Here is a 144,179-nt window from a genome sequence, read left to right as displayed (position 1 = left end):
ATTTCCTCAAATCTCCTTAATATTCCTTCCAAAAGGGTAAAGCTTTTGTGAAAAAGGCTCAAACTTCAAATTTTCTGTTGGACAACCAAGAGGATGAAGAAAAATCTTCTATATGACTGGCGAAGGAAAATTCAATGACGTTGAAAAGCCATAAGTGAGCTGATATTGATCATAACCATGACACATTCTCAAAGATTATTCTTTGGCAGTAAGACAGTGGAAATATCATGGGCAGTAAAAAAAACCTACCCAATCCATATCTCCTCAGTCATTTGAGCTGCAATCAAATATCCGCAAAAGGGATCTTTCAATTGTCGTCAAGATGAAGACGAATAGGCGAGTTAGATCTCCAGGGCCAAAGAAGATTTGGATCATCTCCGAGATGAAGGAGTTTGTGAAGGATCCTTCCAGAAAAGTTTAGATCACCGTCGAGATGAAGGCGAGTGTGATGAACCTATCGACAAACCCTAAAAGATATTTGATTCCTGCTATCATCTAAAAGACCTTTTAGGATCGATGTCATCAAGCCTAATTCCTAATAAAGAAAAAGAAGGATTGGAGCATCTCCAAGATGAACGAGTTTGTGACGTACTCTTCTCCGAAAAAGAGAGAAAAGTCAGGACATCTCCAAAATGAAGGATGATGTAAAAAGCCCAAGAAAGCTCCATGACTCAAAAGAGTGCAAAAAGTTCATCATGGGAAAATGCTCAAGATATCGAACTGCCCAAACTGCCAAGAATCTTCTTTATCAATGTGAAATTCTTCTATCAATATCTTTTTATTCAAATGCTTTTATGAAGCTAAAAATATTTCCTCTCTTTTCATATCGAGGAAATTGATAGCTTCCTTGAAGAAAACCAACAACAATAATTTGACTTTGATTTTGGATTCTATAGAGATAACTCAGTTGGAGGTAATACTCTAGGTAGAAAAAGGAACATCTTTCAAAAGTGCTTACCTTCAATTACCTTGAAAACAACTATAATTTTATCACTTTGGCAATATTTTCCAGCTTTCCTGATAAGAAATAAGAACTTGACATCCGTTTTGATACATCTTGGTGTTGCCTTATTCATCTTTCGCTTTGTCGAGAGACTTGCCTTTGTTACGACAATGAAGCCATACATGATACTTCAAGTACAAGGTTTTGATGATGAGCAAGTAGAATCAACTGCATTTCAGCTAAGGCTATGAAGAAATTGAAGAATTTGGTGAAGAATCCTTGAAGACTAGTGTGCAAATGTTTAATTCATTAAAAGTCTTAGATTCTTGTAAGAGCCTTACTTATAGTGCATATTTAGGTTGCATTTCACCTTAAAAGTCTTTAGAAAAACTTTTCTAAAAGAAACTCTTTTGAAAATCTTTTTAGAAAACTCTTTTCTTAAATTTTCATGTTTATTAGTTGACCAATAGACTTATCAGTCGACTAATCCTTTCGCGCCATATTTTTTAAAAAGTCATTTTTGTCAAATTAGTCGACCGAAGGTTTTATCAGTCGACTGGACAGAATGTATGTTTTCTGGAAAATTAGCAGCAGTCGACTAATGATTTTTCAGTCGACTGAACAGAACATGTGTTTTCTGTAAAATTTAGCAGCAGTCGACTAATGCTTTTTATCAGTCGACCGAACAGAATGTTTGTTTTTCAGAAGTTTTTAGCAGCAGTCGACTAAAAGGTTTTTCAGTCTACTGATGATATTATCAGTCGACTAACATTTCTCCAGTCGACTAAGTTTCAAAAGTTCAGATTTTCAAACGGCTGGATTAACAAATCAGTCGACCGACAATAACTGTCAGTTTACTAATAACTAACTATTAGTCGACTAACTGATGTTTCAGTCGACTAATTTTGCCGTTTTCCTGAAACTTCAAAAAGGCATGTCTTTTCATTTTTCAAACGTTTTGATCGTTCGAAATGGACAGTTTTGACACCCTTTCATACTCTCAACGTATGGAATCTTTTAACTATAAATATGAGTGCATTCTACACTCAAAAACATGAAATTCAATAGAATTATATTGAATTACTTCTTGCTTTTCACTCCTATCCATTCAAGTATTTGTTTTCTCACTCACGTGATATTTTCACTTCAGTTTTTCACTCAAATCACTTTGAGAGATAGTGAATTCGTGAGTAGAGTGTTTCAACAACCTCAAAAGCCAATTGCATCTCATTTGCATTCAAAAGGAAGGCTCATAGGTTGTATTGTAAGTTGTTATTTCTTTTGTGTAAAAAGAAGGACTCCTTGGTGTAAAGGAGTTGTTTGCTTTCAGTAGGATTGTTACTGAAAGTGGGACCGGTTATGGTCTGTGTGATCTTGTAGTTTACAAGGTTGATAGTGGAAAATCTCAAGCGGGTTTTGCTTGGGGACTGAATGTAGGTCGGGTTTGACCGAACCAGGATAAAATCTTGTGTTCTTTGTGTATTTGCTTTGAGATTTGCAAAATCCTTCAATATTCCGCAGAAAGTTTTAAAAGCACTATTCACCCCCCCTCTAGTGCTCGTTGCCTCGATCCTAGTGCACTTTCATTTGGTATCAGAGCACAGGTTTGCTATTACTTTGATTTGACCATCATCTAGCATGGCAACTACAACATCTCAGCACAAAGAAGGAAGTTCCTCTGTTCGTCCTCCTCTCTTCGACGAAACAAACTATGGATACTGGAAAGTAAGAATGATAATATTCTTGCAATCCATGGATCTCGATATCTGGAGAGTTGTTTCAGAAAAGTACCAAACTCCATCAACTGATTTCAGCCGATGGACCGATGATGAAAAGAAAACTGCTTCACTGAATGCCAAAGCTATGAATGCGCTGTATTGTGTCGTTGACAAGGAAGAATTCAATCGCATCTCTCAATGCTCTACAGCAAATAAAATCTGGCATACTCTTCTCGTGACTCACGAAGGTACGTCAAAGGTAGAAGAATCTAATGAAAAAGTCGCCAACATGTGTTTTGTAGCACAAGAAGATTCGGTAAGTCAATTTGACTATGATGAGTTATTTGAAGCATTTAATGATTTATATGCTAAATTTAAGAGTCTTAGTTCTAAAAATAAAGAGTTAAAAACTGAAAATTTAACTCTTGACTCTCAAAATAAAGTATTACTTCAAGAAATAGAAGATCTCAAGAAGGAAAATTCTTTCCAATCAATTGAGATAAAAGAAATTGGAGTTAGAACCAATCTCTTACAAAATGAAATATTTAGTCTTAAAGAAAAGTCAAATGATCTTCTTTCTATAGTGACCAAATTCACAAATGGTCAAAAGAATCTAGAAAAACTTCTTGGTTCTCAAAGATGCTCGGTTAATAAAATCGGATTGGGATATAGCTTCTTTGATACTCAAAATAGACCAAACTATGTGGTGAAAAATCAAAGACATTATTCTCAACCTTTTGTTCATAAAACTAAACTTTCTAGTTCTAATAGAAATGCATCTAGAAATGATTATTCTAGAAATGTTTATTCTAAATCCTTTTATAGAAAGAATATTTATTATCAAAGGAAACCAAAATCCAAATGGATATGGGTTCCTAAGACTAACTCTCATGGACCCAAAAATAGAAAGGGGTCAAATGCTCTGTTTTCTGATTTTGTTGTAGGTACACAACATAAGGAGCAAATGGATATTGACAACGGCTGTTCCAAACATATGACTGGAAGGCCGGAGTTATTTTCCACCCTCCAAAATAAGGATGGAGGAACCGTCACCTTTGGTGACAATAACAAGGGAAAAGTGATAGGTATTGGTAATATTGGTAATCCAAAATTTCCCTTGATAGAAAATGTTCTTTTAGTGGATGGTTTAATGCATAATTTAATATCTATTAGTCAATTATGTGATAAAGGTTTTCATGTTTCTTTTGAAAATGATTTATGCTTAATTTTTTATTTTCAATCTAAAAAGATCATTTTTAAAGGTAAAAGAAGAAACAATGTGTATGAACTATATCTAGATGAATTACCCTCTTTTAATGAAAAATGTTTTATTGTTTCAAATGAAATTCAATGGTTATGGCACAAGAGACTTGGACATGTTAATTTTAAAATTATTTCAAAATTATCCAAGAATGATCTTGTAAGAGGCCTACCTAGAATACCATATAAAAAAGATCACTTATGTGATGCTTGTCAAAAGGGTAAACAAATTAAGAGTTCTTTTAAAGCTAAAGATATTGTTTCAACAAAACGTCCTCTTGAACTTTTACATTTAGATCTATTTGGACCATCTAGAATTCAAAGTTTGAATGGTAGCAAGTATGCTTTTGTTATAGTAGATGATTATTCTTGGTTTACATGGGTGATTTTTCTAAAAAACAAAAATGATGCTTTTTCAGAATTTTCTAAACTTTGTAGAAGAATTACAAATGAAAAATCTACATCTATTATTAAAATTTGTAGTGATCATGGTGGTGAATTTGAAAATGAATCTTTTCTAAAGTTTTGTGATTTACATGGTATATCTCACAACTTTGCTTTTCCTAGAGCGGCTCCACAAAATGGAGTTGTTGAAAGAAAGAATAGAACTTTGCAAGAATGTGCTAGAACCATGCTTCAAGATAAAAATTTACCAAAATATTTTTGGGCTGAAGCAATTAATACAGCATGTTATGTCTTAAATCGTGTTCTTATTCGACCAATTTTACATAAAACATGTTTTGAATTGTATTATGATCGTATACCAAAGATCTCATATTTCAAAATTTTTTATATTAAATATTTCTTGTTAAATACCAAAGATAATCTTGATAAGTTTGATTCAAAATCAGATGAATCAATATTTCTTGGATATTCTTCTAGAAGTAAAGCATATCGTATTTTCAATAAAAGAACATCTTGTATTGAAGAATCTCTACATGTTGCATTTGATGATAATTGTGAGCAGGTTATTCCTCTAAGCGAAGAAGAAGAAGCAACACTTCAAGAAGAACCCTTGATAGAGAGTACTTCTCAAGAAAATATTCCTCTTCAACCGGTTTGGAAAGAAGTTCCTAATCATCCACATGAACAAGTTATTGGTGAAATAAAGAGTGGTGTCCAAACTAGAAGGCAGTTAGAAAAATATATTGCAAATGTTGTTTTCATATCTAAATTAGAACCAAAGAATATCAATGAGGCTTGTGTTGATGAATTTTGGCTTTTGGCCATGTCTGAAGAACTTAACCAATTTACTATGAATGATGTTTGGGATCTAGTTGATAGACCAAAGGATCATCCAGTAATTGGAACAAGATGGGTCTTCCGAAATAAGCTGGATGAAAATGGTGAAGTCATTCGTAACAAAGCAAGGCTAGTGGCACAAGGCTATAATCAAGAAGAAGGCATAGATTTTGATGAAACCTATGCACCAGTGGCTCGATTAGAGTCAATTCGTATGATGCTTGCTTTTGCTAGTTACATGAACTTCAAGTTATATCAAATTGATGTTAAGAGTGCATTTTTAAATGGACACATCAATAAAGAAGTTTATGTAGAGCAACCCCCAGGCTTTGAAAATGAGAAATATCCAGAAAAGATCTACAAATTGAAAAGAGTTTTGTATGGACTCAAACAAGCACCAAGAGCGTGGTATGAAAGACTACGAAATTTTCTAGAACAATCTAGTTTTTCCATTGGTCGGGTAGACTCCACTTTATTTATTAAACATTTTAATTCAGATATTCTTATTGTGCAAATTTATGTTGATGACATAATATTTGGTTCTACTAATGATTCTCTTTGTAAAGAATTTGCTAAGGCTATGCAGGAAGAGTTTGAAATGAGCTTGATGGGTGAATTAAACTACTTCCTTGGACTTCAAATAAAGCAAACTGAAGAAGGAATCTTCATCAATCAGGGTAAGTATACAAAAGAACTTCTCAAGAGATTTGGGATGGACTCATCGAAATCAAGAAGGAATCCTATGAGTACAACTACTTCTCTTGATAAAGATGAAAATGGTAAAAGTGTAGATACTAATCTCTACAGAGGTATGATCAGATCTCTATTATACTTAACTGCTAGTCGACCTGATATTATGTTTAGTGTTTGTATGTGTGCAAGATTTCAAGCTAATCCAAAGGAATCTCATTTAACTGCAGTAAAACAAATTCTTCGTTATTTGAAAGATACTTCAGATTTCAGTTTGTTTTACCCAAAATCATCTTCCTTTGATTTAGTTTCATATAGTGATGCAGATTTTGCAGGAAGTAATCTGATCGCAAGAGTACTAGTGGAACTTGTCATTTCTTGGGAAATTCCTTAGTCTCTTGGTTTAGTAAAAAGCAAAATTCAGTATCACTCTCAACAACTGGAGCTGAATATATAGCGGCTAGTTTAGCATGTTCACAAGTACTTTGGATGAAACAGACCTTAAAAGATTTTGGTTTAAACTACTCCACAACAACTATTTATTGTGATAACACTAGTGCTATAAATCTTTCGAAAAATCCTATTCAGCACTCAAGAACTAAGCATATTGAAGTTAGACATCATTTTTTAAGAGATCATGTGTTAAAAGGAGATATTTTGTTAAATTTTATTTTCACTAAAGAACAACATGCCGATATCTTCACTAAACCACTTAAAAATGAAGATTTTATGAGAATTAGGAGAGAACTAGGTATTTGCTCATTTTTGGATTTATAAAAATGCTGATTTTTGAACAAAATCTCAAAATCGCACTATATTAGTCGACCGATAAAATTTTAGTCGACTGGTGTTTTAAATTTTGGAATGTATCGCACCATATTAGTCGACCGATATATTTCTAGTCGACTGATGATATTTTTAGAATAAGTCACACTTTTTAGTCGATCAATAAAGTTTTAGTCGACTAATTTTTTTTTTTTTTTTTAAATTTAGTGAAGGGACTCGACACCCCTTGGATTTGTTTTAAAACCCGTTTTTAAAAAAAAAAAGAGGCATCGTTTCACTTCGTACCTTTTTATTTTTTCTTAAAAACGAAACCCTTAAACCCCTCTTTCTCTCTTGCCTCTCTCTCTTTCGAAAAACCCTCGGAGTGCCGTTCGACTCCATCATCGCCGGGATTTTCTTACCGTAACAGGGAGACACCGGAATCTTCTGGCCGTGATCTTGAAACGCCGGACTCCTCTTGCAGTGACTGGCGCATCTTCAAAACACGCCGAAACTCTCTTGCCGTGTTTTAAAATAGAGATACGAGTTAAAAGTCTATTTTGCTTATGTTATTTTTGCCCTTACTCTTTTTTATTCTGACAAAGGGGGAGAAAAAGATAAAGATAGCATTACATTGAAATTGCAGGAGATCTTGAGAAAAAAAATGATAGCAATTACATTACAGGAGATCTTGCATGAGAAATGCAAAATTAAGAGAAAAAGAAAGCTTTGAATGAATGTATTTCTAAATACATGAAGAAATGATGAATGGAAATGCAAACCAATCAATATGTGATATATGTGCTTTAAATGTGCTAACTTTTAATGTTTTGCAGCATATTGATAGGGGGAGTAAAATCTCCATCTATGCATCTAAATGCTTCATCTTTGATTACGTTTGTCATCATCAAAAAGGGGGAGATTGTTACGACAATGAAGCCATACATGATACTTCAAGTACAAGGTTTTGATGATAAGCAAGTAGAATCAACTGCATTTCAGCTAAGGCTATGAAGAAATTGAAGAATTCGGTGAAGAATCCTTGAAGACTAGTGTGCAAATGTTTAATTCATTAAAAGTCTTAGATTCTTGTAAGAGCCTTACTTAGAGTGCATATTTAGGTTGCATTTCACCTTAAAAGTCTTTAGAAAAACTTTTTTAAAACAAACTCTTTTGAAAATCTTTTTAGAAAACTCTTTTCTTAAATTTTCATGTTTATTAGTTGACCAATAGACTTATCAGTCGACTAATCCTTTCGCGCCATATTTTTTAAAAAGTCATTTTTGTCAAATTAGTCGACCGAAGGTTTTATCAGTCGACTGGACAGAATGTATGTTTTCTAGAAAATTAGCAGCAGTCGACTAATGATTTTTCAGTCGACTGAACAGAACATGTGTTTTCTGTAAAATTTAGCAGCAGTCGACTAATGCTTTTTATCAGTCGACCGAACAGAATGTTTGTTTTTCAGAAGTTTTTAGCAGCAGTCGACTAAAAGGTTTTTCAGTCTACTGATGATATTATCAGTCGACTAACATTTCTCCAGTCGACTAAGTTTCAAAAGTTCAGATTTTCAAACGGCTCGATTAACAGATCAGTCGACCGACGATAACTGTCAGTTTACTAATAACTAACTATTAGTCGACTAACTGATGTTTCAGTCGACTAATTTTGCCGTTTTCCTGAAAATTCAAAAAGGCATGTCTTTTCATTTTTCAAACGTTTTGATCGTTCGAAATGGACAGTTTTGACACCCTTTCATACTCTCAACGTATGGAATCTTTTAACTATAAATATGAGTGCATTCTACACTCAAAAACATGAAATTCAATAGAATTATATTGAATTACTTCTTGCTTTTCACTCCTATCCATTCAAGTATTTGTTTTCTCACTCACGTGATATTTTCACTTCAGTTTTTCACTCAAATCACTTTGAGAGATAGTGAATTCGTGAGTAGAGTGTTTCAACAACCTCAAAAGCCAATTGCATCTCATTTGCATTCAAAAGGAAGGCTCATAGGTTGTATTGTAAGTTGTTATTTCTTTTGTGTAAAAAGAAGGACTCCTTGGTGTAAAGGAGTTGTTTGCTTTCAGTAGGATTGTTACTGAAAGTGGGACCGGTTATGGTCTGTGTGATCTTGTAGTTTACAAGGTTGATAGTGGAAAATCTCAAGCGGGTTTTGCTTGGGGACTGAATGTAGGTCGGGTTTGACCGAACCAGGATAAAATCTTGTGTTCTTTGTGTATTTGCTTTGAGATTTGCAAAATCCTTCAATATTCCGCAGAAAGTTTTAAAAGCACTATTCACCCCCCCTCTAGTGCTCGTTGCCTCGATCCTAGTGCACTTTCATTTGGTATCAGAGCACAGGTTTGCTATTACTTTGATTTGACCATCATCTAGCATGGCAACTACAACATCTCAGCACAAAGAAGGAAGTTCCTCTGTTCGTCCTCCTCTCTTCGACGAAACAAACTATGGATACTGGAAAGTAAGAATGATAATATTCTTGCAATCCATGGATCTCGATATCTGGAGAGTTGTTTCAGAAAAGTACCAAACTCCATCAACTGATTTCAGCCGATGGACCGATGATGAAAAGAAAACTGCTTCACTGAATGCCAAAGCTATGAATGCGCTGTATTGTGTCGTTGACAAGGAAGAATTCAATCGCATCTCTCAATGCTCTACAGCAAATAAAATCTGGCATACTCTTCTCGTGACTCACGAAGGTACGTCAAAGGTAGAAGAATCTAATGAAAAAGTCGCCAACATGTGTTTTGTAGCACAAGAAGATTCGGTAAGTCAATTTGACTATGATGAGTTATTTGAAGCATTTAATGATTTATATGCTAAATTTAAGAGTCTTAGTTCTAAAAATAAAGAGTTAAAAACTGAAAATTTAACTCTTGACTCTCAAAATAAAGTATTACTTCAAGAAATAGAAGATCTCAAGAAGGAAAATTCTTTCCAATCAATTGAGATAAAAGAAATTGGAGTTAGAACCAATCTCTTACAAAATGAAATATTTAGTCTTAAAGAAAAGTCAAATGATCTTCTTTCTATAGTGACCAAATTCACAAATGGTCAAAAGAATCTAGAAAAACTTCTTGGTTCTCAAAGATGCTCGGTTAATAAAATCGGATTGGGATATAGCTTCTTTGATACTCAAAATAGACCAAACTATGTGGTGAAAAATCAAAGACATTATTCTCAACCTTTTGTTCATAAAACTAAACTTTCTAGTTCTAATAGAAATGCATCTAGAAATGATTATTCTAGAAATGTTTATTCTAAATCCTTTTATAGAAAGAATATTTATTATCAAAGGAAACCAAAATCCAAATGGATATGGGTTCCTAAGACTAACTCTCATGGACCCAAAAATAGAAAGGGGTCAAATGCTCTGTTTTCTGATTTTGTTGTAGGTACACAACATAAGGAGCAAATGGATATTGACAACGGCTGTTCCAAACATATGACTGGAAGGCCGGAGTTATTTTCCACCCTCCAAAATAAGGATGGAGGAACCGTCACCTTTGGTGACAATAACAAGGGAAAAGTGATAGGTATTGGTAATATTGGTAATCCAAAATTTCCCTTGATAGAAAATGTTCTTTTAGTGGATGGTTTAATGCATAATTTAATATCTATTAGTCAATTATGTGATAAAGGTTTTCATGTTTCTTTTGAAAATGATTTATGCTTAATTTTTTATTTTCAATCTAAAAAGATCATTTTTAAAGGTAAAAGAAGAAACAATGTGTATGAACTATATCTAGATGAATTACCCTCTTTTAATGAAAAATGTTTTATTGTTTCAAATGAAATTCAATGGTTATGGCACAAGAGACTTGGACATGTTAATTTTAAAATTATTTCAAAATTATCCAAGAATGATCTTGTAAGAGGCCTACCTAGAATACCATATAAAAAAGATCACTTATGTGATGCTTGTCAAAAGGGTAAACAAATTAAGAGTTCTTTTAAAGCTAAAGATATTGTTTCAACAAAACGTCCTCTTGAACTTTTACATTTAGATCTATTTGGACCATCTAGAATTCAAAGTTTGAATGGTAGCAAGTATGCTTTTGTTATAGTAGATGATTATTCTTGGTTTACATGGGTGATTTTTCTAAAAAACAATAATGATGCTTTTTCAGAATTTTCTAAACTTTGTAGAAGAATTACAAATGAAAAATCTACATCTATTATTAAAATTTGTAGTGATCATGGTGGTGAATTTGAAAATGAATCTTTTCTAAAGTTTTGTGATTTACATGGTATATCTCACAACTTTGCTTTTCCTAGAGCGGCTCCACAAAATGGAGTTGTTGAAAGAAAGAATAGAACTTTGCAAGAATGTGCTAGAACCATGCTTCAAGATAAAAATTTACCAAAATATTTTTGGGCTGAAGCAATTAATACAGCATGTTATGTCTTAAATCGTGTTCTTATTCGACCAATTTTACATAAAACATGTTTTGAATTGTATTATGATCGTATACCAAAGATCTCATATTTCAAAATTTTTTATATTAAATATTTCTTGTTAAATACCAAAGATAATCTTGATAAGTTTGATTCAAAATCAGATGAATCAATATTTCTTGGATATTCTTCTAGAAGTAAAGCATATCGTATTTTCAATAAAAGAACATCTTGTATTGAAGAATCTCTACATGTTGCATTTGATGATAATTGTGAGCAGGTTATTCCTCTAAGCGAAGAAGAAGAAGCAACACTTCAAGAAGAACCCTTGATAGAGAGTACTTCTCAAGAAAATATTCCTCTTCAACCGGTTTGGAAAGAAGTTCCTAATCATCCACATGAACAAGTTATTGGTGAAATAAAGAGTGGTGTCCAAACTAGAAGGCAGTTAGAAAAATATATTGCAAATGTTGTTTTCATATCTAAATTAGAACCAAAGAATATCAATGAGGCTTGTGTTGATGAATTTTGGCTTTTGGCCATGTCTGAAGAACTTAACCAATTTACTATGAATGATGTTTGGGATCTAGTTGATAGACCAAAGGATCATCCAGTAATTGGAACAAGATGGGTCTTCCGAAATAAGCTGGATGAAAATGGTGAAGTCATTCGTAACAAAGCAAGGCTAGTGGCACAAGGCTATAATCAAGAAGAAGGCATAGATTTTGATGAAACCTATGCACCAGTGGCTCGATTAGAGTCAATTCGTATGATGCTTGCTTTTGCTAGTTACATGAACTTCAAGTTATATCAAATTGATGTTAAGAGTGCATTTTTAAATGGACACATCAATAAAGAAGTTTATGTAGAGCAACCCCCAGGCTTTGAAAATGAGAAATATCCAGAAAAGATCTACAAATTGAAAAGAGTTTTGTATGGACTCAAACAAGCACCAAGAGCGTGGTATGAAAGACTACGAAATTTTCTAGAACAATCTAGTTTTTCCATTGGTCGGGTAGACTCCACTTTATTTATTAAACATTTTAATTCAGATATTCTTATTGTGCAAATTTATGTTGATGACATAATATTTGGTTCTACTAATGATTCTCTTTGTAAAGAATTTGCTAAGGCTATGCAGGAAGAGTTTGAAATGAGCTTGATGGGTGAATTAAACTACTTCCTTGGACTTCAAATAAAGCAAACTGAAGAAGGAATCTTCATCAATCAGGGTAAGTATACAAAAGAACTTCTCAAGAGATTTGGGATGGACTCATCGAAATCAAGAAGGAATCCTATGAGTACAACTACTTCTCTTGATAAAGATGAAAATGGTAAAAGTGTAGATACTAATCTCTACAGAGGTATGATCAGATCTCTATTATACTTAACTGCTAGTCGACCTGATATTATGTTTAGTGTTTGTATGTGTGCAAGATTTCAAGCTAATCCAAAGGAATCTCATTTAACTGCAGTAAAACAAATTCTTCGTTATTTGAAAGATACTTCAGATTTCAGTTTGTTTTACCCAAAATCATCTTCCTTTGATTTAGTTTCATATAGTGATGCAGATTTTGCAGGAAGTAATCTGATCGCAAGAGTACTAGTGGAACTTGTCATTTCTTGGGAAATTCCTTAGTCTCTTGGTTTAGTAAAAAGCAAAATTCAGTATCACTCTCAACAACTGGAGCTGAATATATAGCGGCTAGTTTAGCATGTTCACAAGTACTTTGGATGAAACAGACCTTAAAAGATTTTGGTTTAAACTACTCCACAACAACTATTTATTGTGATAACACTAGTGCTATAAATCTTTCGAAAAATCCTATTCAGCACTCAAGAACTAAGCATATTGAAGTTAGACATCATTTTTTAAGAGATCATGTGTTAAAAGGAGATATTTTGTTAAATTTTATTTTCACTAAAGAACAACATGCCGATATCTTCACTAAACCACTTAAAAATGAAGATTTTATGAGAATTAGGAGAGAACTAGGTATTTGCTCATTTTTGGATTTATAAAAATGCTGATTTTTGAACAAAATCTCAAAATCGCACTATATTAGTCGACCGATAAAATTTTAGTCGACTGGTGTTTTAAATTTTGGAATGTATCGCACCATATTAGTCGACCGATATATTTCTAGTCGACTGATGATATTTTTAGAATAAGTCACACTTTTTAGTCGATCAATAAAGTTTTAGTCGACTAATTTTTTTTTTTTTTTTTAAATTTAGTGAAGGGACTCGACACCCCTTGGATTTGTTTTAAAACCCGTTTTTAAAAAAAAAAAGAGGCATCGTTTCACTTCGTACCTTTTTATTTTTTCTTAAAAACGAAACCCTTAAACCCCTCTTTCTCTCTTGCCTCTCTCTCTTTCGAAAAACCCTTGGAGTGCCGTTCGACTCCATCATCGCCGGGATTTTCTTACCGTAACAGGGAGACACCGGAATCTTCTGGCCGTGATCTTGAAACGCCGGACTCCTCTTGCAGTGACTGGCGCATCTTCAAAACACGCCGAAACTCTCTTGCCGTGTTTTAAAATAGAGATACGAGTTAAAAGTCTATTTTGCTTATGTTATTTTTGCCCTTACTCTTTTTGATTCTGACAAAGGGGGAGAAAAAGATAAAGATAGCATTACATTGAAATTGCAGGAGATCTTGAGAAAAAAAATGATAGCAATTACATTACAGGAGATCTTGCATGAGAAATGCAAAATTAAGAGAAAAAGAAAGCTTTGAATGAATGTATTTCTAAATACATGAAGAAATGATGAATGGAAATGCAAACCAATCAATATGTGATATATGTGCTTTAAATGTGCTAACTTTTAATGTTTTGCAGCATATTGATAGGGGGAGTAAAATCTCCATCTATGCATCTAAATGCTTCATCTTTGATTACGTTTGTCATCATCAAAAAGGGGGAGATTGTTACGACAATGAAGCCATACATGATACTTCAAGTACAAGGTTTTGATGATAAGCAAGTAGAATCAACTGCATTTCAGCTAAGGCTATGAAGAAATTGAAGAATTCGGTGAAGAATCCTTGAAGACTAGTGTGCAAATGTTTAATTCATTAAAAGTCTTAGATTCTTGTAAGAGCCTTACTTAGAGTGCATATTTAGGTTGCATTTCACCTTAAAAGTCTTTAGAAAAACTTTTTTAAAACAAACTCTTTTGAAAATCTTTTTAGAAAACTCTTTTCTTAAATTTTCATGTTTATTAGTTGACCAATAGACTTATCAGTCGACTAATCCTTTCGCGCCATATTTTTTAAAAAGTCATTTTTGTCAAATTAGTCGACCGAAGGTTTTATCAGTCGACTGGACAGAATGTATGTTTTCTAGAAAATTAGCAGCAGTCGACTAATGATTTTTCAGTCGACTGAACAGAACATGTGTTTTCTGTAAAATTTAGCAGCAGTCGACTAATGCTTTTTATCAGTCGACCGAACAGAATGTTTGTTTTTCAGAAGTTTTTAGCAGCAGTCGACTAAAAGGTTTTTCAGTCTACTGATGATATTATCAGTCGACTAACTTTTCTCCAGTCGACTAAGTTTCAAAAGTTCAGATTTTCAAACGGCTCGATTAACAGATCAGTCGACCGACGATAACTGTCAGTCTACTAATAACTAACTATTAGTCGACTAACTGATGTTTCAGTCGACCCGTTTTCCTGAAACTTCAAAAAGGCATGTCTTTTCATTTTTCAAACGTTTTGATCGTTCGAAATGGACAGTTTTGACACCCTTTCATACTCTCAACGTATGGAATCTTTTAACTATAAATATGAGTGCATTCTACACTCAAAAACATGAAATTCAATAGAATTATATTGAATTACTTCTTGCTTTTCACTCCTATCCATTCAAGTATTTGTTTTCTCACTCACGTGATATTTTCACTTCAGTTTTTCACTCAAATCACTTTGAGAGATAGTGAATTCGTGAGTAGAGTGTTTCAACAACCTCAAAAGCCAATTGCATCTCATTTGCATTCAAAATGAAGGCTCATAGGTTGTATTGTAAGTTGTTATTTCTTTTGTGTAAAAAGAAGGACTCCTTGGTGTAAAGGAGTTGTTTGCTTTCAGTAGGATTGTTACTGAAAGTGGGACCGGTTATGGTCTGTGTGATCTTGTAGTTTACAAGGTTGATAGTGGAAAATCTCAAGCGGGTTTTGTTTGGGGACTGGATGTAGGTCGGGTTTGACCGAATCAGGATAAAATCTTGTGTTCTTTGTGTGTTTGCTTTGAGATTTGCAAAATCCTTTAATATTTTGCAGAAAGTTTTAAAAACACTATTCACCCCCCCTCTAGTGCTTGTTGCCTCGATCCTAGTACACTTTCAGCCTTCTCTTTTCTAAAAGGATTGTCTTCTCCGTCTTTCGCTTTGATCGAAAGATTTGCCTTCTCCTTGCTAAAAGGATTGCCTTTTTCGTCTTTCGCTTTGATTGAAAGATTCGCCTTTTCCTTGCTGAAAGAATCGCCTTATTCGTCTTTCGCTTTGATCGAAAGATTTGCCCTCTCCTTGCTGAAAGGATCGCCTTATTCATCTTTCACTTTGATCGAAAGATTTGCCCTCCCCTTCTTAAAAGGATCGTCTTATTCATCTTTCGCTTTGATCGAAAGATTCGCCTTCTCCTTTTTAAAAGGATTGCCCTCCTCATCTTTCGCTTTGATCGAAAGATTTGCCTTCTTCTTGCTGAAAGGATCGCCTTATTCGTCTTTCGCTTTGATCGAAAGATTTGCCCTCTCCTTGTTGAAAGGATCGCCTTATTCGTCTTTCGCTTTGTCAAAAGATTCGCTTTCTCCATTCTAAAAGGATCGCCTTATTCATCTTTTGCCTTGTCAAGAGATTCTCCTTCTCCTTTCTAAAAGGATTGCCTTATTCATCTTTCGCTTTGATCGAAAGATTTGCCTTCTCCCTGCTAAAAGGATTGTCATCTTCATATTTCACTTTTGCCTTCTCCTTGCTAAAAGGATTGCCATCTTCATATTTCACTTTTGCCTTCTCCTTGCTAAAAGGATTGCCATCTTCATATTTCACTTTTGCCTTCTCCTTGCTAAAAGGATTGTCATCTTCATATTTCGTTTTCACCTTCTCCTTTCCAAAAAGATTGCCCTCCTCATCTTTCGCTTTGATCGAAAGACTTGCCTTCTCCTTACTAAAAGGATCGCCTTATTCCATCTTTCACCTTGTCAAGAGATTCTCCTTCTCCTTGCTAAAAGGATCGCCTTATTATCTTTCACACCATCGAAAGATTCACCTCCTGTTACCTTATTAATCTTGTCAAAAGAATTGTCTCACATCTCCTTATTTTTCATCTCTCACATTCCCAAAAGATTTGCCTCATTCAGTTGAAGTATCTCTTCCTGTCCCATCACGGTTTCGAGAATTTCGTATGGTTGTACCCACTCAGGTTAAGGGTCAAACCTGTACTTTCTGCGAGAGATCATCAATTTAAAAATCTATTTTAGTCTCAGCAATGAGGCACCCAAGATTATCTCTTTTTCAAAGCTTTAGGGAACCCCATTTTTCTTCTTTTGCAAACCCTTTTCGGATTTGTCCGTCCAAATTCCGAAGGTCCCATCATGGTTTCTTCATCTGAGGATTTCAGTTGGTCGTCCCCTTCAGGTTAAGGGTTAAGCCTGAACCTCGTGCCTCCAAGGTATCTTCCTTTTTCATGTTTGGGTTAAACCTGAGTCTCGTTCTGACGAAGTTCCTCGTTTTAATGAGGTGTTTCTTTCCAGTCCCATCATGGTTCGTCCCATCGAGGAATCCAGGCTTTGTATATCCATCCAGGACAGAATCCTACTTGAGCTTCATCTCATAAGGCATTTTCCAAAAATGTCCCATCAAGGTCCGCTTACATTCCTTTCCTCACCCAAATTATCTTGATCTATCTTCGTCCCATCCAGGTTAAGGGTTAAACCTGAGTCATTCCAAAAGTTGCTCTTGTCTCACCCACGAGACTTGATCTAAATTCTTATCTTTCATCACTTCGGGATCTTCACCCAAAGTCCCATCATGATTTTCTCATTTCTATTATTCAGTCATATCATTTTCGAGGATTTCATCTCCCCAAGGCCATTCAGGATAAGGTTTTTAGCCTGAAATCATCTCTTTCCAAATAAATTCTTTCACACCCAGTTCAGATCTACTGACTAGGGCATTTTCAAAATTTGGAGTGTTATCTTTACCACTAAGCTCGGCTTTCAACCGGCTTAGTAGCAAAGAGGGCAACTGTGAACACCCCAAATTTTTCAAAATATTTTAAATATTCCTTTTTTGCCCCTGATTTCATTTTTTGAGCAATTAAGTCACTTTTAAATCTAAATTCTAGTTCATTTCTCAAGTTTTACTAAAATCAAATTCATTTTATATATCTGACTCAATTTCGGATCCGGATCTAGATAAAAGATCCAAATCTGAGCGTTGTTGTCCAATTTTTGAAACAAATTCTCAAAATTACCAACATAACCTTTTAAAAGGCTCAGACAGTTCATCTAGTGTCCGTTTGGATCCATCGTGTTATATTCCTCGATTCGAGGTTTAAAACTCGAATATTTTATCAAAACTTGGGTCCAAACCCATCTTTTGAAGAAAATTTTCCAAAAATAAACTCAAATTCTCACTAAAGCCTTCTTTGGTAAAATATTTGTAAAGTTTTGTAAATAGTTTAGAAATCCCATAGTTTTAGAGTTTTGTTTCCAAAAAAATACAAAAAAATGTAGAAAGCTTTAGGAAAAGAACAAAAAATATATATATATAAAAGAAAATAATAATAATAATAATAAGTTTTTGAAAACTTCTTTTAAAAACCATTTTTTTGAAAGAGCTTTTAAAAAGGGGCAGCTCTTTTGAAAAAACTTTAAAAGAAAAAAAAAACAGAAGTTCGTCTTTTTATAAAAAAGTTTTAGGGTTTGAAGAACCCTCTCTCTCTCTCTCTCTCTCGCTCTCTCTCTCTCCCTCTCTGGCCTTCCCCTCTCATTCTTTTTCTCCGCCCTTCTCGAAGCTTCCATCGTCCCCCTCCTTCATCCCTCCATCGCCGAACTCCTCCATGAGCTTCTCTATAGCCATCGCCCATCACCAACCGAATCTCCCTCAACCCTTGATCCCCAACGGCTCGACTCCTCTCAATTCTGCTTCTTCTTCTTTAAAAAGGGATCTCAAGGGCAGGCTAAGCATTCATTCCTCACCCCTTCTGGTTCGCCCATTGCCCTCTGATCCATTCTCCACCTTGCCATCCCGCAATTCCTGAAGCTTTCCTGGTCTCTTCCACCGATCTTTGATCCCTTCTCTCCTTCTAGCCGATCGAAGAAATTTTCATCACAATAGCTGAAGCCCTCTCCCGCTTCGATTAACCATCCGGTAAGTTTTCCTCTCCTTCGTTCATTCCTTCTTCTTTTTTAGTTTTTTCTGTTTCGACTCATACCATCTATGCACCATTGGTGATGTTGATGTTGCCTGTGCAAGCATCAACCCGCCTCGTGCAACAACAATCGTAAGATTCATTCCGACATCTCGCTTTGTGTTTATCAGATTTCTTTGATTTTTCGGTTAAAAATCTATTTACGCCTGATTTTCTCTGCTTTGTTTTATTAACTGATTTCCTGCTCTCTTCTGCTATTTACTTTAGTCATCTTTACATTTTTTTCCTTTTTTATTCTGAATGATATTGGATTTTGAATGACATCGGGCAGCACTCTGATGTCTTTTTGGCTTTGTGTTTTGATTATTCTCAAAATTTTATTTGATCGTCTGTCCCGTTATGCTGCTCATACCAGATTTTTTTTCTTCTCCTTTCTTGCGATTGCATTTCTTCATCACGTCCATCGTATGAATGACTCATCGCGTTAAGCCTGGAGGCACTTCAATGTTGGTCCTTGTATATTAAACACTGGATTCCAGCATTCTGCAGGACTTCAACGAGCCGCCATGATATATTAGAAACTCCAAGCTAAAAGCAAATTTAGATCTGGTTTGCTGAAAGCAAACCAGATTCTGATTCAATCTCTCTGGAACAAGATCACTCTGTATTTAACTTTGTCACAAAATCTGAGCTGCGTTCTTCTTTTTTTTATGTTTCTAATACATGGTTATTTTCATTAGTCATACCTTCCGATCCTGAATTCCTTTTATTCTAATGTCTAGATTCTGCTTTTTTTTTGTGTCAGCCTTGTCCATATCTGTGGATTCCTTGTAACCTCATCATATGTCTTTCCAATTATAACCTTATCACCAATTTCTTTTTGTTTTGCGGATTTTGTTCTAATTCATAATTAATGATTTGTAAGGGAATGGCCCATCTGGTTGCAACCCCCAGTTGTTATGTGTTAGTATGCTGAATGAATAACGTTGTGTCTTATCTATTATATTAGTATGCGTATTTTCTTTAATATTACTTCTTCCCATCCATATTTTCTACCCCTCTCATGAGAACGTGGAGGGTGTTGACAGAGTTAATATCAGATTTCATCTAGAACCTATCTGTTATATATTAATCTGATGCCCCGCAATTGAACGAAGTTCGATTCATACAACAGAAAGGGAAGAAGTGGGGTATCGACCTTCTGCAAAGGGGTTGGGTCAATGTATTCCAGATTAAGCTCTGGCGTATGGCCAATAGAAATCCTTTCCAAAGTTCAAGTACTTTTAGCGATGTTCCGCGAGTCGATGTTAAGGATGAAGCAGCACTATAGTTGCCTAAAGCAAAATTTCTGCCAAATGTCCTGCAAAGAAGAAGATGAGAAGATATCACAGGTAATATGAAGATGCTAAAAGAAAACAAAAAAAAGAGGGTTTCAAGCAAAATGATAGAGGTCATAGCCATGTTTGATAGGCTTGCTGTCAAGAATTCAGAAATCAAAAGGTATGCCCATTTCCTTTCTCCTCCTACACTCGTTTACCGGGTGTTCATAGTAATACATATAGTTTGATCCTAATTGATTTTATAAGTAATATTGCTCATTCGATCTCCTGCACAGATTTTGCCTGCATTATTTTACTGCTTCAGTCATGTTAATAGAACCAACCCTTCATTGTGTGGGTCAATGTGCATTTGTTCACCATTTATATGTTTTATGGTATAAATCATTTTATGGAGTCAACTATCCAGTGGGTATTTGTTCCTGCATTTTTTTAATATCCTGTATCTTGATCACTATTTTCATTCATTTACTGTTTTATTTGATGATTCATACTAGCTCTAGTCATTATCCCACCTCATGATATCACAATTTTCCCTGTAGATGGTGATAACAGGCCCATATAATAAAACATCCAGCATCATCTAAACACTCCCTATCTTGTGCATCAAGACCTCACTCATACCACTTTTGCTCAGTGTTGTCTTGCATTTTGCCCATGACATCAACATATTTTTTTAATTTTTTTATTTTTTTTTTGTCATTGCCTGTATACCCACTTTGCACATAATTCCTTTGGTAATGTCACTAGAATTCAATGACTTGCTCTGCAGAAATATGTGTTATCTGTTGATTTATGGGCTAAAAGGCTTTGATCAACTTACTGATAAATGTTGAAATTTGCTGTTTACAGTGCCTGAACTCCATCTTTTAGATATTACCAAAGGAGGTTAATCCAGATATCTTGGGTAAAGTTATCGGAACTCTTTTGGTAGTTCCTCTGGCAATCCTCAGCAGTGTTGTTGAAATCGATGTATATGAAGGTCGATCTACCTGTAGCAACTTGATTATGCATAAAGTGATTATCCCCTGCATCTAATTTTGGTTTGTTATCAGAAAATTCTGTTTATTAGGAGTGACATTGTTACTGTGAAATCCTTGTTTACTGTGAAAAAAAAACCTATAATACCTTCTTGTGCTTAGCTTCATGCAGGCTACATCAAAACTTACCTATTTACATGTTAATCACTATCTGCTACCATCACTACCCATAGTTGTACCTTAATACAATTCTTTGTCTCTCACAGTATATGTTCAATTTTTGTTTTCCTGCACTTTTACCTTTGCACTCACATTCCATATTCATTCTCCCATGATCTCATGTGTGCACAAGCACTTCACTTTCAGTCTTTATGTACACCGTACCACTGTATTAAGTTCACGCACAGCATATGTCCCCTGTGCATAGCCTCTCACCCCTGCTACCCCCATCAGCAAATTTCAATTCCCACATCTTACAACATCATGAATCGTCGCATCATTTGTCATGTATCAAAGTGTCAAGATATCCCAATACATGCCTGGTTTTGGGATTTTGGATATGTACAATCCATAAAATACATATATATATTTGAAGCATTATTATTACTTTGATTGAAATAATTTGTTATCCTTACTGTGCGTCGAAGCTTTTGCAGGGCTGACCTAAAGCAAAGATTCCCACTGGATATTGAAGGAAAGCCGAGCTCTGATGAGCATCTCGATTCTTTTACCTCCATACTTGTCAGGAGCCTCTGTAATTAAAACCACATAGCATTAAAATTCCTGTATTTATACAGTTTCTGTTTTATATCAGTTACTTTTCTCTGTTATATATATCAGTTCACATACCTTGATCATATAGCACATACCAGTTTATATATTAGTTATACATGTTAGTTGTAACATTGTGTTAATATTGCATATGTAATCACACTGCTAAACGTTAGAAATCCTTCAACATTTATGTGAGTTGTATAGTAAGTAAATCCCTTGCAGTTTGTATCATCATGATGCATCATATCACCTACACTATCACCCACTTCCATAACACCTTCTTCGCCTCTTACACTGCTGAGGCATCTGTACATCCTGTGTTGGCATTTGTATATTCTATATTTGCATACACTTCACTTCATTCTAGCAGCAGTTGTATATTCTATATTGGTATATACTTTATTTCATTTGTATCTAGCAGCATCTGTATATTCCATACGTATACCTTCATTTATCAATGTTTCATGGCAATTTTAAACTTTGTGTACCGGCTTCCATATGATTGCCAATATTTAAAATCTCATGGTTACTGCGTGTTCATTATATAGTGCATGGTCCCTTAGCCAATCCTTTGCAGAAACCGATCTGCTAATTCATTTTGTGGTGCCGTGTGCCATCAACCGGTGTCACCAATCTGTTGAAATGGACATTATAAAGTGGAACCTAGATGGGGTATACCTGTATATCTTTACAAATGTATTGTCACCTGTATATTTTGTATTCCACTGTACCTTTGTTTTCCAGCATCTTCCTCAAATTTCTTGCATATCATGCATTATTGTTATGTTGGCGACTTCCACAAGCATGTTCCATCGGTTGAGGTAAGTATCACCTTCTCATTTGAATGAGGACATCTTCGTATATATTTTCTATATGAGCATAACATCTTAGGTTCAATTTAATATCTTCTATCATCTTTCCATATTTTTGCAATCTTGCTCTATACTAACTCTGTTTTACAGGTAGTAAGTTAAAAAATGTTATTTTAGTTTAGGAACATTAAATTCAATTTTTAATTCGTTTGAAAAGTTGTAATGATTTGGTGTTGATAAAACTTTCATATTTTCCTGTATTAGATAGAATGAATGAACATTGTAAATTTCATAAATTGCTTGTTTTCATGCTTTTTACCTTTATTTTCCAAAATCTCACAATGATGAAACACGAATGGCACGTGCACCATTTTGTAAAAGGTAATTAATCCTAAGTTGATGATTTATATCAATGGCCATAGTTAGGATGTAAACAAAACTTAGGATTTTTATCTTTTATAGGATAACACTGGATCCATACTAGATTATTTTCAAAATTCATCATATCCTCTTTAAAAAATTTCCTCTTTTATCAGAGTTTAGTCTAAAATTGATTCAATACATATATCAATGGTCATAGTCAGAATATATTGAGAATTAATTTCATTTTAAACTCTATAAAAGCACCAAAACATGTTGTATTCTTCACTTGAATTTAAATGTGATTATTATATAATACATTCAATGACCATAGTCAGAGATGTATTATATTTTCAATCTAATTTTTTCATTCATTTAAAGAATGAAATATGATTTTCAAATCTAATTTTAAAATTATTTAAATTCATTCATCATCTAGGATAGAATTGCATCATATTTTCAAAATTCTTTTTCAAAAATCCAAGTGATTTATTTCAAATATCTTCTTTACTTCTGAAGTCAATTTTCAACTCTTGTAAATTCAAATACCATCTTCAGATTCTAACTTTAAATTCAAAGTCCAATTCGACTTTGAAATTCATTTGTATACCTCAAAATTCAAATTCTAAATCAAAATCAAACTTCAAAGTTCAATTTAACTTTGAAGTTTCTGATTCATCTTCTGATTTCAAAATTCAAAATCAAGTTTATCTTCTTATCTTCAAATTCAAAATCAAAGTTTTTGAGATTGATTCTGAATCTCAAAAATCAAGTCTTTTCTAAAAGTTTTAAATTCAATATGGGTTTTCAAAACCCAAACCCATCTTCAAAAGTCCCGTTTGGACTTTTAAAATCCAAATCCAAAGTTAGATCCAAATTACATCTTGGATTCTAGACTTTAGATCCAATTCCCATTTAGGATTCTAGATCCAGAATCCAATTCTATCTTGGTCTCAGATTTCAGATCCAAAATCCATTCTAAGATTCAGAACCCCATTCCATCTTGGATCTTAGACTCCAGATCCAAATTTCCTTTAGGATCCAGAATTCAATTCCATCGTGGATCTCAGATTTCAGATCTAAATTCCATTCCAAATTTCGGATCCAATTCCACCTTGGATCTCAGACTTCAGATCCAATTCCATCTTAGGATCCAGAATCCAGTTCCATCTTGGATCTCAGACTTTAGATCCAATTCTATTTTAGGATCCAGAATCCAATTCCACTTTGGATCTCAGACTTCAGGCCCAAAATCCATTTTAGGATTCAGAATCCAATTCTATCTTGGATCTCAGACTTCAGATCCAATTTCATTTTAGGATCCAGAATCCAATTCCATCTTGGATCTCAGATTTCAGATCCAAATTCCATTCCAAATTTCGGATCCAATTCCATCTTGGATCTCAGATTTCAGATTTAAAATTCCATTTTAGGATTCAGACTGTAGATTCAGATTCTATCCTGATTTCCAAATTCCAAAAACCAATTCCATTTTCATATCCCATCTAGATCTTTTAAATCCAAAATTCTATTTTTTAAAAACTCAATTTGGATTTCTCAAATCCCATCCTGATTTCAAATTTCGAAATAGGAATTCAATGCCATTTCCGGTTCCAGTTTCTCTTCTAAATCCAAGTTTAAAATTCAAATTCAAAGTCCATTTCTGACTTTGAAGCTTCATTTCTTTTTCTCTCATCATTCTTTTCAAATTCAAAGATTTATTTTCCCAAGCTCTGATTATTCCAAAAACTTAGAATTTTAAATCTCAAGTTTTAAGTTAAAGACCCCTTCTTCACTCTATTATCAGATTCATTTCAGAAACACTTGGAGATTTCCAAATCAATTTTCAAAAAGAGCATACATCCTTGCATTGCACAAGCATGATTCTTTGTGCATTTAGATTTAGAATAAATGCTTAGATAATATTTAGGCAAAGCAAAAAAGCATAAATTTGATCCTTGGTTTGATTACCCCTGGTAAAGGCGCCAGGAACGGTCGAACATCGTACTGACGAGCGAATCCCGTCTCTTCATTTTCTCGCAAAATATTTCAAAATGGAGGCGAGTAATTTTCTAAATATTTTTCAAATCAAGGTCAAGTGAGACCCCGCAAAAGAGTTCATCTCTCTTCTCTTCTTTCTTTTCTCTTCTCTCTTCTTTTCTGTCTTTTATTTTCTCCCTTCAAAAAGGAAGAAATAGAGGCCAGAGAGGAAAAAATTTGCGATGATCACAGTTATCTGGCTGAAGGGTTGCTCTGAAGCCGTTGACGCTTTGAAGGAAGAACTTGTTTTTTTCCCCCTTCTATTTCTACGTGAAAGGGTGGCCGTCGGATGGAGTCTTCAGCTCACCACCTGCAGTGGGTGGCTTTCTGTTTTGGGTGTTCTTAGAGCGATCCTAGTCTTCGCTCAGGAGGGTGGCGGCTGCAACTACCGCAGAGAAGGTTTAGGGCATATTAGTTAGGACCCGATGCTTGAGTCTTTTCTTCAATTCTTGAATAAATTGTTTCACCTGTTCGTGATCGTCTTCAAATAGGTTGTGGCAAAAATGCTCCAGCTTCTAAAATTTGACAATGTAATCTGGCAAACTTGAATTACGCTGACTGATGGAAACACCCCAAATTTTTACCCTCATCCAGTGTTTATATATTTCATGTGTCATTGCATATCATTGCATGCATTCAGCATACCATTTCATTGTATTGCATGACATTGCATGTCATTATATCTCATTTTTGAGATCCAGCACTCTTGTTTTCAAAATATTTAATCCAGATTCAGGTTTTAAAACTTTTCTTTCAAAATCAATTTTTAAAACCTGGGTTTTTAATCAGCATTTTGTCATTTGCCAACCCCCAGGACCTTATATTTTGAAATGTTTTCTCAGAAAATAATCTGAATTTGTTTTAAACTTAATTTTCAATCGATTTCAATTCTCAGATGAGACCCATTTAGGTGGTGTCGCTTATGGATTTCTTTACTTGTCAAAAATCTCTAAAAATTTCAGAGTCCTAGTTGGATCAAGACTCTTTTTTCAGAGTCCAGTCGGATCAGAACTCTACTTTTTACTACCTTTTTTACCTGTTTTCGGAGAAAACCTTTCAAAATCTTCTGTTTTGGCCAAAATTTCATAGTCTTAGTTGGATCAGGACTCTTCTTCAAGAGTCCAGTCGGATCAAGACTCTTCTTTATAGTTTTAATCGGATTAGGACTCTAATCTTTTACAACTATTTTATCTATTTCCAACCAAATCTTTCAAAATGAGTCAAAACTCAGAGTTTCAGTCAAAACAGGACTCTGTTCAGAGAGTCCTAGTTGGATCAGGACTCTGATCCTGATTTCAATTTTGAAAGAATCTTTCAAAAATCTTTCCATCTATCAAAATTATTATACTTTTATCAAAGAATTTCAAAATTCTGAGGTTTTAGCCCAGAGTCCTGATCAAATCAGAACTCTACCTCAGAGTCCTGATCGAATCAGGACTCTATCCAAAGTTTATCTTCTCACTTCATTTTCACTGATTTTCAAAAGCTTTGCTTAAAATTCATCATTTGCTTACCAGAAAAACCAAAATTCTTTGAGTTCTAATTGAATCAGGACTCTTTCTCAGAGTCCTAAATAGATCAGGACTATGAACCAAAACTTCAATTTCATCCTATTTCCACTTATTTTTCAAAATCCTCTCATTTGTTTTCTCAGAAAATCCAAAATTTGGAGAGTCCTAGTTCAATTAGGACTTTGTCCCTAGAGTCTCAGTTGAATCATAACTCTGTTTTATTTCAGTATTTGTTATTGCTTTCACTGTTTTCACAAGTTCTTTCATCAGTTTTTCAGAAAATACCAAAAAAAATCTAGAGTTTCAGTCCAATCAAGACTTTGTCTCAGAGTCCTAATCCAGTCAGGAGTCTGTTCTAGTCTTTTTTTAATTCTATTTTCATTTATTTTCATTTGTTTTTCAAAAAATAGGTCATTTTGTAGAGTTCAATTAATTCAGGACTCTATTTCAGAGTTCTAGTTGAGTTAGGAGTCTAACCCTGACTGTATTTTCTGACTTGTTTTACCATTTTCGATGAAATCTTTTCAAAAACTCCTTCATTTGGCTTTTAAAAACAAAAATCACAGAGTCCTAAAAGTCCAGGACTAACACGAAGTTCCAGTTCGCTTGAGACTCTAATTTTAAAACTTTGAATTTCAACTATTGATTTTAACCCATTTTCAAAGCCATTTTCAGTATTTATTTCAAATTTTCAAAACTCTGATGTGGGGTTCACTTAGTTGGCGTCATATTTAGAGAAGTTCTGACCCAGTTGGAACTCTATGCCATTTCAAAACTTTTGATTTCAAGTCTACTTTTGAATCTCTTGAAAAAACTCTCATTTTCAAGTTTTAACATCATTTTTGAAAATTCAAGTGGAGCCCACTCGGGGTGGCGCCACATTTGAAGAAGTCAAGGTTAGACTAGGGTTAGTCATTGTCCTAGTTAGGTTAGGGGTTTAGAGGAGTCAAAATCAATTTTAAAAATCCATTTTATTTAAGTTTTAAACCATTGGTTTTTAAAGGTTTTAAATTCAAGTTTTAAAAACCAAATGTGGGTCCATACTAGGTAGTGCTACATTTGGACTTTCTAGGGTTTAATTAGGGATTATATAGAGTCTATTTATGTTAGAATTCACCAAAAAAATCGTCCTCCCCATGTGGTTTATCAAAAACAATTAAAAAGAGTCCAAAAAATCAAAACTCTTCTTAAACAAATCCAAAAAAAAAATCTATAAATAGGGGACCTAAAGGGGGTCAAAGAGAGCTCTTTTCTCCCTCAAATTTTCATGGCTTCTCTCTCCTCTCCAGCACCTCCACCTTCCTCCATTGCAGCTATAGCCCCAAGGTGTGTTATTTAATATTATTTTATTATTTTTTATTATTTTATTATGATTTTATATTAGATTTCACCATTGGCACCTCCCCTTTCATGGATTAAACCATGGATTCAAGTTCAAGAACCTCAAGAGAGGTTAAAGAAGATGATCTAACTCTGTTTTGGTGTTTTTATAGGGATTCTAATCCATTAGAATCGATTGTAGCATGGTTTTTCATGTTCTTAACCATTAAAACATGCGATTTACCTGTTAAATGGGTCAAATCCATGCTTTTTAAGGTAAAATCAAATTCTAGCAATGGATTCCCTGTATTTTATTTATTTCTTTGCTTATTTATGTTTATTACACGTTTTCCAGCATAGAAATCAATTTTATTTTACTGTTTTGGTATTTTCTTTATTGTTTTCATTGATTAATGCATGCTTTATTAGGTTTTATCAAATTTCTATGTGTTTTAAGCTTGAATCAGCAAAGAACATGTTATTTCGTATTGAAGTACTCACTGTAAATTTCTGGTTTTTTAATATGTGATACATGGATATGTCAGTGAACTACTGTAAAAATTTCGAATGATTTAGGATTCGGAAACTCTGTCAAAAAAAATAAAAGATTAAACCATGATTTTCAGTCGTTTAGAATCGATATTGAAATTTTGATAATTTTTAACCTCTGTTTAGTATTTTTCCTTTGTCAGAGAATCAGATTTGAGATTTAAAACTCGTTAGGGTTTACCAAAACCCTAATCTGACTTGTGTTGATTATAGATCTCAGATCGTAGATCCGATTTATGATCTGTAAAGAAGGGGTTTCATTATTTTTAGGTCTACTATTTACTTCTGAAATTTCAGAAATTTTTGATTAAGTTTGTTATTTATTTCTGTATTTTCAACCCGAAGTATTTGTTTTAACCAATGCTAGATTCATTAAATTTTAGTTCTGATTGCCGGAAGGGTTTCTCCCTAACCAGAGATGATTTTTCCAATCTGTAAAAACGAAAATATTTGTTTCTCTGTTTAGTTTACCTCTGTGAAATTTCAAAAATTTTCATGATGATTTGATCCGTGATTCGGGTCTAACATTGAAACTGGTCTGTAACCATGGGTTAAAATAGTTTAATTTAGGATTTATTTTAAATTTAATCCTAAATATTTTCATTTTTGAACCTTGTAAAAAGACTATGTATATAGTGTTAATATAAATTATTTTTGCTCTTGTTATAAATTGTGAAATGTGACGTGCCGAGGTTTAAAAACTGGATGTCAAAACCATTTCCGCTGTTAAAAAAAAAATGCATTTTTAAAGGTTTTAAAACCGTTGGGCGTTACAAGTTGAGTATGGAAAATGGATCTTACGAGGGTTTCATCTTCACCAAAAATAGCAATCAACAAGAATCGAAAAAGAAAATCAATTTCACCTTCTCTTCCAACGCCGGCCACAGTGAGTGCAAAAATAGCAAGAGCAACCATACAGGCCAAAAAGAAAAGTCTTCAAAGCAAAATAAAAAGTTGGATCAATAGAAAGAAAAGATAAAGCGAGATGGTTGGGGTAGCGATCGCCAGTTTACTCCTCTCAAACAAACACTCGAAGAAACCCTTGAATTCATGCTGACCAAGGGATTACTGAAGCTCTCAAAGGCCACAACTCCTCCCACCATCATGGGAGGGTTCATGAATCAGTTCTGCAAGTTCCATCGTGCAGTAGGGCATGACATCGATCATTGTTTTGTCTTCAAAAATATTATTCAGGACTGCATTGACAAGAGCCTCCTTGCTGAAGATGAAGAAGAAGACGAGCTGACCATCCTGACCAAGCCTTTCCCAGATCATTCAGAAAATTGATGATGCCAAAATTTCCTGCTTTCTTCCTTTTGTTTTGCCAGTCACCTCGTAGGGGAAAGTCCGCCCAGTTTTTGCAACCTTTTGGTCGAGTACTTATAAGTATGCAGTCTTTTTGTTATCAGTTCTGCTTATCAATAAAATGTTCATTTTCTTCATCCAATACTTCTTTCTTTTGTCCCATTAGGGAACCTTTAAAAAAAAAACAAATAAATAAATAAATGTAACATTTTCGTTTTAAAGAATTCTCTTTACCATCGGCTTCTATTAAGCCACATTAAATTCTCTTTCTTTTCGAGATGAGGGGCAATCCCAACATCATTCATGAGAGAAATGAAATTACCTATGAGGGTTTTTTAAAAATCATGAAATTTGAAAAAAAATTTACGAACATCTTCATTATGATCACCCCAAAGTTTAATACTTCGGTTCAATCTTTTTCAAAAATCAACCATCGCGGTGACCTTCTTTTCTTAAATTTAATTTTGAACATTATCTTTAAAAATCAACCCTTGTGTTGATTTTCTTTTCCAAAATTATTATTAAACCAATTCATTTTCAAAATCAACCCCCATGATGATCTCTCAACCCCCGTGTTGATTCCCCTTTCAAAGATCAACTCTCACGCTGATCATTCTTCAAAATCATCCTTGCAGTTGATTTTCTTCCCAAAATGATTTCTCACTTTCAAAATAACATTCTCCTTTTACTTTAAAGATCCCATGTGCAAGCATTTTCTCACTTCTCATTTTGCTTTTATCATTTCAAAGGGATAATATAATTCTGTTTCCTTTCCTTGATTTTTAAGCATCAATAAAATTATTAAATTTGCCAATAATTTGGCACCATTTTATTTGCGTCTCTTTCCTTTTTACAATATGTCTCTTGTGAGGAATGACCTTGAGGATGTTTCTCAATCAAGAAGCATGTCACCTTATTCCTCGATTATCCTTCTTTGTATTCAAAATCTTCCTCCATAGTTACACTGGGGCATTTTTTTTTTTAAATCTATCTTTACTTCAAACCATTCTGTATGCAGGCAGGATAAACCAATATCTCTTTTTGCATGTATACGCACCCACTTACATTATTTTTGCATTCATTTACATTTTATGTGCATTTGCATTTCATTTTGCATTAATTCTGCATCCATTTTCTTCACCTTCAGGTTAAGGGATAAACCTGAATCATTTTCCATGATTTCCCCAAAATTCTCCAATTTTTATTCATATCACCGTTCAAGATAAAGGGGTTAATCCTGAAAATCAGACCACATACCTCTAAATATGATGGTCTTTTTCATTGCAAGTCCAATAATACAGTCCTCAAACTAGCCATTCTCAAAACTTTTAATTCCAGTCATCGCACTGTTGATTTTCAAAATTCAATCTTCTGATTAAAGATTTTCCTTTAAGATTCAAACTCGACTCGAACTTCCAATTCTCCTTGAGATTCGAGTTTCTACTCAAACTTCTAAATTTTCTTTGAGATATGAGTTTTGACTCGAATTTTTCAATTTCTCTTTAAGATTCGAGCCCCGACTCTAACCTTCCAGCTTTCCTTTGAAGATTTGAGTTTTAAACTTGAGTTTTCTCTCCTTCAAGATCTGAACTTTCAAGTTTTCCGAGCCCCAACTCGAACCTTCCAGTTTTCCTTTGAAATTTTGAGTTTTAAACTCGAGTTTTCCTTTGAAGCATTGGGTTTCGACCCGAATTTTCTCTCCTTAAAAACCAAACTTCCTAACTTTCCTTCAAAGGCTCGAGTTTCGACTCGAATTTTTCTGTTTTCCTTGTAGAACCCGAGTCCTGACTCGGTCATTCTTTCAAAACCAACTTCTGAGTTGGACTTACCTTCAAAATCCAGCATTGTGCTAAGACTTACTTTTAGAATTCCAATTTCGTATTTGATTTACCTTTAGAGTCTAGGTTCGTGTTGGACCTTCATTCAGAATCCCACTGATGTGTCCACTCGGATATCAAGCAATTTCTTTCACCAAAGATTCCAAAAATATTTTGCCAAATTGTCATTAAATATTTGTTGATTTCAAAACCTTTATTGCAGAAAAGAATTACTTCAAATTTACATTCAGTATTACTTCCAAAAGGACAAAGCTTTTGCGAAGAAGGATTCAAAATTCAAAATCTTTCAATTGACCAACCAAAAGGATAAAGAATAAATCCGCGATATGGCCAACAAAGAAAATTCAATGTTGTTGCAAAGCCATAAGTGATTGATATTGATCGTAGTCAATGACACACTTTTAAAGATCATTCTTGGAAAATAAAGCAGTCGAAATATCCTGGGTAATACAGAAAAATCCACTCAATCTCCATATCTTCTCAATCACCTAAGCTGCAATTAAATATCTGCAAAAGGGATCTCTCAATTGTCGTCAAGATGAAGACGAATTAGGCGAGTCGACCCTCGAGGCCAAAGAAGATTTGAATCATCTCCAAGATGATGGAGTTTGTGACAGATCCTTCCAGGGAAAGTCCAAAGCACTGTCAAGATGAAGGCAGATGCAATGAGCCTCCCGACAAACCTTAAAAGATATTTAATTTCTGCTATCATCAAGAGATTTTTAACCAAAGAGCCAATAATCGTCAATATAATCCCTGAGAGAAAAGAAGGATCGAAACATCTTTGATATGAAGGAGTTTGTGACGTACCCTTCCAAAAAAAATAGAAAGAGAGAAAAGTCAGAACATCTCCAGAATAAAGGATGATGTAATCCCCGAATACCCAAGAAAGCTCCAATTCTGTCAAAAAGAGAGTGCAGAAAGCTCATCATGAGAAAAGAATCCTAGGATATCAGACTGTCGAATTTATCAAGAATCTTCATTAATTTTGTGAAATTCTTTTATCAATATTCTTTCACCAATAGCTCTCGCAATATCAAAAATACTTTCTTTTCTGTCCCTATCAAGGAAATTGATAGCTTTCTTGAAAGAAAGCCAATTGTAAGCAATTTGAATTTGAATCTTGATTCTACGGAGTTAGCTCAATTGGAGGTAATACTTTGGGTAGAAAAGAGAAAATATTTTCGTACCGATATACATCATTGTTTAGTATTTTGAATCAACAAACAATTTTTAACATTTTGGCAATATTTTCTTACTATCTTGACATGAAGTGAAGAGCTCAATGCCCATCTTGACACATTCTGGCATCACCTTTTGCCTCCTTGAGAGAGTAACCTTTATCATCTTTCGCGTTGTTGAAAGATTAGCCTTCTCTCCAAAAGGATAGCCTTTGTCATCTTTCACGTTGTTGAAAGATTAACCTTCTCCAAAAGGATAACCTTATTCATCTTTCGCATTGTCGAAAGAATCGCTTTGTTCCTTTGGATCACCTTATTCATCTTTCGCATTGTCGAAAGAATCGCTTTGTTCCTTTGGATCACCTCATTCATCTTTCGCGTTGTCGAAAGAATCGCCTTGTTCTTACGGATCACCTTATTCATCTTTCGCGTTGTCGAAAGAATCGCCTTGTTCCTATGGATCACCTTATTCATCTTTCGCGTTGTTGAAAGAATCGCCTTGTTCCTACGGATCACCTTATTCATTTTTCGCGTTGTTGAAAGAATCGCCTTGTTCCTATGGATCACCTTATTCATCTTTCGCGTTGTCGAAAGAAGCACCTTGTTCCTATGGATCACCTTATTCATCTTTCGCGTTGTCGAAAGAATCGCCTTGTTCTTTTGGATCACCTTATTCATCTTTCGCATTGTCGAAAGAATCGCCATATTCCTTAGGATCACCATATTCATCTTTCGCGTTGTCGAAAGAATCACCTTATTCCTTTGGATCGCCTTATTCATCTTCCGCGTTGTTAAAAGATTAACCTTTTCTCTGAAAGGATAGCCTTATTTATCTTTCGCTTTGTCGAAAGAATCACATTGTTCCTTTGGATCACCTTATTCATCTTTCGCGTTGTCGAAAGAATCACCTTGTTCCTTTGGATCGCATTATTCATCTTCCGCGTTGTTAAAAAATTAGCCTTTTCTCCGAAAGGATAGCCTTATTTATCTTTCGCATTGTCAAAAGAATTTCCTTCCATCGCCTTATTCATCTTTCGCGTTGTCGAAAGAATCGCCCTGCTCTTTTGGATCGCCTTATTCATCTTTCGCGCTGTCGAAAGAGTTGCCTTATTCCTCTTCAAGAAAGTCGTCTTATTTGTCATCCAACTTACCATTTCTATTCCCGATCAGGTTAAGGGTATAAACCTGGGCCTCATTTGATGAGGTATTTCATTTCCCGATTAGGTCAAGGGGTTAAACCTGAGCCTCATTTTGATGAGGTATTTCATTTCCCGCCCTATCGAGGTTAAGGGCTAAGCCTGAGCCTCATTTCGATGAGGTGAATCTTCTTCTTTATTCTACATTCTGTATCCACCATCATCATCTAAATTAATTCCTTCACACCCAATTAGATTCTCCTAACTAGGGCATTTTTTTTATATATATAGTCCAAATTTGGTGTATTTTCTTTGCCACTAAGCTCGCCTTACAATCGGCTTAGTAGCAAAGAGGGGCATCTGTAAACACCTCAAATTTTCACCCTCATCCAGTGTTTATATATTTCATGTGTCATTGTATATCATTGCATGCATTCAGCATACCGTTTCATTGCATTGCATGGCATTGCATGTCATTACATCTCATTTTCGAGATCCAACACTCCTGTTTTCAAAATATTTAATCGAGATTCGGGTTTTAAAACTTTTCTTTCAAAATCAATTTTTAAAACCTGGGTTTTTAATCAGCATTCTGTCATTTGCCAACCCCAGGACCTTATATTTTGAAATGTTTTCTCAGAAAACAATTTGGATTTGTTTTAAACTCAATTTTCAACCGATTTTATTTCTCAGATGAGACCCATTTAGGTGGTGTCGCTTATGGATTCCTTTACTTGTCAAAAATCTCCAAAAAATTCAGAGTTCTAGTTGGATCAAGACTCTTTTTCTGGAGTCCAGTCGGATCAGAACTCTACTTTTTACTACTTTTTTACCTGTTTTCGAAGAAAACCTTTCAAAATCTTCTGTTTTGACCAAAATTTCATAGTCTTAGTTGGATCAGGACTCTTCTTCAAGAGTCCAGTCGGATCAGGACTCTTCTTCAGAGTTTTAATCGGAGTAGGACTCTAATCTTTTACAGCTATTATATTTATTTTCAACCAAATCTTTCAAAATGAGTCAAAACTCAGAGTTTCAGTCAAAACAGGACTCTGTTCAGAGAGTCCTAGTTGGATCAAGACTCTGATCCTGATTTCAATTTTGAAAGAATCTTTCAAAAATCTTTCCATCTATCAAAACTATTATACTTTTATCAAAGAATTTCAAAATTTTAAGGTTTTAGCCCAAAGTCCTGATCAAATCAGGACTCTACCCCAGAGTCCTGATCAAATCAGGACTCTATCCAAAGTTCATTTTCTTACTTCATTTTCACTGGTTTTCAAAAGCTTTGCTTAAAATTCATCATTTGCTTACCAGAAAAACCAAAATTCTGTGAGTTCTGATTGAATCAGTACTCTTTTTCAGAGTCCTAATTAGATCAGGACTCTGAACCAAAACTTCAATTTCACCCTATTTTCACTTGTTTTTCAAAATCCTTTTATTTGTTTTCTCAGAAAATCCAAAAATTGGAGAGTTCTAGTTCAATTAGGACTCTGTCCCCAGAGTTTCAGTTGAATCAAAACTCTGTTTTATTTCAATATTTGTTATTGCTTTCACTGTTTTCACAAGTTCTTTCATCTGTTTTTCAGAAAATACCAAAAAAAATCTAGAGTTTCAGTCTGATCAAGACTCTGTCCTAGAGTCCTAATCCAGTCAGGAGTCTGTTCTAGAGTCTGTTTTTACTTCTATTTTCATTTATTTTCATTTGTTTTTCAAAAAATAGGTCATTTTGTAGAGTCTAGTTAATTAAGGACTCTATTTCAGAGCTCTGATTGAGTTAGAAGTCTAACCCTGAATGTATTTTCTGACTTGTTTTACCATTTTCGATGAAATCTTTTCAAAAACTCCTTCATTTGGCTTTTAAAAACCAAAATCACAGAGTCCTAAAAATCCAGGACTCTAACCCGAAGTTCCAGTTCACTTGAGACTCTACTTTCAAAACTTTGAATTTCAACTATTGATTTTAACCCTTTTTCAAAGCCATTTTCAGTATTTATTTCAAATTTTCAAAACTCTGATGTGGGGTTCACTCAATTGGCACCATATCCAAAGGAGTTCTGACCCAGTTGGAACTCTATGCCATTTCAAAACTTTTGATTTCAAGTCTACTTTTGAATCTCTTTTGAAAAAACTCTCATTTTCAAGTTTTAAAATCATTTTTGAAAATTCAAGTGGAGCCCACTCGTGGTGGCGCCACATTTGAAGAAGTCAAGGTTAGACTAGGGTTAGTCATTTTCCTAGTTAGGTTAGGGGTTTAGAGGAGTCAAAATCAATTTTAAAAATCCATTTTATTTAAGTTTTCAACCATTGGTTTTTAAAGGTTTTAAATTCAAGTTTTAAAAACCAAATGTGGGTCCATACTAGGTGGTGCTACATTTGGACTTTCTAGGGTTTAATTAGGTGTTAATTACGGATTAATTAGAGTCAATTTAGGTTAGAATTCTCCAAAAAAATCGTCCTCCCCATGTGGTTTATCAAAAACAATTAAAAAGAGTTCAAAAAATCAAAACTCTTCCTAAACAAATCTAGGAAAAAAAAACTATAAATAGGGGACCTAAAGGGGGTCAAAGAGAGCTCTTTTCTCCCTCAAATTTTCGTGGCTTCTTTCTCCTTTCCAGCACCTCCACCTTCCTCCATTGCAACTGCAGCCCCAAGGTGAGTTATTTAATATTATTTTATTATTTTTTATTGTTTTTTTATGATTTTATATTAGATTTCACCATTGGCACCTCCCTTTTCATGGATTAAACCATGGATTCAAGTTCAAAAACCTCAAGAGAGGTTAAAGAAGATGATTTAACTCTGTTTTGGTGTTTTTACAGGTATTCTAATCCGTTAGAATCGATTGTAGCATGGTTTTTCATGTTCTTAACCATTAAAACATGCGATTTACCCGTTAAATGGGTCAAATCCATGCTTTTTAAGGTAAAATCAAATTCCAGCCATGGATTCCCTGTATTTTATTTATTTATTTGCTTATTTATGTTTATTACATGTTTTCCAGCATAGAAATCAATTTTATTTTACTGTTTTGGTATTTTCTTTATTGTTTTCAATGATTAATGCATGCTTTATTAGGTTTTATCAAATTTCTGTGTATTTTAAGCTTGAATCAGCAAAGAACATGTTATTTCGTATTGAAGTACTCACTGTAAATTTTTTATTTTTTAATATGTGATACATGGATATGTCAGTAAACTACTGTAAAAATTTCGGATGATTTGGGATTCGGGAACTCTGTCAAAAAAAATAAAAGATTAAACCGTGATTGTTAGTCATTTAGAATCGATATTGAAATTCATAGGTAACTTGCAGTTGTGATATTTCCCTCATCTGATATCCGATTCAAGATCCGTAAAATGCAGTGGATTTCTATTGATGTAAACTATTTACTGTGAAATTTTTATAATTTTTAGTATCTGTTTATTATTTTTCCTCTGTCAGAGAATCAGATTTGAGATTTAAAACTCGTTAGGGTTTACAAAAACCCTAATCTGACTTGTGTTGATTATAGATCTCAGACCGTAGATCTGATTCATGATCTGTAAAAAAAGAGTTTCATTATTTTTAGGTCTACTATTCACTTCGGAAATTTCAGAATTTTTTTATTAAGTTTGCTATTTATTTCTGTATTTTCAACCTGAAGTATTTGTTTTAACCAATGCTAGATTCATTAAATTTTAGTTCAGATTGCCGGAAGGGTTTATCCCTAACCGAAGATGCTTTTTCCAATATGTAAAAGAGAAAATATCTGTTTTTTTGTCTAGTTAACTTTGTGAAATTTAAAAATTTTCATGGTGATTTGACCCCTGATTCGGGTCTAACATTGAAACTGGTCTGTAACCATGGGTTAAAATAGCTTATTTTAGGGTTTTAATGCAATTTTTGAAATAAAATAATGTTAAAAATATATTTTTATGATTCCAATCTGATTTTAGGGTTATAATAAGTGCAGGTGTCGATTTTTATTAAATTTGGAATTCATTTGATAATTGAATAGATCAAATTGCAAAACAGGGTACCTGAAAGATGCAAAAACACTGCCAAAATCATGATATTTGTGATATTTCTTAATTTTCTTGTATAATTTCACAATTTTAGGGTTTTTTCATGTTTAGAATCATATTAGGATGTTTCATGCTTGATTTTATGTTTATCCCAAGTTTTTACCAAAATCTATTTCAGAAAACCCTGATTTCAAGGCCATAGTCTTGCTATCAAGGGTAATTTGGTCATTTTACCTCAATTTCGAAATTCAAAACCCTAATTTTCACATTTTTAATCATGTCATATCATATTTGAGTTAATTTATCATTATTTGTATTTCAAAAGTTGTATTTTACAAAATATCTTTCTAAAAACCCTGATTTCAAGGCCATAGTCTTGCTATCTGAGGTATTTTGGTCATTTTGACCCCAATTTCGAATTTTCAAAATTTATTTCCATTATTTATTCAATTTTATTTCATATTTCATTAAGTTTATATCAGAGAATCATGGAAAAAGACTTAAATCAAGCAAAATTCAGTAATTTCTAGATATTACTGAATAAATCTAGAAAAGCCAACATATCTTCACTAACAAGTTTTCTAGTTTTGCAGGGACATAGAAGACTTTACTTTTATGCATTTAAATTCAATTAGTGATGTAAATTGTAATTAAATTTGGAATAATAATTTCAATTTATGCTTAGATTAGGATTTGCATTGCATATAGATTAATTCTGCAAATTTTAATATCTGATGAATGCATTATTCATGCACATATTACAAATCCACTATGGTCTACACGAATGACACGTGCACTAGCTCTTATGGAGTTGACAAAATCGGTGGAATTCATATTTATGGCCATAGTCAGAATACGAATGAGACCCAGATTTGTAATCTTCGTATTAGCCACATTCAGCCTACACTCTTAGGCTAACTTCAAAATGCACTGCATTTCTCAAAAATACAAAAGGATTTTCTCAATTCCTCAAAACCATGTCTTTTAAATCCATATTCATTCATTTGCAAATTCCAATTCCAATTCCAATTCAGAGAAATCAATTTTCTCAAAATTTTCTAAGTCTTATTCAGAAATCGATTTTCTCAAAACTCTAAGTTTTCAAATAATATTTCAAGTATTTTTTAAAGTTCAAAATTCGATTTTCCAAGTTATAGCTTCAATTTCCAAGTTTTAATTCAAAGAAATCAAGTTTTTTTAAAGTTATTTGAAATTCCTCAGAATCAATTTTCACAAAACTTCAAGATTTCTTCATAAATCGATTTTCACTTTCCTCAGAAATATTTCATCACCATGATTCACAATTTTCTAAGTGACATGTTATCCAAGAATTCTCCAAGTATTTCAAATCTCAAAGCAAACATCATGTTTTCAAATTTGCATTTTCAGGAAATTCATAGCACAAGCCTGATTCTTTGTGCATTTAGGAAATAGAACATGATTTAGACAAGTTGAGCAAAGCTAAGCATACAATTGATCCTTGGTTCAATTACCCCTGGTAAAGGCGCCAGGAACGGTTGAACCTCGTACCGACAGGCGAGTCCCATTCTTCGGAATTATCCTGCATTTTAAAATGGAGGCGAGTTATTTTCAAAATCTTTTTTCAAAGATCAGTTTGACTTGCAAAAGTAAAAATTTTGTGATGATAACATGTTTGGCGACCGTGATGGAACTGTCTTCGCCTGATCAATTGTGTGCTTAACCTAGTTCAAATTGTCAAAATCGTGTTTCATGGAATGTCAGCTTTTATTTCATGATATCATGTGAACCTAGAAGCCTAGACTCAAACCCAGTTGACATGGATTTCATGTAGACTAGGTATGGTTTGGTAGGACCATATTGAGGAGAATTATTCATGCTCACATAGACTTAGGTCTAATACATCACTCCTCAATCTAGGAATTGTATGAAAACAATGCTTGCTTCAAATATTTTAAAATTCTATCTCTTTAGGACTTAGAGCCCTCTGTTTGCTTGCATGTGCTCATGTTTCCAAAAACCACCCACCTACTTTTACCTGGTCTTCACGTTGCTGGGCTTTCTTCCAGAACCATAGTTTGGGACAAAGCCTCACAACTGGGCCACCTATTTGGGTTAACACCCTTCTGCCACGTACCAAGGGCCATAGTCCAACGTATATCGGCAGGTGTTCAAGGATGTTGGAAAACTTGAACCTAGAACCGGAGAAATTGATTTTATGCCACCTACATCGAGCCTCGACTTGAGTATATAGGCATAGCATGATTGAACATAGATGATCTGAACCTTAGAGTTAGGATTAAGGTCCTACAGCTACTTCAAAACTTGTGCATCTAGAGTCTGCTTTTAGGGAATGTTGTATGTGCATACTTATTTGTACAGGATATGATTGAATGTCAGTTTCTTTTACCACATTTTTCCATAAGTTTTCTAAAATACTGGACGATTTCCAAAAATCTCCAATTTTTTCATCTATTTCCATATACTATCTAAAATTCTTGTTTTATTCAAACCCTAGATGATTTTACAAATTCCCCTCTATTTTCTTCAAAACTCCAGGTGATTTTCCATCCTTTCATTCTTTTGGATCTTGCATTTCCAACTTTATTTTTATCCTGCCTGCATCTTTTCAAAATTCCTGTATTTTCCCAAGTCTTATTCCAATTCTCCATGTCTTCCAGTCTGATGGCATCCAGTCAACTCGATTCAGTCTTCCTTGAGGGTCACATCTCCTACAAGGCGCAACAAGGTCTTCCTGAACATCGAGTCCTGAGGACCGGATCCTTCTTTCCCCGGTGGTATTATTCATGGCTCAAGAACTTCTCTTGTATATTTTCGGACCATTTGAACGATTGTGGATTGGAACTGGCATCTGCATTAGGAAAACAAACAATCAACGACAATTTGATTCACGCACTGACAGAGCGGTGGAACCAGAGTACTAGTACCTTCTGGTTCCGATGGGGGGAAATGACTTTATTGATGAATGAATTCTCGGAGATTATGGGATTATCTGAACCAGTTGGTCAGCCTGGAGACCCATTGGAGAAGCAATTTTTGATCAATGTCAAGGGTCTGGATCCTCGAGACGCTTTAGCTCGCATGACAAGACGCAAGTCTTGGCCATTGATCGAGGAGAATGGAAACAAATATGTGGATCTGCTCGAAATTTATAGACAGTATGGGACATTTATGAAAGTCAGTTCCTTATCTCGAACAGCTCGAAAAAGAATGCAGCATGCGATGGTCTTATGCACTGTGGGATTAGCTCTCTTTCCAGATGGACAGAACTACATGGATATCAGGATAGCTCAACTTCTACGAAGGTGGGGAAGTCGACAGACCAGCCACCTCTCTATAGCTATGGCCGCACTCGCTTTTCTGTACCGAGGGTTGACCCGTTTCACACTTGGAGAATCAATTCTAGTTGAAGGGTGCACCTATGCATTGCAATCTTGGTTCCTCCGGCATGTGCCAGCCTGAGCCAGTTCATTCAGATACAATGGTGAAAAGCTTCTTCCAGTTGCTCGATACAGGTTCTTGATCGATAACCTTCAGGAGGAAGAGGTCATGTGGGACTTCTTTGATCGTCAGGAGTCACCTCCCAGATATACTTATGCATATGGCAAGTAGTTCAGGCTACTTAGTCCATTCTTCTGCGCATACTACCATCCAGAGCGATGTGTCAGACAGTTCTCTCAAAGACAGAAGCGCATAAAGATTCGTCTACTATCAGGGATCTTGCCAGAATTCGATCTCACATCAGATCAGTGGTCTAGAGCGTACCATTCTGCCAGACATGGCTGAGATTCTTTTGTTACTCTCACTATTTTTCCTGGTCCTCGAATATCCAATGATTATCAGGAGTGGTGGAAAATTGTTCGACCCCCTCCCCTTTGTCAAGTTTATTATTAATAAAATTATGTCTTTTTTCTTCAATAAAATTCCCTTAATTTTCATCCTATCTTGGTTTGACGACCTCGCCTAGGTAACAAGGCACATTTTTAGTTGTTTATTTTGCAATGAATAGCAACACAATTGTTGTGACCCCAGCGACGACTCAGTTCCTAGTAATGGGATATCCTTCAAATTGTCTACCGGATATTCAAAAAATATTTCCTATTTAAAACCATTTTCAGCAGCTAATCCTCAGTTTTGCTCTGCAGAGAGCACCTGCATCCTTACATGGTTCAGACAAGATCCGGAAAGAAAACCGCGCAAGTCCAGATTACTAGTTCCCCGTCAGTTTTAGTGCAAGAAATGGCCTCTTCACAATCTGCCGGAAATGGAAAAGCAACAAGATAATGATGACATCGATCCTCAGATGTATTTGTTATTCCAAAGAATGCTGAGCAAATTATTGTCTGAGGAAACAGGGGCCAACTCAGGAAAGGCCCAGAATAAGAAAAAGGTCAAAGGCTGAACAGTGAAGAAGAATGTGAAGATCACCAGAAAGCAGAATCGTCATGAAGAAACATCTGATGAATCAGCAGGAGATACTGATGATGAATATGAAACTCACCGAGCATCTAGAAAATCTATTCAAGGGCAGGGGTCAGCTTATAAATCTGGTAATCAGTCTGTCAAAGACCCTACTCAGCCACAACTCCGAGATGTGATGAAAATGGTCAAGGATCTGCAGGCCCATGATAAGGGTAAAAGGGTCTTTACAAACAAAGACTTTTATGACGGATTGGATGGAGATGATGATCTCGATAACCTCCCCAAGAAATTCATTAAGTTTGATGGTTCGGGAGACCCAAAGGCACACCTCGCCCTTTTCTTTGCAGAATGTTCCAAGTTCAGGAGAAATAACCGAGCCTTATTTCTTTGTTTCCCTCGCTGTCTGGAGGGTATTGCAGCAAAATGGTATTCAGAGCATATTAATCCTATAGAGCTGAAAGAGTTTGACAAAGTGGTCAATTTGTTTATTGAACGTTTTTTATTCAATGCTTAGGCCCTCCCGACTCTTAGTCATCTCTGCAGTATAAAGCAGAAGGAAAACGAGAAAGCCAGGGATTTTATTCATAGGTGGAGATCCGCTTGTAACAAGATGCGTGATCCGATATCAGAGGGACATGCACTATTTTTTATCTTGAGTAACTTCTCGCAACCCCTAAGGGGACTGATTTTCACCTCTCCATCCAAGACCTTTATAGAATTGACAGAACGAGCTGAATGGCTCGAGTTGTGTAATACCCAAAAATTTTAATGATTTATAAATTCTGCAGAAAATTAAAGTTTTAATTTTTATTTATTCTGAATGTGAATTATAGTATTAAAACCCTGATTTTTTGGTTAGTATTGTTCAAAGTAAAGATCTGAATCTATATTTGAAATCCTGATAAAATTTTGTTGAGGCTTGTTCGAAAATCAGAATTCAGGGACATTCTAGTCATTAGTCAAATTGTCAAAGGGTAGCTTAGTAATTTGCCAATTCAGTAGCATTTTTTGGTAAAATGCCCAACTATATAAGGTCAAAATAGTAATTTTTCTTTTAGGGATATTTTCGGGGAATTAATAAAATTGTTAGGGACACAAACGGTAATTTACCATTTTCAATGGCAGGCTATGTAATTTATTGAATTGTAGAAAGACAATCATGTAATTCTAAATCCCCTTATGGCAATCCTGAAAGATGGAATTGATCTAAGGTTAAATTGGGTATTAAAAAGTAGCAAATTGAATAAAATATATTAATTTATAATATTTTAATCTAAGACCATGGTTTTAGAAAAACCACTGGCCCAAAACCATGGACAGGCTATGGTTTTCCAAAACCATGGGATGACAAGTGTCACTCCTTAGTGAGGAGGTGACACTAAGCCTCTCTCTCTCTTTGACACTTGTCAGAAGAATGACAAGTGTCATTCAAAAATTAATTTTTTATTTACTTTGGTGACAAATGTCACCAAAGTGGGCCCATAGGAGGGGCGACATCCCCTCTCTCTCCTATAAATACCCCCTCTCTCTCTACCCAAGTCCAAGACCCCCTCTCTCTCTAAGCTATCTCTCTCTCTACCTTTGAATTTCTCTCTCTAACTTTTAAACCTAAACCTTCGTAGAATCTCAGATTTTTTCTAAGAAACCTCTTATAGCCCTTTTCCTCTTTCCTTAAGCGAAGTCAGTTCTTCTGCAAGAAGCTCCGTCAGATCAGAAACAGCCTCGAGAGCGCTGCCTGCAGGAGTTCTGCTAAACTTAGCAGAAAAGTCGGATTTGGACAGTGGAAGCGCTGCTCAAATCAACTAAACGAGGTTAGTATTCAAAAACCCTCTTCTAAATTCAAATTCATACTTTTTGAGTTTCCCTATTCTCTTTCTGAACCCCAACCCTTTTTCTTTTGGATTTAAATTTTTACAATTTTGCCAAAATTTAATCCAACCGAGCCTCTACATAGGGGAAGCTCTGTTTAAATCTTTTTAAATGTTTTTAAAACTATTTTAGCAGTAGTTCTGGCAAAATTTTCTAAAAGACTTCTGAAAAACTGAGTTTTTATAGCAGGAGTTCTACCAAAATAATTTAAAGATTTTTGAAAAAAGTATAATTAGTATAGCAGTAATTCTGGCCAAATTTTTAAATGATTTCTGAAAAAAATCAATTATTTTAATTAGAATTCTTTCAGATATTTTAGAAATTTCGAGTTTATTTAGTAGAAGTTATATCAAAATTTTTATAACTATTTTAGAAAAAAATGATTTTTATAAAGGAAATTTTGTTAAAATTTTCAAAAAATCAGTTTTAATATTTGAATCAATTTTTTTGAAAAACCTTTATAAAAATATTTGTGACACAAAGTCATGTTCGAATTTTTACAACTCGAATTGAAGTTCAAATCCTTTTTCGAACATTTAAGTTATTACAGATGAAACTCTGTGAAAATTTTTATAAAAGTTTTAAGGTCAATTATAAATAAATTTTTAGATTTTTTATAATTTCTTCAAAAGATATTTCTTTAAGTTTATAGGACAAATACTACCCAAAATTCGATAAAAAGTATTAACTAGTATAATAAATTTTATCACATTAAATCAAAGCACGTGCGCTTTATCCTGTTCTCCTTAGTTCTATCGAAATCCAAGTAAGTTATTCTATCAAAATCTTATAATTTTATATTAGACATGCTTTTGATTCATGTTTTTAATTCGTTCATGATTATCTAATATTGATTCATAATCAAATGCATATTTTAATATTCGCATGAATAAATATTTGTTCTGAATGACAAGATTTTCAATCTTATGATTTGAATAAAATTTTAATGGGTACTATGGTCAAAACTTTGATTTTGATAAAAGAATTTTGTATAGCATGTTGATTTTTGAAAGATTTTATTGTTGCAGGATTCATGTCTATGCAAACTTAATTCTTGCCTTCATAGACGAATGTTCGTTGTAATAGAGCAAAATTCTGGATGGGGTGGATACATATGAACCGTGTTTATTTGAAAGGAATGATTTGGCTATTGAGCCTAGTTTTGAAAAGATGAAAAGTCCTATAAAAGAATCCTTCAAGCCCATCTAGGTTTAGCCTACCCTGGAAGGGGTAGTGGTACAACCAGGAGTGACATTGTGAAGATGATGATTGTTGGGAGCAATAGATTCCCTGGGCCTCCTGTCACTCAGGTTGAGGAGGTCGAGACAACGGGTCTCAAGGCTGCCGCATGCTAGTGGATGCATCCAACTCTCCTTGTTTGCTCGCCATTGCTGAGAATCTTTCCGGTCGTTGACCGCTCGCTTGGGAGCCCGTTTCACTCAAGTATCCGAGTAATCCACAATAGAATAATACACCCCCAGAATACTTAGTTTGAGATCGAAGTACCCTCCACCGTACCAGGAGGGCGTTAATATCGAAACAATGACCTTTTCTTTCACAGAATTTGATCTGAAATTATGCATTGTTGATATAAAACATAATCATGTTTTAAATTATTTTTAATTGTTGTATTTTTAATTGCATAATTATTCTTGAATGTATGCATTTTGATTTGTAAATTATTTAAATCATGCTTAATATTTGAATTGTATGATTCTGATTAATGACTTACTTGGCTATCATAAGTCTAACCCCGTTTTATGGGGATTTCAGGTTCAGATATGGAATAGGAGATATTATAGTGGATGTTGCACAAGTGCGACATCGAAGAATCCAGATTCCCAAGATTCTGAGATTAATTTAGGATTTATTTTAAATTTAATCCTAAATGTTTTCATTTTTTAACCTTGTAAAAAGACTATGTATATAGTGTTAATATAAATTTTTTTTGCTCTTGTTATAAATTGTGAAATGTGACGTGCCGAGGTTTAAAAACCGGAAGTCAAAACCATTTTCGCTATTTAAAAAAAAAATTATTGCATTTTAAAAGGTTTTAAAACCACGGGGCGTTACAGTTGGTATCAGAGCGGAGTTTTGGGAAATCTGGTTCGAGATCCACCTTATCCATACATTACACTGTAAGTATTTACTTTAGATTTTTATTTTATTATTATTGTTAAATCATTATTTTTCTTATAGATGAGTCCTCAAGATTTGGTCAATATCATTAAAGAACTTGTCAAGGATGTTCAAAAGCTAGAAAAATCGCATACAGTACAAAAAAGGGTGGTGGATAATTTAGAAAATAAAGTTCAAAGTCTCACAAAAGAAAAAGAAAACTTAGAAAAATGTCATAGGTGTTTAGAGACCCATTTATCACAACCTTGCCCACTGGAATTGAAAGAATGTTTATTCTGTGGAGAAGTTGGGCATATAAAAAAAGAATGCCAAGTGAAGATGGGTTGTATTAAAAGATAGCGAGCCGCTGAAAACCTACCAAATCAACAGTCCCGTGTGGTTATTCTTGCTGCTCCTCTTCCAATGAAACCTATTGTCATTTCATCCGTCTCACCCATAGTACCTGCTCTTGCACCCACTTTAACTCCCTTGGACTTTGTATTTTCAGTTCAACCCCCTGATCCTATATATACCCCAAGGGAACCTACGGATGACCTTAGCTTATATTTAGGAAATCTAGATAAACAAGTTTATAATATAGATCCAAATGTTGCAGGGCCTTCTCATCCACCAGGGCGAATTAGGAACAAGAGGAATTATATGGAAAAATTTGTCAAGCTTCCATAGGATATCTTTTGTTAACTTTTTGTTAAATATGTAAATTCTTGTAAATATGGGTTTTGATGTATATATATGTTCATATGAATAAATGTTCTTTCTACCTCAATCTAAGTCTGATCATTATTTATCAAGGATGCATCGTCAAGCATCAAATAAGCAATCCAAGGAGCAGAATGGTCAACAAGAATTCATTATGGAAACATTAAATAATTTAGCAGCTGCTATAAGAGATCAAAATCAGAATAGGCAAGACTTAGCTACATCTTCAAAATCCTGTCCAAGTCATAATGAAGTCTCTTATGAGAAGTTTCTCAAATTAGATCCACCTACATTCTCAGAAAAGATGGATCCAGAAGCTGCAGAGGTCTGGATCCGAGAAATAGAAAATATTTTTCGTGTTCTGACCATACCTGAAGATCGTAAGGTAAACTATGCAGCATATAGATTAAAGGGAGATGCAGAAAGGTGGTGGGCATCCACCTTAGAAATTAAATTTGGCAATAGATATGTTACTTGGGAACAATTTATTGAAGTTTTCTATGCTGCATATTTCCCCAAGCATGAAAGAAGCCGTAAGATGAGGGAATTCCTTGAATTACAACAAGGAGGACTCTCTTTATCTGAATACATTACTAAATTCAGAAATTTAGAGAAGTATTGCCCAAATGTCTATAATACGGAAGACGAAAGGGCAATGAAATTTACTAGAGGATTGAAGCCAGTTCTACGAACCAAAGTCCTCACTAGTAGGCCAGAAACCTTAGACAAGGCGGTGAAAATAGCTACATTGATACAAGAAGATTGAGAAGAAATACAGAAGAATCAATCTGGCAGAATGATTTCTCAATTCAGAGGCCAAAGGAGTTGGCCTAAAAGAAATTTTGAAGGAAGAAGGTTCATCCCTCCAACAAAGAGGCCACGACAGCAGTTTCAAGCCAATCAACCACAACTACTAGCTAGATCGTGTCAGAATTGCTATCGATCCCATCCAGGACAACCCTGCCTCCGAACGACTAGTGGTTGTTTATATGTGGTAAGTCAGGCTATTTTATTAAAGACTGCTATAAAAAAGAAATGGATGAACATGCTCGAGGCCTTATTAGACCTCGCTCTCAACAACAATCCCAGTATCCGTACCAGCAACAGCAACAACAACAACAACAACAACAACAACCACAACCACAATAGCAACAACCACGACCGCAGAATAAAAAGGTACCAGGTCACGTTTATGCTGCCAATGTTGATCAACTATCTAAAGGTAACCTGATTCAAGGTACTTTAACTATAGCTGGACATGCTTCTTTTACTCTATTTGATTGTGGTTCAACTCATTCTTTTATTTCCAAGAAGTTTACTATTTTACTTAATATGCCTATCAAGTCTTTGAACTGTGCTCTGGAAGTGGTCAACCCAGTAGGATGTAAATCTTTTTGTGGGTCATACTTGCCGAATCTAGAAGTATATATTGAAGGACAGAATTTACCTGCCGACCCAATTCTATTAGACATGTCAGATTTTGATATTATATTGGGTATGGATTGGCTACATCAACATCATGCAAGAATATTTTGTCAGGAAGGAAAAGTTATTTTTTCTCAACCAGGTATTCCTAAGGTAGAATTTAGATTATCCAATTCTACTCCTAAAAATCAAGTTATTTCTTCTTTAAAGACCCAGAGATATTTGAGGAATGGATGTACGGTCTTTTTAGTCAGCATTACTCTTGCCAAGCCAGTAGAAATTTCCTTTGAAAGTCTGGATATTGTTCGTGAATTTTCAATTGTTTTTCCTGATGAATTACCAGGACCTCCTCCACATAGAGAGATAGAGTTTAGTATTGAGTTAATACTAGGAACTGCACCAATTTCTAAGGCTCCTTATAGGATGGCTCCAGCAGAACTCACAAAATTAAAAAAGCAATTATTGGAATTAATGGAGCTGGGATTTATTAGACCAAGTATGTCTCCCTGGGGAGCACCAGTAATATTTGTAAAGAAGAAAGATTGGTCATTAAGATTATGTATAGATTACAGACTTCTTAATCAAGTTACCATAAAGAATAAATATTCGTTGCCACGAATTGAAGATTTATTTGATCAATTACAGAAGGCTAAGGTATTCTCAAAGATTGATCTTAGGTCTGGATATCATCAACTTAGAATCAAGGAAGAAGACATTTCTAAGACAGCCTTTCGGACAAGGTATGGACACTATGAATTCACTATCATGCCTTTTGGACTTACAAATGCACCAACAACCTTTATGGATCTTATGAACCGTGTGTTCAGACCATTTGCAGATACATTTATGATTATTTTTATTGATGATATTCTAATTTATTCCAAAAATAAGGAACAACACCAGGAACATTTAAGGATTATTCTGGATACTTTGAGGAAAAATCAGTTTTATGCCAAATTTTCTAAGTGCGAATTTTGGTTGGAAAAAGTTATGTTTTTGGGTCATGTGATTTCAAAAGATGGAATCTCAGTGGATCCTGCTAAAGTGAAAGTAGTATTAGAATTGAAACAACCTAAGAATATTACAGATATTCGAAGTTTTCTTGGACTTGCAGGATACTACCAAAAATTCATTCAAGATTTCTCCCGTATAGCATCACCGATGACTAGACTTCTAAAGAAGGGTGTTAAATTTGATTGGGACACTAAATGTGAAGAAAGTTTCCAAATTTTGATAGAAAAGCTCACTACATCTCCAGTGCTTACTTTACCCTCAGAACATGGTGGATTTGAGGTTTAGATGCTTCTGATACTGGTCTAGGTTGTGTATTGATGCAACACAGAAAAGTTATTGCTTATGCATCAAGACAGTTGAAAAATCATGAGAAGAATTAACCAACCCATGACTTAGAACTTGCGGCAGTTGTTTTTGCACTAAAGATCTGGAGACATTATTTATATGGAGAACAATTTGAAGTATGCAGTGATCACAAGAGCCTCAAAGATTTGTTCTCGCAGAAAGAATTGAATATGAGACGGCGACGTTGGCTAGAATTTATTAAAGACTATGAGTTCACACTTTCTTATCATCCTGAAAAGGCGAATATTGTAGCTGATGCTCTTAGTCGCAAAACTAGAGACACTTTGGCAAGTCTCATAGACAAAGAATAGAAACTTATTGAAGATTTCATTAATTAGAAACCCTTTGCAACTGAAACAGGAAGGATTTTATTATCAAACTTAATTGTTCGACCAGAAATCCTCATCCGAATTGTTACTGAACAAAGTAAAGATTCTCAACATGAAGAATTTTTAGCCAGAGCCCAACAGGAAGATGATGTTTCTTTTCGACTTAAAGAAGATGAGAGTATTTTGATGAATGATCGAATATGGGTACCAAATAACCCTGAATTGAGAAATGAAATCCTTAAAGAAGCCCATAAAAGCAAGTATACTATCCACCCAGGAAGTACAAAGATGTTCAAAGATTTGCAAAGAAAGTACTGGTAGACTAGTATGAAGAAAGATGTGGCAAATTATGTTTCAAAGTGTTTGATTTGCCAACAAGTAAAGGCAGAACATCAGAAGCCAGGTGGAATGATGCAACAAATTGAAATTCCACAATGGAAATGGGAAGGAATTACTATGGATTTCATAGTGGGTTTACTAAAGACTCGAAAACAGCATGATGCAATTTGGGTTATTATTGACCAATTAACTAAATCAGATCAGTTTCTACCTATTTGTATAAGTCAATCTTTGGAAAGTCTGGCAGATTTATACATTCGAGAGATTGTAAGACTACATGGAATACCAATTTCGATTATCTTTGATCGTGATCCCAGGTTTACTTCTCGAACCAACTTCAGCAGGCTTTGAGAACAAAATTAAAGTTCAGTTCTGCATTTCATCCCCAAACTGATGGACAATCAGAGCGTACTATTCAAACTTTAGAAGATATGTTACGCGCCTATATACTAGAATGGAAAGGAGATTGAGATATTCATATTATGCTAGCTGAATTCGCTTATAATAATAGTTATCATGTCAGTATTGGAATGACGCCATACGAAGCTTTATATGGAAGACCTTGTCAATCGCCACTCTATTAGAATGAAATTGGTGAACGAAAGTTAGAGTCACCAATGATACTACAACATTACACTCAGCAAGTAAATTTGATCCGAGACAGACTACGCGCTGCCCAGAGTCGACAAAAAGGATATGCTGATCAAAGACGGAAGGAACTCGCTTTTGAAGTTGATGATATGGTTTTTGTCAAAGTATCTCCAACCAAAAGTGTGTTCAGATTTGGAAAAAAGGGAAAGTTAAGTCCTAGATTTGTAGGACCTTTTAAAATTCTAGAACGAATCGGTGAAACTGCTTATAGAATCGAATTGCCTCGTCAGTATGCACAGATTCATAATGTATTTCATGTTTCAATGTTGCGAAAATATATTTATGATCCATCTCATATTATCCAGCATCAAGATATAGCAATTCGAGAAGACATGACTGTTGAGGAAAAGCCTATAAAAATTATGGATAGAAGGGATCAAATTCTAAGAACAAAGACTATTCCTCTGGTTAAAGTCAGATGGCAGCATCACGGAATCGAAGAATGTACTTGGAAACCTGAAAACAGCATCAAAGAGAAGTATCCAGAACTTTTTGATTAAGTTGTACAATGAATTTCGAGGACGAAAATTTTCTTTTAGGGGGGTAGAATGTAATACCCAAAATTTTTAATGATTTATAAATTCTGAAGAAAATTCAAGTTTTAATTTTTATTTATTCTGAATGTGAATTATAGTGTTAAAACCCTAATTTTTTTGGTTAGTATTGTTCAAAGTAAAGATCTGAATCTATATTTGAAATCCTGATAAAATTTTGTTGAGGCTTGTTCGAAAATCAAAATTTAGGGACATTCTAGTCATTAGTCAGATTGTCAAAGGGTAGATTAGTAATTTGCCAATTCAATGGCATTTTTCGGTAAAATGCCCAACTATATAAGGTCAAAATAGTAATTTTTCTTTTAGGGATATTTTCAGGGAATTAATAAAATTGTCAGGGACAAAAACGATAATTTACCATTTTCAATGGCAAGCTATGTAATTTATTGAACTGCAGAAGGACAATCATGTAATTCTAAATCCCCTTATGGCAATCCTGAAAGATGGAATTGAGACAAGGTTAAATTGGGTATTAAAAAGTAGCAAATTGAATCAAATATATTAATTTATAATATTTTAATCTAAGACCATGGTTTTAGAAAACCCACTGGCCCAAAACCATGGACAGACCATGGTTTTCCAAAACCATGGGAGGACAAGTGTTACTCCTCAGTGAGGAGGTGACACTAAGCCTCTCTCTCTCTTTGACACTTGTAAGAAGAATGACAAGTGTCATTAAAAAATTAATTTTTTATTTACTTTGGTGACAAATGTCATTAAAGTGGGCCCCACACGGAGGCGACATCCCCTCTCTCTCCTATAAATACGCCCTCACCCCCTCTCTCTCTACCCAAGTCCAAGACCCCCTCTCTCTCTAAGCTCTCTCTCTCTCTCCTACTTTTTCTCTCTACCTTTGAATTTCTCTCTCTAACTTTTAAACCTAAACCTCCGTAGAATCTCCGATTTTTTCTGAGAAACCTCTTCTAGCCCTTTTCCTCTTTCCTTAAGCGAAGTCCGTTCTTCTGCAAGAATCTCCGTCAGATCAGAAACAGCCTTGGGAGCGCTGCCTGCAGGAGTTCTGCTAAACTTAGCAGAAAAGTCGGATTTGGATAGCGGAAGCGCTGCTCAAATCAACTAAATGAGGTTAGTATTCAAAAACCCTCTTCTAAATTCAAATTCATACTTTTTGAGTTTCCCTATTCTCTTTCTGAACCCCAACCCTTTTTCTTTTGGATTTAAATTTTTACAATTTTGCCAAAATTTAATTCAACTCAGCCTCTACATAGGGGAAGCTCTGTTTAAATCTTTTTAAATGTTTTTAAAACTATTTTAGCAGTAGTTTTGCCAAAATTTTCTAAAAGACTTTTGAAAAATTGAGTTTTTATAGCAGGAGTTCTGCCAAAATAATTTAAAGATTTTTGAAAAAAGTATAATTAGTATAGCAGTAATTCTGACCAAATTTTTAAATGATTTCTGAAAAAAAATCAATTATTTTAATTAGAATTCTTTCAGATATTTTAGAAATTTCGAGTTTATTTAGTAGAAGTTATATCAAATTTTTTATAACTATTTTAGAAAAAATTGATTTTTATAAAGGAAATTATGTTAAAATTTTCAAAAAATCAGTTTTAATATTTGAATCATTTTTTTTTAAAAACCTTTATAAAAATATTTGTGACACAAAGTCATGTTCGAATTTTTACAAGTCGAATTCAAGTTCAAACCCTTTTTCGAACATTTGAGTTATTACAAAGGAAACTCTGTAAAAAAATTTATAAAAGTTTTAAGGTCAATTATAAATAAATTTTTAGATTTTTTATAATTTCTTCAAATTTATAGAACAAATACTTCCCAAAATTCGATAAAAAAGTATTAACTAATATAATAAATTTTATCAGATTAAATCAAAGCACGTGCGCTTTATCCTGTTCTCCTTAGTTCTATCGAAATCCAAGTAAGTTATTCTATCAAAATCTTATAATTTTATATTAGACATGCTTTTGATTCATGTTTTTAATTCATGCATGATTATCTAAATTTGATTCATAATCAAATGCATATTTTAATATTCGCATGAATAAATCTTTGTTTAGAATGACAAGATTTTCAATCTTATGATTTGAATAAAATTTTGATGGGTACTATGGTCAAAACTTTGATTTTAATAAAAGAATTTTGTATAGCATGTTGATTTTTGAAAGATTTTATTGTTGCATGATTCATGTCTATACAAACTTAATTCTCGCCTTCATAGGCGAATGCTCGTTGTAATAGAGCAAAATTCTGGATGGGGTGGATACATATGAACCGTGTTTATTTGAAAGGAATGATTTGGCTATTGAGCCTAGTTTTGAAAAGATGAAAAGTCCTATAAAAGAATCCTTCAAGCCCATCTAGGTTTAGCCTACCCTGGAAGGGGTAGTGGTACAACCAGGAGTGACATTGTGAAGATGATGATTGTTGGGAGCAATAGATTCCCTGGGCCTCCTGTCACTCGGGTTGAGGAGGTCGAGACAACGGGTCTCAAGGCTGCCGCTTGCCAGTAGATGCATCCAACTCTCCTTGTTTGCTTGCCATTGCCGAGAATCTTCTTGGTCATTGACCGCTCGCTTGGGAGCCCGTTTCACTCAAGTATTCGAGTAATCCACAATAGAATAATACACCCCCAGAATACTTAGTTTGAGATCGAAGTACCCTCCACCGTACCAGGAGGGCGTTAATATCAAAACAATGACATTTTCTTTCACAGAATTTGATCTGAAATTATGCATTGTTGATATAAAACATAATCATGTTTTAAATTATTTTTAATTGTCATATTTTAAATTGCATAATTATTCTTGAATGTATGCATTTTGATTTGTAAATTATTGAAATCATGCTTAATATTTGAATTGTATGATTCTGATTAATGACTTACTTGGCTATCATAAGTCTAACCCCGTTTTATGGGGATTTCAGGTTCAAATATGAAATAGGAGATATTACAGTGGATGTTGGACAAGTGCGGCATCGAAGAATCCAGATTCCCAAGATCCTGAGATTAATTTAGGATTTATTTTAAATTTAATCTTAAATGTTTTCATTTTTTAACCTTGTAAAAAGACTATGTATATAGTGTTAATATAAATTATTTTTGCTCTTGTTATAAATTGTGAAATGCGACGTGCCGAAGTTTAAAAACCTGAAGTCAAAACCATTTCCGCTGTTTTAAAAAAAATTATTGCATTTTTAAAGGTTTTAAAACCACGGGGCGTTACAAGTTGAGTATGGAGAATGGATCTTACGAGGGTTTCATCTTCACCAAGAATAGCAATCAACAAGAATAAAAAAGAAAATCAATTTCACCTTCTCTTCCAACGCCGGCCACAGTGACTGCAAAAATAGCAAGAGCAACCATACAGGCCAAAAAGAAAAGTCTTCCAAGCAAAATAAAAAGTTGGATCAACAAAAAGAAAAGATAAAGCGAGATGGTTGGGGTAGTGATCGCCAGTTTACTCCTCTCAAACAAACACTCGAAGAAACCCTTGAATTCATGCTGACCAAGGGATTAGTGAAGCTCCCAAAGGCCACAACTCCTCCCACCATCATGGGAGGGTTCATGAATCATTTCTGCAAGTTCCATCGGGCAGTAGGGCATGACATCGATCATTGTTTTGTCTTCAAAAATATTGTTCGGGACTGCATTGACAAGAGCCTCCTTGCTGAAGATGAAGAAGAAGACGAGTTGGCCATCCTGACCAAGCCTTTCCCAGATCATTCAGAAAATTGATGATGCCAAAATTTTCTGCTTTCTTCCTTTTGTTTTGCCAGTCACCTCGTAGGGGAAAGTCCGCCCAGTTTTTGAAACCTTTTGGTCGAGTACTTATAAGTATGCAGTCTTTTTGTTATCAGTTCTGCTTATCAATAAAATGTTCATTTTCTTCATCCAATACTTCTTTCTTTTGTCCCATTAGGGCACCTTTTAAAAAAAAACAAATAAATAAATAAATGTAACATTTTCGTTTTAAAGAATCCTCTTTGCCATCGGCTTCTATTAAGCCACATTAAATTCCCTTTCTTTTCGAGATGAGGGGCAATCCCAACATCTTTCATGAGAGAAATGAAATTACCTATGAGGGTTTTTCAAAAATCATGAAATTTTAAAAAAAAATTACGAACATCTTCATTATGATCACCCAAAAGTTTAATACTTTGGTCCAATCTTTTTCAAAAATCAACCATCGCGGTGATCTTCTTTTCTTAAATTTAATTTTGAACATTATCTTTAAAAATCAACCCTTGTGTTGATTTTCTTTTCCAAAATTATTGTTAAACCAATTCATTTTCAAAATCAACCCTCATGATGATCTCTCAACCCCCGTGTTGATTCCCCTTTCAAAGATCGGCTCTCACGCTGATCATTCTTCAAAATCAACCTTGCAGTTGATTTTCTTCCCAAAATGATTTCTCACTTTCAAAATAACATTCTCCTTTTACTTTAAAGATCCCATGTGCAAGCACTTTCTCACTTCTCATTTTGCTTTTATCATTTCAAAGGGATAATATAATTCTGTTTCTTTTCCTCGATTTTTAAGCATCAATAAAATTATTAAATTTGCCAATAATTTGGCACCATTTTATTTGTGTCTCTTTCCTTTTCACAATATGTCTCTTGTGAGGAATGACCTTGAGGATGTCTCTCAATCAAGAAGCCTGTCACCTTATTCCTCGATTATCCTTCTTTGTATTCAAAATCTTCCTCCCTAGTTACACTGGGGCATTTTTTTTTAAAAACTATCTTTACTTCAAACCATTCTGTATGCAGGCAGGATAAACCAATATCTCTTTTTGCATGTATACGCACCCACTTACATTATTTTTGCATTCATTTACATTTTATGTGCATTTGCATTTCATTTTGCATTAATTCTGCATCCATTTTCTTCCCCTTCAGGTTAAGGGATAAACCTGAATCATTTTCCATGATTTCCCCAAAATTCTCCAATTTCTATTCATATCCCCGTTCAGGATAAGGGGTTAATCCTGAAAATCAGACCACATACCTCTAAATATGATGGTCTTTTTCATTGCAAGTCCAATAATCCGGTCCTCAAACTAGCCATTCTCAAAACTTTCAATCCCAGTCCTCGCATTGTCGATTTTCAAAATTCAATCTTCTGATTAAAGATTTTTCTTTAAGATTCGAACTCGACTCGAACTTCCAATTCTCCTTGAGATTCGAGTTTCTACTCAAACTTCTAAATTTTCTTTGAGATGCGAGTTTTGACTCGAATTTTCCAATTTCTCTTTAAGATTCGAGCCCCGACTCGAACCTTCCAGCTTTCCTTTGAAGATTTGAGTTTTAAACTTGAGTCTTCTCTCCTTCCAGCTTTCCTTCGAAAATTTTGAGTTTTAAACTCGAGTTTTCCTTTGAAGCATTGGGTTTCGACCCGAATTTTCTCTCCTTAAAAACCAAACTTCCTAACTTTCCTTCAAAGGCTCGAGTTTCGACTCGAATTTTTCTGTTTTCCTTGTAGAACCCGAGTCCTGACTCAGTCATTCTTTCAAAACCAACTTCTGAGTTGGACTTACCTTCAAAATTCAGCATTGTGCTAAGACTTACTTTTAGAATTCCAATTTCGTATTTGATTTACCTTTAGAGTCTAGGTTCGTGTTGGACCTTCATTCAGAATCCCACTGATGTGTCAACTCGGATATCAAGCAATTTCTTTCACCAAAGATTCTAAAAATATTTTGCCAAATTGTCATTAAATATTTGTTGATTTCAAAACCTTTATTGCATAAAAGAATTACCTCAAAATTACATTCAGTATTACTTCCAAAAGGACAAAGCTTTTGCGAAGAAGGATTCAAAATTCAAAATCATTCAATTGGCCAACCAAAAGGACAAAGAATAAATCTGCGATATGGCCAGCAAAGAAAATTCAATGTCATTGTAAAGCCATAAGTGATTGATATTGATCGTAGTCAATGGCACACTTTTAAAGATCATTCTTGGAAAATAAAGCAGTCGAAATATCCTGGGTAATACAGAAAAATCCACTCAATCTCCATATCTTCTCAATCACCTAAGCTGCAATTAAATATCTGCAAAAGGGATCTCTCAATTGTCGTCAAGATGAAGGCGAATTAGGCGAGTCGACCCTCGAGGCCAAAGAAGATTTGAATCATCTCCAAGATGACGGAGTTTGTGACAGATCCTTCCAGGGAAAGTCCAAAGCACTGTCAAGATGAAGGCAGATGCAATGAGCCTCCCGACAAACCTTAAAAGATATTTAATTTCTGCTATCATCAAGAGATTTTTAACCAAAGAGCCAATAATCGTCAATATAATCCCTGAGAGAAAAGAAGGATCGAAACATCTTTGATATGAAGGAGTTTGTGACGTACCCTTCCAAAAAAAATAGAAAGAGAGAAAAGTCAGAACATCTCCAGAATAAAGGATGATGTAATCCCCGAATACCCAAGAAAGCTCCAATTCTGTCAAAAAGAGAGTGCAGAAAGCTCATCATGAGAAAAGAATCCTAGGATATCAGACTGTCGAATTTATCAAGAATCTTCATTAATTTTGTGAAATTCTTTTATCAATATTCTTTCACCAATAGCTCTCGCAATATCAAAAATACTTTCTTTTCTGTCCCTATCAAGGAAATTGATAGCTTTCTTGAAAGAAAGCCAATTGTAAGCAATTTGAATTTGAATCTTGATTCTACGGAGTTAGCTCAATTGGAGGTAATACTTTGGGTAGAAAAGAGAAAATATTTTCGTACCGATATACATCATTGTTTAGTATTTTGAATCAACAAACAATTTTTAACATTTTGACAATATTTTCTTACTATCTTGACATGAAGTGAAGAGCTCAATGCCCATCTTGACACATTCTGGCATCACCTTTTGCCTCCTTGAGAGAGTAACCTTTATCATCTTTCGCGTTGTTGAAAGATTAGCCTTCTCTCCAAAAGGATAGCCTTTGTCATCTTTCACGTTGTTGAAAGATTAGCCTTCTCTCCAAAAGGATAACCTTATTCATCTTTCGCATTGTCGAAAGAATCGCTTTGTTCCTTTGGATCACCTCATTCATCTTTCGCGTTGTCGAAAGAATCGCCTTGTTCTTACGGATCACCTTATTCATCTTTCGCGTTGTCGAAAGAATCGCCTTGTTCCTTTGGATCACCTTATTCATCTTTCGCGTTGTTGAAAGAATCGCCTTGTTCCTACGGATCACCTTATTCATTTTTCGCGTTGTTGAAAGAATCGCCTTGTTCCTATGGATCACCTTATTCATCTTTCGCGTTGTCGAAAGAAGCACCTTGTTCCTATGGATCACCTTATTCATCTTTCGCGTTGTCGAAAGAATCGCCTTGTTCCTTTGGATCACCTTATTCATCTTTCGCATTGTCGAAAGAATCACCATATTCCTTAGGATCACCATATTCATCTTTCGCGTTGTCGAAAGAATCACCTTATTCCTTTGGATCGCCTTATTCATCTTCCGCGTTGTTAAAAGATTAACCTTTTCTCTGAAAGGATAGCCTTATTTATCTTTCGCTTTGTCGAAAGAATCACATTGTTCCTTTGGATCACCTTATTCATCTTTCGCGTTGTCGAAAGAATCACCTTGTTCCTTTGGATCGCATTATTCATCTTCCGCGTTGTTAAAAAATTAGCCTTTTCTCCGAAAGGATAGCCTTATTTATCTTTCGCATTGTCAAAAGAATTTCCTTCCATCGCCTTATTCATCTTTCGCGTTGTCGAAAGAATCGCCCTGCTCTTTTGGATCGCCTTATTCATCTTTCGCGCTGTCGAAAGAGTTGCCTTATTCCTCTTCAAGAAAGTCGTCTTATTTGTCATCCAACTTACCATTTCTATTCCCGATCAGGTTAAGAGTATAAACCTGGGCCTCATTTGATGAGGTATTTCATTTCCCGATTAGGTCAATGGGTTAAACCTGAGCCTCATTTTGATGAGGTATTTCATTTCCCGCCCTATCGAGGTTAAGGGCTAAGCCTGAGCCTCATTTCGATGAGGTGAATCTTCTTCTTTATTCTACATTCTGTATCCACCATCATCATCTAAATTAATTCCTTCACACCCAATTAGATTCTCCTAACTAGAGCATTTTTTTTATATATATAGTCCAAATTTGGTGTATTTTCTTTGCCACTAAGCTCGCCTTACAACCGGCTTAGTAGCAAAGAGGGGCATCTGTAAACACCTCAAATTTTCACCCTCATCCAGTGTTTATATATTTCATGTGTCATTGTATATCATTGCATGCATTCAGCATACCGTTTCATTGCATTGCATGGCATTGCATGTCATTACATCTCATTTTCGAGATCCAACACTCCTGTTTTCAAAATATTTAATCGAGATTCGGGTTTTAAAACTTTTCTTTCAAAATCAATTTTTAAAACCTGGGTTTTTAATCAGCATTCTGTCATTTGCCAACCCCAGGACCTTATATTTTGAAATGTTTTCTCAGAAAACAATTTGGATTTGTTTTAAACTCAATTTTCAACCGATTTTATTTCTCAGATGAGACCCATTTAGGTGGTGTCGCTTATGGATTCCTTTACTTGTCAAAAATCTCCAAAAAATTCAGAGTTCTAGTTGGATCAAGACTCTTTTTCTGGAGTCCAGTCGGATCAGAACTCTACTTTTTACTACTTTTTTACCTGTTTTCGAAGAAAACCTTTCAAAATCTTCTGTTTTGACCAAAATTTCATAGTCTTAGTTGGATCAGGACTCTTCTTCAAGAGTCCAGTCGGATCAGGACTCTTCTTCAGAGTTTTAATCGGAGTAGGACTCTAATCTTTTACAGCTATTATATTTATTTTCAACCAAATCTTTCAAAATGAGTCAAAACTCAGAGTTTCAGTCAAAACAGGACTCTGTTCAGAGAGTCCTAGTTGGATCAAGACTCTGATCCTTATTTCAATTTTGAAAGAATCTTTCAAAAATCTTTCCATCTATCAAAACTATTATACTTTTATCAAAGAATTTCAAAATTTTAAGGTTTTAGCCCAGAGTCCTGATCAAATCAGGACTCTACCCCAGAGTCCTGATCAAATCAGGACTCTATCCAAAGTTCATTTTCTTACTTCATTTTCACTGGTTTTCAAAAACTTTGCTTAAAATTCATCATTTGCTTACCAGAAAAACCAAAATTCTTAGAGTTCTGATTGAATCAGGACTCTTTCTCAGAGTCCTAATTAGATCAGGACTCTGAACCAAAACTTCAATTTCATCCTGTTTTCACTTGTTTTTTAAAATCCTTTTATTTGTTTTCTCAAAAATTCCAAAAATTGTAGAGTTCTAGTTCAATTAGGACTCTGTCCTCAGAGTCTCAGTTGAATCAGAACTCTGTTTTATTTCAATATTTGTTATTGCTTTCACTGTTTTCACAAGTTCTTTCATATGTTTTTCAGAAAATACCAAAAAAAATCTAGAGTTTCAGTCCGATCAAGACTCTGCCCCAGAGTCCTAATCGAGTCAGGAGTCTGTTCTAGAGTCTGTTTTTACTTATAATTTCATTTATTTTCATTTGTTTTTCAAAAAATAGGTCATTTTGTAGAGTCCAGTTAATTAAGGACTCTATTTCAGAGTTCTGATTGAGTTAGGAGTCTAACCCTGACTATATTTTCTGACTTGTTTCACCATTTTCGATGAAATCTTTTCAAAAACTCCTTCATTTGGCTTTTAAAAACCAAAATCACAGAGTCCTAAAAATCCAGGACTCTAACCCGGAGTTCCAGTTCGCTTGAGACTCTACTTTCAAAACTTTGAATTTCAACTATTGATTTTAACCCCTTTTCAAAGTCATTTTCAGTATTTATTTCAAAATTTCAAAACTTTGATGTGGGGTCCACTCAATTGGCGCCATATCTAAAGGAGTTCTGACCCAGTTGAAACTCTATGCCATTTTAAAACTTTTGATTTCAAGTCTATTTTTGAATCTCTTTTGAAAAACCTCTCATTTTCAAGTTTTAAAATCATTTTTGAAAATTCAAGTGGAGCCCACTCGGGGTGGCGCCACATTTGAAGAAGTCAAGGTTAGACTAGGGTAAGTCATTTTCCTAGTTAGGTTAGGGGTTTAGAGGAGTCAAAATCAATTTTAAAAATCCATTTTATTTAAGTTTTAAACCATTGGTTTTTAAAGGTTTTAAATTCAAGTTTTAAAAACCAAATGTGGGTCCATACTAGGTGGTGCTACATTTGGACTTTCTAGGGTTTAATTAGGTGTTAATTAGGGATTAATTAGAGTCAATTTAGGTTAGAATTCTCCAAAAAAATCGTCCTCCCTATGTGGTTTATCAAAAACAATTAAAAAGAGTCCAAAAAATCAAAACTCTTCCTAAACAAATCCAAAAAAAAAAAACTATAAATAGGGGACCTAAAGGGGGTCAAAGAGAGCTCTTTTCTCCCTCAATTTTTTGTGGTTTCTCTCTCCTCTCCAGCACCTCCACCTTCCTCCATTGCAGTTGCATCCCCAAGGTGAGTTATTTAATATTATTTTATTATTTTTTATTATTTTTTTATGATTTTATATTAGATTTCACCATTGGCACCTCCCCTTTCATGGATTAAACCATGGATTCAAGTTCAAGAACCTCAAGAGAGGTTCAAGAAGATGATTTAACTTTGTTTTGGTGTTTTTACAGGGATTCTAATCCGTTAGAATCAATTGTAGCATGGTTTTTCATGTTCTTAACCATTAAAACATGCGATTTACCCGTTAAATGGGTCAAATCCATGATTTTTAAGGTAAAATCAAATTCCAGCCATGGATTCCCTGTATTTTATTTATTTCTTTGCTTATTTATGTTTATTACATGTTTTCCAGCATAGAAATCAATTTTATTTTACTGTTTGGTATTTTCTTTATTGTTTTCATTGATTAATGCATGCTTTATTAGGTTTTATCAAATTTCTGTGTGTTTTAAGCTTGAATCAGCAAAGAACATGTTATTTCGTATTGAAGTACTCACTGTAAATTTCTGTTTTTTTAATATGTGATACATGGATATGTCAGTAAACTACTGTAAAAATTTTGGATGATTTGGAATTCGGGAACTCTTTCAAAAAAAATAAAAGATTAAACCGTGATTTTCAGTCATTTAGAATCGATATTGAAATTCATAGGTAACTTGCAGTTGTGATATTTCCCTCATATGATATCTGATTCAAGATCCGTAAAATGCAGTGGATTTCTACTGATGTAAACTATTTACTGTGAAATTTGGATAATTTTTAGCTTATGTTTATTATTTTTCCTCTGTCAGAGAATCAGATTTGAGATTTAAAACTCGTTAGGGTTTACCAAAACCCTAATCTGACTTGTGTTGATTATAGATCTCAGACCGTAGATTCGATTCATGATCTATAAAAAAAGAGTTTCATTATTTTTAGGTCTACTATTCACTTCGGAAATTTCAGAAATTTTTGATTAAGTTTGCTGTTTATTTCTGTATTTTCAACTCGAAGTATTTGTTTTAACCAATGCTAGATTCATTAAATTTTAGTTCATATTGCCGGAAGGGTTTCTCCCTAACCAAAGATGCTTTTTCCAATCTGTAAATAGGAAAATATCTGTTTTTTTGTCTAGTTTTCCTCTGTGAAATTTCAAAAATTTTCATGGTGATTTGACTCCTAATTCGGGTCTAACATTGATACTGATTTGTAACCATGGGTTAAAATAGCTTATTTTAGGGTTTTAATGCAATTTTTGAATTAAAATAATGTCAAAAATATATTTTTATGATTCCAATATGATTTTAGGGTTATAATAAGTGCAGGTGTCGATTTTTATTAAATTTGGAATTCATTTGATGCTTAAATAGATCAAATTGCAAAACAGGGTACCTGAAAGATCCAAAAACACTGTCAAAATTATGATATTTGTGATATTTCTTGATTTTTGTGTATAATTTCACAATTTTAGGGTTTTTTCATGTTTAGAATCATATTAGGATGTTTCATGCTTGATTTTATGTTTATCCCAAATTTTTACCAAAATCTATTTCAGAAAACCCTGATTTCAAGGCCATAGTCTTGCTATCAGAGGTAATTTGGTCATTTGACCTCAATTTCGAATTTCAAAACCCTAATTTTCACATTTTTAATCATGTCATATCATATTTGAGTTAATTTACCATTATTTGTATTTCAAAAGTTGTATTTTACAAAATATCTTTCTAAAAACCCTGATTTCAAGGCCATTGTCTTGCTATCATGGGTATTTTGGTCATTTTGACCCCAATTTCGAATTTTCAAATTTTATTTCCATTATTTATTCAATTTTATTTCATATTTCATTAAGTTTATATTAGGAAATCATGGAAAAAGACTTATATCTAGCAAAATTCAGTAATTTCTAGATATTACTGGATAAATCTAGAAAAGCCAACATATCTTCACTAACAAGTTTTCTATTTTTGCAGGGACATTGAAGACTTTACTTTTATGTATTTAAATTCAATTAGTGATGTAAATTGTAATTAAATTTGGAATAAGAATTTCAATTTCTGCTTAGATTAGGATTTGCATTGCATATAGATTAATTATGCAAATTTTAATATCTGATGAATGCATTATTCATGCACATATTACAAATCCACTATGGTCTATACAAATGGCACGTGCACTAGCTCTTATGGAGTTGACAAACTCGGTGAAATTCGTATTTATGGCCATAGTCAGAATACGAATGAGACCCAGATTTGTAATCTTCGCATTAGCCACATTCAGCCTACACTCTTAGGCTAACTACAAAATGCACTGCAGTTCTCAAAAATACAAAAGGATTTTCTCAATTCCTCAAAACCATGTCTTTCAAATCCATATTCATTCATTTCATTCATTTACAAATTCCAATTCCAATTCAGAGAAATCAATTTTCTCAAAATTTTCTAAGTCTTATTCAGAAATCGATTTTCTCAAAACTCTAAGTTTTCAAATGATATTTCAAGTATTTTTTAAAGTTCAAAATTCGATTTTTCAAGTTATAGCTTCAATTTCCAAGTTCTAATTCAAAGAAATCAAGTTTTTTTAAAGTTATTTAAAATTTCTCAGAATCAATTTTCACAAAACTTCAAGATTTCTTCAGAAATCGATTTCCACTTTCCTAAAAAATATTCCATCACCATGATTCACGATTTTCTAAGTGACATCTTTTCCAAGAATTCTCCAAGTATTTTAAATCTCAAAGCAAACATCATGTTTTCAAATTTGCATTTTCAGGAAATTCATAGCACAAGCCTGATTCTTTGTGCATTTAGGAAATAGAACATGATTTAGACAAGTTGAGCAAAGCTAAGCATACAATTGATCCTTGGTTCAATTACCCTTGGTAAATGCGCCAGGAATGGTTGAACCTCATACCGACAGGCGAGTCCCATTCTTCGAAATTATCCTGCATTTTAAAACGAAGACGAGTTATTTTCAAAATCTTTTTTAAAAGGTCAATTTGACTTGCAAAAGTAAAAATTTTGCGATGATAACAACTGAGCTCCAAAAATTATACTTTCTTCTTTTCCCTCGCATGAGGAGGAAAAAAGTTCTCTAAGAAAGCTCTTCTGAAATCTTCCCAAGAAATTACCAAAATTCCCAGAAACTGCATGTCCCGAGCTGTGTCCCACCAGTTGCGGGCATCATCCTTCAGTTTGAAAGTCCCGAATAATGTCTTTTTGTCATCAGAGATTGACAAAATTTGGAAAACGCGTTCCACTTTCATAACCCAGTTCACAGCCATGTCTGGGTCGGGCTTGCAGGCGAAGATCAGGGGATCGAGTTTCAGAAATTTTGCATACGACACTGTCGTATGTGGGATTGGCTTAGAGAAGGGCGCTTGATCCCTTTGTGAATGAACTTGGGTTTGTATTGCCTCAATATTCGTCAACAAAATTTACATTGGAGTTCGTCTCCATCCTTGAAGTAAGCAACAGATACAAGAAATCAGAAATTTAGGAAACTTGATATACAAGCCAAAAATATCTGTAATATTCATGCGTAACATGAGTAATTACAAAAACCCAGCAATGATGGTACATAAGCAAAAAGGAAAACTTTATCCGCAAAAATATGGAGTTTGCAGTGTAAAACCCGTAAAATTTTGATAATTATCAAATTAAATAAAGGATAAAATCCTTTAAAATAAATACGATAAAATGATATAGAGTCAATCCAAATGGATCTTGAATCCAAACTGGATCCAATATTTGGATTCGGGTACGACAAACGAATTCGAATCCTGGATGGATTTGAAAATCAATTATAATCCAATTGGATCTTAATGGATCCAAATATGGTTGAATTGTGAACAAGATCCAAAAATCTGATGAAAACGTACATGATAGGGACTTGGACGGATTTTCATAAGGAGATAAAAGAATTATAGTTGCAAGAAGGGGCAACTAAAGAGGAGTTGGTACTGTGGTCAGGAGGTTGTACTCTCAGGAAGGAGAATTCTGGTTTAAATCCCCCTGTGTGCCAAAAGTTTTGACACAAAAACGTCATTTTGGTAAAACTCGTCAAAAACGTTAATAGAGGATAAATAATATAACATTGCAAGAAATTGCAACGAACCATGCAATAGCGCACTGGTAGGGCTCGTTACCGCTTACAGAAGAGGACCCCAGTTCGAATCCTCTCTGAGCGAGGGAGCCTTTTTGCCAAAAATGAGTGTGAGTAATTATTTTGGGGAAATTTCTCATTTAAGAAGGGATTTAAATAGGGAAGACGTTGGACAATAAAGGGGATGTTTCAACTTCCCTATTTAAGACCATTAACTTAGGAAAGGGGTTGGACATTTTTCCCAAATGGGAAGCCCAACCAAGAGCATTAAAGTGGACTCTTGGAATTTGAATGGTGGGTTGGACGGTTTTCAAAATGAAAAATTTTAATTACTCTAAGAAACATTGAAGAAAACCCTTCTCCACACATATCGTTGGGAAGGGTGGAGGGGGGTTACAAAGGAAATTAAGAAGAGCTTTTACAAAACTGGGTAGAGGAGCAAGTCTTTCCCTCTTCACATTTCCCAGCCATTACCACCATTCTCTCTCTCTGCCCAGCTGTGAGGCATACCTGGTGGCTTCCACCATTTTCCCTCTCTCCAGCCATTTCTATTCCCTTTAGGGTGCATGAACCAGACTTCATGTTACTTTCGAGAAGAACGAAGTTGAAAGGGGGCAAAGCATGCGAGAAGCCGAGCAAATCCAGATTTTTTCAATCTTCACCAGAGGTAAGGGGCCATATAATCCTTATGTGTGTGTTGTGCCCTGTAGTACACATACATTGCATACTTTCATAAATCGGTATGAAATCATACCTATACAGCTATGGGTCTTGGCCATGGTTGATGAAGGTGGCTTTCAAGCCTTGTATGCGAATATGTTTGGATTTAACGACTCATTATAAATTAGTTTAGCAAGGGATCATGTGGGGTGTGGTTTGCCCGAACCCCAAATTAGTCAACCTTCACGGAGGGGTTATCCTTCGAGGTCTGCAAGTCGGGTGCGATGTCTGCTGCTATGCAGTCCCGAAATCGCACGGGATCAAATACCTCAAACAGGATCAGGTTTTCGGTTGTCATGAAAGAAGACCCCAAACGAAGCACGAAATTGGGCATTTGCAGTCACTATGAAAACTCTGACTGCGAGGGTTCAAGAAAAAAAATATACATAAATAAAAAGAAACCCAAATTGCAGATTTGTGGGTTATCGTGTTTGGCTGTATAGGCTTAATTGTAATCTTAGACTGGAATTTAGACTAATCTAATGATTATTGACTGAATATTGTCACATATTATAGTGGAACTTGTTGGTGCTCTTACGTCTGTGTTCATGCATATCTTATTTTGGGTGAGTAATATTGAATGAAACTATGAAGCTAAGGTGCTATTTCCGGAACACAAACACTTATAGTTGTTGTCTATTAGATACAAGCAAGCTGAGGAAATGGAGTCGGTTTTATTTAGGCCTTGTGGCTTCTACAATGAAAAAATATGTATGTTTTGTTGAATGGAATTATACTTGCCATTCTTGATATTTTCTCTTTATGTGCATCAACTACATATCTTATTGTCAAAATCATGGTACAATTGTACACAATTGCTTGAGAGGCCCACGGTATTATATGGCACTATCCTAGATGCTTTACTGTATTTTTTTTTAAGGTCTCTCTCTCTATATATATATTGTCTAGGTTTTGTACAATTTGCTTGCAGACTTTATGTAGTTTTAGCTATGAGAGCCTATAGATTTTCAATAGCCTTCAGAATGCAATATTACCTCTCACGTTTATATGTATGCTTAATATCCTACTTATAGTGGAGCCAACTCTTTCCCTTTTTGGAATATCACCGAACTTTGACAGACTTATCAGCTTCCCATTTCTCTCACGTTGTCATTTTCTAACTATCACCAACCTGTCTGCTTTAATCTTTATGACGAGCGTGCACTTTTCTCCTACTTGGGAAATCTGGGCTTTGTTCATTAATGATTCCCAAGTGTGTTTAGTATGATTGTTTGCAATCTGAGTTCAGTGCACTCAGAATTCATATAAATGTTAAATTTTAGTACAAATGTGATGCAAACTTTTTGAAGTTTGAGTTCTACTGAACTCAAACTTAGCGTTAATGTTAACTGCCATTCTAAATGAGGCACCCTTGACTGACGTGTTTTTATTTCTCCCATTATATAAAAATAAAACTTAGGTATCCATAAATTTAAATTTGAATTAAAATTATGTCATTTCATGTTCATGCATTAGTCCCTACCTTGTGTTAATTTACATATTCAGAAAAAAGGGGGGGGGGGGGGGTTGTGCCTATGATATGCGTGGGTGATAGTGAGCCAGACCATACTCAGTAGTTGACTCTTTTGCAGAGTCTGGGCGCAGCAAACCCAGCTCACCACCGTGACCTGAGACTCTTTTGGTGGGCAGCAGTGCGGCAGCCGACCTAGACGATTTGGCATTGGTCTGGAGCAAAATCCCACAACCGCTATGGATGTGTGGGCGTTGCTATACATGGTGACATTGCTGCATGCATACTTGTAGTTGAACCACCGACTCGGTCTGGGCCCAGTGGAACCGAACCCACTATAGTGACTCAACCAGTAGATTGGTCAGTGTGGTTGCGGTCAGAGGGTTAAAAAGGTAATACAACTGGTTTGTGGAGAAACCACTGGAATCCAAGAAGATGCGAACAATAAGAGGCTTGTAGTTGATAGGATGTAATCCAATTTCTGATTTCTTCGTGACTATTGTACATAAGATTAACAACTTCTATATGTGAGAGATGAGATAGTTAGAGAGAATGGGAAATAAAATATACGTGTAATGCCTAAGGAAACTTTGCTCGTTCATCTAAATTCAGTTAAATTTACTGGTGATATGGTAGTAATCTCTTGTGGTGGTCATGTTATCAATAGTAACCACCGGATGCCATGCCTTTTATATGACTTGGGTATGCGACAAACAACTTACTGTTGTTGTTCGGCTGACATAGAGTTAAGGGGCGGAGGAGGTGCATCCTCCTTACAGGTTGTTGACGCACTTCAGCGGGGAGCCAATGGCCTCACATACATCACCCGGTGGTGAGTGACCTGTTCCGTGAAGCCAATCGTGGGCTATAGAACCTGCAGTTGTGGCATGTCACAACCGACATTGAACCACTACATAGCTGAATTAATAACCTTGGGATCATGTCTAGCGTGTCTGGTCGGATGTCCGTACCTATGGTTTGGTACTATGGCTTTGCTGCCATGAGACATCCTCCGAGACAAAACAAATAAGAAATAGGCGACAATTACCCTATGTGATTCTAAATTTAACATCCCATTGGACCACGTGACCTCGGTGGGTCCGTGAACCCAACTGAAATCTAAGTAGTACCTTGGAAGGTATATGCTAAGTGGTTCAGAGTGTACTTCAAACAAATGTTTGGATTACCATGGCGCACGAAATATGTGTTATCAAGCGATAACAAGTGTCCAATGATCGATATCCTGAAATCATGGATTATGGTATAGAAAATATATATATATATATATATATATATATATATTGTGAGACAAATAGCCTATGAATATGATATTCATGCCAAACATAGTTTACATACGTAATTGCCGTATGAAGGTTACGACCAAGCTTTCAACACATGAATAGCCTATGGCTAAATGTATAAGTTTGGTATAATTGCACAAATAAGAGAAAACTACAAAGGACACGATAGTGCAAATTGAAACCGAGCATATCAAATCCTTGTGATGCCTTATGGGCACTTACAATGCTATGTGAATTACATATACTTGAATTGTGATTTTATGTTATGACATAGTGCAAATTGAAACCGAGCATATCAAATCCTTGTGATGCCTTATGGGCACTTATAATGCTATGTGAATTACATATACTTGAATTGTGATTTTATGTTATGACATGTTTACGTGCCAGCTGATCTAGGTTTGCATAATAAAGGACATTTTCATGTCATACTTATGTGAAAGCTTAAAAATCGAGGTTACAGCTCCGCAGAAAATTGATAGTGCCCAAGTGAGCACTTATGTATTGTTAAAGTTGGGTTATGCCATGTGGTGGCACAACCAGTGGGGTACAATACGTATACCCTAGTACAAAAATAAAAGCTAAAATAATACATGATGACATAAATAAAAAATCTATATCCTGGGTATACCTGAAAGATGGTATATGTTACCAGTTTCTATTTGGGATTCTGGGTATACCTAAGGGATGGTATATGTTACTGGATTTCTCAAAGTCTGGGTACACCTGAATGACAGTGTATATTACTGGACCCAAACAACCAAGAATGAAAATTATGCACATATAAAATAATTAAGGAATTCTGAGTATACCTGAAAGACGGTATATGTTACTGGTTTTTCGGGATACTGGGTATACCTGACAACTGTATATGTTACTAGTTTTCCAGGGCTCTGGGTACACCTAGAAGACGATGTATGTTATCGGACCCATGGTCTACCTTGGAGAGGGTAGGTGGTACAAGCTTCGTGGACATTCTTGTTTTCGTGAGAGCTAAGCGTCTCACCCGGTTCTCCAGTCCACGGAGTTAAGGGGGGCAGGACTACCAATGCGTCCTAGGTGGTAGATCCAAGTCTTCTGCAGAAGTATAGGGTGCATCCTAATTCTTGTTCTAGCCATTAGAGAGTACTCTCTCGGTCGTGAACCGTCCCCTTTGGATATCCGTACGGCTAGTCATACGGGTTATAAAATAATAAACCCCCGTGTGGTCTCGGTTCGCTACGATGTCGAATGCCTGTGTGTATCCACAGGGTAATTAACAAGATGAAATATAGAGTTAGTACATTAAGAAAAATCTTCAAGTAATTGCATACAACTTGAGATTGAAAGTATTGAGTAAGTTGTGATTCCTATGGAGCATGCCTCAAATTGGTTTTCCTTGACACGAAAAATGTGATAACTTATTAATGATATATTGAACATTGGTATTTGTGCTTTATGCAAATTTTACATGAAATGTTGTACTTAAGTCAGGTGTACATCCACATAAGTTCCAAAGTTATTATTACTTATATACATATGGTTCATGCATACGATGTATCGTGCTTTGATGATGAAAATTAATCATGAAATACTTAACTTTAGTGACTTGTACGTTTATCACTTATTAAATGATTATTAATTTTATCTAAACATGTTGCACATATACTTGTACACATGACACTGTGCACATTCATATGGATATTATGGTTCTTACTCAGACATGGTAGTTTGACTCCTTTTAAATTAATATTTTCAGGAAAACAGTATGGCGAGCAATTGCGGTCATCGCTACGGACAGTGCCATGTGACTATATCTTCTTCGGATGTCCTGAGGATTTCTAACTTGTAATAAATCTTCAAGTTGTAAATGATAACTTTTAGTATTTCAATACAAGAATTTATTTTACTCAATTGCCTTGAGTCTGTGCTATTACTTGTAACCCGCCCAAATAATTTGACTAAGGATTTAATAAAGTTTTTCCGCTCTTGTTTAGAAAAAAAAATTATTTCAAAATTTTCAAGTTAAATATTTGGGGCGTTACATGAAAGTGCACTAGGATCGAGGCAACGAGCACTAGAGGGGGGGTGAATAGTGCTTTTAAAACTTTCTGCAGAATATTGAAGGATTTTGCAAATCTCAAAGCAAACACACAAAGAACACAAGATTTTATCCTGGTTCGGTCAAACCCGACCTACATCCAGTCCCCAAGCAAAACCCGCTTGAGATTTTCCACTATCAACCTTGTAAACTACAAGATCACACAGACCATAACCGGTCCCACTTTCAGTAACAATCCCACTGAAAGCAAACAACTCCTTTACACCAAGGAGTCCTTCTTTTTACACAAAAGAAATAACAACTTACAATACAACCTATGAGCCTTCCTTTTGAATGCAAATGAGATGCAATTGGCTTTTGAGGTTGTTGAAACACTCTACTCACGAATTCACTATCTCTCAAAGTGATTTGAGTGAAAAACTGAAGTGAAAATATCACGTGAGTGAGAAAATCAATACTTGAATGAATAAGAGTGAAAAACAAGATTCAAATCGATTGAATTGTTGTTTTTTAGTGTAAAATGCACTCATATTTATAGTTAAAAGATTCCATACGTTGAGAGTATGAAAGGGTGTCAAAATGGTCCATTTCGAACGATCAAAACGTTTGCAAAATGAAAAGACACGCCTTTTTGAAGTTTCAGGAAAATGGCAAAATTAGTCGACTGAAACATCAGTTAGTCGACTAATAGTTAGTTATTAGTAGACTGACAGTTATCGTCGGTCGACTGATCTGTTAATCGAGCCGTTTGAAAATCTGAACTTTTGAAACTTAGTCGACTTGAGAAAAGTTAGTCGACTGATAATATCATCAGTAGACTGAAAAACCTTTTAGTCGACTGTTGCTAAAAACTTCTGAAAAACAAACATTCTGTTCGGTCGACTGATAAAAAACATTAGTCGACTGCTGCTAAATTTTTCAGAAAACATATGTTCTGTTCAGTCGACTGAAAAACCATTAGTCGTCTGCTGCTAATTTTCCAGAAAACAGATATTTTGTCCAGTCGACTGATAAAACCTTCGGTCGACTAATTTGACAAGAATGACTTTTTAGAAAATATGGCGCGAAAGGATTAGTCGACTGATAAGTCTATTGGTCGACTAATAAACATGAAAATTTAAGAAAAGAGTTTTCTAAAAAGATTTTCAAAAGAGTTTCTTTTAGAAAAGTTTTTCTAAAGACTTTTAAGGTGAAATGCAACCTAAATATGCACTCTAAGTAAGGCTCTTACAAGAATCTAAGACTTTTAATGAATTAAACATTTGCACACTAGTCTTCAAGGATTCTTCACCGAATTCTTCATTTTCTTCATAGCCTTAGCTGAAATGCAGTTGATTCTACTTGCTCATCATCAAAACCTTTTACTTGAAGTATCATGTATGGCTTCATTGTTGTAACAATCTCCCCCTTTTTTATGATGACAAACTTAATCAAAGATGAAGCATTTAGATGCATAGATGGAGATTTTACTCCCCCTATCAATATGCTGCAAAACATTAAAAGTTAGCACATTTAAATCACATATATCACATATTGATTGGTTTGCATTTTCATTCATCATTTCTTCATGCATTTAGAAATACATTCATTCAAAGCTTTCTTTTTCTCTTAATTTTGCATTTCTCATGCAAGATCTCCTGTAATGTAATTGCTATCATCTTTTTCTCAAGATCTCCCTGCAATTTCAAAGTAATGCTATCTTTATCTTTTTCTCCCCCTTTGTCAGAATAAAAAAGAGTAAGGGCAAAAATAGCATAAGCAAAATAGACTTTTAACTCGTATCTCTATTTTAAAACACGGCAAGAGAGTTCCGGCGTGTTTTGAAGATGCGCCAGTCACTGCAAGAGGATTCCGGCGTTTGAAGATCACGGCCAGAAGATTCCGGTGTCTCCCTGTTACGGTAAGAAAATCCCGGCGATGATGGAGTCGAACGGTACTCCGAGGGTTTTTCGGAAGTGAGAGAGGCAAGAGAGAAAGAGGGGTTTAAGGTTTAAGGGTTTCGTTTTAAAAAAAAACGAAAAGGTATGAAGTGAAACGATGCCTTTTTTAAAAAAAAACGGGTTTTAAAAACAAATCCAAGGGGTGTCGAGTCCCTTCATTTAAGATTTAAAAAAAAATTTAGTCGACTAAAACTTTATCGGTCGACTAAAAAAGTGCGACTTATTCTAAAAATATCATCAGTCGACTAGAACTATATCGGTCGACTAATATGATGCGATACATTCCAAAATATAAAAACACCAGTCGGCTAGAATTTTATCGGTCGACTAATATAGTGCAATTTTGAGATTTTGTTAAAAAATTAGCATTTTTATAAATCCAAAAATGAGCAAATACCTAGTTCTCTCCTAATTCTCATAAAATCTTCATTTTTAAGAGGTTTAGTGAAGATATCGGCATGTTGTTCTTTAGTGGAAATAAAATTTAACGAAATATCTCCTTTTAACACATGATCTCTTAAAAAATGATGTCTAACTTCAATATGCTTAGTTCTTGAGTGCTGAATAAGATTTTTCGAAAGATTTATAGCACTAGTGTTATCACAATAAATAGTTGTTGTGGAGTAATTTAAACCAAAATCTTTTAAGGTTTGTTTTATCCAAAGTACTTGTGAACATGCTAAACTAGCCGCTATATATTCAGCTTCAGTTGTTGAGAGTGATACTGAATTTTGCTTTTTACTAAACCAAGAGACTAAGGAATTTCCCAAGAAATGACAAGTTCCACTAGTACTCTTGCGATCAGATTTACTTCCTGCAAAATCTGCATCACTATATGAAACTAAATCAAAGGAAGATGATTTTGGGTAAAACAAACCGAAATCTGAAGTATCTTTCAAATAACGAAGAATTTGTTTTACTGCAGTTAAATGAGATTCCTTTGGATTAGCTTGAAATCTTGCACACATACAAACACTAAACATAATATCAGGTCGACTAGCAGTTAAGTATAATAAAGATCCGATCATACCTCTGTAGAGCTTAGTATCTACACTTTTTCCATTTTCATCTTTATCAAGAGAAGTAGTTGTACTCATAGGATTCCTTCTTGATTTCGATGAGTCCATCCCAAATCTCTTGAGAAGTTCTTTTGTATACTTAGCCTGATTGATGAAGATTCCTTCTTCAGTTTGCTTTATTTGAAGTCCAAGGAAGTAGTTTAATTCGCCCATCAAGCTCATTTCAAACTCTTCCTGCATAGCCTTAGCAAATTCTTTATAAAGAGAATCATTAGTAGAACCAAATATTATGTCATCAACATAAATTTGCACAATAAGAATATCTGAATTAAAATGTTTAATAAATAAAGTGGAGTCTACCCGACCAATGGAAAAACCAGATTGTTCTAGAAAATTTCGTAGTCTTTCATACCACGCTCTTGGTGCTTGTTTGAGTCCATACAGAGCTCTTTTCAATTTGTAGACCTTTTCTGGATATTTCTCATTTTCAAAGCCTGAAGGTTGCTCTACATAAACTTCTTCATTGATGTGTCCATTTAAGAATGCACTCTTAACATCAATTTGATATAACTTGAAGTTCATGTAACTAGCAAAAGCAAGCATCATACGAATTGACTCTAATCGAGCCACTGGTGCATAGGTTTCATCAAAATCTATGCCTTCTTCTTGATTATTGCCTTGTGCCACTAGCCTTGCTTTGTTACGAATGACTTCACCATTTTCATCCAGCTTATTTCGGAAGACCCATCTTGTTCCAATTACTGGATGATCCTTTGGTCTATCAACTAGATCCCAAACATCATTCATAGTAAATTGGTTAAGTTCTTCAGACATGGCTAAAAGTCAAAATTCATCATCACATGCCTCATTGATATTCTTTGGTTCTAATTTAGATATGAAAGCAACATTTGCAATATATTTTTCTAACTGCCTTCTAGTTTGGACACCACTCTTTATTTCACCAATAACTTGTTCATGTGGATGATTAGGAACTTCTTTCCAAACTGGTTGAAGAGGAATATTTTCTTGAGAAGTACTCTCTATCAAGGGTTCTTTTTGAAGTGTTGCTTCTTCTTCGCTTAGAGGAATAACCTGCTCACAATTCTCATCAAATGCAACATGTAGAGATTCTTCAATACAAGATGTTCTTTTATTGAAAATACGATATGCTTTACTTCTAGAAGAATATCCAAGAAATATTGATTCATCTGATTTTGAATCAAACTTATCAAGATTATCTTTGGTATTTAACAAGAAACATTTACTACCAAAAATTTTGAAATATGAGATCTTTGGTATACGATCATAATACAATTCAAAACATGTTTTATGTAAAATTGGTCGAATAAGAACACGATTTAAGACATAACATGCTGTATTAATTGCTTCAGCCCAAAAATATTTTGGTAAATTTTTATCTTGAAGCATGGTTCTAGCACATTCTTGCAAAGTTCTATTCTTTCTTTCAACAACTCCATTTTGTGGAGCTGCTCTAGGAAAAGAAAAGTTGTGAGATATACCATGTAAATCACAAAACTTTAGAAAAGATTCATTTTCAAATTCACCACCATGATCACTACGAATTTTAATAATAGATGTAGATTTTTCATTTGTAATTCTTCTACAAAGTTTAGAAAATTCTGAAAAAACATCATTTTTGCTTTTTAGAAAAATCACCCATGTAAATCGAGAATAATCATCTACTATAACAAAAGCATACTTGCTACCATTCAAACTTTGAATTCTAGATGGTCTAAATAGATCTAAATGTAAAAGTTCAAGAGGACATTTTGTTGAAACTATATCTTTTGCTTTAAAAGAACTCTTGATTTGTTTACCCCTTTGACAAGCATCACATAAGTGATCCTTTTTATATGGTATTCTAGGTAGGCCTCTTACAAGATCATTCTTGGATAATTTTGAAATAATTTTAAAATTAACATGTCCAAGTCTCTTGTGCCATAACCATTGAATTTCATTTGAAACAATAAGACTTTTTTCATTAAAAGAGGGTAATTCATCTAGATATAGTTCATACACATTGTTTCTTCTTTTACCTTTAAAAATGATCTTTTTAGATTGAAAATCAGAAATTAAGCATAAATCATTTTCAAAAGAAACATGAAAACCTTTATCACATAATTGACTAATAGATATTAAATTATGCTTTAAACCATCCACTAAAAGAACATTTTCTATCAAGGGAAATTTTGGATTACCAATATTACCAATACCTATCACTTTTCCCTTGTTATTGTCACCAAAGGTGACGGTTCCTCCATCCTTATTTTGGAGGGTGAAAAATAACTCCGGCCTTCCAGTCATATGTTTGGAACAGCCGTTGTCCAATATCCATTTTCTCCTTATGTTGTGTACCTACAACAAAATCAGAAAACAGAGCATTTGACCCCTTTCTATTTTTGGGTCCATGAGAGTTAGTCTTAGGAACCCATATCCATTTGGATTTTGGTTTCCTTTGATAATAAATATTCTTTCTATAAAAGAATTTAGAATAAACATTTCTAGAATAATCATTTCTAGATGCATTTCTATTAGAACTAGAAAGTTTAGTTTTATGAACAAAAGGTTGAGAATAATGTCTTTGATTTTTCACCACATAGTTTGGTCTATTTTGAGTATCAAAGAAGCTATATCCCAATCCGGTTTTATTAACCAAGCATCTTTGAGAACCAAGAAGTTTTTCTAGATTCTCTTGACCATTTGTGAATTTGGTCACTATAGAAAGAAGATCATTTGACTTTTCTTTAAGACTAGATATTTCCTTTTGTAAGAGATTGGTTCTAACTCCAATTTCTTTTATCTCAAGTGTTTGGCAAGAATTTTCCTTCTTGAGATCTTTTATTTCTTGAAGTAACACTTTATTTTGAGAGTCAAGAGTTAAATTTTCAGTTTTTAACTCTTTATTTTTAGAACTAAGACTCTTAAATTTAGCATATAAATCATTAAATGCTTCAAATAACTCATCATAGTCAAATTGACTTACCGAAACTTCTTGTGCTACAAAACACATGTTGGCGACTTCTTCATTAGATTCTTCTACCTTTGACGTACCTTCGTGTGTCACGAGAAGAGTATGCCAGATTTCATTTGTTGTAGAGCATTGAGAGATGCGATTGAATTCTACCTTGTCAACGCCACAATATAGTGCATTCAAGGCTTTGGCATTCAGTGAAGCAATCTTCTTTTCATCATCGGTCCATTGGCTGAAATCAGTTAATGGAGTTTGGTACTTTTCTGAAACAACTCTCCAGATATCGAGATCCATGGATTGTAAGAATATTGTCATTCTTACTTTCCAATATCCATAGTTTGTTCCGTCGAAGAGAGGAGGACGAACAGAGGAGCTTCCTTCTTTGTGCTAAGATGTTGTAGTTGCCATGCTAGATGATGGTCAAATCAAAGTAATAGCAAACCTGTGCTCTGATTCCAAATGAAAGTGCACTAGGATCGAGGCAACGAGCACTAGAGGGGGGGTGAATAGTGCTTTTAAAACTTTCTGCGGAATATTGAAGGATTTTGCAAATCTCAAAGCAAACACACAAAGAACACAAGATTTTATCCTGGTTCGGTCAAACCCGACCTACATCCAGTCACCAAGCAAAACCCGCTTGAGATTTTCCACTATCAACCTTGTAAACTACAAGATCACACAGACCATAACCGGTCCCACTTTCAGTAACAATCCCACTGAAAGCAAACAACTCCTTTACACCAAGGAGTCCTTCTTTTTACACAAAAGAAATAACAACTTACAATACAACCTATGAGCCTTCCTTTTGAATGCAAATGAGATGCAATTGGCTTTTGAGGTTGTTGAAACACTCTACTCACGAATTCACTATCTCTCAAAGTGATTTGAGTGAAAAACTGAAGTGAAAATATCACGTGAGTGAGAAAATCAATACTTGAATGAATAAGAGTGAAAAACAAGATTCAAATCGATTGAATTGTTGTTTTTTAGTGTAAAATGCACTCATATTTATAGTTAAAAGATTCCATACGTTGAGAGTATGAAAGGGTGTCAAAATGGTCCATTTCGAACGATCAAAACGTTTGCAAAATGAAAAGACACGCCTTTTTGAAGTTTCAGGAAAACGGCAAAATTAGTCGACTGAAACATCAGTTAGTCGACTAATAGTTAGTTATTAGTAGACTGACAGTTATCGTCGGTCGACTGATCTGTTAATCGAGCCGTTTGAAAATCTGAACTTTTGAAACTTAGTCGACTTGAGAAAAGTTAGTCGACTGATAATATCATCAGTAGACTGAAAAACCTTTTAGTCGACTGTTGCTAAAAACTTCTGAAACACAAACATTCTGTTCGGTCGACTGATAAAAAGCATTAGTCGACTGCTGCTAAATTTTTCAGAAAACATATGTTTTGTTCAGTCGACTGAAAAACCATTAGTCGTCTGCTGCTAATTTTCCAGAAAACAGATATTTTGTCCAGTCGACTGATAAAACCTTCGGTCGACTAATTTGACAAGAATGACTTTTTAGAAAATATGGCGCGAAAGGATTAGTCGACTGATAAGTCTATTGGTCATCTAATAAACATGAAAATTTAAGAAAAGAGTTTTCTAAAAAGATTTTCAAAAGAGTTTCTTTTAGAAAAGTTTTTCTAAAGACTTTTAAGGTGAAATGCAACCTAAATATGCACTCTAAGTAAGGCTCTTACAAGAATCTAAGACTTTTAATGAATTAAACATTTGCACACTAGTCTTCAAGGATTCTTCACCGAATTCTTCAATTTCTTCATAGTCTTAGCTGAAATGCAGTTGATTCTACTTGCTCATCATCAAAACCTTGTACTTGAAGTATCATGTATGGCTTCATTGTTGTAACATTACATGCAGACTCCAACTCAAAACAACAGGTACTAGCTCCTCTCAAGGATGACTAGTGAACTATCTTTGGTATTCCCTCTTGTTGCATATGTGCCTATAATTGCGCAGAGAAGGAGAAGGGTGCAAATCCTCGTTAGGGACCCCTAGTCCATGGAGGTGTGATGTGAGTGAGTAATGGAGAGAGGAGTCTAGTGCGTAGGCTCGTGAAGCTGGGGTGTAGAATGGAGAGTTAGGTGAAGGCGTGTAAGTAGGCAAAACATTGCACGGAAGGCCTTCCGAGGGAGGTAATAGCTTATCAGTCCCGGGCAATCCTATAACACCCTAGATTGAGGAAGTTGTGTCCTTTAGGTCTTGTGTTGTAGATGCCTTTTTGTCGTATGATTCCTTGAGTTGACAGTTACTCATTGTGTGCCCTTCTTCGCCCTAGAAAACAAACTCCATCTGGTCTTGCCAGGGAGACTCCGCCTCAGAGGATTCTATCATGGCATGTTGGTTAATCAGCATATGTGATGGTACTCAACCATCATCTTGAAAGTGTATTGTTGCCCAAGTCGTGGCTAGCGGTGCCTGGTAAGCATCTAGAAGTGTAAAGCCCCAAGAATCAATGAAGGTGGGTGGGGGCAGCCTGTTTGTCCAGTATTCTGACCAAGCAGTCAGACAACCATGTCTTTCCACCATAGGGCCTCTACCCCTAACTGAGCGACAACGCATCCTTCGCGTGCCTTTGCTCGGCCCACACTTCGCACCATCCGAAGGGTCCATATTTCTTAAGTAGGAATCACCGAGTAAACATGCAAAGTATGTTTTAGTCTAATAGTGCAGTAAAAACACAAAATAGAAAATAAATTTACTTACAGTGCGATGTGGATGCTCGATAATCAAGAACCATTGTTTTCTTCATGCTCTGATACCAAAGTTGTAATGCCCCAAAATTTCAAACTTATATACCTTTCTTAAAGGTTCAAAAGGCTAGAAAATTCTTTTCTTATCAGAGTTTTTGAAAGAGTTGTGTTTAACATATCAACAGAAACAAATTTCTTGAAATAAGAAAGAAAGACAAGTTGACAACCTTGGGCGTGTTAGCGTAAAAATCCATATTTTCACATAGAAGTAACTTGCAAACCTTTTAATAAGCCATTGCATTCAAAATAAGATCTGATTGTACAAAATTTGGCCAAAAAATCAAAAGTACAAGATACGAGCTGACAACAAAACAGTGGGATCTCGAACCATCTCGCAATCACGCCATCAACTGTTTCACAATCTATTCGTCACCTGTGCCCATGAAATGGGCCAGTCTCACGAAAAACTAGTAGGTGCATAAATAGGATAGAAGAGAACATAATTAAGTATATTTAATTCTATCATGCTCATCAGTTTATACAAGTGAGAAACTCTATAACCAGTTTATCAATACAAGTAAATACTATAATTAGCATAAGCAGTTCATCAGCACAAGTAAATGTTATAACTAACATAAATAGCAATTAACAAATAGTACAAAGCAAACAAGAAGTGAACATGATAACTTTTATTTTGACGCTTAGCTGGCCTACGGGTATGCACAAGGCACAAATCATAGAAACAATTGAGACTAGTTCGGGGGTCTATTATGTCATGTATTTTGAAATACCCCAAATAGCTAGTTGAGTCTTCCCCTAAGGGGACGGTCGATGACCGAAAGGAAATTTCTCAAAGGCATACATAGACAAACGGATGCATCCTACTTCTGCAGAAGAATATGGGATCTACCACCTAGGATAATTTTTAGTAGTCCCATCCCCTAACTCTGATGACTGGGGGATACTGAGTCATTACCCGAGGGGTGGTTGTTAACAACTTGTCCATCAGAGTTTTTGTATTGTCACATCCTCTCTCTTGACAAGAAACAACAGGTCGAATGAGCGCTTCAAGTTTTATTTAGCTGAAGACTCATTTTGCATATTCTGGTCCATTAGACCCAACTCAAGCATCTTGCCGGTGAAGGCGAGTTATCACTATTTATGTGATTACAACAATGTGCCATTAGCAAGATTCAAAGTCACATGACTGTCTCATCCGATCATCGTAGTACTGACATGGCTTGCATGTCTATGAGTATGCTACGATGAAAGGGGTATAGGTTTCACAAAAAGAAAACCCCAACGCAAAGTCTCACAAAGAAGCAATATAATACATAAACTTCTCTAACAAGTTTTATCTTTCGAAACTGATGTAAAACACTTGTGTTATTTGCATGCTATGAGATCGCCACTGATCTCTCATCTGTTTATCATAGTATATGTATGCAGTGCATAACTTGATACTAGTTCGATGAACAGGACATGGGTTTCTCAAAAGAATCTCACCCAAACACATGTTCGTATCAATAAACCAGGGGTTATTCAAGTCGTATTGGATACGCAACAGAGGTAGTAAAAATCACTCTACCAAATACGTCGATTCAGGAGACTGGGTTGCAAACTCGCAATGGCAGAGACTTCCAAAATCCAATTCATCATGGCTACGCATTTGGCAAAACATATTCGCTTAAGGAGTCCCTTTTTAAAAATCGGAATATACAAGTGTCGCTTGTGTCATTTTGAAACAAACAAGCGAAATAGATTTCGCTCTAGTCTTAAACTTACGCATGTGTAAGTTAGCATGTAAAAGCAAGCTTGTGCACCAGGCAGTGCGATAGCAAGGTGTCAACAATCCTTAAGGTGCATAGATGCACATTGGGCGTAAGAATGCGTAAGCGATATACAAGGTACAAAATCATACCTCGGCCATAAAAACGTGCCAGCAATAGAGGCGTAAGCAAGTAAATGTACAAAGCAATACACGAGGTACGAAACCGTACTTCGGCTAAACAAATGCGCAAGCAGGTAAATACAGAAAAAGCAAATAGCCTGTACACTAAAGCGCGATGATGAAAGTAAATGACAGAAAGCGATGCTTGATACGCGAAACCGCATGTCAAGCCAAATAAATGCGTAAAGGAAATTAGCTTGTACACTAAAGCGTGGCGACGAAAGTAAATAACAGAAAACGATGCTTAATACGTGAAACCGTGTATCAATCCAAATAAATACTTAAAGGAAATCAGCTTGTGCACTAAAGCGCGGTGGCAAAAGTAAATGACATAAAGTAATGATGACACAGATCATAAAATTGCATCATTGAGTTTAAAAGTGTACTATTATACATATATATTTAATTGTTTAATTTGCATTTTTAGTGTTTTAACTTAGTTCAGTTTGTCCAAAGTCCATTGCACAACTTTCCCCTACCTTGGAGAGTCTCGGGGTTGCGCTTGCCTTCATGTATAAGTAACGAAGGGCTCGGATCGCGTTGCACGAGTAGGATCTGTCGTGCAAGCTACAAAAGACAAGAAATGATTACTCTAGCACATCAAGAAGCGTCGACCCTCACTAGGGGTCGACCTAAGAAAATGAAAGAAGGGGGGGGGGGAGAGGATGCATCCTCTGTCCACCGGCCTGTCATGAAAAAGGAAAGGGGCAGGGATGCTGCCCCTGCCAGCCTATATGCCAAAAAAGGAAAAAGAGAAGGGAAGGGGGTTGCGCCCCTTCCAACTTCTATCGGTCTACAAGGAAGGGGCACAACCCCTTCACTGATGGCTGAAACATGGAGGGAGGCAAGGGGAGAGCTCAACCCTTCCCTTGCAAAGAGGAGAAATAGGGAGGGGGGCGAGCCCCTCATTCATAAACCTTACAATAGGGAGACAGGGAGAGGGGATCAGCCCCTCCCTGAAAAAGAGAACAGGGAGGGGGCCGAGCCCCTCCCCTTTATCTCGTAAAATAGGGAGACAGGGAAGGGGCTCAGCCCCTCCTTGAGAAAAAGGAACAGGGAGGGGGTCGAGCCCCTCCCTCGCATCTTGTAAAACGGGAAGATAAGGAGGGGGCTCGGCCCCTCCTCGAAAAAAAGGAACAAGGAGGGGGGCGAAGAAGAAGAAGACAAAAGAAGAAGAGGGTGTTAGGGGCATACCTGGAGGTCACCGGTGTTGACATCAAAGTTAGCGTCGGCAGGCGAATGAGAGAGAGAGTGGCGGGAAGAGAGTGGTGAGGTTGAAGGGGGGTTGGCGGACGGGGCTCGCCGGAAAACAAGAATAGGAGAGAGGGGGGTGTCGAGGTCAGGGAGAGAGAAGAGGCGGAAGACTGAGAGAGTTGTAGGAGAGAGGAGGGTTTCGAATGAAAACCCCTTCCCTCTTCATGCTTTAAATAAGCAATGGGGGGCATGTACCCGATTCAGATTTGGGTCGGGTTCGGACCTGACCTAGGTTCGACCCAAAAGATTTTTTTTCCCAATGGATTTTACATTATTCGCTTCCCACTCGCTTCCTAGGTCGCTTTCGGTTCGCTTCCTAGGTCACTTCCGGTTCGCTTCCTAAGTGGCTTTCCGAGACACTTCCTAGTTCGCTTCTAAGTCATCTTGCACTTCCCACTTCCTAAAATTTTAGAAGTGCCTCGCTTTCCGCTTTTGCTTCCCGCTTTCTCGACTGACCTACATGTGTGTCAGAATTGAATGATCCAAGAGTTGATTTCTATAAAATCAAGCATGTAGATCACATATGTATAGTCAAATTTTAGAAAAAATAGGAAAAACCCATTCAAAACTTGGTAGGCACGAAAATATGTAGGCAACTACCATATATATATATACATAGAGAGAGAGAGAACTGAACATATTAGGGCCCCTTTTTTTTTGTTAGGTCTTGTTAGGTCTTGTTAGGCCCTATAGTTTGAAGTATTTTATGATAGATCTGAACCATTAGATGTGTTTATCATGCTCAATTTAGTAGGAATCGACTCTTGGATCATGTTTTTCTGATCGACTCTTAGATCATGTTTTTCTGATGAAAAAATATTTTTTTATGAGCCAAGAAAATTTGATGTCTTTATAGCCATTGATTTTTGGATCACCAAAAAAACTTGCATACAAGTCGGATTCCGGTGATCCAAAAGTCGGTTCCTACTAAAAGAAACCTATAGATCACATCTATGATGTTAAGATATGAGAAAAAATACTAAAAACTATGAATTTTTAAAGGGTTTAACAAAACCTAACAGAGAAAAAAGAGCCTAAGGAGCACATTACTCACGTGTGTGTATATATATATATATATATATATAGTAGGTGCTTAATCCATCCAATGCTTGATCAAAACCTATGCATGTTGACCGTCCATGCATGTTCGGTCAGCACAAAATAAATGCGAAAAAATGTGCAAAAACATATTTTTTGGTCTGAGAAACATGGGTTTTCAGCATTTTTGCAGAGAAAAAATGCTGGCTGTGGACGCTCAGCAATAGTGAGTTTTCGACGAGCACGTATCGATTAAGAACCTACCAGTCACTCTATACATATTCCTAGCTAGTTCGCTCACACACGCTCTCCCAAAATTACCCTTCCCCTTTTTGTCGAAACATGAGTCGGGATCGCATCACACGCACTCCCATCCCCTCGATTATTGTAGTTTTTATGGAGCCCAGGTGGAAGAAGCAAGAAAAGGAGGATGGGATAGTAAATTAAACATATTTGCATTCTCCACTCTTACTAAATGCATCTTTGCAAATTAAACATAGTTTGCTAAGCAGTAGGATAGTAAAAGGTTTGGGTTCATTTGGGGACATAACAACCAGATTAGTTCCACGATATAAATCTGATTAACTACCTACCCATATACAAATCTTGGTGCGTTATCGATCACTGATTTTTTAGGCTTTTAAAAAACTTGCTTACATAATGCAATTGAATCAATTGAAACATGCTTTCCACTAAACAAACCATATTAGATAGATCATATCCAGAGGGCATGATTTACAAAAGAACCACCAAAATGTGAAAATATAACTAGCTTGGCTTTGTTTAGAGATTATGGTACAATCGAGGGTGGCCTATGTGGAGAGTATGTACCTAACAAAGTTAGGAGCCTAGCTAACTTGAATCGGGTTATTTTTTAAGTCATTTTTTTACAAATCTGACCCTGCAGATGCATTCAACATTATCCATTTGCTAGAAACCGATACTTGACTCGTGTTATTTCTATTACAAAACATGAATATTTTTGCTTAAAATTTTAACAAAATTTTATATCATTGATTTTCAAATCTCATAAAAATCTATCCACGTGTAGAAATTGGATGATCCAAGAGTGCATTCCTGTAAAAACCAAACATGTAAGACACATTTGTATGGTCAGATTTAAGAAATAAATAAATAAATAACTTCCGAAGACCGATAGATTGTTATTAAGCATGGATCAGAGGAGGCAACTACCCTCTCTCTCTCTCTCTCTCTCTATATATATATATATATATGTGTGTGTGTGTGTGACCTCTTTAGAAAACATAGTTTACTATTTTTAGTTTAATTTAAACTCAAAGATTTGATGTTTATGTTTTATTTAGTTGAAAATATGTATTAGTTTAAGCATTTTTAATATTTAGATGTGCTTTTAGTTCAATAAAAAATCAATGTTATATATTGCACAAAAAACTTGATTAACAAAAAATCAAGAATTTTTATTAAATTGATTCAATCCAAAGCATGGTTTTAGTAAATAAGCAATGATAACAAGTTTGAATTAAGCAAAAAACTTGCACAAATATGTTTTTTAAAGCTGAGAGATATATTTCATGCCATATATCTCTCAGCTTTAAAAAACATATTTGTGCAAGTTTTTTGCTTAATTCAAACTTGTTATCATTGCTTATTTACTAAAACCATGCTTTGGATTGAATCAATTTAATAAAAATTCTTGATTTTTAGTTAATCAAGTTTTTTGTGCAATATATATATATATATATATATATATATATATATGTCTTTTTTGTGGATGTGCGTATGGTATCAAAGAGTTGAAACTCACTCATAGATGCACGTTGTTTTGACTCAATCTGACATTGTAAATGTGTTCACCATAGTTAATTTGTTATAGATCAACCCTTCTATTGTGTTTTTCAACACAAAAAAAACTGTTTTTCATGTCATGAAATTTTGGCACATTTAGGGCCGTTGATTTTTGAAATACTATAAATGCTACACACCAGATTTTGATGATTTGAAAGTGGATCCCCATCAAACAAACCATGTAGATCACAACTGTAAGGTTAGATTCTCTTAAAGACACGAGCAATAAGATATCTTCCCATCTACACACTAGGATTTATTGGTTCTACAAAATTCTCTTTTCTTTTTGACCAACGGGAAGGGGGGGGGGGCTTCCCTTGTCTGTCAGGAGCAATTAGTGCACGTCACCTTGTGTTGGAACGTTGCAAGTTCAAACCCCAAATGGTATGTTGTATAAGGTCTGCCTAATCCCAACTTTCTTTGTCGAAAAAAATTCTCGCTTTTGCCTTCTTTTTTTTATAAATCTGAACTCATAGGTTTGATCTATGCACTCTGCTGAATAAGAATTAGCCTTTGGATCACTAAAATTTGACATATTTACAGATTTTCTGGTGATGCAAAAATTGATGATCCTAAACACACCAAACTTTTTTTATAAAGCATTATTGTTTTCACAAAGCAAATTCAAAAGTTGCTTCCCACTAAACCATGTTGAACACCTCTGCTAAGTCAGATAGAGTCAAAATGCTCTAAATACAATTGGCTGTAGCAAATGTAGAGATGGGTGTAAGGTCGAATATGTAAAATGTTCAACTTTACATGGGACGACTGTGCGCTGTTGATCGCTACAGCCACTAAATGTTGTTTTTGTGCAATTTTGTGCATTTTTTGCACAAATCCGATGCTCATCGAGTGTCCGACTTATTCAACCCCAAACGGGTTTATATATATGTATATATATATATATATATATATATATATATATATATATATATATATATATATATAGGGGGTAACTAAAATATGTTTACCAACCAAATATATTTACTGGTATGAACCAAGATTTTCAAAAGTTTTTTTTACATTTTTGCAAAAATTTCATCATAAGGATATGATCTAGACGCGTGATTTTTATAGAAATAGACTCATAAATCCCATTTCTTGATCCGATTAAGTTGATCCAACAGTCAATTCCTAGCAAATGAGCCACACGAAATGCATTACATGATCAGATTTGCAAAAGAACCTAGCCAAACATATTCGGTTGATAAACATATTTCAATTTTCCTAATATATATTACTTTACTCATCTTACCTTTTGTACATGCAAACCAATATATTTCGTCATTTTTCAACTAAACCAATACCACATCAACTTAGATTACAACTGAATATTGAAATTCACTGTAAGAGTCAGAGTTGGTTCCATATCCAAAACTAAACTCACCCTTCAGATGTCAAATGGGGTGTCGGGTTAAGACTGACGTAATCCATGTACTACCCGTTTTCATGGTGATCCTTAAAAATATATGTGAAAACTAAACGGCAAAATGCAAATATCTGAAATCGATTGGGGAGAACGCATAATTCCAATCTTTTTAAAGGGGAACGTCGTATTTCTGATTGACGGATACAAACGAGAGAGAGAGAGGAGCCAAAGTCGATCACAAGAAACGTCCTGTTGACGCTTTTCAAATTAAATATTGATTGAGAGAGAGAGAGAGAGAGTAATCACTGTGACAGTAAAGTAACACATGACAAGGAGGGTGAAGCAGCAGCTATTTTCCGAATGTTACGCTCTCCTCACCGTGAACATTAATTTATTGTTCATGGTTTTCACGGTCCTTTTGAACTCCAAAAACGCCCGCGCTCTCTCTCACTCGATCGCCCGCACTCTTGACTTTTCAGACGCCACTTGTTCTCCGCTCGTTATAATCAAAACAAGAAGAGCAGGATAACGAGGTACGGAATTCGCCCTCGAAAACTCGAAATTTCTGCTTCTTCCTTCCTCTTCGCTGACGGATTTGCTCCGCGGATTCGTCGTTTAGACGGCGGAGGAGGCGCTCGTCCGGCCGTGTTTCTTTGGTTCTGACCGGAATCTACAATGCCAAGCGGTGAGAATTTGAAGAAAGGCGCCTGATGCCGTTTCCTCCCCCGTATTTCTGTAGATCTAGCTCGGATCTACGAGTTTATAGGCTTACAATTAGGGAAAACCTCGTTTTTCCGTCTGAAAAGGACCTAGTTAGCTCAGATTAGCGGCTGGAATGCAGAATTTAGAGAATTTAGTGCATCGGGTTCGACATGCCGCTTTTCTGTGGAGTTTAGCTCAGGTCTGCGATGGTTTAGTGTTGTCTGAAGTATAATTTGGAGAAAAACTTGTCATGTAGCGAAAGATTCCACGTATTTTATGAATTTAGCACCAATCACCGTCGTTTTGGTCGCGAACTGGGTGGATCTTAAAACAGAAGAGCATCTGGGTTCATACACGTATTTCTAGGCAGAATTCAGAAAAGAGAGCGAGAGAGAGAGAGCAGCAAAAAGAAAGAAGAGAATCGTAGGTAGATTGCATGGTGCAGTTCCCTTTCTTTTGTTATAGAATCTGAAGAATCTCTCAGGTATTTCTTTTTAATCTGAAGAAAATCTGTAGAGATTATATTCTGATTGTATTTTTCCTCTTTTCCAAAAGAACTTGAAGACCTTAGCCAGATTTCAGTTTGCTGGTTTTCTTTTTTCTCTTTTTCTGAAAGAATTCAAGTCACAGAATAGAAGTTGACTTAAAATAATGGGATCAAGATAGCTTTCCGGTTTTTTTTTTTCATTGCATTTCTTGGATCTGCAGTTTTCTGAGCTATACAGTTACTGCGTAGCTATACTCTGGCATAGGATGTTGAAATATTTTCTCTGATATGTGCTACGACGCACAAGATTCGATGCTCCGATATGCACTCTTTCTGATTTTAGCTGAATGGAGGAATCTGGATCAGATTCATAGTTCTCTAGTGACTAGTTGAACACGTTGGGGTACTTGAGGGTTTTGCTGGTATTCTGGCTGTTCTATGCAGTATGTAATGAAGATCCACATCGAGTACCTGGAGTCCTAGTGGATTTCTTTTGTGTTTTCAGAGTTTGGGATTACTTTGTTCTCTGTTTCTGAAACAAGCTTTTTTAAGCAGACGTAAATAATCCGAGCTTATGGTAGCATTTAAGAAGTTTTGAAATACAGTGATGGAGTATCAGTAATGTTAGAAAAACTATGTTGTTAACAGGCTGGATGGGGCTGAAAGAATCCAAAACTTTGGCGAGAGAAGACTAGTGCAGGTGATGAGTTCCTATGATGGTTATAAAATCAGAACCATGCACAAAAACAGACACAACGTTACATGGACTCCAGAGGTACACTAAGCTTGATCATCAGATCTGTTTTCTCAATGCATACTGTATATAGATTATCTACCGAGGTGTATATTTGATAGTTTATTTCTTTTCATTTTTATATATCATCTTCATCTTTTTCAAATTCAAATAAGGCAAATTCATTTTCAGGAAGATGATATTCTGCGAGAACAGATCAGAATTCGTGGCACGGAAAGGTTGATTACATTGTCCAAATTTTAGAGTTTCTTTGTAATTCCATATGCATTAGTCAGATGAATTCACAAAGGGACCGTTTTGTGTGTGCAGCTGGAAGGACATTGCTTCAAACTTCAAGAATAAAACAAGCAGACAATGTAGAAGAAGGTAATTACTTGGACAAATGACATCATCATCTCTTTCTCTTGGCCTCTTTTTTATTATATGTCTGTGATTTCAGGTGGCATGCATATTTGAATTCAGATTGTAAGAAGGGAGGATGGTCTGAAGAGGAAGACATGCTCTTGTGTGAGGTAGTTACCTGTTCAAATTTTGTAGGTCGTTTAGTGCTGGCATTTCTGAAATTGCTTGGGACTTTTTTATCAGAGGGAGAGTCAGTTAACTTGTACATTGATGGCCTTACAATCATTCGCTGGCAAGCATGGCATTTGAGTTCACGATCTTTCATTAATGCTTTACAACTCTTTCTGTTCCACAGTCAAGTCCTTCCATAAGAATTTCATACCCAGTTTGAAGGTTTAGAAATCAAACCATGTGGGAACAAGTATGGATGGGAGAAACACCCAAAGATCACTTCCTTTTGTCCTTAGTGTTCTGTTATCATAAGAATAATTTCACACTTTAGGTTTCTGTTGAACTTTTAATCACCACTGTTGCCTTCTATAATAACACTGTTGAAAACAATTTGTAGATTCCATTGATAGAGCTTCAGTTACAAAAATGCATAAACCTTATCCTTCTTTATTTTCCACTCAACAATAATTAGTCTTCTAGGGCATCACAATCTCACTTACTTTGCTTTGCTCGTTGCCCACTTTTGACCCTATTTGACTAAGTATCCATTTTCTGATAACAATCTTTAAATAAAACTTAGATTTGGCATTCCCCTAGATACGTTTTCCAGTTAGACCAGAGCAAATGTTTGGGCTTGCTACTTTTCCTGGGAGAAAGAAAGTACTTATGCAGTCAAATGCTTCCATAATTTGATTGTGAAATTTCAATAACTGCAGGCACAGAAAATATGTGGGAACAGATGGACAGAGATAGCAAAGATGGTTTCAGGCAGGTAATCCACTATTTGTAGCACTGGTCATCCATGATATGTTGCATCTTGAAACTGTTTTGGACAATCTATTCCCTACAAATTCATGCTGCTTCATGCTGATGTTGCTATGAAGTTTTTGTTGTTGTGCTGATACAGGACAGACAATGCTGTAAAGAATCGTTTCACGACACTCTGCAAAAAACGAGCTAAATATGAGGCTTTGATGAAGGATAACAACAGCACTGTCATCAATTCAAACCACAATGCTTTTCTGCTTCCAAACCGACATGATACTCCATATGAATTTCACACAACATTGCCACTTGAGGAAATCAGGTACGGTCAGTTTCAAAGTACTGAAGATTGAAAGAAAATAAGGAAATCAGTTTGAAGTTGCTCCAAGACTAATTAGTCATGTACAACAGGACCATGGGAGAGATGTCTGCCCAGTATCTTGCAAATGGTGTAACAAAAGAGAGATCAAAGGGAAATTTTGGATCTGAAAATCAGAATTTAAGGCCTCCCCTTGTTACCCTGGACCTCAATAACCTGGGCAAGTTTCCAACCTTGAATATCAAAGAAATGGAAGTGCAACTGCATACTGGTAACCTGACTTGCATTTTTTCTCATTCAAATGGCAGTGTTGAGTTATTTGTCTTTGCTTCTGAATATTAACAAAATACAGGCCTGTAGTCTCACTCTTCGATTATTTTGGATAGTTGCAACTTCCACTAAGGCCCAAGGAGAATTTCTTAGGAAGGATGACCCAAAGATAACTGCTTTGATGCAACAAGCAGAACTCTTAAGCTCTCTTGCACTAAAAGTCAATGCCGAGTGCTCAGAGAAAAGCCTTGAAGATGCATGGAAGGTGAGGTGAAACTTATGTGCAACTAAAGTAAGCATATGTCAGCAACTAAGAAGAAAATAATATGCAAAAGAAAATTTCATTTTTTTTCTTTTACACAGATGTATGAGGTAACATTTTCTGTCATAGAGACATTCTCATAAAAAATCTGCATACAGGAACTACAAGAGTTTTTCCATCAAATTAAAGAAAATGGGAAGCCCTATTGCAAGTTTGATGATATAGATTTTCTCTTCGAGGATTTCAAAGAGTTAGTAGAAGATCTAAAGAATGGTAACTTGCAACTGGAAGCAGTCAGTGATGATACAGATAATCAGTTACCATGGAGGTGCTTAGTGATTATCTGCTACTGAAATAAATAAATAAATAAAATTATTTGTTATAGCAATAAGCCTTCAGGCCTGACATTTTGCTCATGTATTCATTAGGAAATATGAATTGCACACAGAATCTCAAGGCAGTTCTGAGTGCAGCACTGGATCACAATCTCATCCTGCAATCGAAGAACCACAGCAGTATCAGACTTGTTCCTTAAACAAGGTTTCCCAGTCAAGTTTGAACCATCAACAAGATAGTAAGGACGACTGTGATGAAAATGGGTGCTTCACGGGGGCAATTGAGATTAAAGGTAGTCCACATGCCAAAGTTGGTTCTTTAGCATTTTCTTTTGTTTTGACTGTACTATGAATTATTTAACATTGTAGTGATGCAAATGAACAGAATAATTGCAAACATGGTATGTCCTGATTTAAACAATCTCTATTGTTTTGTTTTGTTTTCCTTTCCTTTTTATCTAGTGTATTTGTGCCTAGGATACTACATTACTGAAGTAATGCAACATGTTCTAAAATATCATAAAAGATTAAAATTTGATAAATACGATAAAACCAATAAAATTATTATTTTCAAAATATCATGATTTATTCATATATATACATTTTTATTGGCAATATCTCAAGTTTTTTTTTAATTTATTATATATTCTAATTTTAGTTTCTTTTTATATTTGAAAATTTTAAATAATTTTTTTTCTTATGAATTCGCTAAAACAACTGGGAAAAATAAAAACTTTTTAGGAAGTTTCTCAAATAATTTCATTGCAGATAATTGTCGTTTTAAATATTTTAACCATGATTGTCAAGTGGCCATAACAAATACCCTGAACCCTGGCAAACAACTCCAGACCCCTCTACGTGTGCTTGTTCTCACTGTTATTTTGTTCATTTCAGGATGATGTCCTGTTGCCTCCTATCCATTTCCTTTTTTTTAATTAAGGCCTTATCTTAATCATAAACAAAAAATATTAATCTCCTATTATCTTCTAACAGATATTCTGCAAGCTGTTGTATTATCAATTATTTTGAGAAAATAAAGTAGTTGTATTTCAAGACGTTTACTAATTTATGTGGATGTTTTTAGGTAGAGAAGTTTTATTTGTTGCTTCCTTTTCTTTTATGTTTTTTTTTCTCTCCTATTACAGCATAAATCGGAGATACTGACAAAGTAAATAAGGAAAATCTATTGATCGTTATAGTGCTTTCATGCATAAGCTGAAATTTTATTTTTTTCTTTTACTATGTGGCCATCTCTTTGATATTCAGGTTGCTAGTGTTGTATATTATACACACCTCATAAATATCTGTTCATTTTCCATTCGTTCTTTATCAATTAGCCATTTTCCAATCATGCTTACTTTTTTCAGTTCAGAACACTAGTAATCAGTGTAAAAGTACTAAAATAATTTGTTGATTCCCGAATAACTTTTTCCATCATTTTTTTCTATGGCTAAAGTCTGCTTTATTTCTAATTGGTTCATTCTGGCTATGATGGATGAATCTCTCAAGCTAGAACTTGATATTTTACCTATTGATACCTTATAATAAATGATGGATAATAATCTTGTCCTTGATGCAGCGTCTTGCATGTCATCTAGTGCAAAATTTAAAGAAGCTGCTGATATCTCCAGATCTTCTAATACTGAGTTTTGCTCCCCTCTTCAAAGCATCCCATTTTTGCGATCATATGCTGATGGAATTCCAACCCCTGAGTTTTCAGCCAGTGTAAGAAACACACACACTCACACACACACAAGGCAATAATTTTTTGAACTGGAGTAGAAAATTCAGTTGAATGTTCTCTGTCTTTTACCAAACAAAGACAAAGGAAATAGTAACCTATAATTTCCCCTGAGCTACTTAAGGGTAGTAGCATTCAGTTTTTCTATTATTATGGTTGAAAATATGTTGAACCAGCAGTCAGAACTTTGCTGAACCAATTTAGTACTCCCAGCACTGATCTCTCTCTCTCTCTCTCTCACACACACACACACACACACACAAGTTATTGGTCATGTCATTAGTACATGTACTATGTAGTAGATTGCACGTTTCTAACTGTGCTTCAAATCTTCCTTGAGTCAAGCTCTACAGATATGATCTAAATGGTTTGTTTGATAGAAGCATGCTTTGGATCATGGGATTTTAATCTACAAACAGGTTTTTGCAAGTGCTTCAAAGATCAACAGCCCACAAGACCAAAACAATCAGTGGTTTTCCCAAAAGAAGTTGATCCAAAGCATGTTTTTTACTAAACGAATTATGTTGAATATGGGGAAGATTGAGCGAACACCGGTCACATCTGTGATTTCCGACTAGCTACTATATAGTATGATACCCGATGACATGACCATAAATATATGAGATGAATTGGGTGGAATTATAAGATAATCTGCTTGTTAGATCGTTCAGCAATGAGAACCCTCAAACCCCTCAGGTAGAAGGTTTGAAACGCTCATTTAGGTCCTAAGAGTCAGCTTTCAGTTATAGGGGAGGTCCATGTTACCCTTGTATGGCCCTGGTAGCCTCTATATGCTGTCCGAAGCATCTGTTTCAGTATTCATGCTTTTATTCTAGATTGGATCTTAGCCTGTTATTGTATGACCTTTACCTGTATGCACACACACGCACATTCTTTCTCTCTCAAAAAAGTAATAGGTTTTGGCTGTTATTTGTCCAGGAAAGGCGATTCCTACTGAGAACGCTTGGGGTGGCATCTCCATCCCCAGCACCCAAAGCCCCAATGCCGCCACAATCCTCCGAGAGGTCTACCCCTCTATGCCGAAGGGCACTTCTACACAACTTCTGACCCCTTCCTATTTCCTACCATCAAGAAGGCCAAACCCACCACTCCTCTGATGCTCATTTTAGGCATTTCTATGTGCTCTCTAAATATACCGATTCCCTATTCTCAGAATGTTGTTGCTTACTGTCACCGACTATATCCTTGGGTTGGTTGGGTACTTTTTCAGACAGCCCCTTATTTTTCCCATCCAGCTATCTACTTGTGCATACTACAATATACCACACATATGGTCCCTCCCAGTGCCAATTTATTTATTAATCGGTATTTCCGAGAAGAAGATATGGACAATAACAGGTGATCGCGACTTGGTATGGATCTGTCTTATACTTTTAGGGTGGAATTTTGCAGCTTGTATAAAATAGTAATGAAAAGGAAGTGTTTGATGTTTGTGTTCTTATAGACAAATGTGCCGTTTGTTTTTCAAATTGGAATTGTAATACGTGTATATCTATATGCATGTATCTTTCTCTTTGTGGTTGTTAAGTACTTTGGCTGGTTGTGTGACATATTCTTGCACTAATGCGTTTGTTATTATTTGGAATTTCTTAAAATGCTTTTCTAAATGTTATGAGCCAAGAATGCCCGAAAAATAAACTCTAATGCAGTTGAAGTGTGGACATTAGCTTACATTGGTGGATGGCCTCTCTTGACCTATTGTTTGTGGTCTACAGAAAGGCAGTGAAAAAATCTGGTAGGCTTTCTTGTGGGTTCAATTTCAGGCCCATATCTAGATCCAATTGGCTGACTCGTGGGAGGCACTTAGGTAAACCATCAGGCTCATGACTCATTTAAGTCACTTGCAAATCTGGTTGTTATTGGAAAACGGAGACCATGAATCCCAGTACACTGCAAGCGGTGGAGATGATGTTCTTGGTGTGTGTTTCCAATGATGCCCAACATGCCTGAACCTCCATAAAACAACTGACGCCATTCGCTCTTGAAGGATTAATAAAATGGATGCCGCTCATAATAACCATTTACAAAACTTACCGGGAGACTTGATTCTTTGGGACAGCTCAGATAATTTCCAAGTATACATCTTTTGCTTCGAATGAAAAATGGCCAAGACTATTTCTATGTGCAATTGAAATGTCAAGAGTTCATGAACTTTGTCATTTTCCATTTCTTGTTTGGATGCACCAACTCGTCCAGATAAATGGGATAAGTTGAGATATTTGATTGTGGAGCGCAATGCAATTTCTCATCTTTATTATCCTACTTATCTTGATAACTTGGTTAATCCAAATACCACGTCTTCACGTTTCTTAAATTTTTTTTCCCTTTATGATTAGGATTCTTTGTGAAAGTATTCCTCAGTTATTCATGTTGCATGGCTTTTTCCAACTTTTAATTGTGAGCAGAGGTATGTCTACCCCAGTAAAGCAGCATACCCTGATCAAGAGATTGTGTTTTGTTAATGTTGCCCCTTGGAAATACTTTCTGTAGAATTGGACTCCCACTGAATGAAAAGGTGCAAAAACACCCTAAAACATGAAACTCTGGTCTAACAGGCACTGCACAAAACATTACCACTACACATGGCCTTGCAAGGACATGAGCAGACTCCGAGCCTTAACAGAAGTAATAATATCACAATCTATCTAACTACTTTGTCTCAATTGTACAGTATTTGCTCAGTTCAATAATCACTGCACCCGTTTTGTGGCAGAGATTGCAGTAAATCTGAAAAGATCAAAGCCTTTTCAGGTGGAGATGGTATGCCAGCTTGATATGGACCCATTTTACACGATCATACACTTAAAGGAAGTGCTGACTATCCCTTGCTCAACAAACTGGCAATCAGAATGTGCTAGTACAAGAATTGAGCAAAATTTTAGAAAATGGATTGTTATTATAATACTGATACAATCATGTTGGAAGCATTCTTGGAACAGAATCAAGCGTTTCATCTAAACATGTTAAAAAAAATGCACTCATTGCTGTTACAGGCGAGTAAAGACAATCATATAACTTTTACAACAGGCAAGTGAAATATATATCAAATATCCAATAGATATACACAGAATTCCGAACCAGGACTGTTTCTCAATCAATGAACACGTGGTGAATGTTGATTTGATAGCAACGGGGATGGTAATGGGGATCCACCTGGTCTTGGACCCTGATGAGCGTGATGATGTCGTGCTGGTGATTTATTATTAGAACTAGAGTGAACATGGTGGCGCTCTGCATTTGCAAGTTTTGCTAAATCTTTGGATGTCTTCAGCTGTTCTAGGGTAGCTAAAACCTCAGTCATCTGAGGCCTCATCTTTGCCTCTGTGTGGATACACTGTAGGGCAAGAGCAGCTGCCGCCTGTGCCCCTTTCTGATGATATTGACCCTCCAATTTGGTGTCCATTATGCTATATACCTTGCGTTTATCACCCAAGTAAGGCTTCGCCCAATCAACTAAATTCCGCTCTATACCAATTTTTGTTTTGTCAACAGCATGGCGTCCAGATAAAAGTTCCAAAAGCACAACTCCGAAACTGTAAACATCGCTCTTTGCAGTCAGCCGACCTGATCATAATTGGCAAATATAAAATTAGTCCTTGAAAAGTTGCATATGAAAAAAACCTAATTGGGGAAAAGATTGGTAGATAATTACTTTGAGATTGTCTACATTAAAAAGAAGAAATTATAAAATGAAGAGATGCTGGACATTTAAGATGCAAAAGATATTTGTGAACTAGCCGCTTCAGTTTTATCATTAGCAACACATGACAAAAGGTTACAACTACATTGTGTTTATTTTCATCCACAGATTTATTGGTCAAAAATTTTGCAGCATATGTTGCTTATGGTAGAGGATTCAAAGTCGGTTTCAACAACAAATTGACTATCATGACAAATTTCAGCTGTGGTTCCAAAGCCAGACAATGACGGAATCGACTACTGTACAAACTGGAATAGTAGCATAACGCATCCAACAATGTTACGTGCTGAGTATGTCATTTCTCAAAATTTGGAGTACAAAGGATGCACTACCTATAGTCACCATGTAACAAATATCAGTGCATGTTGAAAATATCACGATTTTGTCACAATATTTCAGAAGCTAATACTGATCTCAATAAAAAATATGACAATATTAATGTGACAAAAAGTACTTCTCAAAATTTTTGAATTTCCTATATTTCCTTTCTTTTTTGTATATTGTTATATATCTGCAATACTTTCCTGCAGATGTGTTTGGCATGGTCGATTTGCTAGGAAACCACTTGCATCAGGTTTTTTCGATAAAAAAACATGATTTTTTAAGCCTTAATATTTATGAGAATTTTAAACCATCGATTTTTAAATATTATAGAAACCTACCTGCGTGTTGGAATCGGATGATCCAAGAGTTGATTAGTTGATTTCTATAAAATCAAGCATGTAAAACATATCTGTACGGTCAGATTTAAGGAAAATGTGGAAAAGAACCGTTCAAAAGCCTGGTAGGCAGCTACCACCTCTCTCTCTCTCTCTCTTGTTGAGACTAGTGTATCAAATGTGTATTATATATAATGTGCTACCCCCAATGTATTGATGCGTATGTTTTATTCTTTTCAATAGTCTTCTCATTTTCTTGTTTAATGAATTCACTTTTGGTTGCTCTCCATTGTTATCTCTCTTCTCCTTCATCTTGTTGCTTTGATATGGTATTAGAGCCATATCTAAATAAAATTGAAGGCAAAAAAGCTTTATTTAGAGAGGATAGAGAAGAGGCCCTTTGTTGCTGCTCAGAGACCTGCCTCGTTATTCGTGCACATGGGTTGCCGAAGTCAGCATCCAATGTACGACTGTTTGGATTTCAGTTGTTTGAGTTGGGGCTTTGATAGAGCACCATTTTAGGAGTCCAGATTGTGAAGATCGGAGTAGAATTGAATTTTATGTGAATTTTTTAGTATTTTCTGGATTTTGAGATTAGATTGACAAATTTGTTAGTATAGCCTAAGCATGTGTAATGAAATATGCGGAAAAGCAAAGAGTGCATTAAGCACTTACAACATCCACTAATGAACAAACAAAAGGGCTAACACCCAAACCCACAAGAGACAACACAACATAAAAATATAAATGTCTCTTATTGAAAAGAGAGAGAGCTCTCAAGAGTGAAAAATACAAAAGGGGTTCACCCCTATTTATACACAAAAAGGAGAGGAGGAGTGGCCTTATGGCCTTAAAAGAAGAGCCACCTAGGGGCTCCCATGGAGTTGTTGGGAGCCCCCAACGGTCACAAATGGGACCGTTGGGGGCCCCATCGACTCCATGGTGGGGCCCCTTTTAGGTGGGCAAAAATATAAAAAATAAAAAGTAAAAAAAGAAAAAAAGAATTTACAAAAAATAAAGAAAAGAAACAAGTACCGCTATCGGTACTTGTGAAATGACTAAAATACCCCTATCGGGTATTTTAGATAATACATATATATATATATATGTATATAAACATATACATATATATGAATTACATATATTTTAACACCCTCCCTCAAGCTTTACGGGGATATAACCGAAAGCTTGTTAAGGAGAAACAAAAAACGAGGAGCAGCAAGGGCCTTAGTGAAGAAGTCTGACAACTGGTACTCAGATGTGACGTAAGGTAGTGCTATGGTTCCTCTCAGGTATTCATCACGTACGTAATGGCAGTCCATCTCAATATGCTTAGTACGCTCATGGAAGGTGTGATTGCTTGCAATATAAATTGCACTTTTGTTGTCACAACACATCTTCGAAGGAGTAGAGATGACAATGCCCATATCACTGAGGAGACTTCTTAGCCATACAAGTTCCATGGTTGTAGTGGTCATAGCATGATATTCCGCTTCCGTTGAGGACAATGATACTTTGTGTTGCTTCTTGAATCTCCAAGAAATCATAGAGTCACCTAAGAAAACACAAAATCCCGTAGTTGAGACTCGGTCATTGGGATTTTCTCCCCAATCAGCATCAGTATAAGCAATTAAATCAAGTGATGATGAGGAGGAAAAAAAAACTCTCTTAGTTATGGTGTTTTTGATATATCTGATGATCCTTAAGACTGTACTCATGTGCACGGTTGTAGGTGCATGTTGAAACTGACTGACAGAGTGGACAGCATGAGCTATGTCTGGCCGAGTAATGGATAAGTAGGTTAGAGACCCAACAAGTTGCTGGTAGGGAGTAGGATCCTCGAGAGGTGTTCCATCTTCCAACCTTAACTTTGCATTGATGACTTCAGGGGTTTCTGTCTTCTTATCATCGGAGATACCAGATTTAGAACAAATGTCAGCAGTCAGTTTCATCTGAGAGAGAATGTACCCTCGAGGAGAGTACGCCACTTCAATCCCTAAAAAGTATCTTAAGAAACCAAGATCAGACATGTCAAAATGTTCTTTTAAAACTTTCTTAATATCATAAATTCCTTGCTCATCACTTTCAGTGATGATCATATCATCAACATAAAGTAGTAAAATAACTACTGAAGACCCTACACTTTTCACAAACAAAGCAGTTTCAGTATAACATGAACGAAAATTCAAACTTGTCATTACATTACTAAATCTATCATGCCAAGCCTTTGGGGTTTGTTTTAACCCATATAATGCATTTTTAAGTTTGAGAATTTTATTTTTACCAATACATACTCCTGGTGGGGGATCCATGTAAACTTCTTCATTTAATTCGCCATTTAGAAATGTATTCTTAACATCTAGTTGATAGATAGACCATTTTTTCACTGACGCAATAGCAATAAGAGTCCTAACACTAGTCATTCTAGCAACAGGTGCGAAGGTTTCTTCATAATCTATACCATATTCTTGAGCATATCCTTTAGCTACCAACCGTGCTTTATAACGTTCTAATGAACCATCACTCTTAGTTTTAATTTTGAAGACCCATCTACATCCAATTGATTTCTTTCCAGTGGGTAACGAAGTTATTTCCCAAGTTTTTGCCTTTTCAAGGGCACTAAGCTCTAAGTTCATGGCTTCAACCCATTGGGGAATGTTTTTGGCCTCATTAAAGTGTGAAGGTTCATGAAATGAGTGCAACGCAATTAGACACGCTCTATATCTTGGAGTTAGGGACTCATAGGAAACAAACCTATTAGGAGGATTGGAGATCCGACCGGATCTCCTTAAAGAGGTTTCTTCTATGTTGGATCCTTGAGAGTATTTTTCTAAGGCACTCATTTGAGTTTGTTGACCACGCCTAACATAGGTTTGGATTGATATATCACTTTCATCTATAACATTGTCAAGAGGAATATCCTCTAGGTCATTCAAAGACTCATTAGAGATTTCCTCTTCTTGAGGAGTCTCATCTTCTTGAGATAGAAGATCAAATAAAAAAGCATATTCACTTTCGTCAATATCTTTAGTTTTCACAAAACCATTTTCATTTTCCAAAAAGGTTACATCTTTGGATACATAGAGTTTGTTATTTTTCAAGTCAAAACATCTAAAGCCCTTTTGATTTTCTCCATATCCCAAGAAAACACATTCAATAGCTTTAGGAGATAATTTGTCCCGTTTATGTGTAAGGACAAAACATTTACATCCAAAAATTCTTAATCTATTGAAATCGGGTGTTCTTTCAAATAGTTTTTCATATGGAGATGTATTTTGTAAGGATGAAGATATCATTCTATTTATTAAGTAAGTTGAGGTTAAGGCCGCTTCGGCCCAAAAACTCTTTGGAATTTCTTTGGAAATAAGGAGTGTCCTAGTGGTTTCCATGATGTGTCTATGCTTTCTTTCGGCCAAGCCGTTTTGTTGGGAAGTCCTAGGACACGATCTTTGATGACAAATTTCATTTACTTCTAAATAATTTTGAAATTCATTTGATAAATATTCTCCACCCGAATCGGATCTAAGAGTAGAGATATTACTTGAAAATTGATTTTTAACTATCATATGAAATTTTTTGAAGAAGTCAAAGACTTCGGATTTTAAATTGAGAAAGTAGATCCATAGATACCTAGTGTAGTCATCAATAAAAGTAACGTAATAGGAGTACCCTCCTTTAGACATGACCGGAGAAGGACCCCAAACGTCCGAATGGACTAACTCAAAAGGTCTTTTGGACACAAAAATTCGGTTTGGAAAAGGAGTAGAATTCATTTTGCCAAAAATACAATTCTTGCAAACAAAATGTTTCTCATTACAAAATTTCTTTCCAAATGGAAAGGAGTACATTTTTGAGAAACTTGGATGTCCAAGTCTTTGATGCCAAATTTCAATATTTTTATCTTGGACATGGTTACAAAAAGAGTTAGTGGGGAGTTTCAAGTTGCTCATGTAATAGAGATCTCCCCTCCTATGGCCTTGCCCAATCTGCTTCCCGGACCGGAGATCCTGTATAGAGCAATCCTTAGTTGAGCAGGAGATTTCACATCCATGATCACATATTTGAGCAACAGAGAGGAGATTTAAATTAAGTTGAGGTACAACTCTCACGTTTGGCACAAAGAAATTTTTTGAAAAGTTTAAAGTTCCAAAACTTTTTACTTGTAAAGATGTACCATCGGCAGTTGAAACATAGGAGTTTTTATAATTATTACACAAATCGGAAAGCTCATTTTCAAGTGGGGTCATATGAAAGGAAGGTCCAGAGTCAAGGATCCAAGAAGACATACCTGGAGGAGAGGAAGAAGCTATGGCGGCACCCGAGGTTGATGGTATCTTGAGTAGAGTTTGTAGTGCTTCCGATAGTTGAGCAAGAGAAAAAGATTCCTTCCCTTTGATGGTTTCCTCTTTCTTTTGAGTAGCTTCTTCAACGGAAGCAACCTTGTTTTTAGGTGCTTCATTCAACTTAGGGCAATTAGGTCTTATATGACTCAACTCTTGACAATGATGGCAAATGGCTTTTCTATAGTTGCCATTATAATTATTTTGCCTTCCAAAATGTGGAGGTTTGTAAGCTTTCATATGGTTGTTGGGTTTTGATACGGCCAAGACATCATCTCCTCCTTTAATCATGCCAAGACGAGTTTCTTCTTGGCATATTTCGGCTATGGCATCTTCCAAGGGAAGAGGCTTAGATCTATGTAGGAGGGAAGATCTAGCTTGTTCATATTCGGGCCTAAGACCATGTAAAAATTGGAAAAAGTGCTATTTTTCCATTTGTTCTCTCCTTAATTCCACATCCACACTAGAAATCCATTTTGGTTCTAGTAAAGATAGTTCATCCCATAGGGGACCAAGAGTGCTAAAGTAATCCCTTACACTCATTTCTCCTTGCTTGATAGTCCGGATTTTTTCTTGAAGAAAGAATTGACGAGCAAGGTCTTTTTGAGTAAACATATCTTTCATAAAGAACCATGCTTCATTAGCCATCCGAAACTTGGCAATGTTGGCGCAAATCTTGAGTTCCACATTGTTCATGAACCAAGCAAGAATCTTGGCATGCTTACTTTCCCAATCTTCCACTTTAGATTGGTGATCTTCAATGGCCTTCATGCGGGCATTTCCTTTAAGAGTTTTTTCTTGATCACCATCCATCTTAGTTAGTTGGAGTTGTAGTTCCGGAATGGTGCCCATAACGTATCCCCAAAGTTTTTTACCTTTGAGGTTGTTCTCCATGGCGGCGGCCCACATCATGTAGTTGGAGCCATTGAGCTTGAAGGAGAGATCAATCTTTTGTTCTCCTTCCATTTTAATCACTCACAAGAGGATAAATGAAGAGAGATACAACAAGAAAAAAATATAGCTACACAACTAGCTATATTAAGAAGAAAAGCATACACAAGGCTCTGATACCATGTAATGAAATATGCGGAAAAGCAAAGAGTGCATTAAGCACTTACAACATCCACTAATGAACAAACAAAAGGGCTAACACCCAAACCCACAAGAGACAACACAACATAAAAATATAAATGTCTCTTATTGAAAAGAGAGAGAGCTCTCAAGAGTGAAAAATACAAGAGGGGTTCACCCCTATTTATACACAAAAAGAAGGAGAGGAGGAGTGGCCTTATGGCCTTAAAAGAAGAGCCACCTAGGGGCTCCCATGGAGTCGTTGGGAGCCCCCAACGGTCACAAATGTGACTGTTGGGGGCCCCATCGACTCCATGGTGGGGCCCCTTTTAGGTGGGCAAAAATATAAAAAATAAAAAGTAAAAAAAGAAAAAAAGAATTTACAAAAAATAAAGAAAAGAAACAAGTACCCCTATCGGGTACTTGAGAAATGACTAAAATACCCCTATCGGGTATTTTAGATAATACATATATATATATATGTATATAAACATATACATATATATGAATTACATATATTTTAACATCATGTAGTTTCTATTGGCATTGTTAATCACCAAAAATTTGTCAAGCAAAAAATGAAACAAGGGAGATGTAAAACCCGAGATTTTTTCTTGATAATTAATAAATAAATGATGAATTATAAGTGCATTTATGACTATAATTGTAAATTTTTGATTTTCTTGATTTCAAATTATTATGAAATTAAGTCTCGTTACGAAGAACATTGCAAAAATATTTGTAAAATTAAAAATATGTAGATTAAACAAGAAAGTAAATGATTTTAGACTATGGATTTTGGATTTGGATTTAATCTCATTAGATTGGACCCATAGGGTCAGACGCTCTGAACAACATCATTATTGTTTCAACAAAAAATTTGGCCGATTAGTGGCTCACCTATTAAATCGGATTCAACCTTAACGTTCCTCATTTCGAGGGCATCAAAATCGACTATCTACATGCCCAAATTGGCATGGATTTGAATGTTTTATCATCGACCAAAATTCATGCTTAATTATAAGTCAAAAGTTAACGTTTTTCGACATCGACTAATTTTTTTTGCAATAAGTGTGCTTACGATTAAATCTAAGACCACCACAATGATCTACGTTTCGAGGGCTATCAAATCGGCTATTTAAACATCAAATTTTGTTGAGTCTTTGGGTTTGTAGGCCTCACAGAAGGTTACCATGTCACTGGAGCCCAAGCAAGGGTAATAAGTTTTTACTTTTCTTCTCTAGCTTAATTAATTTCGAAATTTAATAAATTAGGACCTATAATTTATTTTTTTATTTTATTAATAAAAGAGATTAATAAATATTAACTTTTTATATTAGAAATGAGACTCTTGTTTAAGCTCATCTATAAATAAAGGCCCTTGTGAGGATGATTAACAAGGTTAGTTCTCCCTCTCTCCCTTCTTTTTTCCTTTTTGCTTTTTGTTTTCTCTCTTCTCCTAAAACGTCTAGGAGGTCTGGAGTAGGGTTATGCAGCCATTGAACCTTCACGTACTTCGGTGGTTGGTGGTGTAGAGATCGGACTACCCGATTTCCTCATTGTTTTCAAGATCTATCGATTTTTCAAGTAAGATTTACGTAGTAGATGCTTTTTACGTACATTAAGCATGCATAAGCAGAAGCTTGTGCACGTAAAACCGCGGCGGGAAGGTAAATGACATAAAGGAAAAAAAGGACAAGGATCGTAAAACTGCGTTCTTGAGTTAAAAGAGTATATATATATTTAATTATTTTTATTTACAAGTTTTAACATTATCCTTTCTTTGTTCTTCGTGCAACCTTTTCCTACCTCGAAGATATCAGTTATGCTGGCAGTTCCGGGTGTAGGTGATAAGTGGCGCGTGCTTTGGTGCGCACATGGAGTCCATTGCGCCGATGGGGTGTGTTAAATGATTTGTCGTACTGCGGAAAAAAGAAAAGAAAAATTATGTGATGGCGTTGTGTTTGGGTCGCAAGGGACGAAACCCGACCCTGGCTCGGGTCGCCTGACTGAGCCGAGTTTCGATGCAGGGTAAATCGAGCAGGGATCGGTGAGGATCAAGCTCACTTGGGCGAGTGAGCCGGTTAGGCCCCAACCGACGTGTGGGACCAAGCCTAGGCTCGGTCCTTCCTCACCAACTGGGCTGGGATCGGTTTAAGCCCAGTCTAGCAGTCAAGAGGGTAGGCCCCAACCGACGTGTGGGACCAAGCCCTGGCTCAGGTCACCAACTGGGCTGGCGCCCCTGCTTGCAGGCTGAAAAAGAAGAGGCAGGGGGGTGTCACCCCCAGCCTGTTGGTCGGAAAAGAAGGCAACGGTAGGAGGGGCAGTGCCCTCCTGTCGACCAAACCAGAGAGAGGAGGCACGCACCTGGGTCGTGCGGCTCCAGTGGGAGGCTGGAGGTCCCGACGAATGCAGAGAGAGGGGTGAGCGCAGGGGTCTGCGGGAGACGACGTCGGAGGGTTGGGTCCTGCCAACCAATCGAGGGAGAGAGAAGATGGAGGAGCGAGAGGACTCGGGAAGAGAGGGAGAGAGGGAAGTCGAGGGGTATCGGGGAGAGAGAGAGCGGGGGGCTCCTGTGCGTAAAAGGAGACCCCCCCCCCTTCGTGTTGAAATAGCGGGGGGGCGGGGTGTTCGGGTCCGGATCCGGATCCAACCTGGATCCGATTTTTTTTTTTTAAAGTTGGGCTTTAGAGATTTAGTTAAATTGAACGATGGTGATATGGATGGGCATGATTATGATATTGTTAATAATGTGAATGATAATGATGTTCAAGATGTGCATGAGAGTGACTATGATGACACTCATGAGGCATATGATACCTCTATTGATATAGTTAAATCTAACAATGAAGTGCAAGTGAGATATAAACTAGACTTGTAGCTAAAGGATATAGTCAAGAGTACAGTATAGACTATGAAGAAACCTTCGCTCCTATTGCCCGTATAACTACTGTTAGAATCCTCGTCTCTATAGCTTCAATTAAGAAATGAATTATTTTTCAGATGGATGTTAAAAATGTTTTTCTAAATGGTAACCTAAATGATAAAGTTTATATGAAATCACCTCCCGGTTTAGGATTGGTACATAAAAAAGTTCTTTGTTTGAGGAAAGCCTTATATGGTCTAAAGCAAGCCCCTAAGACTTGGTATGATCATTTAGCACTGTGATGATTCAACTAGGTTTTAAGTCTTATTATACTGACACTGCATTGTTTGTTAAGTGTTTAAATGCAGGTATAATTATCTTGTTGCTCTATGTGGATGACATGATGATTATCATAAGAGTTGATAAGCAGAGAGTTAGCCATATCAAAGATGTTCTCAAATCCAACTTTGATATGACAGATCTTGATTTTTTATATTATTTTCTTGGTATTGAAATTGCATATTCACCTCATGGTTATTTTTTGTCTCAGACTAAGTACGCTACTGAGATAAGGGCGATCCACTCTCTGATGAGAAAATAGTTGATACTCCAGAGGTCATCAATGTAAAGATGAAGAAAGATGATGGAGAACCTCTGAAGAACCCAACACCATATAGACAAATGATTGGAGCTCTATCTTATATCTCTATTACTCGTCCTGATATTGGTCATGTTATTCATTTTGTTAGTCAATTTCAACATGCTCCTACTATAATACATACGAGTCTTATAATGAGGATTATTTAGATATATTAGAAACACTATAAATTATGGTTTATTTCTTTCATCCACTTCCCCATTACAAGTTATTGCATATTCTGATGGGAGAAATGTAAATGATACACTCTCAACCACAGGTTCTTGTGTCTTTGTAGGTGATTCTCTAATTTTGTGGAGATGTAAGAAACAATAAAAGGTGTCTCTTTCTTCCACAAAAGTAGAGTATCGTGTCATGACAATAACTACTTCCGAATTAGTATTGTTGAGAGAGTTGTTAGAAGACTTAGACGTTCACATTGAAAAACCTTCAATACTGTGTTGTGACAACAAAAGCGAAATATACATAACGAGCAATCATTCATTGCATGAAAGGACCAAATACATTGAAATGGATTGTCACATGAGGAGTTTCTAAAGAAGACCATCATGTTGCCATATATACCATCTAAGTATCAATTAGCATACTTCTTCACCAAAGAGCTCTTGTTATCCTACCATATATCACTTCTGAGTATCAACTGACGAATTTCTTTACCAAGGCGCTTCCGTCACCTTGATTTCATTTTCTTCTTGACAAACTTTCAGTGATCACACTGTAAGTTTGAGGGGGGTGTTAAAATGTATTGTATAAGATTATATATATATATATATATAACTTTGGTTATGTAATTTGAGTATATGACCAGGGGTATTTTGGTTATTTTGTACATATAATAGGTGTTGTCCATTAGGGATAGTTTTGGTCTTTTTTATCTTTTTATTTTTTAATTTTGTTTAGGGGCTCTCCAACAGTCATAAATATGACAATTGCGGAGCTCTCAACGACTATATTGGGATCTCCCCAATGCCCCCACTTGTATATAAAAGGGGCTGTTGGCTCCTTTATGTATGTTTGTTGTAAGCATTTTGAATAATATTTTTTATTTTATGTTTTTGTGCTCTTGCTCACTTTTGTGAGGTTTATGTGTTAGCCCCCCTTAGTGGCTCTTTTGTATTTGGCCCATAAATGGCTTTTGTATTTGTGGATGTGCACATTTGTAACCCTTTTGTGGCATTATTGTGTCTGTGCACTTGTTATTTCATTATAGTTTTGAGTACAAAATAGGATCCAGAGTTTCAGGCAGCTTTGCCTGGTTACTTTCTTCCTTTCGCCCATATTTATATCCCATTATTTTCTCATTTCAGCAAGATACTATAAAGCTTTATAAAAGAGCAAATATTGAAATCAATCCAAGAGCCAACCTGTCTATGGAAATCTTGGAGAAACACATATTTCAGATAATTGAAACAATTGTTTTTCTTCCCTTAGGATCCAATGAATCCTAAAGACTTCACCTATTCTTGCAGTTAAAATAAGATCTTTGGGCTGAATCTTGTGCTGAAAAGTTCAATGTCCTGGACTAATGTGGCACTACATCCGTGAAGAGATTAAGTTTTTCACTTTTTCTTGGGCCTAGTATCATTTATGCAAATCAATGTTGGCATATCACTGTTAAGATATTGTACCCAATATTTTATATATATATATATATATAAACTGAAATACCCATCAGGGGTATTTCAGTCATTTCTTTTTGTAATAGGGATCAGCCCACTAGGGGCTGATTTGTAATACCTTTATTTTTATTTTTACCTTTTTCTATTATTTGTATCATGTGACTGATTGTGACAGCCCAACTAGTCGTTGTATGACCGTTGGGGGTAGCCCAACTACTAGTTGGGCTGCCCCCTTTGCCCTTTGTTGTGCTTATAAATAGGGATCCTCCCTATTGTATTTACAATGCTTTTCTAAGCATTTGTTAATGAAAGATCTCTTATATTTTTTACTTGTGAATCTCTTTGTGAGTTGTTGGTGTGTATCTCCATTGTGAGAGTTCTTTTGGTCCATAAGTGACCACTATTGTATTGGTATCTCATTATAGCCTTTGTGGTAATCTTTTGAGACTTTGTTGGTCTCATTACTGTAAGATCGTGCATTTTTATACTTAGTCAAATTTAGAGACTTCTGAAAATTTGCCCAAGTGTCGAAGAAAAATCGATAAACCTTCGATATTAGGAATATGCTATTTGAGTCTGGGCTTGGCCCAGGTCTCATCAACAAGACCTAAACGAGACAATTAAAGGGTGATAAAAAGTTTTGTTTTAAACCTTTAAATTAGAGCGAAATTCAAGCGAAAACCGAGTTAAATTCAGGTGAATTTCGGAGGCGAAATTTAAAGTATATACCGTTAGATGCGTCTCAAAATTTTGAGCTCAACGGTATTTTACTTTTCTAAATTCGGGCTATGGTTGGCCCGAAAATTGCAATTTTTCAAAAAAGGCCCGCCTCAACGGGCTGGGTCCGGATTTGGATCGGACTGGATCCGACCCATATAATCCAAACTAATATAGATATGGACTCAGTCCAAGACCCATAGTAACTAGAATCCGATCCAGCTTAAAATCCAAATGGATTTTGGATATGGATTTAGATCTTAGATCCAGATCCAGATCCAACTAAAATAAAGCTTTAAATTCATTATTTAGGTTAAATTAAAACAATTTTAAAGTTAAAAAGACTCCCAGAAGGATAAGGTACCCTCTGAAAGCTTATGGATAATTAATTATCAATAAATAATTAATAAAGAATTAAATTAATATTAAATAATAATTAATTCCGATTTTCAGAACTTACCTAATGGTGGGCCTCTACAAGAGTCCACAATTTCCTTGAGACAAGAATAAAAAGAAGGTAAGTAAACAAAATAGAAAAAAATAGAATTCTATGGAATTAGGAAAAAATTGAAAAAAAAAATCAATAAGGAATTTTTAGGAATAGGAAAGTGTTTTGGAGATGGACTCCCACATGGGAAGTCCCATCTCCCGCACACAATAGAAAGAGCTGGAAAGGGGGGGGGGCATCACCTCCTATAGAGCCCATTATTTAACTCAAAAAAAAAAAGAGAAAGAAAGAAAGAAAAGGAGAGAGAAATAAAGAGGAAGAGAGAGAGAGAGAGAGAGAGGAAGAAGGAGGAGAAGGAAAAGAGAAGAGGAAGAAGAAGAATAAGGGGGATTCATCCTTTTTTTTCGGTCTTTTTCGAACTTCAAACAAGGTACAAGTTTGTTCTTTTGATTCAAATAGGGAAAAAGGCTATAAATCTTATTTAAGTAATATTTTTGACGAAAACCATGAATCTAGTTCGATTTTCTATGTTCAAATTGAGGGAAAATCGATATATTCATGATGGATTCTTTTATTTCAGAATTTGAATCCGGTTTCGTATTGAAAAGCATATTTTTGTTCAGATTTATGCATAACTGATTGCATATATATATATATATATATATATATATATATATATATATATGGACAGATCTGTCCCATAAAATGTGTGGTCAGATCTGACCAGCGCAATGAGGGGCAGATCTATCCTAGTGTGTATGTTGTCCGATCTGGACAGATCGGAAGAGGCAGTTTAATACTTGAAAATGAATGAATATAAATCAAAAGAAACAAAACAAAAATTTTGTAGCATGTTAATCGTTCTCAGTCAGATAGTCTTACTACAAATATTTTCTAGGCAGGTGCATCCTGAAGTTGTATAAATTACATATTCATACTTCAGTTGGGCCAATAATGATTGGCTGAATCCTCTCAATTTTCAGCCACAGTTTGTAAAATGGATATTCAAAGGAACATTGTTTTGTCGGATGGCTAGGTTTTTATTAGTTCAAAGCTAAGTTTAATTGGAGATATTGATTAGAAGCAACAATATTCTTTTATTCTTTTCTTAAAGTGATTTTGCCACTATATGTTGTAGCAGGCATTGCCCTATCTGATGCCAATAAGGATAAGCTTTTGGAAGAACCACATCTGAACAGTATGTTGTCCAGCCCCAGCTGACACAGTCGGCTGGGCAGAACAGGGTGTTGTTCAGCCCCAGCCGACTGGTTCGGCTGGGTTGGATGTATGTCAAAAAAAAAGGGTTTTCTGGCCTGGGTTATGGTCTGTTAAAGAACCCAGCCGACTGTGTCGGCTGGCCAAATGTTTTGTAGAAAAAAAACCCAGCCTACTTGTAGTAGGCTGGGCAATGTTTTTCTTTCTTTTAGCCTATGAAGCCCAGCCGACAGCAGGTCAGGCTGGGCATCGCTATGCTGGTAAAGCCCCAGCCGACTGTAGGTCGGTGTCATTACATGATAAGACCCATCCGACCTACGGTTCGGCTGGGCAGTTCCAAATTTGGGTGTCCAACCAATTGTTGGCTGGGCCAGTTTAAAAAATAAATAAATAAATTGGGTAGATTCTGAGAAATATTTTCTGGGCAGATTCAGGACTGTTTAGAAAGAGTAAAACTCGTACAACTTAGGTCAGTTTCAAAAAAGAATATATGTACATGCTAATGTCCATATTTACATGCTTTTGTATATGACTAGAATTACATGTAAACTTCGATTTACACCTTATGTATGTTCTGGTTTACTTATATGCTCGGACTTACATGTATGATTAAAATTACATGTTCATGTGCATGTTTCGAATTCACTTGTTTACATGTGTAAATTTATTGTTCATGTTTAGACATGATGTGTCCAGGTTCATACATGTTAAATGCCCTGCAGTTATGTCCAGACTTGCATATGTGAAATGCCATGTTATTTCCAGATTTACATATGTTAAAAGTTTAGTTTTCATGCATGTAAATGTATAAACTTATGCATGCATTATATACAGTTTTGCATGACTATACATGTGCAGATTTTTGCATAATCATTACTGGGCTATTATGCATATTTCATAGTAGTATTTGAATGCGTTAACGTGCCCTACCAATGTTGTGCCGTGTGCAGGCAACAATGGTTTGGACTCGGTGGATATGTGTGTTGTACCCCGAGCTTGCCAAAATAGCAAAAAGAATTTCTGTTATACAATAATTTTGACATATAAAATGGTGTGTACATATATATGCATGAAATGAAATTGTAGATCTTGAAATTTGGGTTTTTGTTGTTGCACTTGCATGATCACATGAATGTTTGCATATTGAGCATGAGATGAGTCATGAAAATAAAGATGCATTTTTGCAATCATGTGATCATATGCATATGAAATTTGTTATTGATGTACATTATTGTTTAGTGTCTATGAATGTGCATTTGAGAGAATGTTGAATGATTGCATAAGTGGCATGCTCATGGTGGTTTTGTATTAGATGCATCGGTGGTCAAAAGTGAACCACTGTAGGCTGTGTGGGCCTCGAGCAGGTGTTGCTCCATGTTTAGTTTTTATGCATCGCAAAAATCAATTTGATATTATTTTGAATTAATTGCACTTTTTCATATTGTAATGAGTTGAGGTCCTGTGATGAGTTTCGCATGTTGATTTGTGAAACGAATGTTATTGTGTTTTGCATGTTGATTTGCAAAATAAGTGTGAATTAAATCATTCTTAAGATAAAAAGAGAAAACAATGTAATTAATGTTTTTCTTGGATATCTCTTCCTTAGTGTGAAAATCCTGGACAACGGTTTTGGGGAACCATGAAGATACTAAAACTCCGTGTGCGTTTGTGCCCCTCAACCCAACTAGGTGGTTCATCTTCCTACCACGGTTTTAGGGAGATTCTGCCACTTTGCCTGGGGGTGGTGTGCAGACACAACTGTTGTTATTGGTATACCAAAAGAGTGGCATTAGTGGATGTTGATTTCCCTAATGTCCCGATATTAGATATTGATTTCTAATATTTCAATGGATGATGTTGATTTCTGATATCGGATGAGGGCCAAGTATGAAACCCAGTAATAAAATACAAATTGTGTGTTAAGCTACAAGTAAGACCCTAACTTGAACTCGAGAATTTGTTGTGACCGCTTTTGAGTATCCGCGGGTTTTAATGAAAGTGAAATTAAAATTGTATGCATTTAATATGAACATGCATACAAAAGAAATCTCTGATAATAACTTAATAAGTTATTCATGCATGTGCATTGAATCCATACATTCTTACTGTTCTGTATTAGATCATGCATCTTTACTGCTTTCCTACTTGTGATATAGTGTGTTGCATGATTATTGCTCATAAATGCATGAATGGTTTTTCAGATTATATGTTAGTGTTATATTTCCTCTAAAATGTTGTTTGAACCTAATTTATGTTCTTTTTACTTATTTGATTCATTAGAAAAATTCGTACGCAGGATCTATAATTCTGACACCTTACATTTTATGTTTTTCATAGCCTCTGAGGGTTACTGATGAGATTAGATGCTTCGGAGAGCTATGAGGACTGTGTGACCGCGTTGACATGTGTTTCCTTGGACAGAGTGGCTCTGTTTAGTTTTATTTGACATTCATTGCTATTGTTCTTAGATTTTCATTAATAATGAATAAAGTTTTTTTTGTTTGGAAAATGGTGGTGTAAGCTCCCTTGTGGTTGTGGTTGTAGATGTGACTGTAAGATGTGGATGTGACTGTAAGTCCCTGGGTCTCTGGGATTTGTTTCCGCAATTGTTTAAAAAAAAAAACACTTTTTAACGGAGATGAGTTGGGGTCGTTACAATTACAATCACAATACTGGAACAATGACCATAAATTGGGTTATGTGTGCAGCAAATCATTTTTCATGGGTGATCTCTCAATACCAAACTCTGAGGCAAAATAATTTTATGCTGCACTATTGATTTTATTTTCACTGCATACACAACCATTCTCTGCCCAAAAGTTAATGCAGTTAGCTCTTTTTCTAGCTAAGGAGTTACTTTCTCATCCACCAGCAACCAAAAGAATTGAACTACAAATAAGAAACCAAAAAATAAAAAATCACTCCTCTCCTACTGGTGCGAACTGTAGTCATCCAGTTCTTGGTGTATTGGTACTTAGATTAGATCCATCAGGATATTTTATTTTTTCACTTGTGCAGTGGAGTTATTAATGATTTATTCATGTTCTTGGTACAGCAACTGGTAATTCATATTAGTGTCGCAGTGGACTCTACTACTGTACCATCCTTGGCTTCAAGGGGTGTTTCTCTTCCTAGATTGAACAGGGGTCTCCAAGATTAGCTCAGCTCCATTTCATACCCAACCAAGGACATAGTCTGGTGTCAATGCCATTCTTCAGCACATTATAAACCCTACTATTTGAGCAAAATTCATTGTGTTTTGAGCTTCCTAGAGACTTGAATTTGCTATCATTCTCCATGTAATTCATTAATATGTCAGCAAACTTTGATTTTCTACTCCAGAAAAGCAAAGATAACTGCAAGAATGCAAAACAAATACAGGAAAAAGTAGTATGTGATAAATGTACAGATAGAAACTGACCTGTGGCAACATATTCAGGAGCAGCATAACCATGAGTACCTATAACTTGTGTGGAGACATGAGTCTTGTCACCAGTTGGACCATCTTTTGCCAAGCCAAAATCAGAAAGCTTTGCATTAAAATCCTGCACAAAACAATAAAGTTAATACTATGATTATAGCATATGGATATATTTTGCAATGGAAAAGAAAAGCATAGTTACGGTTCATGTTTTTTCTTCAGCATACAGTATCAAGAAGAATATTAGAAGCTTTAAAGTCACGGTAGATGACATGTGTCTCAGCATTGTGCAAGAAGGTCAGGCCCCTGGCAGCACCAATGGCAACTTTCATCCTTATTGCCCAAGACAGTGGCTGAGCACCTCCTGCAAAAACCATTTTGGGATCTTTCAGTTCTGGACATCAGAAATGTCATTACAATTAGGCCATTGTTGCTCAGCAATTTAAATATAATGGGAGTTTGAATAACTTACGTGCAAAAGAGATTGAAAAAACACCACTACAGACCAAAAAGAAGAAACAGAGTTGACTGGAAGTGCATGTCTTCATTCATCACAAATATTAACAGAATGCATGAGTCTGTAGAGGAGAACTAATGGTTACTTCTCTTGTCTTAGATCTCATCAATTTATGCACAACAATTGCAATCAACTTTAGTATCAGTAAGTTATGGTATTCCAATACGCATGTCATCTGCGAAAGAAATTTTGAATTAATCCTACAGAAAAACTAACATAGAGATAAACACAAACACAAACACAAACACATATGCAAGACTACATGGTGGATTAGATTTTTTGATGACCTATATTGTTTCATTTTGTTCTTCTTCTTCATTTCCCTAGTAGGATCGACTGTAAACTCTGTTCTCCATTATTATCTCCTCACTCAAAGACTACAAGATGCATAAGATTGACAACATCAAGAAAAGATCATATAAGCTATCCAAACAGTTCAATGGTGCAAACAAAGAAAGAATAAGTTTCTAAAAGAGAGTGATTCCTCAATTATGACTAGAAAACTTCTGTACGAAGTGAACTATGGGGACATGCTGCACACACATACATACATGCATGCATATATACAGACATAAATACATATATGTGTGTGTAACAATTCTAAATCACTATAATAAAAAATGTCAAATAATAAAACTAAGTTGAACTTGAAATGTAATGTAATTGATGAAAATTTTTAAAAGAAAAAAATGCCAAGTTAATAGAAAAGAAGTAATCAAAAACATAAAAGGAAATGGGTAAGGTTAATGACACTTGTTTGACATCTCCATATGTGTGTGTGTGTAACAATTCTAAATCACTATAATTAAAAACGTCAAATAATAAAACTAAATTGAACTTGAAATGTAATGTAGAAAAAATTTAAAAGAAATGGGCCTTAATTGTAATCATTGTGTAGATACAAATAGAGGTTAGCATAAGGATAAAAACGTACACCATAACTAACTACTTTTGTTTCCAGAGAGAGAGAGAGAGAGAGAGAGAGAGAGAGAGAGAGAGATTTCACCTCACAGACATTAACTTAAGACCCTTGTAGGTTCCTATGCAGCAGGTATAATATGTGATAAATGAACATTATGTATAATAAAAAATGACATTTATATCGTTCACGAAATAAGAGGGGAGAAAGTCAACTTTAGTACTTTTAAAAACAAGCTATATGAAATGCATAAAAATACAAAAAGACACATAAAATGTGGTGTAGGGCACTCTTGTATAAGACTAGGTGTTTTAGAACTAATCATCATAGAATCCTAACCAGCATGTAAGTCACATGCATCTACAACATTTAAATGAATAAAATGCTAAGCACATGCACTAGTCAGTGCCTTGATCATGACTAAATGGTCAGGTCAACTAATAAGAATATCAAATAAAACATAATAAAGAAAAATAAGTACCTACAAGTAATTTTTCCAAGACAGTTTGGGAAAGTTTATAATTTAAGTATGTGAATATGTGTTGGATATGGGAACATACAGAAAAGGTAACATTTGGTCAAGGGTATCCAGATTAAAAAATTGGCTTGTCATAACATGATGAGTTAAAACCGCCTTAGTACATATTAATCTATAGATGTATCATTGCAATCAGCAAGCAACATATATCAAGCAATCTTCCAAATTCAAGGAATCTAACCATGAATAATTTCTTTTTTCCACAAGTGTCCAGATTGTGTTAGCTAGTGGCCTAATAGTCAGTGGTAGCAACAGAACTCTAAATGCCAAAATACTCACGTCCGAATAAATGATTTTCCAGACTTCCTTTGGGCATGAACTCATACACCAATAATCTGTTCTCACCCTCTAAGCAGTATCCAATAAGCTTTACCAGATTTGGGTGATGAAGCTGGCCAAGATAATTGACCTCTGCCTGCAATTATCATAGTAAATTCAGTTTATAAATGCCAATAAAAGCAAAAAAAAAAGTGATAGTGCTGCCGGCCCCTGAATATAGGCTTAAGCCAAGGCTAACCCAAAAATAAAATCAAGGAGCTCACTCATTCAATGAATAGTCATGTTTAAAGTATCAAAGCGATAGAATTCCAACCATGAGAGAGATAGCAAAGAAGAAGATGAGAAGAGAAACTTCATTAACCTTGAAATGAGAAGAATACAATCATATAAGTGGAAATTCCCTATACCTCAATAAGGACAAAAACTGTTGACTCTACACTACCTGAGAAAATACAAAAATACCCCTAAAAGGAATGATATGTACATGTAAATATAAAATTGGGCAGCACACAATAACAGTAATATACATATGATACATAAGTCTTGACACTCCCCTTCAAGCTTGAGATGATGCAAGTATAATCATCTCAAGCTAAGAAAGGAATGAACTAAAATGTAAAGGAGCAAGACTCTTAGTGAACACATTTGTAATCTGATCCTTAGAGCCCACGTGATGAAGTGAGATAACTTCATCTTTATAGGTCTTTCTTGTAAAGTGACAATCTATCTCAATATGCTGAGTTCTTTCATGAAACTTTGGATTCTTTGCCATATGAATGGTGCTCATATTGTCACAATATAAGCAAGTCCGACCATCAATAGGAACACCTAACTCTCTCGATAGCCACCTTATCCATACAATCTTAGTTGTAACCTAAGTCATAGCCTTGTATTTTGCTTCAGTTCAGATGGATCATCCCGGGGGAGTTCATAAACTGACCAACCACATGGACCATATAAGTGATATCTGGTCTGGATATAGTCAAGTATATTAAACTCCCAACTAACTGCCTATATACCACTAGATCTTCTAATTCCACTCCATCTGAAGCCCTTAGTTTTAAATTTTCTTCTATTGGAGCACTAACTGTGTAATATCACATGTTTTCACAATTAGTCATTTTAAGATTTTTCGAAATTTTGGCCAAGTATAGAGGAAAAATCGGTAGATTCTCCATTTTAGGCCGATGCTTTTGAGTTTGGACTTGGCCCAGGTCAAATCGACGAAGCCTAAATGAGCCACTTAAAACTTGAGAAAAAGCTTTATTTTCAACCTTTAAATTCAAGCAAAATTCGAGTAAAATTCGAGTTATTTTTGGGTAAAAATCAGAAGCGAAATTCAAGTTATATATCGTTGGATGCATCTCGAAATTCTGAGCGTAACAATATTTTATTTTTCTGAATTTGGGTTATGGTTGACCCGAAAATCACATTTTTTCAAAAAAGGACCGTCTCGACGGGCCGGGTCTTGATTTGGATCGGACTGGATCCAATGCTTTTAATCCAAATTAATATGGATCTGGACCAGAGTTACCGGAAGCGCCTAGGTAAGTGGTGAAGCGCGCTTCCCCGAAGCACACTTCGGAAGCGCGAAATGTCACGCTTCCGAAACACGCGGGGAAGTGCCACTTTTAAATGGGAAGTGTACTTCCCTTTTATAGGAAGTGTGCTTCCCTTTAATGGGAAGCACGCTTCCCCCATTTTTTTTAATTTTTTGTATTTTTTATTTTTATTTTTTTCGCTTCCGGTTCGCTTCATAGGTCGCTTTCGAGACGATTCCCGATTCGCTCTTAAGTGGTCCCACGCTTCCCGCTTCCTAAATTTTTGAAAGTGCCTCGCTTCCAGCTCCCACTTCCCGTATCGCTTCCCGCTTCCTCAACTGGCAATCATGATCTGGACTCTATCCGAGACCCATATTAATCTGGAATTGATCCAGCCCAGGACTCAATTGGATTTTGGATATAAATTTGGTTCTTGGATCCGGATCCAAACCCATGCCCAGCGAAAATCCAGCTTTAAATTTCCTTTTATATTTAAATTAAAGTTAATTTAGATTTAAAAAGACTCCTAGAGGGATGAGATACCCTCTGGAAGTTTCTAGATATTTAATTATTAATAAATAATAATTAATTAATTTTAATTAATTCTGAATTTCAATTTTTAGAAACTAATTAGGACTCCTTAGTAGAGTCCTTAATGGACTTAAGAAAGGCCAAAAAAGGTTTGAGAAAGACTTTAAAAAAATAGAAACTTTGAAAAGTCAATAAAGAAAGGAGTTTTAAAAATTTAGGAAGGTGAGAGTGAGAGTCCCAAAGGGGGAAAGCTCTCCCTCTCCAGCCCATCTAGAAGGAGCTGGAGAGGTGGGGAGCGTCACCCCCTACTGTCTATATAAAGGTAAAAAAAAAACGTGAACTCCAAAAATAGAGAGAAAGAGAAAGAGAGAGAGAGAAAAAGGGGAAAAGAGAGGAAAAGAGGAGGAAGAAGAAGAAAGTTTCTTCTCTAAACAAGTCCATCCATTTTTAGTTTTCCTTCGATCTAAGGTTTAGGTACAGGTCTTTCTCTTGTTTCGAATGAAAAAAAGAGCATGTATTTGTATTCCATGCAAGATTTTAGCGAAAATCCATGGGAAAAGAGTAAATTTGAATATTTACTCTAAGATCCATGGTTGAAATTAATGTATTTTCACCTTTTCAAAATTTATCTTGGAATACAAAGAACTACGTATATGTATATATAAAAGAAAATTCTGATAAAAGATAATAATTTACTCATGCATGTGCAATTAAAATCATGCATATTCCTGTTATACATTAGATCATGCATATTTACTTGTTCCCTTGTGCTAAGTTAATAACTGCATGATATTTGTTCCTTACTGCATGATAAATGTTCTCTATTGCTAAATTGATGGTCCCTATTGTTTAGTAATAGTTTCCTAATGCATTAATGGTTAATTGAATTATGAATTTGTCATAGTTGTATCCCTCTAAAATATTGCATGAATCATATGTTAAATTGTATCTCCTATGTACATATATTTTTATATGTATGTAACGAGAGATACATATACATATATGTATCATACATATATGTATATGTATCTATCGTTACATATATATATAAATATATATATATATATATATATATATATATATATATATATTTTCCCTTCATGTAACCCCAGGGGTATTCTTGTCTTTTGTTCTATCTTACGCATGTTTACATTTGTAAATATGTTTGTAATTTATTGCTTTTTTTTCCTTTTTTTCTTTTCCTTTTTTCTTTTTTTCTTTTCTTTTTCTTTTTTCATTTGTTGACTTAGTCAACCTTGGAGGGGGGTCCAACACTAGTCGTTGGACCCCTCCAACAGTTAGATTTCTAACCGTTGGAGGGGCTCCAACGACTAGTGGGAGCCCCTCCAAGGCTTCCTCTCCTCTATAAAAGGGGTTGAACCCCTATTGTAAAATCATCTAATGCTTGGAGCATTGTTCTCCAACTTGTTCAATAAAATTCTTTATATTTTTGCATTTGGGTTCTCTTTTTGTACCTTTGTGTACATCGTTCTAAGTGTTCTTGTGTCTTTGTTTACCTCTCCCTTTGTGGTGGCTGTGCGTATTTAGCACTATATCTCTTTTGAGATATTTTCACATGGTATCAAAGCAAGGTTGAAGATCGTGTGATTCTTCGTCTTTTTCAAAGTGCCTCGTAAAGCATGCCTTTGGCTGCTTGGTGATTGAAGTAGGGACTTCTCTTCCATCAATATTTTGGAAGATTCTTACAACAAGAAAGACTTAAGAGTCCTTTGTGGTACATATATATTCTCCTTTCTTCTTTCTCTAATGGGTGAGAAAGAGTCTCACTTTTCACTTGGTTTCAAATTAAATGGCCCCAATTACCATGTTTGGGCCGGTAATATGGAGGCTCACATTAAGGGGAAAGGTCTTTGGGGATATGTTAAAGGAACCATTCCCGAATCCGAACCTAAGATCACCATTATTGATAAGGGTGAAATAAAGGTTCTTCATGGCGAAGAAAGAGAAAAAACTTTTGAAGAATATAACAAAAGACATGAAGAATGGGAGATAAAAAACTACAAAATTCTCTCATGGTTCTTTTCTTCCGTTGAAACGAAAATAAATGCCAATATTTTGAAGTTCAAGAAAGCCTTTCAAGTATGAGAATATCTCGAAAGAATGTATACTTCGAGAGATTTGTCCCATAAATATTACCTCCAAAAGAAGGCATTAACCCTTCAACAAGGAGAAATGTCTATTAGAGAATATTTTGCCGAGCTATCCACCATTTGGGATGAACTTGCTCTTCAAGAACCTAAATAGAGTGAAAAGGCTATTAAATTAAGAGCCAAACAACTTGAAGAAGATCACTTCTTCAATTTTTTAAACGGGCTTAGACTCGATTTCGAGCAAACTAGGTCCTCTCTCTTGTCTTCTTTCTTTTCTCCTCCGTTGGAAGATGTACTTACCAAGCTAAGTGGAGAAAAAACTCGATTGGGGATGAATAAAACCAATCAAAGTGTGTTGGTCGTTCCCTCTAAAGATGAAGATGAGGGTGCTTATGCTGTCTCTAGACCGGGGAATAATGTCAAAACATATAAACCCCCTCACTTCAACAAAAACCAAGGAGGAAGAGAAAATGGTGGACAATATGGAAGAAAAGACTATAGCAAAATCATGTCACTTTTGCAAGGAACCGGGTCACATTAAACCGGTATGTCCTAAATGGAAAAAGATGGTGGCTATGTCTACAACTTTCCAACAATATAAGGAGGAAGGACCGTCAACTTCCAACAATGTTACATTGTCTCTAAATCAAATAATGGAAGATCTTCAACCTCTCCTAAAGGGATCCGTTTCCGGAGCTGCCATGTCCACCTTCTCTCCTCCCGGTAAGATTTTTTGGCTCTTAGACTCGAATGCATCCTTTCATATGACTCCAAATGTTTTTGCACTTTCTAAATACTCAAAAAATTTGTCACACTCTTTTGTTTATACGGCGGATGGGGCTTCTCTTGAAATAAAGGGAATTGAAGATTTTGAAAGTCAAGGTTTTTTTGTTCCTAAAGTTAGATTTATCCCAAAATTAAATTTAATTTTGTTTTCCGTCTCTCAACTATCGGATCATGGGTGTCATATCAAATTTTCATCAAATAAATGTTGGATACAGGATCGTCGGTCCGAGAAGTTGATTGGGGAAGGCTCTAGGAAGGGAGATCTATACTTTATGGAATTTCTTCAAATTCCAACACTCTTTTTGTAATGTTGCCCAACATAAGGATATAAATGTTTGGCATAAACGCCTTGGGCATCCAAATATTGTCAAGCTTTCATATTTACATTTTACCAAAACTTTATGTAAAGACAACTTCAATTGTAATGATTGTATTCTTGGTAAAATGAGAAGCTTACCTTTTGAACAAAGAACTATGTTTTCAACTAAGCCTTTTGAAATTGTGCATTTAGATGTATGGGGACCGGCACCCGTTGTGTCTAAGGGAGGGTTTTCATATTATGTTATTTATGTTGATGATTTTTCAAGATATAGTTGGATCTACTTCGTCAAGCATAAACATGAGGTGTTCTCTACCTTTAAGGTTTTCCATATGATGATACAAAACCAATTTAATAGTAAATTACAAATTTTTAGAACCGATTCCGGGGGAGAATATCTTTCAAATGATTTCAAAAGTTATATTGAAAATACTAGAATTATTCATCAAAGGTTTTGTCCCAAAACTCCTCAACAAAATGGATTAGCTGAACGAAAACATAGACATATAATAGAAACTATAAGAACCGTACTCAATTCTCAAAAAATTCTAAAAAGATTTTGGGCCGAAGCGGCTCTTGCATTGGTTTTTTAAAACCCGCATTTAAAAAAAAAATTTATCGGACCCGGGCCGGGTCGGGTCCGGACCCGACCCGGGCCCATCGTCGTTGGGGTTTTAAAAAAACCCGACACAAGAGAAAGGGTTTTGAGAAAACCCTTTCTCCTGTGCGCCACACCCCCCCCTCACCGCGCCTTCGACCCGATAAGGGAAACCCATCAGGGTTTCCCCTTTTGTCGCCCCTCCCCAAGCTCTTTAAGAGCGTTGCGGGAGGGGAGGATCGATGCCCCGCCCCCCTTCTCGTTCCCTGCAGGCGACAACCTCGCCGGCAACCCTACCGACGCCTCCTCCTGCTGGTCTGATCGCCGCCGCCGCTGCGACCACCGCCGACGACCTCGAAGGTATGCTTTTCCCTCTTCTCCTCCCTTTACCTCTCTCTGTTATCTCGCCGGAAGGCACGACAAGAGGTCGATGGCCCCTGTCGTGCCCTCCCTCTTCACCCCCTCGCCCCGATCTCTCTCTCTCTCTCTCTCTCTCTCTCTTCGGCATGGATTTGTCCCCCTGCCATCGTCCTTTCACCGGACGACAGGGGCTCGGCCCCTGCCGATTTGCTGTCGTCGGCAGGGGCTCGACCCCTGCCGATTCGCTATCGTCGGCAGGGGCTCGACCCCTGCCGATTCGCTGTCGTCGGCAGGGGTGCGACCCCTGCCATTTCAGTGTTGTCGGCAGGGGCGCGACCCCTGCCGCTTTAGTGCTATCGGTAGGGGCTAGCCCCCTGCCGATTCGTTGCTGTCGGCAGGGGCTAGCCCCTTGCCGCTTCGCTGCCGTCGGCAGGGGCGCGACCCCTGCCGCTTCAGTGCTGTCGGCAGGGGCTAGCCCCCTGCCGCTTCGCTGTCGTCGGCAGGGGTACAACCTCTACCGCTTCAGTGCTGTCGGCAGGGGCGCGACCCCTGCCGCTTCAATGCTGTCGGCAGGGGCTAGCCCCCTGCCGTTTCGCTGTCGTCGGCAGGGGTGCGACCCCTGTCGCTTCAGTGCTGTCTGTGGGGGGCTCGCCCCCTGCCGCCTCGCTGTTTTTTACAGTGGCTCATTCCCTGTCGCCCCGTTGTCGTCGGCAGTCGGGGGATCACTCCCTGCCGCCTAATCCTACCCTTGCCCCCGTCTCACCATTAATTATATTAGCATAATTGAATATTTCACACTCTTGCAGATTTTTGCAACAGGTTGTTAGAATACAGCATTGTATATGCGTATGGATCTGGATCCAGATCCATACGCATATTATATATGTACACATGTTAAATAGGTTTTCATTAATGGCATTATTGTAATATGCATATGTTTTCAATTTATAATGCTTAGGGTTTTGGAGGTCGATCATTGTAGTGCCGCCCCAGCCTTTTGTGAATTGCTCTCTCTCTCTCTCTCCCTCTTATCTCCCGTGAATAAGTCTGATATGGTATCAGAGCCATCTTCATCGTGAGCAGCAACTCCCCTGCGTCATCACCTTCAGATCGTGAGCAGCAACTCCCCTGCGTGATCATATTCAGATCGTGAAAACTTTTCTTCCAGCGTGAACAACAAACCCAAATCCACGTGATCATCTTCCAGCGTGAACAGCAACCCAGATCCAGTTCTTCCAGCGTGAACAGTTTTCTGAAGCGTGATTCTTCAGCGTCAACAAGTCTTCAGCGTGATTCTTCAGTGTAACGCCCCAAAATTTCGACTTGTGATTTCGAAAACCTTATCGAAAAACCTTTCAAAGATTTAAAGTTTAATATTTTAAAACAACAGCGGAAGACATTTAGAAAGGAACACAAGTCAACAATCATGGGTACGTTAGCTGAAAAACCATCATTCATATGTACAACATCTTAAAGGAATTTAAGAAATAAGGCAATCGATTAAAATCTGCAGTTTATTACAAAATGAGCCTTTTATTCCAAAGTTCAATAAATCTAAGAAAAACTCCAAAAAGTCTCAGAGCCAAGCCGCCAGCAGAAAGAAGACAAATCTTGATCAATGTTGCACCATGCCATCGGCCGCCAGTGAAGTCCTACTCCTCACCTGCCCATGAAATGGGTCAGTTTCATAACAAACTAGTAGGTGCACGAACAGATAAGTAGAATGAAAATAAAACAGGACATTCATGAGATAAGCAATTATGATATTTAAGCAATTAAAGCAGTTGTAGTCTATTTTAGCAAATGTAATAACTGCAAAGAGAAGCAGTGTAAGTCTCAGTCATCTATATCTATTCCTGAATATATTCTTTAAGTTCTGATATTAACTGGCCTGTGGGTACGCACAGACGCGAAACGTAGAAACAGCCGAGACCGATCCGGGGGTTTATTATGTCAGGTGTTTTCATTAACCCGGATGGCTGACTGAGTCTGCTCCTAAGAGGACGGTCAGTGACCAAGAGAGTAAATCCCCAAAGGCATTCGTGGCCCATGGATGCATCCAACTTCTGCAGAAGTGCCTGGGAGTTACCACCTAGGATGATTTATGGTAATCCCAATTCCCCCTAAATCCGATGACTGGGGAAAACCGAGTCTTTTGCTCGTGGGGTGGTTGTTAACAACCTGTCCATCGGAGTCTTTGTATCATCCATCCTCTCCCTTGATGAACCGTGAAGATCAGATGGGTACGACGGGGGTTTCTTAACCGCCGCCCCATCCTATATGCTCTGGTCCATTAGACCCACTCGAGCATCTTGCCTGTGAAGGCGAAATAGTCACCATTTTATGTGATCTCAACATTTTGCTAATTGCACTCATCGAGGTTGCCACAACCTCATCATCCCACCATCGTAACCCACATGGGACGTACTTGTCCAAAAGTACGATCGTACCTTCCTAGAGGTACAATTACGATGAGAGGCAACATAATGGTTTATGACTCTTTTGTTTCCTACATGACATGTTTTGCTTTTCTGAGCAATTTGGCCCGTGAAGGCCGATATTATCACATCAAAACCAATAAAGTGTAAATTTCATACTTCAATGCACTCCATGATCTTACATAAAATTCATATCGTACCTGCCTTAAGGTTCGATTACAATAGCAATTGCAGTGCATTCTGAGTCTATTCACAAAGTCTACCTTAAGTATGCAGTCTCAAAGGAGTAATCATGCAAAATAGACAATTATCAGTTAAGTAATCTTACACGTAAACAGGCATGCCAATTAAACTACTTGATGAGTCTACCCAAAGAATTTACATTATGCAATTTCAAAAGAATCACAAAGAGTAAACTTTGACCAGTCAATATTTCTTCAGATACACAAGTATGCAAAATAACTATTCTATCTCAGAAGTCTTATTTTATTTTGTTCATACATACTATTCGTGCGACTTTCCCCTACCTCGGGATGTCGTGCAACTGCGTGTGTCTACGTGTGTAGATGATACGAGGCTCGGGCCGCGGAGCCAGAGCGGGGGTCCGATGCGAGGTCTGCAACAGTGCTATGTTAATAATAATGCGGAGAAAAAGAAAGACAGACCTGCCTATAGGAAAAGAGAGGCAGCAGGGGTGTGCCCCTGCTGGCCGAAAACAGACAAGCGGCGGGGGACAAGCCCCTGCCTAAACATAGCGTAGCGGCAGGGGGCCAACCCCTGCCGACAGCCACCAAGTGGCAGGGGCTGAGCCCCTGCCAACAGCACACAGTGGCACGGGCTGAGCCCCTGCCGACAGCAAGAAGTGGCAGGGGCTGAGCCCCTGCCGACAGCAATGGATGGCAGGGGGCCAGCCCCTGCCGGAAGCATAAGGATGGCAGGGGGCCAACCCCTGCCAGAAGCACATGGATGGCAGGGGGCCAGCCCCTGCCGAAAGCACAGGTCGGCAGGGGCCAACCCCTGCCGTCAGCACGAAGTAGCAGGGGCTGAGCCCCTGCCGACAACACAGGTCGGCAAGGGCCACCCCTGCCGACCGCACGAAGTGGCAGGGGCTGAGCCCCTGCCGACAACACAGGTCGGCAAGGGCCACCCCTGCCGACAGCACCAGACGGCAGGGGGGGCCAGCCTCTGCCGAAAGCACAGGTCGGCAGGGGCCAACCCCTGCCGACAGGACGATGTGGCAGGGGCTGAGCCCCTGCCGACAACACAGGTCGGCAAGGGGCCACCCCTGCCGACAGCACCAGACGGCAGGGGGCCAGCCCCTGCCGAAAGCCACAAGGTGGCAGCAAAAAGGGGTGCCGCAGGGGCCACCGGTCCCCTGCCGGCACTCCGGCGAATCGCAGAGGGAGACGGGGACGACAGGGGCCACGTAGGCCACCTGTCGGGGCCCTGGCGACACAGGGAGGCGGTGGGAGGCCGCGGCAGCGGCTGTGAGCCGCCTGCCGACCTCCCGGCGAGGTGACAGGGAGGGGGGTGAGGAGGAAAAGAGGGAGGAGAAGAGAAGAGTACTAACCTGGGAGGCGGTGGCCGGCGTTGGCGACGTGTGCAGCAGAGAGGAGACCGGCGTGGAAGGGGGGCGAGGGCTGCGAGAGGGAGGAGAAGAGAAGAGGGAGGCGTGATCCCCCCCTCGCCCTCCATCCTTTCTCTTAAAGGCGCAGGGGGCACCCGAAAGGGGAAACCCTCGATGGGTTTCCTTATCCAGCCCAGAACGAAGGGGGAGAAGGGGGGGTTGCGGCGCCCGACTGCTCGGGTTTTTACTTTTGAAAACCCTAAAATAAAAAGGGGGCCCGGGTCGGGTCCGGACCCGACCCGGCCCGGGTCCAAACAATTTTTTTTTTATGGGGTTTTACATTCAGCGTGGACTGTGATTCTTGTTTTCTGAAATCTGAAATAAACAACTTCCAGCGTCAACAAGTCTTCAACGTGATTCTTCAGCGTGGACTGTGATTCTTGTTCTCTGAAATCTGAAACCTCATCTTCATTCTGAAAGGTGGAACCTTTTCCTTCTCTTTTCTTTCAGCGTGCTCATCTCTATTCTGCATCTCTATTGGTTTTTGATTCTTGTTCTCTGAAATCTGAAATCTCATCTTCATTCTGAAAGGTGGAACCTTTTCCTTCTCTTTTCTTTCAGCGTGCTCATCTCTATTCTGCATCTCTATTGGTTTTGAGACCTGTATTGGTTCCACCCTCCCTGGTCACAAACCGACTACAGTTATTACAAACCAGTTTTTTTTTTTTTCTGATTCCACAAGTTTTCTTTCCTCTATTGTTGTTTCCTTAATTGCTGTTTCAGTGTTCCTTGTGCAACACTTTTGGTAGTGCTGAACTTATTCATTTTGGTAGTACAGAACTTATTCACTGTTTCACATTGCTATGGATTTCTCTTCGTCATCCAATTCGTCATCCGGTCCCTCTGCCAATTTCTTGAGTCAGCTCGTTACAGAAAAACTTACTCATTCTAATTTTTTGACCTGGAAGAGGCAAATCCTTCCTTTTATACGGAGTCAGGATCTCGATGAACATTTGGATGGTTTAGTTCCTATACCACCGCGGCTTATTTTGCAGGAAACCAAGGATGAGAAGGGTGACACAATTACCATTTCCATTAAGAATCCAGAGTATACAGCTTGGAGGAAGCGGGATCAGTCTTTGGTTGCTTATATTACGTCAACACTCTCTCAAGAAGTGTTGGTTACTCTTTCAGATGATTGCACTGCGGCAGATCTATGGAGTAAGCTGTCTCAGACATACTCTCAGATATCAGAAGCACGAGTTATGTACTTAAAACATGAATTTCAAAGTTTGAAGAAAGGGTCCATGACAATCATGGAATACATAGGCCGCTTGAAGAGTATTACTGATCAATTGGCTGTTGTTGGAAGTGCTATTGCAGATAAAGATAAAGTTCAACAACTTCTCAATGGATTGGGTCCTGATTTTGACATGTTTACCACAGCTTTATCCTGCCTTCCTCACTTGCCCACTTTTGACGACCTCCAAGCGAAACTTCTCCAGCATGAGATGATTATGAAGCAAAGGGCAGAAGGAAATGAATCAGCTCGTCCTCATTCAGTTTTGGCCATGGACACTTCTGTAGGTTTTGGACGAGGAAATGGAGGGCATCAAGGAGGCAGAGGCCGCGGACGCTTCGGGCAGGGAGGACGTGGTATCTTGTCCACACCTAATATTTCAGGGACTTTTAATACAGGGAATCAGAGGAGAGTGCCCACTTGTTTCTTATATAACAAAAGAGGACATGTGAAAGCTGATTGTTGGTTCAATCTACAAAATAGAGGAAAAATAAACAAAACTGAGAATAAATCAGCTACTGTTGTGGACACAAAAGTGCCATCCACAGATGTGCAACAACTTTTGTTGTCAGCATTGTCACAAATGTCGTTCAAGCAAAATGAACAAGGCGAATGGTATGTTGATTCAGGTGCCGCCACACATGTTACGGGTAATGCGGGTAAGTTATCTCACTTATTGCCTTATTTTGAAAAAGGTAGTATAGTTACGGGAGATGGAACTTATCACTCCATTAGTCATACTGGCAATGCACATATCCCTATGTCAAAGTCCTCACTTCACTTGTCCAATGTCCTTCTTGCTCCTAATATTAAAAAGAACATTGTTTCTGTAGCTAAACTTGTTGACGATATGAATTCTTCCGTCAAATTTACTCCCTCTTCTGTTTATGTTAAGGATCTACGAACGAAGGAGACGTTCGCTAAGGGGGAGCGACAAGGAAACATGTACGTCTTCAAGGAGATTCCTTCAGTGTCTTCACCCTCAGTACCAGTCCTCCAGTTGAAGTCGTCCAAGCATTCTTCAGTGTCTTCGCCTTCAGAGTCTTTGTTTTTTCCTTCATTGGAAGTTTTTAATTCATCTCATTGTAATAAGCCAGATATTTGGCATAGTCGTTTGGGACATTGTAGTCGAGGTTTCGTTGAAAATCTTGTATCTGATGGTCTCCTTCCAGAATCTAGTTTATGTTCATTTTCTGATAATAATAATAAATGTTCTTCATGCGAACTCTGCAAAAGCCATGTCCTTCCTTTTCATATTATAAATAAAAGAGCTTCAAAGCCATTTGAGATTATTTGTTCCGATGTTTGGGGACCTGCACCTATTCCTTCTCTTTCTGGTAGTCGCTACTATGTTGTCTTTATTGATTCCTATTCCCGTTATACTTGGATATATTTCTTAAAACACAAGTATGAAGTTTTTCAAATATTTCGGGAGTTCCATTCGATGGTCAAAACAAAGTTTGCTTGTGATATTGTGCATTTACAATGTGATGGTGGAAGAGAGTATTCATCGAACGAATTTCTTGCCTTTCTTCGGGATAAAGGAATAAGTCGACAGGTTTCTTGCCCTCATACTCCTCAACAAAATGGGGTTGCGGAGAGGAAACACAGGCATATTGTTGAGAGTGCGATGAGCATGTTACATGATAGCAATGTGCCCGTTAGTCTCTGGACAGAAGTTTTTCACACATCTGTTCATATCATAAATCGTCTTCCTATGACACTTTTGGATCGGAAATCTCCCTATTATACTTTATTTGGGCAACATCCCTCTTACGATGAGCTGCGTGTTTTTGGTTGTGTATGTTATGTACATATTGATTCATCTCTGCGAAATAAGTTTCAGGATAAGGCTGTCAAGTGCAGATTTGTTGGGTATGCAGATGAATACAAAGGTTATCGATGCTATGAGCCTACTACAAAACGCATTAGGACCTCCAGAAATGTTGTTTTTGACGAACAAAATTTTCAGGTCAATGACTCTGCAGTGTTGCCACCTCAAGAATTAGAAGTATATGATCCATGGATGAGCGCAGAACTCTTTGCTAATACAGGAGAAACATGCCAAACAAATTGCTCTTCCTTTGGCTTGAGTAGGGAATTGAATGACTCACAAATGCATGTTGAATTATCTCCAGTTGAGCCACCCCCAGTAGAACGTTTCTCTGGACAGATATACACTAGACGGAGCAAAAATACAGAGCCGAGGAATGTGGAGGAAAGCATCGCCAATGATTCGGCTCAAAGGCCGTCACGCATTAAGCATCCTATTCAACGATGGGTGAGTTATGAGACCTTCTCCCTTGATTTCCAGTTGTTTATGTCTCAGCTCACAAAACAGGATGAACCCACTTGTTTTAATCAAGCTCTTCAATCCCGTTATTAGACTGAAGCTATGAATGAAGAAATGGAAGCTCTTCATGAATGCCAGACTTGGGAAATAGTCCCTCGGCCAGAAGGAAAGAATGTAGTTGGCTCAAAATGGGTTTATAAAATAAAATATAAGCCTGAAGGAAGTATTGATAGATATAAGGCGCGACTTGTTGCTCGAGGATTCACACAACAATATGGTGAAGACTACGACGAAACTTTTAGTCCCGTAGTTAAAATGGGTACTATTCGTATTATCATATCCCTAGCAATCGATCAAGGTTGGAGCCTTAGCCAGATGGATGTTAAAAATGCATTTTTGCATGGAACTCTAAAGGAAGAAGTATATATGGAGCAACCACCTGGTTATGCCGAGAAGGATCCTATTGCCTGGGTGTGCAAACTAAGGAAATCTCTGTATGGGTTGAAACAGGCCTCCCATTCTAGGTTTGAAAGTTTCTCTATGCAGATTCAGAGTTATGGTTTTAGAAGATGCACTCTGGATCACTCTCTCTTTATTTACCAAAAGGCTGACATTGTTATACTTCTTCTTATATATGTTGATGACATTGTGATCACTGGGAGCTCAGATAGTCATGTACAAGACGTGAAACAGCTTTTAATGAAAACTTTCAAGATGAAAGATTTAGGGAAGTTGCGGTACTTTCTTGGTGTGGAAGTTGACAGACAACAAGACACATTGACTCTCATGCAACAAAAATACACTCTTGATCTTCTGGAAAGAGCCGGGATGACGAATTGCAAACCAGTCAGCACTCCTAGTGTATTACATCAAAGGTTGAGCTCTGAAGATGGTCATCTTTGTGTCAATCCTACAACATATAGAAGTCTCGTGGGGATGTTACAGTACTTGACCTTTACCAGACTTGATATAGTTTATGCTGTCAATCAGGTATCCCAGTTTATGCATGCTCCAACGGAGGGTCATATGGAAGCTGTGAAACGCATTCTACGCTATTTAAAAGGAACTATAGGAGACGGACTTGTTTATCGCAAGAACGATAATCTGCATAGAGGACATGCACTCATCACTTATACAGACGCAGATTGGGCAGGGGATCCAGATGAGAGACGATCTGTCTCTGGATACTGTGTTTATATTGGGCACAATTTAGTGTCTTGGAGCAACAAAAAACAAAAAGCAGTGGCACGATCGAGTATAGAGGCTGAATACAGATCGATGGTTGCAGGCACGGCAGAGGTCACATGGATTAGACACTTATTGAGTGATCTTGGGGAGACAATTATTCAATCATTTCTTTTCTGTGACAATCAAAGCGCAATAAATATTGCATGTAATCCTATCCAGCATAGCAGAACGAAGCACATTGAGATTGATCAACATTTCATACGGCAGAAAGTCGAGATGAAGGAGATAGAACTACGTCATGTTCGAACAGAAGATCAAGTGGCAGACCTATTTACCAAGGGACTAACAGGACGTCAATTTTGGCTATTGAAGAGCAAGTTGTACATGCTCCAAAATCACGTACAACTTGAGGGAGGGTGTTAGAATACAGCATTGCATATGCGTATGGATCTGGATCCAGATCCATACGCATATTATATATGTACACATGTTAAATAGGTTTTCATTAATGGCATTATTGTAATATGCATATGTTTTCAATTTATAATGCTTAGGGTTTTGGAGGTCGAGCATTGTAGTGTCGCCCCAGCCTTTTGTGAATTGCTCTCTCTCTCTCTCTCTCTCCCTCTTATCTCCCGTGAACAAGTCTGATACAGGTCCCGTTCGTGTTCCACGGCCCGACTCTCGTATTATCCTCACGCATAGGCGTACGCGGTTGCATAACATTCTGAGGTAGGGTAAAGTCGCACAAAGGGCAATAAATAAACCTATTTAAGTTGAAATAATTAAGATGCCCATGCTAGACATGCTTAGAGTTATATTGCTTCTGCATTGCGTATTTTCTTGTTTGCATGCTCATGGGTCGAGGTACAATTTTATTCTTCGATCATTATTTTGCATAGTTGCTTATGAGTTTGAGGTGTGGTTTCGTACTTCGTGCAATACCTATGCCCTTGTTTGCTTGCATATATTTTTGCCTGCATGTTTCTTTTGAGTGAGGTACGACTTCGTGTCTCATGTATTACTTATGACTTTATGTGTTTGCCTATCTAAGTGGTCAAGTTATGGTTTTGGTACCTCGTGTGTTACTTATGTGCTTTTCGCTCGATGTGCGGCATCGCAAGTCGAGAGTTGCTTGTCGTCATGTTATAACCTGCATATGCTCACACTCATGGTAAATATGTACTTACATAAATGTAGTCTTGTGCCTATCCTGTTATCACTTGTTTTCAAAACACTAGAAGTTGCACTTGTGCGTTATAGTTCTTTTAAATAGGATTTCCTTCTGCAAACCCAAGACTCTTCAAAATACACAGCTTTTGCAAAGTTAAGTTTTAAGTCCTGTCGGATTTCGAAGTCGCATATAGGCCCTCCCAGGTCCACACACTTGGGAGAAATATTTTATAACCCCGATTCGAGTTGCGACCCAATTCGAATAACCCCGATCAGGGGCATGAGCCTATGGATGAGTGGGGTTCTGTTGAAGGACTCATTCTTTATTTATCAATCTAGTGTCGCATGTCGATACTAAGATAAATTTTGGATGCAAGATTGATAGTGATGTGCCCTGTGTGAATGACTTAATGTGACATTATGGCCGTTAAGGATGAATCGTGCCAAATGAGCACTCCTATATTCTTTGGATCATTATGAAGTTGTGTGTTGGGTGTTCCTTTTGAGAAGCCCACACACCTCCCTTGTTCAGTATAGCGTACTTTTAGACATGCACGACATGTTAAGTACTTTGTTGATCGGACGAGAGGTCCGAGACGACCTTGTATCATGAAATATGCAAAATATTGTTGAAATGAATGTTACTTCTTATGCAGATAATATCTGTTGGGGTTTTTGTGGTGAAACCATATCCCTTTCATCGTAGTCGTACTTATGACATGTACGACCATACTTTTTGACAAGTACGTCTTCTTAAGTTGCGATGATTGGATGAGTGGGTTGTGGCAACCTCAATGAGTGCAAATAACAAATGTTGAGATCACCTAAATGAGTGATGATTCCGCCTTCACCGACAAGATACTCGAATTCGGTCGAAAGACCAGAGTATGTAGAATGGGTCTTCAGTTAACTACCCCTGATGTACTCACTCGAACCGCTGACTCCCGTCAGGAGAGAGGACAGGAAGGTACAAAAACTTCGATGGGCAAGCCATTAATGGCAGTTACGAGCAAAAGACTCGGCTTCCCCAGTCATCGGAGTTAGGGGAAGGGGACTACCATAATTATCCTAGGTGGTAGCTCTCCATGTTTGGGATGCATCCATTGTTTATGTTGCTTTGGGGATTTCTCTCTTGGTCACCGACCGTCCCCTTAGGTGCGGACTCAGTCAGCTATCCGGGTTATCATAAAATACATAGCATAATAAACCCCCGGATCAGTCTAGGTTGTTTCTAGAGTCGTGCCTTGTGCGTACCCACTTGGCCAGTTAATATCGAAACATAATTTAAATCCGATTATACAATTTGTTGAGTTATACGCGTATGAAAGTTATGGTGTACCACCGGTTCAATACTTATGAAATTGTGTGTGTGGTTGATGAAATATTGTATTTTGCTAGTTAAATTTCTTATGCAGTTCTTTGCTTGTAGTAGTTAGCCTACTTGTGCCAGTAAAATGCTTGTAATAATTTTAGCATTGTGCTCATGATAGTTTGCTCTATGACTCTGCTGAAAGCAAATTGCTATTTAATTGCCTATCTACTTGACATATTAAATTATTCTGCTTAATTATGTTCTATATTGTCCTGTCTGTGCACCTACCAGTTTTTAGTGAAACTGACCCATTTTATGGGCAGGTTTTGGATAGGTAATACAGTCTGCGATGGCACGATGGCGTGATGAGATCAAGATAGAGCTTTTTCCCTGACGTTTCGCTCTTGAGGATATGTTGGTATTCCAAAATTTCTCTTTTTATTAAACCTTGAGTTACTAAAGCTGTTTTAGTAAACTTCCTCTCGGTTTCAACAAACAAATTCTCCATCATTGAAATTGCATTTCAAAACCATTTGATTTCAATAGTTGTGCGGAATTCGGCAAAGGAAAGTTTACGCTGTAATGCGCTCAAGGTCCATTGACTTGTGGTTTTAAAAATATCATTTTCCGCTGAAGTACTATTTAAACTCTGATTATTGTATGATTTCAAAGCTTTCTAAACTATTCTAAAAGTTCTAAGTCCTGGATTTTTGGGGCGTTACAGGTTTACCTCATAAATCGACTTTCATTCAAAAATTTGAACCAAATAACCCCCTTTAAAATCTTATATAAAGAGGAACCCCACTACAATAGACTAAGAATTTTTTGTTGTAAATGTTTTGTCCTCACCAAAAAAAATGATAAATTATCTCCTAAAGCTATTCCTTTTGCATTTTTGGGATATTCGGAAACACAAAAAGGTTTTAGATGTTATGATATTAAAAATGACAAACTATATGTTTCAAGAAACGTGACCTTTTTAGAGAACATAAGTGGTTTTGAAGAACACAAAGCTCATGAAGATAATGTCGATTACTCTTTTTTGTTTGAACTATTATCTAGAAATGAAGATTTTTTAGTGATGGTGAAGTAAATGAGGATGTGGGTAGAAGTGAAAGTACTCCACAACCCATCCAACATGAAGAAGAAATGATAGTTGAACCAATCACCTATACACATAGAGATAAAAGTACCTTTAGAAGTGCAATAGAAAAATATAGTGACCTTAGTGAATCTTCTAACCAATCTCGAAGAACCGAAAGATCTAGGAAAAATCCTTCTATATTTATATCCTGAGTCTTTTTCTCCAAAGCATAGGGCATGTCTTAGTGCCATTCACTCCTACCAAGAACCTAAAAATTTTGGAGAAGCTAAGGAAAGAATAGAGTGGAGGGACGCCATGGATAACAAGCTTAGAGCCCTCAACAAAGCTAAAACTTGGGTTTTTCAAGATCTCCCAAAAGGAAAAAAATCAATAGGATGTAGATGGGTTTATAAAGTCAAAACCAAGAGTGATGACACTCTTGAGAGATATAAAGCCCGCCTTGTCGCTAAAGGATATAGTCAAGAATGCAGCATTGATTACGAAGAAACCTTTGCCCCTGTTGCATGAATGGTCATTGTTAGGTGTTTGATCACCATTGTCTCTATTAAAAACTGGAACATTTATCAAATGGATGTCAAAAATGTTTTTTTAAACAGGGACCTTAATGAAGAAGTATATATTGATGCTCCTCCCGGCTTGGATGTTCTAAAGGGAAAAGTCCTTCGTTTGCAAAAAGGTCTTTATGGTTTAAAACAAGCTCCTAAGTCTTGGTATGATCGATTTAATGAAATAATGGTTCAAAATGGTTTTGTTTCATGTTACACTAACACTGCTCTGTTTGTCAAAAGGTCTGATGCAGGTATTGTGATTTTCCTGCTCTATGTTGATGATATGTTGATAACAGGTAGTGACATAAAGGGCATCAAAGGTATTAAAAACACTTTGAAAGAAAGGTTTGAAATGTCAGATTTGGGATATCTAACTTATTTTCTTGGTATTGAAGTAGCCTATTCTCATAGAGGCTATTTTTTGTCTCAAACTAAACTTGCATGTGAGATTCTTGACAGATCTGGTATTACTGATGATAAAATTTGTGAAACTCCTGAAATTGTGGGATCAAAGATGAAAATTGATGATGGGATTTCGTTGAAGGATCCTACCCCGTACCGGCAACTTGTGGGGTCTCTAATGTATCTTAGCATCACAAGGCCAGGCATCTCACATGTCGTGCACACTGCAAGCCAGTTCCAGCATGCTCCTACATCCGTTCATATGGGCGTTGTTCTCCGAGTTGTCAGATACATAAGGGAAACTATCAACAAGGGAGTTTTTCTTTCCTCATCCTTTGAATTAAATTTGATTGCATATATTGACTCTGATTGGAAAGGTCTACACAAAGGTACAAAAAGAGAACCTAAATGCAAAAATATTAAGAATTTTATTAAACAAGTTGGAGAACAATGCTCCAAGCATTGGATGATTTTACAATAGGGGTTCAACCCCTTTTATAGAGGAGAGGAAGCCTTGGAGGGGCTCCCACCAACGGTTAGAAATCTAACCGTTGGAGGGGTCCAACGACTAGTGTTGGACCCCCTTCCAAGGTTGACTAAGTCAACAAATGAAAAAAGAAAAAGAAAAGAAAAAAAGAAAAAAGGAAAAGAAGAAAAGAAAATAAATAAATAAATTACAAACATATTTACAAATGTAAATATGCGTAAGATAGAACAACAACAACAACAACTACGCCTTCATCCCAAAACAATTGGGATCGGCGATATGAACCAAAAAAGAAAATCATTCTCGGTCTTCCACGTGAATCCTTCTCCTCCAATCATTTCTATCCAATGCCATGTCCTCGGTGAGGTTTAAAGCATTCATATCCTTTCCTATCATCTCCATCCAAGTATTCTTAGGCCTACCCCGACCTCTTTTAACTAATATATTTTCCCATTTCTCCATCCTTCTAACTGGAGCATCATTAGGCCTTCACCGAATATGTCCAAACCACCGTAAATGATTCTCTCTCATCTTATTTTCAATGGATGCAACGCCTACCTTCTTACGTAAATAACTGTCACTCTAGTATAGGCTTTTGTATTTTTTTAGGTGAATCCTTAATCTCATGGAGATGCAAGAAACAACAAAAGGTGTCTCTGTCATCCACAGAAGCAGAATATCGAGCCATGACTTCTACAACTATGGAAATTGTGTGGATTCATCAACTTTACAGGATATAGGGATTCAGGTTCAAGGACCCACTAAGTTATGTTGTGATAATAAGAGTGCAATCTACATTGCCAAAAATCACACATTTCATGAATGCACAAAGCATATTGAGATGGACTGCCACTACGTTAGAGAAACATATTTGTAAAGAATTATAGATCTTTCATACGTGACATCAGAATATCAGTTGGCAGATTTCTTCACCAAGGCTCTATGCTCTCCCAGATTCAATTTTCTTCTTGGCAAACTCTCGGTCATTTCGCCCTAAGTTTGAGGGAGGGTGTTAAATTGTATCTCCTATGTACGTATATGTAACGAGAAATACATATACATATATGTATCATACATATATGTATATGTATCTATCGTTATATATATATATATATATATATATATATATATATATATATATATATATATATTCCCTTCATGTAACCCCTAGGGGTAACTTCTTCGTACATATCAAGTACATTAGTATAATTAAAGATATGTATGAAGGAGTAGTAACCAATGTCCGCACGTGTGGAGGGGTGACAACCAATTTTCCTATAACGATTGGGTTACATCAAGGATCTGCTAAGTGTTTTTGTGCCTTTGTGCACCTCTCCCTTTGTGCTAGTTGTGCGTATTTAGCACTATATCTCTTTTGAGATATTTTTACATCTTATTTATGTTCTTTTTACTTATTCGTACACAGGATCTTTGATTCTGACACCCTTACTTTTGTGTTTTTTACAGTCTCTTAGACCCAATGAGGGGACCTGCTATTACGAGGAACTACGAGGGTTACACGATTGCTTGACAACTTTACTTAAGGACAGAGTGACTCCACCTTTTTTGGACTATTTATATTTACTTGCATATGTTCTCAAACTTAATATTTTTAATTAATAAAGTTGGTTTAGTTTGGATGATGGTAGTGTAAGATCCCTTGTAGTTGTGGATTGGTTATAACTGTAAAGGCCCGGGTCTCTGGGAATGATTTCATATATGTTTTTTTTTTAAACAAAAATAATTTGCCACTTTTTAACGGGTATGAGTTGGGGTTGTTACAAGTGCGATACTCCTCACTTTCGAAACTTGATGAGAACCTCGATTCCCCTACTCTTCTCCTATGCTTTCCACATGTTTCATCTATTCTTATTATATGTTCTCTTACTCAACTTTTCATGTTTTTTATGTGTTTTCTCTCGCTCTTCTCACTAACTTCCATGTGCTTTCTCTAAATTGGTAGTCATTATTTTTAGTTTTTGTTAAAAATTTAATTCTTACACTAAAAAATCATGCAATTTAATATTAGTCACTTTTATTTTAGTTTTTATGTGTTTTGTTTTTATTTCCACTTAATTCTTATATTTCTTTTTTTTATTCCTCGCTTTCCACTTCCTATACATTTAAAAATGCATTGCTTCTCGCTTCCTATACATTTAAAAATGCATTGCTTCTCGCTTTAACTTCCCGTATCGTTTCTCGCTTCTGCTTCCTAATCTGGCAAGCTTGCTCTAGATCAAGGTTGCTAGACTAGGAAGCGGAAGCGAGAAACATACGGGAAGCGAAAGCGAGAAGCGATGCATTTTAAAATATATAGGAAGCGGGAAGCGAGGAATAAAAAAAAGAAATATAAGAATTAAATGAGAATCAAAATAAAACACAAATAAAAACTAAAATAAAAGTAACTAATATTAAATTTTATGCTCTTTTAGTGTAAGAAATTAAATTTTTAACAAAATCTAAAAAATGATGATTACCAATTTAGCTAAAGCACATGGAAGTTAGTGAGAAGAGTCAAAGAAAACACATAAAAAAATATGAAAAGTTGAGTAAGAGAACATATAATAAGAATAAATGAAGCGTGTGAAAAGCATAGGAGAAGCATGGGGGAATCGAGGTTCTCATCAAGTTTCGGAAGCGAAGAGTATCGCCCTTCCGAAGCGAGTTTCCGGGAAGCAAGCGTCCCACCTATCTAAGAAGCTTCCAGTAACTCTGCTCTATATGCTCCTGGCATAAAAATCCTCTAATTAATAAATCTACTATTATGACAAACAGATACACGAATCTCATCAAACTTTAATGGATCAAGAGGAATCAATTCTCCCTTCTCCATCATAACCACAACCCCCAACCACACAACAAATTTCTTGCACAAAACCAACACTAACAACAACAAAATAGCCAAGAACAATACAAAGGACAACCAATCACCACATCATCCAAGCCACAAATCTATATCAACTCCAAAGGATTTGTGTCAACACACGATACGGCTCAAATACAATAGTACGCACAATATCAGCTGTAATATGTGAAATTAGTCCTATCAAATTTCACGGGAATGACTTGAATAATTTCCTTTTTTAGACTCTTCAAAAACCCCAAACTACAATACACACAAATGCAAATGCAGCAAAAACAATGTCAAAATACTGCTCACAATAACAAATGCAGCAATCCAAACCACAATATGTTGTAAGGTAGACTAAAACCAGATCATTGGCACCCAATTCTCACAATAACAACCGACAAACTCAACCCAAGAGCACTAGAATCAGTCAAAAGGGTACTCCACACATACTATCACCCTTCCAATATCACATGCACACAGTTTATAGGCAACCAACACATCAGCACACAACAAAAATAGGAAAACCTAGTTCTGCCTACTATAGCACACCCAAAACACTAATAAAACTCAACAAATTTGTCGTTGATTGCAACCAAACCACTTCCAATAGGATCCGTGCTAAAAAAAGACCTAAATGATGCAAATCTAGAGCATTGAAAACCCCCAATGAGATCAATACCAGAGATTTCTCAAATCTGGACACTATTCACGTCATTATTCAGAAATTCAGAAAAAAAATCCATATAAAATCGAGTATACCTCCGATAGGAATGATTCTTGATTTAGAAATCATCTAAAATCAAGATCTACCAAAGACCCAACTCAATCGAACCAAACTGAAAAAAAATATATGGTTGTGCTTGGGTACCCAAAACGAGGCACACATGAAAACCTGAGTTTTTCCTTTTTTTTCTTCTAGATGATTGCCAAATACCTCTCTAGGGTTGGGCATGGCTCTAATACCATGTCAAAGCAATAGAGTTCCAACCATGAGAGAGAGCAACAAAAAGATGAGAAGAGAAACTTAATTAACCTTGAAATGAGAAGAATATAGTGGAGATATCACCTCTACCCTACTACAGGACAAAAACTGTTGACTTTGCACTACCTGAAAAATACAAAAATACCCCTAAAAGAATGCTATGTACATATAAATACAAAAAGGAGCAGCACAAGAACGGTAATACGCATATGATACATAAGTCTCAACATGAAGAGCCACTGGTTGGAATAGACAGATCCTTGAGCGGGCCTCAAGAAGAGAGGAGATAAACAGTTGAAAGAATCTGGGAAGTGCATCAAGAAAACCTACCAGCCATTCCTTGTGGCCTTGAAATCCTTCTGGTTTAAGCTTCTTGACAGCAATAACTATGCCAGATCCTGGCCTGGCAGGGGCAAGAGTCTGCTCATCAATCCATCCTTTGAAAACATAACCAAACCCTCCTTCACCAAGAAGGCTGTCGGGATGGAAGTTTCTTGTAGCATTTCTAAGATCACTAAAGGTGAATGGCTTCAGATTTGGTGATGACAATATCTCACCCTCAGATCTTGGGTGGGGAAGAGTTCCTAAAGAAGGTGGAAGAGTCTGTTCAGAAGGTGCTGATGATAAAGTGTTGATGCTGGAGGTTCTTGATGTATCTGATTACATATCATTAAAAGAGAACACAAGAAAACATCAGAAATTGTCACAAGTTTAAGAATGAACTAGAGCATATGCAACTTTTCTCTATAAATTTATCAACAGAGTAATGCCAATGAAATATGTGAAGTTATGGATGATATAGTCAAATAAGTCTAATAATAAACAGTACAGTATCCTAATATGAAAAGGAAGCATAGATTCAAATAAATTAAATATTTCAAGAGAACTAACAGTCCACATGATACATTGAGGCATCCAAGCTTAAGAACATATTTGGCCGAGTGTTACTGATAAAGAACCAAGGTATCAGAACACATAAAGACTGTCACCGTATGGATATTCATAATTTCTTCAGCTAATGCTCAGCACACAAGTTCATGCAATGCTATATCGTTGTCAAATTTCCATAACTGTAGCAGTGACTGAGATCAAAAGAAATACAGGTAGAGTAGTTACCAGTCATACTCCCACTGAGGTGAATTCCACAGATGAAAACAAATTATCTGCTGGTCAGCTGGTCATTAGCTGAAGAAGTTTTCAAAGGGTCAGCAGTTGCTGTTTTAGCAAGTGAGCGATGTTCAATAATCAAGTTTGTACTTTGGAAATGTAAGTACTCGCCACAAATTTGACGTATGAGCCATTATGCAACAAAATCCACCAAATCTAGCTCGACAAGAAAGTTTGACAGATGGTAAGCACTAGTCCCATCTGCGGAACATATCCAGCGTGTTATGTTAAAGAGCGTAAATGTTTAGAGGATTGGATGAGCATCCCCATGGTCCTACCTTTTGTTTTATGTATCAGACAAATAAAGCTTGATTAATCAAACCCCAAATGCTAAAGGGCACAACCCATATTAAAAAAGAAAACTAAAATCCTCACGGAATACCAAATAGCCACTTCTGCACATATGAAATCGTAATAAACTCACAAATAACAGAATTTTAGTTTCGAAATTTTTTATTTCTAATCATAAAACGCTAACAAAAAGCATTTGAATAAAAAAATCTCAAAAATTTTCCATTTCATTTATTGTTTTTTCATCCACCTTTGGTTATTTCCGAATTGCAAACTGAAGGAAAATCTGTACTAAATGAGACAAAGCTCCTATCAAACTTTACGCATCTCCAAATTTAGTAGTTCCCATAAAAAGACCCACACCTTTCCAATTCAGGCTTTTCTCATCGAAGCAAAGGAAACAAGCACGGCAAGAGTAACTTATTCCCCTCATTACCAATCAATTTCTATCAATGTTTCTCCCCAAAAAAGTCGAACGTAACAAGATTCATGCTGGTCCATCTTGGTCTCCTAAATTTCTACCTCAAAATCAGGGTTTCTTGTCACCACTCGATCAATTATAACTTGACTTTCTAAAAAGAGAAACAAGTGAGTCTAACACAAAGAAAAGGAGCCAATAAATTTAATATCTAAAACAAACTGAGTTAATCAAAGTCCACCACAGCAACCGTAACCACAACGCCTCCAACAAAATACCGTTAAAAAAAAACTAAGAACAACTATGAGGGAACCGAAATTTCCAACACCAACAAAACAACAAATCAAGATAAGAATTTCCCACAACCAAAAATTTTAACGAAAGGAAAAACAGGCTCACCAGTAGCATTCTGATTACTCTGAGCGCTACTCACTCTGCTGGGGACCTCAAAACAATTGCCCATCAAGAACAAGGAGGTCAAGAACAAGCCCAAACTTCAAAATCCTTATTTTCTCTCTATAAACCCAATGAAAACTGACGGATGGCTTTGTGTCTTGATACCTTCCCTACACTAACAATACAGAATCCTCCAAATCCTGAGAGAGAGAGAGAGACAAGGAAGGAACTCCGTTCGTCCTCCTGACCGGGAAAACGACAGCTCCGTTGGAGTGTGTTGCTACAATTTTTATTGATCTGAATAAAGAGAGAAAACCAGAGCAGTCTTCTGGGTAATTTACCAACGGCTATTTTTTACAGAAGAAGTTTTACCCCCAAAGTCAAAACCACCCAAAACATCATGCAGCACAAGTCACCTGCCTGCCTTTATGTTAGTCAAGATACTCACTTCATAATATAAGTGACCAGGAATGTTCCGATCCTTGGATTAGAACTAAGTGTCTTGATTACGTTTGGAGTTTTATTTCATGAACCTTACTTTGTTCTTGGAGCCCTTATCTGGAAAAAGAACCAGCTTCACTTGGAAATCTAGGTCATAATCATCCAGGTGGGTTCAAAAATTTTATAGGATTGAAGGCACTCCACCTGAGCTTGTTTGGATCTTTTTCCTGGATCTGGGTCTAATATGAGATTGCGTTGTTCTAAGTTATTCTTTCGGAAAATGATAGTAATGTATGGGTAATTTGACACATTTTTTGAAATGCCCTATAATTTTTTATATTCTTCCCATGTCCAAAATCACAAATAGCCAATTTTGAAATGTTCTTTTTACCATTAGCATAAGCGGAACTCATGAAGTTCGCATGAAATGTCGCTCCATTCTTCGAGTGCCACATACTCTCACTTAAAATGAGGTCTGCACTTGGTTTTGCGGACTTCATGAAGTTCGCGTAAAAATATTTGCGAACATACTTTCAAACTCGAACCTCAAAACTTCACAAATGCCTAAGTGTGCATATATATAAGAAGTGGACATAAAAATATGTGCAAACATCCTATTAAACTCAAAACTCGAAACTTTGCAAATATCATACTAAGTGCGCATATATCTCAGATGTTTGCATAAAAATAAGTTTTAACATCCAGTTAAACTCAAACCTTGTAACCTTGCAAATACCTGACTAAGTGTGCATATGTGTAAGAAGTTTGCATACAAATAGGTGTGAACATCCTCAAAAAACTCAAAACTTTGCCAATATCTGACTAAATTTGCATATACCTCAGAAGTTTGCATAAAAATAGGTGTAACCATTCTGTTAAATTGAACCATGTAACCTCGTAAATACTTGACTAAGTGCGCTTA

The 144,179-nt window shown here is 36.3% G+C and overlaps 2 protein-coding genes and 1 long non-coding RNA gene across 4 annotated transcripts; 2 read left to right on the top strand and 1 right to left on the bottom strand.

The window, feature by feature from the left end:
- The first annotated feature begins 18,027 nt into the window (after positions 1–18,027).
- LOC149816727 (uncharacterized) lies at positions 18,028–21,617 on the top strand. Its single transcript, XR_016427689.1, has 2 exons — positions 18,028–18,421; positions 19,597–21,617. It is a non-coding gene; the product is annotated as an uncharacterized LOC149816727 (long non-coding RNA).
- A 66,153-nt stretch (positions 21,618–87,770) lies between these two features.
- On the top strand, positions 87,771–95,280 carry LOC149816726 (transcription factor MYB124-like). Its single transcript, XM_089987385.1, has 13 exons — positions 87,771–88,049; positions 89,354–89,480; positions 89,631–89,677; positions 89,769–89,825; positions 89,899–89,971; positions 90,689–90,744; positions 90,880–91,059; positions 91,149–91,327; positions 91,443–91,591; positions 91,747–91,916; positions 92,017–92,216; positions 93,503–93,648; positions 94,604–95,280. The coding sequence occupies exons 2-13, from the start codon at positions 89,409–89,411 to the stop codon at positions 94,730–94,732; spliced, it is 1,458 nt and encodes a 485-aa protein (XP_089843511.1). The 5' UTR covers positions 87,771–88,049; positions 89,354–89,408; the 3' UTR covers positions 94,733–95,280.
- A 1,262-nt stretch (positions 95,281–96,542) lies between these two features.
- Positions 96,543–143,073, bottom strand: LOC149816725 (putative serine/threonine-protein kinase PBL3). 2 transcript variants are annotated; one of them, XM_089987465.1, is made up of 7 exons: positions 142,820–143,073; positions 141,661–141,729; positions 140,875–141,200; positions 116,653–116,788; positions 114,627–114,763; positions 114,400–114,523; positions 96,543–97,249 (listed from the first exon to the last, which is right to left on the bottom strand). In XM_089987465.1, the coding sequence occupies exons 2-7, from the start codon at positions 141,665–141,667 to the stop codon at positions 96,780–96,782; spliced, it is 1,200 nt and encodes a 399-aa protein (XP_089843591.1). In that variant the 5' UTR covers positions 141,668–141,729; positions 142,820–143,073; the 3' UTR covers positions 96,543–96,779. The 2 variants fall into 2 exon arrangements, with proteins under 2 accessions (XP_089843591.1, XP_089843590.1); XM_089987464.1 differs by lacking the exon at positions 141,661–141,729.
- Between the last annotated feature and the right edge of the window lie 1,106 nt (positions 143,074–144,179).

The sequence above is a fragment of the Nuphar pumila genome, chromosome 14 (assembly GCF_984573655.1).
Source record: "Nuphar pumila chromosome 14, dmNupPumi1.hap1.1, whole genome shotgun sequence".
NCBI lineage: Eukaryota > Viridiplantae > Streptophyta > Magnoliopsida > Nymphaeales > Nymphaeaceae > Nuphar > Nuphar pumila.
This window is presented reverse-complemented; position numbering and strand designations above follow the sequence as displayed.

Coding starts and splice junctions, on each gene's coding strand:
- LOC149816726 (XM_089987385.1), top strand. CDS start 89,409: ATGAGTTCCTATGATGGTTATAAAATCAGAACCATGCACAAAAACAGA. Junction 89,678..89,768: donor AGAATTCGTGGCACGGAAAG/GTTGATTACATT, acceptor TTGTGTGTGCAG/CTGGAAGGACATTGCTTCAA. Junction 90,745..90,879: donor GCAAAGATGGTTTCAGGCAG/GTAATCCACTAT, acceptor GTGCTGATACAG/GACAGACAATGCTGTAAAGA.
- LOC149816725 (XM_089987464.1), bottom strand. CDS start 142,883: ATGGGCAATTGTTTTGAGGTCCCCAGCAGAGTGAGTAGCGCTCAGAGT. Junction 114,764..116,652: donor GGAAAATCATTTATTCGGAC/GTGAGTATTTTG, acceptor TGGTTTTTGCAG/GAGGTGCTCAGCCACTGTCT. Junction 114,524..114,626: donor CTAATATTCTTCTTGATACT/GTATGCTGAAGA, acceptor TGTTTTGTGCAG/GATTTTAATGCAAAGCTTTC.